This window comes from Populus alba, chromosome 1 (assembly GCF_005239225.2).
Source record: "Populus alba chromosome 1, ASM523922v2, whole genome shotgun sequence".
Taxonomy (NCBI): Eukaryota; Viridiplantae; Streptophyta; class Magnoliopsida; order Malpighiales; family Salicaceae; genus Populus; species Populus alba.
Genome location: NC_133284.1, coordinates 54,382,130 through 54,508,368, shown reverse-complemented (window position 1 = coordinate 54,508,368; position 126,239 = coordinate 54,382,130). Strand labels below are relative to the sequence as shown.

At 32.3% G+C, this 126,239-nt stretch overlaps 14 protein-coding genes, 2 long non-coding RNA genes, 1 other non-coding gene and 1 pseudogene across 33 annotated transcripts; 10 read left to right on the top strand and 8 right to left on the bottom strand.

The window, feature by feature from the left end:
- Positions 1-4,731: 4,731 nt before the first annotated feature.
- LOC118037672 (proteasome activator subunit 4) lies at positions 4,732-17,415 on the top strand. Of its 2 annotated transcripts, none has more exons than XM_073412824.1 (35): positions 4,732-5,044; positions 5,127-5,229; positions 5,347-5,459; positions 5,540-5,662; positions 6,001-6,102; positions 6,193-6,358; positions 7,033-7,149; positions 7,255-7,322; positions 7,431-7,532; positions 7,625-7,841; positions 7,992-8,225; positions 8,320-8,447; positions 8,562-8,679; positions 8,768-8,986; positions 9,072-9,227; positions 9,416-9,492; positions 9,601-9,809; positions 10,365-10,584; positions 10,680-10,759; positions 10,903-11,020; positions 11,107-11,277; positions 11,450-11,618; positions 11,693-11,736; positions 11,829-11,871; positions 11,946-12,091; positions 12,365-12,459; positions 12,584-13,485; positions 13,786-14,064; positions 14,150-14,245; positions 14,741-14,919; positions 15,261-15,342; positions 15,659-15,786; positions 16,111-16,203; positions 16,913-17,066; positions 17,165-17,415. In XM_073412824.1, exons 1-35 carry the CDS (start codon positions 4,884-4,886, stop codon positions 17,204-17,206), a joined length of 5,454 nt encoding a protein of 1,817 aa, XP_073268925.1. In that variant the 5' UTR covers positions 4,732-4,883; the 3' UTR covers positions 17,207-17,415. The 2 variants fall into 2 exon arrangements, with proteins under 2 accessions (XP_073268925.1, XP_034899624.1); XM_035043733.2 differs by having other exon boundaries at positions 4,733-5,044; positions 10,368-10,584.
- A 5-nt stretch (positions 17,416-17,420) lies between these two features.
- LOC118037674 (transcription factor MYB80) lies at positions 17,421-19,867 on the bottom strand. The gene is made up of 4 exons (XM_035043734.2): positions 19,739-19,867; positions 18,531-18,709; positions 18,300-18,429; positions 17,421-18,141 (listed from the first exon to the last, which is right to left on the bottom strand). The coding sequence occupies exons 2-4, from the start codon at positions 18,661-18,663 to the stop codon at positions 17,421-17,423; spliced, it is 984 nt and encodes a 327-aa protein (XP_034899625.1). The 5' UTR covers positions 18,664-18,709; positions 19,739-19,867.
- LOC118037675 (uncharacterized) lies at positions 19,629-24,661 on the bottom strand. Its single transcript, XM_035043735.2, has 6 exons — positions 24,347-24,661; positions 24,146-24,181; positions 22,388-22,589; positions 20,693-20,771; positions 20,420-20,537; positions 19,629-19,993 (listed from the first exon to the last, which is right to left on the bottom strand). The coding sequence occupies exons 1-6, from the start codon at positions 24,511-24,513 to the stop codon at positions 19,969-19,971; spliced, it is 627 nt and encodes a 208-aa protein (XP_034899626.1). The 5' UTR covers positions 24,514-24,661; the 3' UTR covers positions 19,629-19,968.
- An 854-nt stretch (positions 24,662-25,515) lies between these two features.
- On the top strand, positions 25,516-29,484 carry LOC118037671 (uncharacterized). Its single transcript, XR_004685647.2, has 6 exons — positions 25,516-25,996; positions 26,087-26,878; positions 26,989-27,078; positions 27,963-28,305; positions 28,408-28,603; positions 29,296-29,484. It is a non-coding gene; the product is annotated as an uncharacterized lncRNA (long non-coding RNA).
- A 3,144-nt stretch (positions 29,485-32,628) lies between these two features.
- On the top strand, positions 32,629-35,415 carry LOC118037670 (probable amino acid permease 7). 3 transcript variants are annotated; one of them, XM_035043730.2, is made up of 8 exons: positions 32,629-32,851; positions 33,121-33,235; positions 33,328-33,561; positions 33,685-33,778; positions 33,903-34,117; positions 34,308-34,441; positions 34,520-34,747; positions 34,968-35,415. In XM_035043730.2, exons 2-8 carry the CDS (start codon positions 33,169-33,171, stop codon positions 35,367-35,369), a joined length of 1,374 nt encoding a protein of 457 aa, XP_034899621.1. In that variant the 5' UTR covers positions 32,629-32,851; positions 33,121-33,168; the 3' UTR covers positions 35,370-35,415. The 3 variants fall into 3 exon arrangements, with proteins under 3 accessions (XP_034899621.1, XP_034899623.1, XP_034899622.1); XM_035043732.2 differs by having other exon boundaries at positions 32,643-32,756; XM_035043731.2 differs by lacking the exon at positions 32,629-32,851 and adding an exon at positions 32,872-33,012.
- Positions 35,416-39,765: 4,350 nt separating this feature from the next.
- LOC118037668 (berberine bridge enzyme-like 8) lies at positions 39,766-41,771 on the top strand. The gene has a single exon (XM_035043724.2). It carries the CDS (start codon positions 40,021-40,023, stop codon positions 41,623-41,625), a length of 1,605 nt encoding a protein of 534 aa, XP_034899615.1. The 5' UTR covers positions 39,766-40,020; the 3' UTR covers positions 41,626-41,771.
- Positions 41,772-42,001: 230 nt separating this feature from the next.
- On the bottom strand, positions 42,002-48,075 carry LOC118037669 (probable amino acid permease 7). 7 transcript variants are annotated; one of them, XM_073409562.1, is made up of 10 exons: positions 46,283-46,411; positions 45,896-46,200; positions 45,596-45,689; positions 44,436-44,556; positions 44,107-44,340; positions 43,904-43,997; positions 43,473-43,687; positions 43,020-43,153; positions 42,697-42,924; positions 42,002-42,537 (listed from the first exon to the last, which is right to left on the bottom strand). In XM_073409562.1, exons 4-10 carry the CDS (start codon positions 44,503-44,505, stop codon positions 42,136-42,138), a joined length of 1,377 nt encoding a protein of 458 aa, XP_073265663.1. In that variant the 5' UTR covers positions 44,506-44,556; positions 45,596-45,689; positions 45,896-46,200; positions 46,283-46,411; the 3' UTR covers positions 42,002-42,135. The 7 variants fall into 7 exon arrangements, with proteins under 7 accessions (XP_073265663.1, XP_073265661.1, XP_073265665.1 ...); XM_073409560.1 differs by having other exon boundaries at positions 45,896-46,427; XM_073409564.1 differs by having other exon boundaries at positions 44,254-44,340; positions 45,896-46,427.
- TRNAD-GUC (transfer RNA aspartic acid (anticodon GUC)) lies at positions 46,674-46,745 on the top strand. The gene has a single exon. It is a non-coding gene; the product is annotated as a tRNA-Asp (tRNA).
- Positions 48,076-48,214: 139 nt separating the features above from the next.
- Positions 48,215-53,077, bottom strand: LOC118037666 (vacuolar cation/proton exchanger 2). 7 transcript variants are annotated; one of them, XM_035043723.2, is made up of 13 exons: positions 52,680-53,077; positions 52,148-52,362; positions 51,640-51,903; positions 51,486-51,553; positions 51,370-51,398; positions 51,071-51,267; positions 50,769-50,981; positions 50,541-50,678; positions 50,155-50,271; positions 50,024-50,077; positions 48,975-49,091; positions 48,656-48,752; positions 48,215-48,509 (listed from the first exon to the last, which is right to left on the bottom strand). In XM_035043723.2, exons 2-13 carry the CDS (start codon positions 52,166-52,168, stop codon positions 48,499-48,501), a joined length of 1,326 nt encoding a protein of 441 aa, XP_034899614.1. In that variant the 5' UTR covers positions 52,169-52,362; positions 52,680-53,077; the 3' UTR covers positions 48,215-48,498. The 7 variants fall into 7 exon arrangements, with proteins under 7 accessions (XP_034899614.1, XP_073265673.1, XP_034899611.1 ...); XM_073409572.1 differs by having other exon boundaries at positions 52,148-52,273; XM_035043720.2 differs by having other exon boundaries at positions 52,148-52,273; positions 52,762-53,077.
- Positions 53,078-59,626: 6,549 nt separating this feature from the next.
- LOC118037665 (heme A synthase COX15) lies at positions 59,627-63,935 on the bottom strand. The gene is made up of 5 exons (XM_035043712.2): positions 62,212-63,935; positions 61,783-62,096; positions 61,130-61,375; positions 60,877-60,987; positions 59,627-60,328 (listed from the first exon to the last, which is right to left on the bottom strand). Exons 3-5 carry the CDS (start codon positions 61,259-61,261, stop codon positions 60,086-60,088), a joined length of 486 nt encoding a protein of 161 aa, XP_034899603.1. The 5' UTR covers positions 61,262-61,375; positions 61,783-62,096; positions 62,212-63,935; the 3' UTR covers positions 59,627-60,085.
- Positions 63,936-74,392: 10,457 nt separating this feature from the next.
- On the top strand, positions 74,393-74,887 carry LOC118037663 (chaperone protein dnaJ 11, chloroplastic). Its single transcript, XM_035043711.2, has one exon. It carries the CDS (start codon positions 74,393-74,395, stop codon positions 74,885-74,887), a length of 495 nt encoding a protein of 164 aa, XP_034899602.1.
- A 674-nt stretch (positions 74,888-75,561) lies between these two features.
- LOC118037662 (enhancer of mRNA-decapping protein 4) lies at positions 75,562-83,588 on the bottom strand. Of its 2 annotated transcripts, none has more exons than XM_035043710.2 (12): positions 82,716-83,588; positions 82,161-82,210; positions 81,928-82,084; positions 81,574-81,792; positions 80,797-80,925; positions 79,001-80,551; positions 78,111-78,470; positions 77,916-78,035; positions 77,414-77,584; positions 76,711-76,866; positions 76,482-76,607; positions 75,562-76,141 (listed from the first exon to the last, which is right to left on the bottom strand). In XM_035043710.2, the coding sequence occupies exons 1-12, from the start codon at positions 83,511-83,513 to the stop codon at positions 75,833-75,835; spliced, it is 4,146 nt and encodes a 1,381-aa protein (XP_034899601.1). In that variant the 5' UTR covers positions 83,514-83,588; the 3' UTR covers positions 75,562-75,832. The 2 variants fall into 2 exon arrangements, with proteins under 2 accessions (XP_034899601.1, XP_073264328.1); XM_073408227.1 differs by having other exon boundaries at positions 82,858-82,983.
- Positions 83,589-86,690: 3,102 nt separating this feature from the next.
- On the top strand, positions 86,691-87,406 carry LOC118037661 (uncharacterized). Its single transcript, XM_035043709.2, has one exon. The coding sequence runs from the start codon at positions 87,009-87,011 to the stop codon at positions 87,228-87,230; it is 222 nt and encodes a 73-aa protein (XP_034899600.1). The 5' UTR covers positions 86,691-87,008; the 3' UTR covers positions 87,231-87,406.
- Positions 87,407-90,276: 2,870 nt separating this feature from the next.
- Positions 90,277-95,935, top strand: LOC118037660 (protein DNA-DAMAGE INDUCIBLE 1). Its single transcript, XM_035043708.2, has 16 exons — positions 90,277-90,511; positions 90,596-90,628; positions 91,003-91,133; positions 91,441-91,549; positions 91,804-91,920; positions 92,089-92,154; positions 92,670-92,732; positions 92,818-92,862; positions 93,118-93,179; positions 93,457-93,550; positions 94,201-94,293; positions 94,393-94,462; positions 94,606-94,676; positions 95,119-95,176; positions 95,401-95,426; positions 95,605-95,935. The coding sequence occupies exons 1-16, from the start codon at positions 90,446-90,448 to the stop codon at positions 95,731-95,733; spliced, it is 1,233 nt and encodes a 410-aa protein (XP_034899599.1). The 5' UTR covers positions 90,277-90,445; the 3' UTR covers positions 95,734-95,935.
- Positions 95,936-96,883: 948 nt separating this feature from the next.
- Positions 96,884-98,431, bottom strand: LOC118037659 (uncharacterized). Its single transcript, XM_035043707.2, has 2 exons — positions 98,312-98,431; positions 96,884-97,724 (listed from the first exon to the last, which is right to left on the bottom strand). The coding sequence occupies exon 2, from the start codon at positions 97,717-97,719 to the stop codon at positions 97,048-97,050; it is 672 nt and encodes a 223-aa protein (XP_034899598.1). The 5' UTR covers positions 97,720-97,724; positions 98,312-98,431; the 3' UTR covers positions 96,884-97,047.
- A 1,304-nt stretch (positions 98,432-99,735) lies between these two features.
- On the bottom strand, positions 99,736-100,997 carry LOC118037709 (putative inactive cadmium/zinc-transporting ATPase HMA3; annotated as a pseudogene).
- Positions 100,998-115,695: 14,698 nt separating this feature from the next.
- Positions 115,696-120,783, top strand: LOC118037699 (cuscuta receptor 1-like). The gene is made up of 9 exons (XM_073407851.1): positions 115,696-116,059; positions 116,740-116,808; positions 116,901-117,047; positions 117,132-117,272; positions 117,498-117,560; positions 117,644-117,784; positions 118,326-118,475; positions 118,564-118,713; positions 118,806-120,783. The coding sequence occupies exons 1-9, from the start codon at positions 115,696-115,698 to the stop codon at positions 120,560-120,562; spliced, it is 2,982 nt and encodes a 993-aa protein (XP_073263952.1). The 3' UTR covers positions 120,563-120,783.
- Positions 120,784-122,143: 1,360 nt separating this feature from the next.
- LOC140955420 (uncharacterized) lies at positions 122,144-124,164 on the top strand. The gene is made up of 2 exons (XR_012169427.1): positions 122,144-122,881; positions 123,567-124,164. It is a non-coding gene; the product is annotated as an uncharacterized lncRNA (long non-coding RNA).
- Positions 124,165-126,239: the final 2,075 nt, after the last annotated feature.

Below are 126,239 nucleotides of genomic sequence, written 5' to 3'. Positions count from 1 at the left end.
TTTTTTATAGTCTATTTTTTCTCATATAGTAAAAAAAAACTAGTTTTTATAGAAAATCCATGTTATTAAACTTTATAAAGTAATACACTTTGTGAATTACAATTAAAATCCATTGTTTTTTTGTTATTGAACTTTTATTATGATTTTTTTTCTAATTTTATCTTTTAATAATGAGATATTTTAGATTTTGACTTCATAATTTATTTCTTTTTATTTTATCTTTCTATAGGTTTAGCATGATTTACGAGTTTACTAGATAAACCAAGGTTGCCCTAATTTATGAGTTTGGTGGGGTGTCTTTTTTATTTTAATTGAACTTGACTTTTTTCATCGTCTATTTTTTTTTACTTATATAGTTAAAAAAATATAATTTTAGAGAACAATCATGTAATTAAATTTTATAAAATCCATGGATATATTCATGGGTTTGGTTGGTAAAAGTCGTTTGCGTGTATGATAAATTTAACTTTTTTTCTTTCTTTTTTAATCTCAAAATTTTAAAGTAGTTTCAATAGGGTTTTTTTAGCAACCATGGAATTGTTACTTCGACAATCATATCTTTAGATTTCAAAAATCTTGTACCAAGGACCTGATTTTGATATTTTTTATCATTTTCTTAATGAATTAGTCAAACAATTAAACATAAATATAAATAGAAATCACAATTATAAATTACGACATAAATTAAAACTTTATCACAATTCTCAACCCATATATAGTTTAATGGCCAAAATAGATGCCACGAGGGCACACTTTTCAACAACTAACTTCCAGAGGAGTATCTATCGATCTAGTAAATTATTGATATGGTCCTCATTTGATCCTTGGAATCTTCATGTTTAAGAATGTATTTGTGATTGTTTTTTAAAATATTTTTCACTCAGAAATACATCAAAATAATATATATATTTTTTATTTTTAAAAAATTATTTTTGATATCAATACATCAAAATGATTTGAAAACACAAAAAGAAAAATATTAATTTGAAGTAAAGAAAAAAAATCAAAAAATTTAAATTTTTTTAAAAGCGCATTTGAAACACAAAAACAAATAGCTGTAAACAATTTTATTTTAAAATTTTAATAAAAATATATAATTTCACTTACTATATACAAAGTTAGAAACATATTTAAAATTATAATTTAAGAGATTCCCGGAAAAAAAAATTTCATTAGTCAACTTTTATGAAGGCCCTCACTTATAATTCTTAAAACTAGAAGCACCAATTACAATCTCACAGAAAAAAAAAAAAATAACTAGATGTCATGCCCACGCGATACCGTGGCCTTGTGCGTTATCATGGATTTGTGAAAAAAATAATATGAAGAAAAACTGTTACAATCCACAATATTTTAAAGAAAAAAAATACAAAGCTAAATTCTCAACTAGCTCAATATTAAAAAAAAAAAATTGACAAAAAACAATTCTAAAAAAAAAAACAAAAAAAAAATTAAAAAAAGAAGAAGGCAATTTTGGGAAAAAAAAAACATGTGGGGAAAGTTAAAGCTAAATTCTCAACCAACTCAATATTAAAATCATTTAAGAAAACACTATAGCAATCTATAGTGTTTTGTGAGGAAATATTCTATTATAATTCGATTCTAAACCAGCTCAATATGAAAAAAAAAATCAACAAAGATAATTTTAAAAAATATATGTAAAAAAAAAAACAAAAGAAAAAAAAAACATGCAGAGAAACACTATAGCAATTTATAGTGTTTCATGAGAAAATCTACAGTTGTAATTTTTCAACCAGCTCAATATTAAAAACAATAAAATCGATAAAGCTAATTTTGAAAAAAATCATAACAAAAAAAATCATATGCAGAAACACTGTAGCAATCAACAGTGTTTTTTTTTTTTATAAAAAAACTAAATTGTCAGCCGATTCAGTATGAAAAAAATAAATTCGATAAAAACAATTTTGGAAAAAAAAAAAGCAACAAAAAAAACATATAAGGAAACACTGTAGCAAGACAAAAATCATGTGGTAAAACACTGTAGTAATATACGGTGTTTTAAATAACTACAAAACTAAATTCTCGATCAGCTTAATATGAAAAAAAATAAAATCGACAAAGATAATTTTTTAAAAAAAAATCTTTTTTTAAAAAAATCATATAGAGAAACATTGTAGCAATCCATAGTGTTTTAAAGAAAAAAAATAAATTCTCAATCAGCTCAATAGTAAAAAATTAAAATCAACAAAAATAATTCAGAAAAAAAAGAAAACAAAAAACAAGAAAATATAAAAAGAGAAAGAAAATTTTGAAAAAAAAAAGAAAATAAAAAAATAGAAAAAAGTATATGGGGAAAGCTAAAATTAAATTCTCAACCAGGTCAATATTGAAACAATAAATTTGAAAAAGATAATTTTTGAAAAAAAAAAGCATGTGTGGAAAAACATTGCAGCAAAACAAAAAACATGTAGAGGAAACACTGTAGCAATCCATAATTTTTTTTTTGAAAAAAACTACGAAAGCTAAATTCTCAACTAGTTCAATATATATATAAAAAATAAAAATCGACAAAGACTATTTAGAAAAAAAAACAAGAAGAAGTCAATTTTGGGTAAAAAAAAAAGAGAAAAAAAAAACTTGTAAAAAAAAGGGGAACAAAAGTGAAAAAAAATACATTGGGGGAAAGCTACAGTATTTTAAAGAAAAAAACTAAAACACTAAATTCTTAACCAGCTAAATAGTAAAAAAAGAAAATCAACAAAAATAATTATGAAAAAACAAAAACAAAAAAGAAAAAGAAAATACATATAAAAAGACAATTTTTGGAAAAAAAATAAAAAAAATGAAAAAAAAACATGCGGGGAAAGTTAAAGCTGGATTCTCAGCCGGTTTAATATTTAAAATATAAATTTGATAAAGCTATTTAAAAAAAAATATGAGGGGAAACACTGCAGCATGTGGGGAAACACTGTAGCAATTCATAATGTTTTTTTTTTTTTTTGAAAAAAGTACAAAGTTAAATTCTCAACCAACTTAGTATATAAAAAAAAATACAATCGACGAAGACTATTTAAAAAAAAAAAAAAAAATCATAAAAAAAAAACAATGTATGAGAATATTGTAGCAATCTACAATGTTTTTAATAAAAAACTACATAGTTAAATTTTCAACCAGTTCAATATTTTAAAAAATTAGTAAAGATAATTTAAAAAAAAAAATTAAAAAAAGAAGAAGAAGAAGTCAATTTTGGGTAAAAAAAACAAAACAAAAAAAATATGTAAAAACACAAAAAAAAAAGCGACCAAAAAAACACGTAAAAAAAGTATTATTATAGTACTTTCCTCACGCGTCTTAGAGTTTTGATTAATAATTTACTCATATGCTATCTATCTCTATCAACCCCTCTTACAAGTTAAGGAATATTCTCATCAATAATTGACTTATTGTACTGTTACTTGGAATTATGGTATAATTTATTCATTTTAAATGATTTTTAAACTGGTTTTTATAAAAAAAATATAATATTAAATTAATATTATTTTAAATATTTTTTGATAATTTCAATACACTAAAATATAAAATAAATAAATAAAATCTAAAATAATAATAATTTTAATATATTTTTATTTGAAAAGTAAAAACACATGCTTAAACATACAATGTTTTTTGCCCATGTTATTTTAGTTTGCTTGAGATTTTTTGAGTCTTCTCATATTTGATAAAGTATGTGTTTTTTGTCTATATAGTAAATAATCTTGTAATATTTAAATTTAACACAACTAAAGATGGGAAAAAGAAATTGATCATGTATATTAAATATAAGAGGGAGACTTTTTTTAAAATAATTTTTAGCACCAGAAGAATCCTCCTACCTTTTTTTAATATTCCTCCAGGTTCTTGCATGGCTACTGATAAGCCGTGCTTGATTTTATCAATTGCATTATCATGTTTTGAAGCAATCTAGGATAACGTCCAGATAATTTTTAGTGATATCCATTTAAAATTACATGTTATTTGAAAAAAATAATTTTTTTTTAAAATAAATTATATAATTTTTTTAACTATAATCTTTTTTGAAAATCACATAATAAACACCAATAACCAAACACGATCAAATCTTTGAGTGGAGCTAAATGCCGCAATAACAACATAAAGGAACATGCCATAACTCCAAAAGTATTCTACTTGTAGTTTTAAAATTTAATCTAGCCTGATAAGTTAAACTTGAAATTAATTGATTTAGAGTTGAAACCAGACCAAATTAAAATAAAAAAAAACTTGAATGATCCAGTTAAAAATTCAATTGTAACTCATTGATAATTGTTTTTTTATTAAATTAATATTATTTTAATTTTAAAAAAATTAATACAAGAGATCCAATAACCTGATTAAAACTTAGGAAAATTTGATATGGCCTTGTAAATTAACTTGAAACTAGTTGATATAGGGCTGAAACCAAATTAAATTAAAGGAAAAAAAAACTGACTGATTCGGTTAAAAATTCAATTGTAATTGTTGATATATTTTTTTTTATTAAATTAATATTATTTTAATTTTAAAAAAATTAATGCACTAACCTGATTAAAACTCAGAACCTTACCTTTAAATGAGACCGGATTTAAAAATTATAATTGAAGTAATCTTAAAAGAAAAAGGAAAAAAAAAAAAAAACCAACGGTACCAGTCAACCCCCAGCAAAACCCCGTCGGCCACTCCAGTCCAAGGAAAAAACAATCCATCACCGTTAGTACCGGTTATTTACAAAAATGACATTTCTTCTCACAAAAGAAACAGCCTGCCTTCCTTCCCCCAGCTCCATCCCCGTCCCCTCCTCCAAGAAATAAAAAATCCAAACTCCTATATTAAAGAGAGACACAGACCTTGATATTTCTTACTTCTTAATAACTTCAATTCAAAACCAGATGCATCTCTACAATGCGTGGTTGCCACCACCGGTGGCGGAGGAGACGAAGAAAGAGAAAGACTCCTTCCGTCGCGTCCTGAACTCTGTTAAAGATTCTTACAAACCTGACGATCCTGATTCCGTTTACTCCACTCTCAAATGGGTTTCCGTCCTCGAACTGTTAGTTTCCGCCTGTTCTGAATTCAGTTTTATTTGATTCTAATCGAGTGTGTGTTAGTTAATTATTTACTGTTAATCACAGTTTTATCAAGGCAAAGAGCGAATTGAATTTGGAAGATGTAGCTGAGCTCGTTCAAATTGGAATTGAATTGTTCAATATTTCGCAGAATAAGCTTTATGCTCAGGTATTATTATGATTTACGACTCACGACCTTGTTTAATGCTGATTAATTATTTAATTATGATAATTATCTCTCTCTTTTTTATTGAGTCTGAATGGCGGAATTTTGGATTTTTTTTAGGTGAGATGGGGAAATTTGTTAGTGAGAGTGTTGAATAAGTATAGAAAGAAGTTGGCTTTCAAAGTACAATGGAGGCCGTTGTATGATACTCTAATTCATACTCATTTTTCAAGGTAAGTTTTTTTTTTTTTTTTTTGCGAGTTTATATTGGTAATCTTAGTGTTTATGATTTGTATAATGATGTGCATTACAGGAATACTGGTCCAGAAGGGTGGAGATTGAGACAAAGGCATTTTCAGACTATTACTTCACTTGTTCGGTCCTGCCGGAGATTCTTTCCAGTTGGTTCGGCTTTGGAGATTTGGAACGAGTTTAGGTGACTTTGAAGTTTTCAAATTGGTTTTCACTGCTCTATTGCTTTTTATGGTTGCTAAATGCTGTACTGGAACACTTATATGGTGTTATCTAGTTTTTTATACTTTATTATTTCAATGGTAAATGGAACCCAATTTAGAAATTGAAAAAAAACAACTAGAAAGGCTGGTTTTGTTCATTTAGCCTGTGCGATGTTAAAACAGCCAAGACAAAAGGCCTGAAAAAGTATTAATTAAATTAAATGATGGTGCAATCCATCCTTGAAGAATCTGGTGGCATCATAAAGTTTCTACAATTTCGTTTTTCACTCCTGGAAATTTTCTTGAAATAAACTTGCAGTTCTCTATTGGAAAATCCATGGCACAATTCAGCCTTTGAAGGATCGGGGTTTGTTAGACTGTTTCTACCTACAAACTTGGAGAACCAGGACTTCTATACTGAGTATGTGGTGCATAGTTTTTGGAATTCTTAATTCTTTAAGGTTTTTGGACATGTTGGAACAATTTTTATAACCTATTGTTGACATGGCAGTGCTTGGGTTAAAAAAAGTTTGGACTCGTGGGACTCAATACCAAATTCCCAATTCTGGAACAACCAGTGGGCAGCTGTCATAGCACGTGTTATTAAAAACTACAACTTTATCAAATGGGAATGCTTCTTACCAACGCTTTTTAGTAGATACTTGAACATGTTCGAGGTGAGCTTATGTATGTTTTATCTAATCTCTTATCAGTCTCTAGGTTGGGGGAATATAAGTTCTTGACTTGCATGATGTTTAGATTTGAGGAGTAGAGGTGCATGAGTGGTAGGATTTCCTTCTTCTTCAACATTTGGTATTATATTTCATAATGATAGCAAAGACAAGTTAAATCATGCTGCTGAATTTTTTTAAACCCTATGTAGTTAGTACTTCATAAGTACCTGTAGTTGGGGAAAGGATGGGAAGAGGAACAGGAGGAGAGAACCTCTTCCCCGAATCCACTAGATATATGCATTGACAAATTAACGATGAGATAGTTTGCAAGCAAGGATTCCTTGTTGGAAGGGTTTTTTTTTTTTATATAAATATTCTACAATATCAAGAAGAGGGAAGAATCAGGGACAGTTGGAATACAAAGGATTTAGAACTCTTCACTCTTTGCAAATTTACTTAAATATTTAAAATGTGGGAAGGGAATCAGTGTACAAAACATATGATCAAATGCTGTGTGCATTTACATGAGGCTTGACTTTAATTCTCTATCTCTTGCCATAAGAAAAATTATTGCTCTTGTTTTTCTAGAGTTCTCTATCATTCTGATTTAATTCTATATCAATCTACTTCTTGCCATTCTGATTTTCCACTATCATGCTTTAATCTGGCAATCACAGGTTCCTGTGGCAAATGGAAGTGCTTCATATCCATTTTCTGTCGACGTTCCAAGATATACAAGATTCTTATTCTCCAATAAAACTGCCACCCCAGCAAAGGCCATTGCAAAGTCAATTGTAAGATCAATAAACATGGCCATCCATTTTGTTGATTTCCACAATTGATCTCATCTGAGTTTCTATATTATCATCCTATGCTATGTTATTTCATTGCGGATGCAGGTCTATCTGCTTAAACCTGGTAGTGCAGCTCAGCAGCATTTCGAGAAATTGATCAACCTTTTAGAGCAGTTTGTTCACTAACATACAAATACTCTAATTATCATTTCCAACCATGTGAATTGTTCATAGTTCTTACTTTTGGCTCGTTATTGTTTTTTTTTTTTTTTTTTATTTAGATATTACCATCCCTCTAATGGAGGTCGCTGGACTTATTCATTGGAGAGGTTTTTGCTTAATTTGGTAATTACATTCCAGAAGCGCTTACAGCGTGAGCAACAGTAAGGATATATCTATATCTGTTTCACTGGTATATGTGATTTTCTTTAAGTTTGTTAGCTCAACTCTCACTATTCAAATATTAATGTTACAGGAGCACTGATAGCAGTAGACAGGCAGATATGTTTCTTGGAAGATCAGAAAGGACTTTTTTTGTCAATGTTTTGCTGAAGTTAATTGATCGCGGACAATATAGCAAAGATGAACATCTTTCTGAGACAGTTGCTGCAACAACTTCCATTTTGTCATATGTGGAGCCAACTCTGGTTCTTCCATTTTTAGCATCTCGATTCCATTTGGCCTTGGAGACGGTTAGTAGTGGTGCATGTGTTATTTTAGGGGCCACAATGCTAAAATTTGATAATGACCCTCTCTTCAAGGGATATTTAGTACTCTCCTCTTCGGATTATGCTTCTTTCATCACATTAACTTGTCTTTTTCCAACCTTTTTGTCTAGTCAGATGACTGCCACTCACCAGTTGAAAACTGCAGTGATGTCAGTAGCATATGCAGGACGTTCTCTGTGTCTCACATCCCTCTCAAGTACAGGTAAACAGGAGGATTGTGGTGGGGGTGATGATGCATATGTTGATCTTCTAACAATCTCATTATCAAATGCTTTACTTGGTATGGATGCTAATGATCCTCCCAAAACAATGGCGACCATGCAGTTACTTGGGTCTATATTTTCCAATGTAAGAGTTAAGGCCTTGATCTCATTGTCTCATTTGTGTTTTATAGTTCTATGATTTATGACATAGTCATTTGCTATTCTATTTATAAATGCAGATTGCTACTTTGGATGACAACACCAATCAGTTATCGTTCTTGCCAATGATCCAGTTTTCTGAATGGTTGGATGAATTCTTATGTCGCTTATTTTCGTTACTTCAACATTTGGAACCTGGCAGTGTTCTGTAAGTAATAGCATTAAGTTTCTTATCTCTTTCTTGAATTTTCTGCATAACTTCATATACTTAGACATGTTGATTTGCCATTCTAGTTAGATCAACTCATTATCATTGTTATAGGAATGAAGGCCTGCATTCATCAGCAACATCAGGAACCTTTCTTGTAGATGATGGTCCTTTCTACTATTGTATGCTTGAAATCTTGCTTGGAAGGCTATCAAAATCGCTATACAATCAGGTTTCAATTGTTTTCTTCATTCACAGTCACCATGTCTCCCTCCTTGGGTAGGACATTGTTTTTTAAACTATTCCTTTCATGGTAGCAGGCTTTGAGAAAAATTGCAAAGTTTGTTAGGACAAACATTCTTCCTGGAGCGGTTGCAGAGGTTGGATTGCTTTGCTGTGCATGTGTTCATTCAAACCCGGAAGAGGCTGTTGCTTCTCTTGTTGATCCAATCTTGTCATCTGTTATATCCTCTTTGAAAGGAACGCCTGCTACAGGGTTTGGAGGGAGTGGAATTCCTGATGCTAAAGTTTCAATCAAGGTTTTTTCATTTGTTAGATGGCATAAGTTATTAGATTTTATTTTGCAGAAAGATTCTTACTGAATATTGATGGCTTCTTTTCCAGGCAAAACCAACACTTTCTCCAGCTCTTGAAACAGCAATCGATTATCAATTGAAAATATTATCAGTTGCCATAAACTATGGAGGTCCTGCTCTTCTTCGTTACAAGAATCAATTCAAAGAAGCTATCGCGTCAGCTTTTGAATCTCCCTCTTGGAAGGTTTCAATTTACTTCCAGTAACTTGTTTGTTTTGTAATTGCAGATCCTACTCAAATGATTTTTGTTTGGATAGGATGCATATTGGATATTTTGCTGATTATTTTAAATGGGTGTCTGTTTTTATTGTATCGTATTACATTACATATATTTTTTTGTTGTGGAAAACTAACTCTCTCATCATATGATAGGTTAATGGAGCTGGTGATCATCTCCTTCGATCCCTCCTTGGAAGCCTGATTGTTTATTATCCTATCGATCAATACAAGTGAGCTTATGTCTTTTCATATATACATTTGATTGTGATGAATTCTTTCTGTAGGTTATTTATTCAACTCCCCTTTGAATTAAAAATTGAAGAATGTGGATTTCCTAGGTGCATTTCATGGCATCCAGCTGCTACGGCATTAGAAGAATGGATCAGTGCAAAAGATTATAATAGTGATGGACCATTGATGGGCCCCAAGTGGCATGTTCCAAGTGATGATGAAGTTCAGTTTGCAAATGAACTTTTAAACCTTCATTTTCAATCAGCTTTAGATGACCTTTTGAAAATATGCCAAAATAAAATACATTCAGATGCAGGTAATCCTCCTTTCTTCTAATGTAGTTTTCTTCTTGTATTTTTCTGTTTTGGTGGTGAAATTCTTATCTTGAGAAGCTTAGGGCCTGTTTAAGAGTGTGGTAGAGGTTGTTTTTTGCTTAGAAATGCATCAAAATAATTGTTTTTAAAAAAATTCATTTATGACATCAGCATATCAAAACCATCTAAAAATACCAAAAAAATTAATTTGAAGCTGAAAAAAATATTTTCAAAAGCGCGGTTGAACCGCTATGCCAAACAGAGCCTTGGATTTTTGCTAAGTTAGAAAACCAGTAAAAAATAATGGCCCTCTAGAAAACCTCTGAATCTGATGACTTTATATCAATGGATCAAAATATTTTAGGAAGGCTCATTCTGCGATAAATCTCATACAACCATGTTCTAGTGTTCGAGACTCCACATGTCTTAGTAGTTTAAGAATTTTCCCAAGTTATTGAATATATGCTGTTTTCCCATGTAAAGAAAAATGTCTTGACTTACATGTTGCAATTGATATTTCATTATTGTTCTTCCACTAATTACTTGCAACTTGTTAGCAGGGAATGAGAAAGAGCACTTGAAAGTGACTCTTTTGCGAATCGATTCTTCATTGCAAGGGGTTTTATCTTGCTTACCTGATTTCAGCCCGTCCTCCAGGAATGGGATTGTTGAAGATACAAGTCATACTTCTTTCTTGATAGCCGGAGCAACTGGTTCAAGTGTTGGCAGCACTGGACTGCGTGAAAAAGCTGCTGAGATTATACATGTAGCTTGCAAGTAATGTTTGGATTTTAGTATTTATCTGGATATTATTTACCCATATTGAGCAAGTCTGATTTGCTAAAATGCTGCTATATTTGCAACACTGGCAGATATATGTTAGAAGAAAAATCAGATGACAGCATCCTCTTGATACTCATTGTCCGTATTATGGATGCTTTGGGAAACTTTGGTAATGAACTTTATGTTTGGATGAATAAAATTCCTTTCAACTTTTTTGAGATGCTTAGAGTAGTTTTTCTGTACAACTTTTTCCACATCCTCCCTTTGCATCTCTTGACATGTGTATTTCATCTCCCAACCTCGGTCAAACAGGAAGTTTGGAGTATGAGGAGTGGTCGAATCACAGGCAGGCTTGGAAGTTGGAATCTGCTGCTATTTTAGAACCTCCAATGAATTTTATCGTGTCTTCTCATTCTCGAGGGAAAAAAAGGCAAGAAGTCCTGTCATGATAGTCCCTGTATTGTTACGTGAACTTTGCATTGGAGACTTTTGAATGTTTAATCTAATCCATTTCAGGCCCAGGTGGGCTCTTATCGACAAAGCATACATGCATAGTACTTGGAGGTCATCACAATCCTCCTATCATCAGTTTCGTTCAAGCAGGAACTTCTCTCCACCAGATCATACAATTCTTTTGATGGATGATCTGCTAAACCTTTCTTTGCATAGCTATGAAACTGTTCGTGCGTAAGTTGTTCAGTCTTCGATAATCCTTGGTTGATCAAACTGGATTTTCTTATGCATATATGATTCTATTGGGTGATAGAGTTGCAAATGATTTTAACTAAAGGACTTGTTTATCATGAAAAACAATGAGTGGTCATATCATATCTGATATTCATTGTTAACCTTATGCCAGACTTGCTGGAAAATCTCTGCTGAAGATGATTAAGAGATGGCCATCAATGATTTCAAACTGTGTTCTCTCACTTACTGAACACTTACAGAATCCCAGCTCACCAGAATATGCAGTGCTGGGTTCTTGTACAATCCTTTCTATGCAAACAGTTCTCAAGCATTTGACAACAGTAATATTCAGCACAAATTGGTTGCAATACATTTCTGGAAATAAAATTATTTGATATGCCATCTTTTATTTCAGGATCCAAAAGCGTTGTCTTCTTTTCTTCTTGGTATTCTTTCAAGGTGATCCTTGATTCCTTTTCTTATATATTGGAGGTTGTTGATAATTGTAAAGTCATATGGCTCTACCCTCCTTTTCCTTTTTGTATTTGCAGCTCGCATCATGAATCACTGAAAGCCCAGAAAGCAATTAATGAGGTCAAGGCTCTCATCAGTATTAATTTAGGGTTGGATCATTGAATTTTCTTCCTCTAATATTTGATTGCCAACAGCTTTTTGTTATGTACAACATCCAATTTTCGGGAGTGTCTAGAAGCATTTTCAGGACATCAGATAATCACATAGATGGACCAAATTTTGCTGATTTGGTTTCTCAAATTGGATCGATGAGTTTTGATTCTACTGGTTTGCATTGGCGGTAAAAATCTCATTCTTTGTTTACTTTCTATTTGCAGTTTGTGCCAAGCTGCCTGGAGAATTGCATTTAAGTTTATTATGAACTGTCTTGGCTTGTTTATGAAGGACCATGTATTGGCAGACTTAGAAAGTGTCTGGTTGATTAAGGATTAGCTTTGCATGTATAATTAGTTTTGACTGGAATTTTTGAAAATGCAGAAGCTCTATTTGTTCTAAACTCTTGGCCTTCAAATTGCCATGGATATTTCATTCCTTGTTGTTTTTTACCTGGCAGGTATAACCTGATGGCTAACAGAGTTCTTCTTTTGTTGGCTATGGGTTCTAGAAATGTTCCAAACATCTCTTCTAAAATCCTGAGTGAAACTGCTGGTGAGTACCTTCCCTGTCAGTTTGTGTGATTGACTCCTTGCCCTTTTCACCATCACTCTTTCCACAATTTATTGATATTATCATTCACAATTTCTTCAACATTGTCTTACTAATGCCTTTTCAGGTCACTTTCTTAAGAATTTAAAGAGTCAACTTCCTCAAACAAGGATACTAGCAATCTCAGCTCTAAATACACTATTAAAAGAATCGCCTTACAAACTCTCTGCTGAGAATCAGTCTGCAGTATCCGAGGAGTTACAAACACATGTCAAATCGTCTCTAGAAGGGGCATTAAGTGAAATTTTTCAGGAAGAAGGGTTCTTTAACGAGACTTTGAATAGCCTGTCTCATGTTCATATAATCACTGATACTGATAGCGCATCTTCCCGAGGAAGTCACAGGAATTCTTCTATCCAAAGCCTTGCAGACAAATCAATTACCCGTTTCTATTTTGATTTTTCGTCTTCATGGCCACGTACACCTAGTTGGATCTCTCTATTAGGAAGTGATACATTTTACTCCAGCTTTGCACGAATCTTTAAACGGCTAATACAAGAATGTGGCATGCCTGTCTTACTAGCACTTAAAGGAACATTGGAGGAGTTTGCAAATGCTAAGGAAAGGTCTAAGCAGTGTGTTGCTGCTGAAGCATTAGCTGGGGTGTTGCACTCTGATGTCAATGGTCTTTTAGGAGCATGGGACAGCTGGATAATGGTTCAGTTGCAGAGTATCATTCTTTCTCAGTCAGTGGAATCTATTCCAGAGTGGGCAGCTTGCATACGCTATTCAGTGACAGGAAAAGGAAAATATGGTACAAGAGTCCCCATCCTAAGGAAACAAATTTTGGACTGCTTGATGAAACCTTTACCTCCAGCTGTAAATACCACTGTTGTTGCAAAGCGCTACACTTTTCTTGCAGCTGCACTCATAGAAATATCCCCACAAAAGATGCCAATGGCTGAGATAGAGCTCCATAACAAACTTATGAATGAGTTGTTGGATAACATGTGCCACTCATCAGCCCAAGTAAGCATGGCATTTTCATACATTTTGCTATTCTACTTTTCAAATTTTGTGTCTGCTGGCATATTTTGCCACTCTTGTGAATCATATGATTATGTTCTAGTAAGTTGAACTTCCTTTCTATTCCACGCATGAAAAAGGGAATGGAGGGAATATGGAAGAAATTTAATTTTTTCCAAGGAAGATATTGATCTTATGTAATGATGTATGAAAAGAACAACCATATTTTTTGCATCCTTCTGTTTCTGTGACAGATTGAGTTGTTTTCTGATCTTGTTTCAATGGAAATTTGTCACGGAACAGGTAAGGGAAGCCATAGGTGTTACCCTGTCTGTGTTGTGCTCTAACATTCGTCTTCAGCTGTCATCTGCTCATGATTATTCACATGAAGGAGGCAGTGAGATTGACAATCAATTGAAAGAGGAAAAGTGGGTTTTTGTTCTGACTAACCGAGCATCTGATGTGGTCAAAAATATTCAGAATACTAGCCCAGCAGACAACTTGGAGACTGATGGGCATATAGCTCTGCAAAACAGGTCTTTGAATGGGGATGCACTAGATGATGTTAAGTGGATGGAAACGGTATTAACTTTCAGAATAAATTTATATTTGCATCTATAACTATTAAGAATGACTGATTTATCAATATATTTCGTGTTTGATGTAGCTATTTCATTTTATCATCTCAACGTTGAAGTCTGGGAGATCGTCTTATGTACTGGATGTTATCGTGCAATTTCTCTATCCTGCACTTTCTCTGCAGGTATTTATGGTGCATTTTCATTGTTTGTGTTACTTGACTGGTCTTTGCCAGTGGTTTCCATCTAATTGCTGCATTGAGTGCTCCAATTTTCTGAACACCCCAACTCTTTTCCATGATTCCTTTTATGCCTGTCTACACTCTAGGGTTGGCTTACATATGTTTGGACACAAACAATAAAAATGACACTTTTTATTACAAAATAGATCAGAAAAGGGGGAAAACATGGTTCCTAATTTGAACAGAATAGTATTCTCTTTTGGCATGCAGTTTCCTTATTTGGTCTTGCATACAAGTTTTCCACCCAGTACACTGCTGCACAAGCTGCGGTCATCTTGCCCACTTGTTGCTAGCATTTTGTTTTAGTGATTTTACAAACACAGATGCCAATGTGATGCACAATATTGTGGGCTGCTTCAAATTCTCTGGGCAATTTGATAGTGCTAACAGCATCCTTGAATTTATTTCCTTAATGTGCCTAATGTTGCTTCTGTGAAGGAAACATCAAATAAAGATTTGTCAACACTGGCCAAGGCATGTTTTGAATTGCTGAAATGGAGAATTTTCTTGGCACCTCATCTCCAGAGGGCTGTTGCAGTGATTCTTTCTTCTGCCAATGATCCTAACTGGCGGACCCGATCAGCTACTCTGACATATTTGCGCACTTTTATGTATAGGTAGTGTGCCTTTTCTGAATGCATCATCTCTTACATTGTGGACTCCTTTTTATCATATTAAACATGCTAAACTCCTTCAAGGCAAGCTATGAATTTTGCTTTGCATTTCCCACACAAGAATATGTATTAATTGTCTGTTGTGGATAACAATTTTATTTTTTGTGATCTCATGTTTAACAAGATGTCTGTTATAGACCTGAATGTGAAACAATATTTTATCAGCTTGAATGTGATTAGAGCGATGTTGAGTATTTTCTGGGAATCAACTTGAGCCTGTGGGTTAAGCAGGTATTTGTTATGATGTGGATTATAATATAGTTGGCGTGCTCTTTTTATTACAGGCATACTTTCATCCTCTCAAATGAGGAAAAACAACAAATTTGGAGAACAGTTGAAAGTCTCCTGAGAGATAATCAAGTAGAGGCAAGTTCCTGGTTGAATCTTCAATTTGAAGAGTACTGTAGATTTTTAGGTGCAAATGTAGATTAGCTGTTGAAGAATAATCCTCTACTTTATTAATATTTAATAACTATAGACCTGACTGACTCTTATTTGTGATAAGAAGTTGGACTCCCAAAATAAAATAGTACTGAAATACTAGGTCACTGGGTGCGTTAGTATAGTCCTTTATGCGAATGTTTCTTTCATTGTGGGAGTTAGTGAGGGAGTGAAGTCCTTGGACAACAGGACTAGTCACTCTATTTTTGCTTTCAACATAAAAAGCTAAATTCTTGGTCAGGTAAGGGAGCATGCTGCGGCAGTTCTAGCAGGTTTGGTGAAGGGTGGGAATGAAGATCTTGCAAGAGACTTCCGTGAAAGAGCTTACTTGGAGGCAAAAACGATCATCCAAATGAAGAGAAAGCAGAGGTCATATCACCATCTAATGTTCTATAAGTTAGATTTATCTTTCACTGAGGATACAATTGTCATGCACACATTCATGGACTTGCTTTTGGGGTCTGCATGTCAAACTTGCAAGGCTGGCGTTTTGCATTGAAATTTCTTTGAAAATTCGTTTCTTATTGAAGTCAAAATACTATACATGTTATTCGCCATCATCATGATTATTGTGAGTGGATCACTGCTGATATACGTTGTTTTCACATCCTCTTTGCTTTTAGCACACAAGCAACAAGTTCTGGTATGGATAATCTTGTAATTTTAACCTAAAGATTGTTTGCATGATTGCAGGAATCTAAAAACTCACCAATCTGTAGCATCTATTCATGGTGCAGTACTTGCTTTGGTGGCTTCTGTATTGTCAGTTCCATATGATATGCCCAGGTGTGTTCATGTTAATATAAGGAACTGATTGTATCATGTGTTTCCAGAATGATCCTATAATATTTTGGTTTTCGTATAAAATGGTGATTGTGTGCCACTAATGGAAAGTTCATAATCATGTCAGATCCTCTGTATAGTTGAGTTGTCAAGTGATCATTTTAATGTCAGCCAATCTGTATAATCAAAATAGTGATTTGGAGTAACAATAAGCCCAGTAGAGTTAAGGTATCCTAAAACACACCCTTGCTTAAGAAGATGGTCAAAGGGTTGTTTTTTCTGGTTCTTTTTTAAGTCGTAATAACACCATCATGGATTATGTCAATCACGACAGCAGAAATGGGCTGATATGCTGGGGGTTTAGTGAAAGGAGACTTCGAATTGAAGTACCTGTATTGTTCAAGACTAGCTGAAGATCTCTCTCCCCCACTCTCTGTTTTTTTCTTTTTTCTTTTTTCTTTCCTGGCATCTGTTATTAAACGAGGATTCTTTGAGGGTGACTAAAATATTTTTGAAACAAGTGAATAGCTTCCCGGTAACTATCCTATTTTTAGCTCTTGTAAACCGCACCAGAAAGCCTTTTCGTGACTCTAACTTAGGGGATAGGATTGACGAGATCTGATTGTTGATATTTCATTGAATAATATATGAATACATATAAATATAATCCCATTGGCCCCTGTATTTTACCTGGTAATTTGTATCCTTTCAGTTGGTTGCCTGAGCATGTTACTTTGCTGGCTCGTTTTGGAGGAGAGCCATCACCTGTGAAATCTGCAGTTACAAAAGCAATCGCTGAGTTCCGACGGACTCATGCGGATACATGGAATGTCCAGAAAGATTCATTTACTGAAGAGCAACTCGAGGTAGCTTTGTAAAAGTTTATCTTCTTAGATGCCTTAGGTTGTATTGGGGAATTTTAATTACCTTGATTTTTAAACATCTACTTATTTGATACTTGCAGGTTCTGGCTGATACATCGTCGTCGTCGTCATATTTTGCTTGATATACATTGGGTTTCTAGTAAGAGAAGATACCATACTACTAATGATTGAAAAGGTTGTTACATCAATGATTGGAAGAACAGCAAGAAATTATGTAATTCTAGGGTGTGATTAATATGATAAGTCTTCATTTACATTATTCATATTTTCATTGCATAAGATATATGTTATTGCCAATAAATGAAAGGTGTCAGCCTATTTTGTGTTGTAATTCTCTTAAATAATTGGGTTCATTAGATCATCAGATGGCATATCCCATAGCACGCAGTCTGTATTGAATATGGATGAGACTTTTCTAATCTCTTTCCCACCCTCGAATTCTTCTCCGTCTTCATTGTCAAGCATTTCATGCAACCTACCTTGTTGGTCACCTGTTGTGCATGTGCTGCCAGTGCACATGCTCTGATTCCACGGCGACAAAGCTCCTTCATTGCTTAAAGAAGATGGACAGCATAAAAATGCATTAACCGATGAAGGAAAATCACTGCAGGTTCCTGCAAAATTGGGCGAAGTAACACCAGTGGAGTCCCAGATTTTGTTTGGAGGCAACATTCCAGGTTCTTGCATAGCTCTTGATAAACCAAGCTTGATTTTCTCAATGGTATCATCATTTTCATCATGTTTAGTGGAAATACAAGGGGATGAGGTGTTCCCTTGTGCTACATTTGTGTTGCAGTGTTGCAGCTGGAAGTCGATCCGCTTTTTGGTGAGGAGGTGGAGCATTTCATCTTTGAAGCAGCCAAGGGCTGCTTCTGCTAGGTGGGTCACTTGTGGTGTTGCTAGTGTGGTGGCAATCTCTGCCATGAGGTGGGAGAAGGGTTTGTGGGTAACTGGATCTATACCCATGCCAGAAAGCTTCTTTTTCAGCTTGGTGTTCCAGTGATTTTTAACATCATTGTCTGTGCGTCCTGTAAGCTGAGCAGCAATCAATGACCATCTGTGATGCCATTTCGCAGAGTCATTGAATAGCTAAACTCGATACAGAATTAGGTATAGACAGCACGCTTAAAAGTTTAAAAATATATCTGAGGTTTTGAAAACAATCCTGACAACGGTATTATTGAAAGATTGAACAATGTAGATTAATCGGTGTACCGGTTGCCAACAACAGAGTGGAGCTTGACGATGGTCTGCTCTTCCGTGTCTGAAAACTGGCCATGCTTCAGATCAGGACGGAGATAATTTGTCCACCGCAGCCTGCAACTCTTCCCGCATCTTTGAAGACCTTAATTAAGCAGACAAGTAAATAAAAACAATTAGGTTATAGCATAAGATGAATGAATGATGTTATGGAGAACATTGATGTGGAGGGAAAAGGGCAGAAACCAGCATTCTTGGGGATGAGCCGCCAGTTACGGGTGCCGTGTTGGGCGATGTAAGAAGAGAGTTTGTTATCTTCTTCAGGTGTCCATTGTCCCCTTTTCACGTTGTCCTTCTCACAGCATGGAATCCTGCCCATCTTTCTGAGCTTGTCTTTTGTTTATTCTTCTTCTTTCACCTTCCTCCTTAAGAAATGCTAATACTTAGCCTACTATATTGTCTACTGATGAATGGAAAGTAAAAGAAAAGACAGGTAGTAGTAATAGAGAAATCCTCCTCAGTGCCTCCAATCTTGGGTGCCCAAATTATAAAGAAAGAAAGCACAAGTGAGGGTTAAAAGAAAAGAAAAGTTAGGTGTTGCATATTGCAATATTGCATGGGTTTAAATTAATTTTGAAAGAATAAAAAATGGCATCAAAGGTGCATGATTTTACTAAACAATTCAACGCCACCGAGGGTGTGAGAGGTGGGCCGGTAGCTCACCCACAAGACACCTTGGAGGTCAACTCTCTTTCCATCCCTCCCTTGTTGACACTCCTTTGGAGGTCATTGCAAATGTTTTCGGTTGGGCTTCGGTCACACAAGTTTACCACCTCCATGGTAAGACTCTCAAATTCCTTGAGACCAGAACAAGTGAAGTTTAATGTTGTTGCCCGTACGTGGGGGTCATCATTTTGACACCCATGGCCTTGAGACAGGGAATGGAGGGAGGGGTTTGTTTGGTACAACTTGTAAGAAAGAAGTCCGTCGATGCAGTAGAGTAGACTAGACATAACTGTTCTTGTACACTTTCTTAATAGCTGATGATTTATTGACGATTTCTTGACATCATAGTTTATGGACCCAGCACAACCCTAAACCAGATCTAACCCTAGACCAGGTCTGACACCATGGTTGTGTGCAATACTAGAAGCATTAGACAATTGGATTCATCATCTTAGGGAAAGACACTTCAATATCATATGGACCGTGAAAGGTTAAGATGCATACTACATGAAAGATACGGAAATTTGGTAGTGGAGCTAAATGCAGGGATTTCATCAACAGGACTGAAACTACAAGAACTGCATTATCCGAAAAAACAACTACAGGGTCTATTAACAGTTGTGAAAGAAACACACGGATGAAATATATTGTCAATCATTATTGTGAACAAATGATGTAATTCAGCTTGTTACAGTTGCTAGTCAATAGAATGGGGTATGATTACTTACAAGGAATAAAACGAAAAATACAACAATCATCCGTTCTTGTTTACAGCGGGTTCAGGATGCGCATTTGGCATCCATGATGTTGAGAGAGATCACCAGGGCATTCACAAACTATCAACAAGTCCATTCCTGTAATTGGTATGTATATATATGTGCACAACCGTGTTTGGGAAAAAGAAATGCCTCGGCAGAGAACACAGCTTCAAAGATGTTGAGAGAGATCACTAGGGCATTCACAAACTATCAACAAGTCCAATCCTGTAATCGGTACACACACACATGTTAGGAGAAAAGAAATTCATCAGCAGAGAGCACAGCATTAAAGGTGTTTGATATAAATCGGATGAGTTTTGCCAGTTACATGGAAAAAGTTACTTTTTTTAAGGTACTATTGACAAAATATTTCATTTTAACAAAACAGTCGGCAACAACAATGCAAACAATGTTTCAACTCCCTCACTTCCTGTTTCTTTGATCCAACAAATTACGAGTCAAAATCAATCTTTAATTTTGACTCGTAAATAGTTGATGAATAAATTTTCTTAATGTCAAACAACTAGATCATACCAAACACCTCTTAGAGCTTAAGAAATCTAATCCATTCACTTCACTTTGGCATCGACTTGAAATTTTAATTCCAAAGAAAAAACAATATTCACGTAGTATCTCTGCTCAAATACTTACACTTTATAATGTAGATACTGATCTACTGTGAGAGGCTTAGGACCACCAAACCAATTGATCAAAAATATATCCTCGATGTCTAATTTGAAGAACTGGAAGTTGTGACCCTTGGGCCAACCTGTAAACCATCCAAAAGCAAAATATGCAAGCCTGCTAAGTAGGCGAAGGACAATAAGATAAACAGGTGCCAAAACGAAGCTCTATTTGTTTAATATTTTCAGATTTGAAAAATATGGAAATGGAAAAAGGCTGTTGCTAATATGTGAGCATTACCCCTCATCTCTGGATGCTTCGCAAACAGGGCGCTTTTAGCTATTTCTGCTTCCTTGGAATTTTCTTTTAGTACCTTCAACTAACATATTATGCAAGGCAATACTTCCAGTTAGTTCAACTTTCCAGAAAACCCGTATTCAACAAGCTACCATTTAAAAAAAAATCAGAAAAACAGCAGCGGCAAGACGTTATCTCTTCTCACTTCAGAACTAAATAAAGCTGCACCTTGTAACTTGATGGTGGAAAAGTTTTCAAATTAGGGAAATCAAGAGAAACTAGGGAGTAATAAGAACCTTAAAATACAAAATACATGATTAAATGTTTAGCATCCATCCATATGTGAGTTTAAAATGACAATTACCTATCTGATGCAGGTAGAAGTGAGAACAGAACAGGAATTATTTTTTAGGAGGTTTATTTCTGTGCTGTGTTTTTTTGCTCTTTGGTGATGACACCAAGTTTGGTATAAGACTGAGCCTTTTGTGTTAGGAACTTATAACAAGCTATGAAAAGGAAAGGGCTTTTGAACTAGAAATCAAGGGAAGAACTTTGGCTGGATTTGGCAAGACACTTGGGTGGCGTATCACAGCAGCTATAGCTGCTGCGTCAACAGCAACCCAGTGATGGTCGTGTGCGAGACAACACAACTGTTGCAGGAAGAAGGAAATCAGGAAGGAAACTTTTATGAAAAATCAGATTTTGATGCTGAAAGTAATCAGTCAAGTGGGTTAAATTCAATCTTCAATCTTTTTCATGAGGATTGCAAAGATGAACAAGCCAACATTGATAGTTTCATTGGTTGGCAAAGTTTGATCCTTATTCTGAAGAAGATATACCAGAAGCAAATTTTTCATGACCTAGTCAAGAAGAGAATAGTGGACGCTTATAGAGAGATCAACACAAGCCTAATAGTGCCATTTTGGAGTTAGATGGTGCAATGACAGCATATTTAAATTCCATTTTAGCTCAATAATGTTTCAAAGCATTAAATTTCTACCAAAATAAGTTTTTCGGTTGCTATTGTTTTTCCTTTCCGGAATGATAGTTGCTTGGGTCATGTTTAAGACTCTTTTGGCTGGTATTATGTTGGATTGAGAAAGATGTTTCACATGAGACAATGAAGAATCAAAATCGACACTAGTAGCATGGTACTGTTCATGAAATACCTTGACGAGCTTCAACAAAGACACACTCAACTAAAACCTAATTTTAGGAACTATAGTGGATTTTTAAAAATTTTGGGGTGGCCATGCACCCATGCTTAGCCTACGCACCACCCCTGTACTCAGTATAGAATATCCTATCCTTGATATTTCCTAAATTAAACATTTCTTATTACAAATATTAATTGAGAAATTTGAGAATTATAGTTTTGAGAGCTGTTGTGGTTTCAAATAGATGCTATTACTTTATTTTATTTTTTTGAAAAATTTCAGTTTTAAGTTTTCATCTATACTCTATATCATGTGCAGTCGCACCACTATCTGAATGACCTAATCAGAAAAATTAATTAGAATGTCTAAGAAGAATCATAAAAGTAGCAAATTCAGTTTCTAGGCTTTGTTACATGTACATATAGAATAGGCTGGTTGCTCTCCTAGAAAATGATTCTTAGGCACCTTATTCCATACAATTCTTGTGTACACTAAAACCAAATATCAATATGAATGTAAGATGCTTGACTTTGCAACATACCTTTCCAGTCAACGTGATTTTTGCACAAGAGGGGTTCTCAGGGTCTTTCTTTCCACAAGTTCCTAAAGGGTACTCGCTGATAGTAAATGAAGACCTCTGGTCTTGTAATGCATTTTTCGCAGTTGGATCAAGAGTTGTCAAATAAAAGTATGGGATGCCACTACCTTCGCCAGGCAGTCCATCACTAAATGAAACAACATTCCTAAAGCACAAAACAATGCATCAGAGCATGAGAATAACATCCAGAAAAATGGAAATCGATAGATGTGGGAGAAAAACTTAATGATTTTTAGTCCAAGAAATGTGAATATGTTTCACCATGATTGAATTACATATAAAAAAAAAGAGTATCACCAAAGTTGCCAATCTTAGGTAAAAATGGAAAGGTAAGGAAATATAAAAAAGTTCTGTTGATTTTGCTTCTGCTATGTGTTTTGATTATACCATGGTTGTTACCAAAGGACAGAATGAAAAGATGGTTGTACCTCGTACTGGTATAGGTAAAAGGAAAACCTAGTTTTTATCATTTAATGTAGAAAAGGCACAAAGAAAATCCAGTAAATGTGTGATCAAATGGAAAAGCAAGGGTATAAAATGCTTATGAATGGGTCGAGATGACCAAAATGATTGACAATCACTAGCAGATTTGTGTCCTTCAAGTATGAGTTGAGACAATCTCAAGTCTAACAACTAATTTGAGTAGTATCAGGATCTTGTAATTGTACTATCAGGAGACTTAAACAAATCAAAGCCCCTCCAAAATATTTGCACCTTTTGCAGTCAGTTTGTCTCTTGAATTGTTAGAATTAAAAATAAGTCTCATGATAACAATGAGAATAATACATTTTGTTAATCCCAGGCAAGAATCCTACCAACACAGAAGTTCAGAAAATGTTAAAACCAGGCACCAAGAAATGGCTATATGTTCCCAAAAGGTCTCAAATGGTTACACTCAAATGTAAAGGCGTTCGCAATCTCGAGGGTCGAGACCCCAGGGCTGGTGCGAAAAAATAGCACAGCTCCCCTTGCTTCAAAAACAATCTTAATCATCTCAATCATATGAATAAGATCCGAAATGAACTGAACCAGAACAGATAATAACAGTAACTTCAACTCTCCTATACATTCCAAGGACAAAATTTAATATTTTGAAATAAAAGAGCTAGCAGAAATCATAACTCATTCACTTATATAAAATTTGTTTTAGCATTCTCATCCTTCACCAAAAAATTAACATATTGTTAATGTTTCAAAGAGTTCCTGATGGGGACACCGAACCCAAAATATTATTTATACACACGAATGATCATAGACGATGGAGAATAGCCCAAACAATTGAGAGATTGGACTTTAACTTATGTTTTGGATTTAATTTATATGAACTTTTAGATGAGTTTTATTATTTTAACTTTATTTGTTGGACTTGATTTAATTATTGTTGGGTATTTTATTTAGTGGGCCATAAGCCCAATCGTTTATTCTAATTAGAGTTTTAGCATTAATACCCTACTTTTCTAAATGTTAAGAGAATTTTGATGATTAATAAAAATTTACAGATTTTTGCATATCTCCAATCCTCTTTCTTCTCTTCTTTAGCTTTTTTTTTTTTTTTTCCTAAAGCTTCTTTCTTTTCTTGTTTTAATTATTGTTATTTATTGTCCCCCAGCAGTTCCTTCTGAAGAAATTACATAGAAAATGCAGCTCTAATCATAATAGGTTAAGAAAGAACTCTATAGCAAAAGAAATGGCAAAACATACCCAAATGGTGCTCCTCCCAGATCACTTGAAATGGTACTGGAACAAAAAAAACCAAAAGAAATTCACAATCTGAACTTGCCAAAAGCCAAACCATATCAAAATATTAAAAAATATAATCAGCTCAAGCAGTAAGGCAAATGATAAATAAAGAAAAAATCCAACTGAAATAAACTTAAGTAGTGAGGGGGAGAGAAGACATACTTCAAGACACCCCAAGAATTTTGAGAGACCAGCCAACGAGCCGATGCAGCAGGATCCTTGGGATCAGGTTTATTGATTAATAATAACCTTCCCTGCACAGAATCTTGAAAACCGACAAGGAGGAAGAAGAGAGCATAGAAACACTTAGTACGGCTTTTGGTACCCATTCTTTCAAGGGAAAAAACCAACACGAAGACTTCTTCACAGTGGCTCTGCTCTGTAATCACATACAAAGGGAAAGAGGAAGACAAAAAAAGAAGAAAAGGAAACCAAATAATTCGTTGCTGATGATAATTGAACTGTGCTGGTGTTTGATTTTCGTTTCTGAATTATTAAAGTTTCTTACCACATAGGACAAGAAATAAAAGCACAAAGACGACTTTACCCTTAAGAATAAACTATTAACCATAGCAGACAAACCTGACCTGGGGAATATGAATAATTGGATCAGGATCAGGTCAGTATAGCCGATCATTTTGTTTGGTGATATAACCGAAGCCGTGTTTTTTAAAAAAATTAAAAAGAATTTTTATTTAAAATTATTTTTTATATTTTCATATTATTTTGATATTTTAATATTAAAAATAATTTTTGAAAATAAAAAATATATTATTTAAATATATTTCCAAACAAAAACAACAAACATAACTGTTACTTACATTCTCAAAACGGTAGCCGGACCTTCTTTAACAAGGCTTCTGGTATCCATTTTGTAAGAGCAAAACCAAAAAAATCTTCTGCACACTGTGTCTGCTATGTGTTTAATATATACAAAAAGGGATAAAGAATTTGAAGATGTCTTCGGGCTAGCTTATGCTTCCTCTGAAACTAAGTTATTTTTAATTATAAAAAATATAATTCAACTATTTAAAGTTTTAAATTTATTTGTTAAAGTTCATTAGTTTATTAGTTTGAGTATCGTAAATTTAAGGTCACTAGAAACTTATATAATTATTAATTTCATGTTCTATAAAATTAGTTGAAGTATGTCCAAACTGGCCTGAACATCCATAATAATAAAAAAATTTTTTTTTTTTAAACGAAGACTTTAATAAGTTTTTCTTTGATGCTGATGATGTTAAGGATAATATTTAATAGGATCAATGCAACAGATACAATGCAGTCCTTGGCTTAATCTTGCTCTGATAAGCCCTTCAACCGATCCAGTCAAGATAAATGCTGATAGGCTCACATAGCATCCAAAACATCAAGACATTAATGACACGATGGGAAAGAATCTGTGTGCGCCTGTGCTAGACTACTGTTGACTGTGATCTGAGGTTTCTCATGTAGTAGTAAAAAATTTCCACGAGAAAATCCTTGACATTATTATTTCCAAATGCCCTTTTTTTTATTATTAATTTCAATGACTAGGTGCAGGTATAACAGTCCTTGTGATGCAATGAAAGGGATCACACTATTTTTTTATGCTCAAATTGGCAAATATTATTTATTTTGTGTCATTTTCATATATTCAAATATTGTTTTTAAGAACAAAGATAGTTGACAGTGCATCCACCAATTATTGCTTGAAATGGAATTCTGACAGTGCATACTTGAGGAGAAACGAGGCAACTGGTTTCGAGTATTTGCACAGGAGTAGATTGCATGAGCGGTGGTTTTGCCTTGTGCATCTAGTAGCCCCAAAAGGTATGGCCCAAGCTCCAACCTTCTGTTACTTTCTTCTTTCTTTGTTAAGGTTTAATATGTTTCTTTACCTCAAACTTGTTGGTATATTAGGTCAAATTGTGTTATTGAAGACACGATGAGAACCTCTCAGTACCCTGCTGTAATCAGATTTGTCCCTTTACATGTTTTCTTGGTGTTAACTAAAGTGATTTGGAAGTCCTATCATGGCTTGATTCTCCCTTAAACATTGAATCAATTTGCTGTTCCTATTCTATGCAACATGCCTGCTGATCACACGACTTCAGTTAACCAATGGAAGACAGCCTTGCACTCCAATTTGAGAGCTAGCCTAGCCGTTAATGAATGAGTTTGGTCTTGGCATGAATGCTCTTAAATTTCCAGGACATACCCAGTTGAGAAAATTAAAAGAGGAGACTTAGACCTCGTTTGGTTACGCGGGAGCGTCCACGTTTCAAGTGTTTCATTTTGTCAAGCTATTTGATTAACAGCAACCGGCGTTTTCAAATAACATGGGGCCCACTATAATTGTGTTCTAAACGCAGGATAAGCAAAAGCAACTAGCAGTTGCTTTTGCCGTGGCTGTTGTTCAGAGAAAACGCATTTAACTTTACCAAAAAAATTAATTAGCCCTAACATCCAAATCCCCGCATGGCCGTCTCTCCTCCCACACTGAGCTCTCCTCCTCCAAAGCTGCCCGAAGCAAAAAATCAGTCCTTCTCCTTTTGATTTCACAATGTGGGAAACACACCCACAGTACACTCTTTCCATTCTCTCACACAAACCATCACCAGTGTGTGTATCCGAGTGTAGATCACGCCCATCTGCCACCAATCTGCTGCCATGAACTCCTTTCTCGGTTGAAGAAGACACACTGTGACCTAGGTAATGTTCTTCGCACTTCACCTGAAAAATTGTTTAGATCATGCCTTATCTGCTAAACACATTGTTTTCTCTAACAAAAAATTTCGCTTGCTGTGTGTTTTCTTTGCCAGAACCAAATACAACATCGAAATCATCCTCCTGGAAAGCTGAAGGCCAAGCATCTTAACAATCTCTGTCTCGGTTGCAAAGGAAAAATCAAGGTCAGTTGCTCTGTTTCTGTTGCACAATTAATGTAGTCTTTAATTTTCAGTTGTTGTGTGATGTTTGAGCATAAAAATTTATGTTATTGTTGTGTTTGATTATGTATGTTTCGATTGAATTATTCTGTTACTTTGTTATGCCAATTGTATATTATATTTTCTGCGTTGTTGCTGTATGATCTGCTTTTCTTCTGGTTTGTGATGCTCTGTTACTGTGTTTGTGTTCCTTTTTCTTTTTATTTGGATAACTTCTTATGTGTTATAATTATACTCTGTTTTTTTAATGTAAAAAAGAGTGGTACCTACGAGTGATTTGTTCAACTATTTGTCTTAGTCTTTTTTGTCTTTCATGGTATAACATATGTACATATTCTAAATTTGTAATCCCCCTATCATCTAGTGTTTGTTCAGGTTCTTCAAATATTTTTAAAATGTATTGTGTTGTTGCTCATGTGGGGTTCTGTTAATTGCCTGAGGTTGAGTTCAAATATGTACATTTTTCTGAGTGTCTAAGGTTGAGTTTAACTAGCTGATGTGTTTAACATTAGAATTTTTTTTCAAAACTGAAGGAGGATTCCATTTGAACATGTTTTTAGTAATTCCTTCAAAACTCCAATGCAAATCAATACTTGAATATTGTTATATACACTGAAGGCTAGACGTTGTCTCTTTAGCATGCCTTCTTACGCTTATGCAATGAATACATTGGCTTGTACACACTTTAATGGAAATAAACCTATCAATGAAAGTGTTAAGCTGATTATGTTAAGTCTATGTTATCAATTTGCAGTTTCTATTTCAGCTTGCGATTTTATTAGGATAGATTATGCATTCCATGTCCTTTACATCGCCTCTAGGAAAGTAACTTGTTATTTGTTAATTAGACAACACATTTTAACCGACAACATGGACGATTCTCAATCACAAGATAAGGCTTGTTGGAGTAGAGAGATGTTGCACGCTTTTTATGACATATGTATTAGAGCAATTGAGCAAGGTATGCGACCCAACACACATTTTAACAAAGCTGGGTGGAAATATGTTATCAATTGCTTTAAGGATCAAACTGGCCATGCATTAACAAAAGCGCAATTAAAGAATAAGTGGGACGGAATTAAAAAAGATTGGAGAATCTGGAAAAGGTTGCTTTCCGAAACAGGAGTAGGATGGAGTGTTGAACTTGGAACAATTGCGGCTCCTGATGAATGGTGGAAAGCTAAAAACTAGGTCTGTCTTTTTTCAGTATGTTTAGAGCTGTTATAAGCAGTTTGCTTTCGTGTTCTTACATCATTTTTTATGCATTTTGTTGTTCTTTGTCCCTTGTTGTAGGAGATACGCGGGGTAAGAAAATTTAGGCATACTGGCATCGATCCAACATTGTGTTGTAAATATGATATAATGTTTACAAACACTGTTGCTACCAGTCAGTATGCTTGGGCTCCATCACAGGGTCTGAATTCGGATGAAGATGGTAGCGGTCAAAGGCAAAATAATGCAGTTAATGAAGACCCTTATCTTGAGGAAGGTAGTGGCGATTCTGAGGAGGATAGTCTTCCAAATTTCTTTGTCGATGTCAATAACATGGTGGATGGTGTCAATTTTGCCAATAGCACAAGCAATCCCAATCCCACTGGTAGTAGTGGGAAGAGAAAAGGTGTGCAACAAAGTTCGCAACAAAATGAGAAAAAGAAAAGGGGTGTCGGAAGGGGATCACAATTGTTTTCATGATTAGATAAGTTAATTGATAGTGTATCTACCAAGAGTGAGTGCACATCAAGTGTTTTTAATAAATAAATAAAAAAAGGATGTAGCATAGAAGAGGTGATGAAAGAGTTTCACTCCATTGAGGAAGTGGTGTTCGGTAATGAGCAGTATTGCTTTGCAACTGAGTTTTTTATGATTAGAAGTAGGAGGGAAATGTGGGTAGCAATTGGTGATATAGACCAAAAAGTTTAGTGGTTGAAATTAATGTTTGAGCGAAGGGCTAACTTCCAACCTTGAAGTAAGTTTTCATTTGATATATGGAAAACTTACATTTATGTATTTTATTGTTTGTTATATGTTGCAGCAATTAAATGTTGTTGTGTTTAATATGTTTTGGTAATTATTGCATGCTTTCCATATTTCATGGTTTTTTAATGTTTTGCAAAGTTATCATGTTTGTTTTGTATTCCAATGAGCTGTTAACACATTGCATTTGACCTGTTTTTTTCACAGTTAATAGTCCACAAAAGGGTGAGGATCATGAGGTCTTCTTGCGGCTGTAGAATTGCATAATGGTTGATGCAAACGGTTATGCCTTTGCTGTTTTTTCCGGGTTTATTAGCTTGTAACGTATCATATATATGGATTTTGCCTTTGTATTTGTAGTTGTAGGCTAATTAGTTATGTTTGAGATGATTTGAACAGTTATTATCTTCAGACTGCTTTTTCAGCCTTGTATTTCAGATTTTCACCTAACGAATTACATGTTTTTTTTTTTAGTTGAATGGATGATTGGGTGAAATTATGTTGACTTGAATGGCTGCTGATTGGGTGAATTTATGTTGACTTGAATGGTAGCTATTGCTGTCAATTATTGTGAAGTTACTTACATGTTTGATAGTGGGTTGAATGGGAGTTGCTGGATTGAATGGTTAGTAATTATACAAATTCAGGTTTGCTGATGTGTATGGCAGTAAATACAGCTTGTTTGTGTTGTGTGTGTGTGTTTGTATTTAAGAAGCAGTATCTTTCCAAAGAGTTGTCATTGGCTGGGCACAAAATTTGCAACCATTCCCACGGTAGTGAGGGCTGTAATTACAGGGTTTTTTTTTCTGTTTTTATACTGCAACTTGAAGTTCATTGCCATTACAAGGTTAGTTGTTGATTTTAGGGATGCTTTTTAGGTCATAAAGCTTTCTATTGATGTTTTGTTACCGAATTTGCACTGGTAAATGCTTTTAGGGCTGCTATTATTGTCAATAAAGCAAGTGAATGTATGTTTTTTTCGCTATTTATATATATATATCCCTTCTTGGTACCTAGTTTTGTTAACAAACCTTAAGTGGTTGCCACCAATTAATTTAAAGCATACCAACGTATGAACACTATTTTGTGGGTTGCATGTACGGTTTTGTTGTATAATATTTAATGCGAAACTTATAAGTAAAATCTTTTCATTTCGTAGGGGTCGCTTCAAATTATATATATTTTTCTTAAGTTAATAATGTTGTAAATACGTTCCCTTATATGGGATTCCTATAATATATATGTTGACCGTTTTAAATATTGTAAACAAATTACATAGACAAAACTTTCATGTTACCGTAACGTTGTAGGTTGAAAACTACAATTATTGTTGTATTGAAAAATATTGCATGTGTTAAGACCGACATTAACGACACAAAATTTAAAAACAAATCGTTCAATGAACATGTATTTTGTACCGATACTATGCGGGTTGGAAATTGATATTAAATTTTGTTTGTAGATATGGACGCGAATTGGTTTAATGCGCTTTTTGATGAGCATTATGAAAATGTTATGAATAATGTTGGTCGATAAGTGTCTGATGGGTTTGTTGGTACAAGTTCTGTAAGTGGTTTTGGAGGTAGTTATGGTGATGGTTATGTAAACTATAATAGTGAGGCTCAGCACGACGACCTAAATCAATAGGATGACGATGCCGTTGGAGATTTATTTTGGCATAGAGAGTGTGATCGCACTAAATTAATTATATGCACGGCTGGAGCACTGGCGATGTATTACAATACGTATATTTATAAAGAGCCATGTATGGATTCATACAACACTGGCATGCGCTGGTTGATTGAAATTTTAAATGAGCATTGGATTCGTTGTGTGAACATGTTTCATATGGATGCTGAGACATTGAAGAGTTTGGCTTTTGAGTTGGAAACGATGTACGGGTTGAAACCGTCTAGACGGATGAGTGTTATTGAGAAAGTAGGCATGTTTCTCTACACTTTAGCTCTCAGTGCGTCGAATAGGGAAGTGCAGAAGCGTTTTCAGCATTAAGGTGAAACCGTTTCTAGAACTTTCAACGAGGTTCTTCGTTCTGTGTGCTTGCTAGCAGTTGATTTAATCAGACCAGTAGATCCAGAATTCACGACAACACCATTAGAAATTGAAATGAATCTCAAATACATGCCCTATTTCAAGGTAAGCAATAATTAGTACAAGCTGTTAAATATTTCAAAAGGTTACAATCAAATATTTATGTGCAATTAAATTGATTCGGAAAAAAATATTTTTTTGTATGTAGAATTGCATTGGAGCGATTGATGGAACACATGTACGTGCATGTGTTTCACAAGAAAATCAAATACCTTTTATTGGTAGAAAAGGTATACCGACGCAAAATATAATGGCAGCATGTAGCTTTGACATGCAATTTACATTTGTTTGGGCTGGGTGGGAAGGTAGTGCTCACGATACAAGAATATTTTATGAGGCGATTGGAAATACAAACATACAATTTCCACGGCCATCTGAAGGTATTAAAAAAAAAATTTGTGCTTGTTGTTCAGCTGGTCTAATTTGTTTTTATATGAAGTATTTTGTAAGTATTAATCAATTCTAACATTTATGCAGGGAAGTATTATCTCGTTGATTCAAGATATCCGAATGAGTACGGTTACTTGGGTCCATATAGAGGGGAAAGATATCATCTTCCAGAATTTCATCGATGATGACAACCACGGAGTCGGGAGGAACTATTTAACCGAGTTCATTCATCATTACAATGTGTAATCAAACGTACATTTGGAGTTTGGAAGAAAAGATGGCAAATCTTGCAAACCATGCCTTAGTTTCCATATAAATCACAGGTTAAAATTGTTGTCGCATCAATGGCGCTACACAACTATATTCGACGAAAGTCGGGCCAAGATGTTGCCAACAAGTTTGATAGCCATCCTGATTTCGTTCCTCAAGATATTTTTTCTAATGTCATTCCACAATCACAAACAAGTGGACAGCAGGGGGCGTCGCGTATGGATTATATTCGTGATGACATTGCTAATAGTTTGATGGGACAATAATGTTTAATTGTAATAACAAAACACGCTTTTATTATTGCCGGTATTTATATGGAAAAAATGTTTTATTTCCTCTTAACACAATGAATTATTTTATTAATGTTCTTTTTATTTTTTTCATTTCATTTTATTTAGTCATTTTTGGTACAAAAGCAACCACAACCACAGTTTTAACCAAACACATTAAATTAGTTTTTCTTTAATCTTAATTTCAATCATAATTTTAACCAAATACCTATTTTTTCAAACCAACCTTAATTAAAAATACTTTTTATAAAATAATTTTTTTCAAACCACAACCACAATATCTACCGCAATACTAAATACACTTTTATTATCTGTCTATCCACCTCATGTACGTACTGGTTTCACGGGTCCTTCTGGAGTTTTGTCATCATACCCACACTCAAAAAAGGATTAAATTTTTTTTGTTATAGTGTTTCAATGTTTGATGACAACTCATCATCAAACTCTGACAACAGTAACAGAGAAAAGAAACACATGTTAGTGAAAGGGCTGTGAGTGCTGTTAACCATCATCTGGCCCTACAAGGCTAAAGGCAATGTTATTGACCAAAAAGAAAAGTGGGGAAAGGTGAACTAAATATGGAGTCAAATGGGGCTATCAGACATAGTGGTATGTTTTAGATTCAAGTATCCGAATCTTTAATCAACCTTGATGAAAAGGGTTTTCAGGGTAGAATTTCTTAATCAACCTCCATTCACGAACAGGTCGGGGTTCTTTCTTTTCTTAATTACTGCATCAAATAGTTCTCAATTCTGTGTCTTCCATATAGGATAGCTGGTAGGATATTCTCACCAAGAGAAATGGAGAAATCTTAATGATGTGAGAGGGATAGATACAAATGACCACATCAACTATTATGACATGTGTAGGGCATAGTGTTTTACATCATTGCTATGCAATGACCACATCAACTATTATGACAGTGTTTCTTTCAGATCTTGTTGAGCTTAATCCTTACATTTTGGATTTACAGGTAGGAAATTTGTAGCGAACTTTATTGCCTCCCTTGAATTTGATAGTCATGGCAGTCAAACATGAGCTAGAGAATAGTTTGTTGCTTGATGATGATGGGCGGACAAGAAGAACTGGTAATGACACATCCAACTTCCCAGTCTAATTTGCATATTTTGTTGTGTGCTCTGTTAATCTTGAGTTTACCTCCTGCCGGAAACTGAACCAGGAACCTTATGGAGTTGCATAGCTCATATAATTACGGCAGTTATCGGCTCTGGTGTTCTGTCTTTGGCTTGGAGTGTAGCACAGCTAGGATGGATAGCAGGTCCAGTTGCCATTCTTTGCTTTGCTATTGTCACCTATGTTTCTGTTGTGCTTCTTTCTGATTGCTACAGATATCCTGACCCTGTCACTGGAACACGAAACTACTCTTACATGGATGCTGTTAGAGTGAATCTTGGTAGCAAAACACCCACTCCCTTTTAAACCTTGAGCTTATTTTGTTCCCTGAATATTCATGTTTGGGAATGTGTAGATGATCTACCTTCTACAAGCATCCTAATTTTGAGTGGTGACGTTGCAGGTAAAACCCAGACATGCCTTTGCGGATTGTTTCAGTATCTGTTCATGTATGGGATTTGCACTGCATATGTTATTACCACTTCGACTAGTATGAGGTACTTCCATGGTGAATTTCTTGATTTATGCCTTGTTTTATTCCAATTATCGAGCACCATTATTGTCTATGCCATAGTGTTTCGTTTATTGTGAAGTTTGAGCCATTATCTAACAACATTGCAGCGCAATTCGACGATCATACTGTTACCATGAAAAAGGTCATAATGCACCATGTGAATACGTGGATACTCCGTATATGCTGATGTTCGGAGCTATTCAGATTGTAACATCACAGATACCAGATTTCCACAGCATAGAATGGCTTTCAGTTCTTGCTGCAATCATGTCTTTTGCCTACTCTCTTACAGGATTTGGACTTGGCTTGGCTACAGTAATAGGTAGACGTTTTTTCATTCTCTATTATCAGAGGCATCTGGCTTTGCAATTGAAATTCAATCCTCAGATACGAACAAATCTGTGAAAATTCAAAATTGCAACAAATATGTTGTATTGAAAAAAATAATCATGGATCACATGTTTTTGTAGAGTCAGCTACTTTGCCTTTAATTTATTTTTTTCTAATTGCAGAAAATGGGATGATCAAGGGAAGCATTACGGGTGCCCCAGCTGCTACTAGAGCTAAAAAACTATGGTTAGTCTTTGAAGCTCTTGGGGACATTGCTTACGCCTATCCATACGCACTAATTCTTCTGGAAATTCAGGTCTGCCCTCTGTTGTCCAAAATTCATTATCTTACAGCTTATCAGAGCTAAAATGAACTAGAAAATTGTTAAATGAAGGATACTTTGAAGTCACCTCCACCTGAGAACAAGACCATGAAGAAGGCATCGATGATTGCTCTCTTCTTGACAACATTATTTTACCTCTTCTGTGGATGCTTTGGATACGCAGCTTTTGGCAACAGTACTCCTGGAAATCTTTTGACAGGACTTGGATTTTATGAGCCTTACTGGCTCATTGACTTTGCTAATGCTTGCATTGTTCTACATTTGGTTGGAGGCTATCAGGTACTTCCCTTTTACTCTCTTCCCTGCTTTAAAAGTAAAAAATATCCTACGCTAACTGCAAACATGCTTCCTGTTTCCATCAAATCCATTGCATCTCCTGTGTCCTAGGCGATGCTCTGTTTATTCTGTCGCGAACAATAGTTGGACGAGGATTTCATTTTAAAGCTTGCAGTTTGATAAGTTTTTGAGTTACTATGATACATGTTTCTTTCTCTGTCAGCTCTTCAGTCAGCCAGTATTCACGTTTGTAGAACGTTGGTCCTCGAAGAAGTTCCCAAACAGTGGATTTCTGAATAACTTCTACAGCATCAAACTCCCACTGTTGCCTTCTTTTCACATTAATATTTTCAGGATATGTTTTCGAACTGCATATGTCGTGTCAACTACAGTGATTGCCACTGTTTTCCCTTACTTCAACCAAGTTCTGGGGCTATTAGGGGCCTTAAACTTTTGGCCATTAGCCATATATTTCCCTGTAGAAATGTATTTTGTACAGAACAAAATAGAGGCGTGGACAAGAAAATGGGTTGTTCTCAGAACATTTAGCTTTGTTTGCTTTCTTGTATCAATTGTAGGCTTAATTGGGTCGATTGAAGGAATTGTAAGTGCTAAATCTATGTAGAACCGTTTTTGTTTTTACTTGGATCAATGATTTATTAAAAAGAGGTGATTTAAATAAGTATTGTAGGCAATATTAATTTTCTAAAACTAAACAACAAAGAAACCAAGCAAATTCTGGCAGTGTTCTTGGCCAGCTAGCCTGTAAATTTCAGCAAGATATCAGACAATATCACAATCCCATAAGTTAAATGAATTCATGATACTTTAAAATCACCTCCCTCAGAGAACAAGACAATGAAGAAGCCCTCGAATATAGCAATGATTGGCATAACATATTTCTACCTCTGCTGTCAAGGCTTTGGTTATATATGCTAGGCATCGCCGCCGCCATCATCCGGAGTCATGGTGGAACATATTCCACGGCTGGCTCTCCTTGAAACAATAGCAAAAATGGAAAGGCTCTGCCGGTTGGCAAATGAGAAGTACAGTTATCAATTTGTCACCATGTCCAGTACACTTACTTGGCATTAAAAACCGTGGATGACAATCAGCATACAACTGCATATATAAAATGAAACTCTGCTTGAGCAACTAAACATGGTAGCTAGGCATATGACCAAAGTCAGGAGCTATACTTGTGTTAAATAGGTAAGAGTTCACCTTTGTAGTGTATTATTGTTGGGTTTTTCAAAACAAATATACACAGCAAAAATTGTAAATTTAAATTTTTTCAAGAGTCCCGAGAATTCTATTAGACAGATCTAAAGTTGTTTACGGTTTATATAAAAATTAGCTAAAAATCAAATGTTTTTGTTAACTTGCAATTTGCTTCAAGGTTGGATTGTCGCAAATTACAAGCCGTTTAAATGTCTGGCTTCTAATAATAACCCACACGAACCACCAATAAAAAATCTCTTAAACCCTTTTAGTTGAGAGATATTGTCATACCTTAGAATGTTAACTCTTTTCTTTTTATGTTTTAAGTGTTTAAGCATTATACTTTACTCACATTTAACTTCTTTCTCTTGGAAAATAAAAAGCATAACATTTTATTTATAAAAAAACCTAAAAACCCTATAAATAATAAACTATCAATTGGTCCCTTGAATAATATCACATATATTATTTTAGGATAATTTTAGAATTGCAATACCTTATATTAATTACATTTTAGTCTTCAATTTCTAAAATTTATTTACAATTAAATCACATTTGATTAATCATCTCATTTTAATTTATGATCAATAGCTTTTATGTATGTGACTTATTATGTTCCCTAATAAATTAGCCCAAATATAAATCATAATCCTAAATAAAATAAGATCAAATTAATTAAACAAATTAATTTATTATCAATTCAATAACTTATTGATTTATATTTGAAGATCAAGTACAATGTCTAGCAACCCATTTGTTATAGTTCATGTTATACCCAATATCAAGGGTGGTGAATCCTCTCTTGATTACTTAAAATACATTTATATAGTTCATGTTATACCCAATATTTGCTCATTTATTACCCTAGATTAGGACAATGTATAGCAGAATCAAAATATAATACTCATTATGTAATATAACTTAGTAATATCAAGTCTAAAGATCACTTACACAACCTGCACATGAGCCTTTTCATAAACACACGTAATTTCTCCATATGAAATTTTCATGCAGGTTAGTTCAGTATACATATTATTTGACAAATACCTACATATTAGTTTTAGATATCCATCATACCTCAATTTATGAGAACAACTGCTTTCTTTCATAAAGAAAAAAAAAACATAATATGTACTAGTTTAAACAACTCTAATCAATATTTAGTCTTAATAAAGCATTGATTAGGAATATTTAGAAACAATGCTTTGATATAATAAGAATCTCATGATTATAACAACTTTATAATTTTTTTTGCTAAATATTTTTGTCCCAAGAACTTTATCTTTACTCTAAGTTCATTGATCAAATTATTATATTTATTAATAAAAAATTTGATGAATATTAAAGATAAATAAGTTTTATTAATAAATTAAATATATTTACATGAATAAGGTTAGTTCCACATGTAACCAACCGAATGGTTGTAGGACATATACATTAACAATCTCTTACTTAAAACCAATCATTTATGTATCAATATCATATCTATCTACTTGACGATAATGTTTTTACTAGAATATTGACTTAGTAAGAGAATCTTCAAGATTGTCTTTAGTAGGTACTCGCTTTATCCTTACATATTTTATTTACGTGATTCTTTAATCAAATAGAATTGTTTATGTATATTTTTTAATCTTTGATGAGACCTTGGTTTCTTTGATTGTGTAATGGATCCATTATTATCACAGTACATGGCTATTGGATCAACAATGCTAGGAAACACACCTAATTCATTGATGAACTTTTTGATTCAAACAATCTATTTTGTCTCCTCAAACATAAAAGTGTACTCAATTTTAGTTGTAGAATTTATTTTGATCTCTTATTTTAAACTCTTCTAACTCAGTACCATTATTTAGAGTAAAATATAACCCAACTCAATTTGCTATTTTCAATATCTTATTGAAAACTAGCATCCAAATAACCATGAACTACTAGTTCATCTCCTCTAAAACTAGAAAAACATTATTAATTCTTGTTAAGTATTTAAGAATATTTTTAACTATCTTCTAATGACTCTCATTTGGATTAGATTGGTATTTAATAATTCTACTCAAAGCATAAGATACATCTATATGGCCTTACATAGCATCACATATATTATATTATGGAACTTATATCCATAGTGTATGGAATTATTTCTATATTATATCTCTCAATTTGTGTTTTAGAATACATATCCTTAAAGAGAGAGTATTATATGTGAAATAGATAATTATTATCTTTTGGATTCTTTCATGCTAAGTCGTTTTAACATCTTGTCTATATACATGAATTTAGACAATACAAGCATCCTTTTTTAGATCTATCTTTATAGATATTTTTATTCATAGTATATGGATTGTTTCTCCTATATCTTTCATAAAGAAATTCTTGAACAACCAATGTTTTACTAAATAGAGCAAAGAAATGTTGTTTTCTATTAATAATATGTTGTCTACATATAATATTAGAAAATAACTTTAATCTTACTAATTTTTTATAAACACAAGTTTCATTCATATTTTTTTAAAAAAATCAAACTATTTGATTATCTTATGAAAATAGATATTCCAACTCCTCAAAGCTTGCTTAAGTTCTTAAATGAATTTTTATAGCTTTCATACTTTATTGGCAAATTCCTTGAATTTTAAAAACTTTCAAGTTGTGTCATATGCACCTTTTCTTGTAGATTCTCATTCAGAATTATGATTTTGACATCCATTTATCAAATCTTATTATCATAGTATATAGCTATAACAAGCAAAATCTTCATGGATTTTAATATAGTTATTGGCAAGAAAGTTTTATCAAAGTCGACTTATTTGTCTTTATTTATAACATTTGGCAACTAGTATAGCTTTGCGTATTTGTAGATTGTCTTTAATGCCAGTCTTTCTCTTAAAGACCCATTAACATTCAATGGGTTTTATCCCTTCAAATGGATCAACTAAAATCCATATCTGGTTGGTGTACATGAAATCCAATTTAGATTTCATGGCCTCGAGCCATTTTTTTAGAATTAATATCAGATATTGATTCCATATCTCAATGGTGCATAACGTGTCTTACTAGATCTACAAAGTTCTTATATTTCTTAAGCATCAGGTTGAACATCTAATGTTATAGCCTTAACTCCTTTCAATAACAATTATTTCTTTAGAAAGATAGCATATTTTGATACAAATATTTTTGCTCAATATGATGATATAAATAATTTCTAATAGTTTCTTTTGGATATCCCACAAACTTATATTTATTTAATTGAACTCTTATCTTTCAGATATAATATACTTTAAGAATGATAAGATTGGTTTTCCTACCATTTCATATCTCATATGAAGTCTTATCAACATATTTTTATGGAACATTATTTATAAAGTAAGTAGCAGTATATCCCCACAAAGAAAGAGAAGACATGTAAAACTCATCATGGATTGCATCATATCCAATAAAAAGTAATTTCTTTTTCATTGGTTGGTTTGCCTTGCTTGCTTCCACAAGGTTTATTTTTTTATTTTTTTTTTATTCAGTGTCTTAGATGTTATATTATTATATTGTTTTCATTCAAGTCTATATTTTATTTTAAAGATTGAATTTTATTTAATATAATAAATATTTTGAATTATAAATTATTTTATTTATTTCAAATAATATGTGAAATATTGCGTGTATTACGCATTCAGCACACATTTGTCACAGAATTATTGCACACCAATTCTAAGATAAGCCTTTACTCATCGTCTCTGGTTTTGCCAACGTTATGTACGATGTGTTGCGGGCTTTGACATATGGTTTAACAGCCAATTCATCTGAGATGATTGTTCATTGACCCTTATGGCATGTGGATCCATCACTGTGGCTGGCTCTTTAATGGCTTGTAATAAAATATCACAATCGGTGAGCGAGACTTGACGCTAGGACAAATGAAGCTTCCCAACGGTATCCTGTAATAAAGCTCCTTAGTAAAGAAGCAATGAAAAATAGCAATACAAGCAAGAGAATAATATAGAAACAGGCTGTATAAAGTTCATCTTCGCATTGAAGACTAAGCGAAAAAAGAAGCATATAAGGTAATGAGAACTCTCATCTCTTCAATACTCAGAATATTTCTGTTCTATACCTCAATGGCAACTCTAGATCCAATCCAAGAAACCTTTCTCCAATGCCTGTCTACTCATTCTTTAACCTCCACACCAATCTCTGAAGTCACGTATTTCCCCAACAATCCTAACTACTTGTCAGTTTTGAATTCTTACATCAGAAACCTTGTATTCACATCTCCTACAACACCAAAACCTTTGTTCATTGTAACCCCCACTCATGTTTCTCACATCCGGGCATCAATCATTTGTTCCAAGATTCATGGTCTTGAAGTTAGAATCCGCAGTGGAGGCCATGATTATGATGGTCTTTCTTATGTGTCAGCTGTGCCGTTTATCATGGTTGACTTGTTCAATATGAGGTCTGTTAGTGTTGACATAGAAGATGAGAGCGCTTGGGTAGAGTCAGGTGCTACACTAGGGGAAGTTTATTATAGAATTGCTGAAAAGAGCAAGACTTACGGCTACCCTGCTGGAGTTTGTCCAACGGTTGGTGTTGGAGGCCATTTAAGTGGAGGTGGATATGGTAACTTGATGAGGAAACATGGTTTGTCCGTTGATAATATTGTTGATGCAGTACTGGTTGATGCTAATGGTAATGTTTTGGATAGAGAAGCAATGGGGGAGGATCTTTTCTGGGCTATTAGGGGAGGAGGTGGAGCTAGTTTTGGAATCATTGTTTCATGGAAAATTAAGCTGGTTCAAGTCCCTGAAGTTGTCACTGTTTTTAGAGTTGAAAGGACTTTGGAAGAAGGTGCATCAGATATTGTGTATCAATGGCAGCATGTTGCTAATAAAATCGATGAAGATCTCTTTATAAGGGTGGTCCTGAACCCAGTTACTAGGAAGGGGCAAGTGACAATCAAGGCCAAATTCAATGCTTTGTTTCTTGGAAATGCACAAAGACTTGTTTCTCTGATGGATGAGCAGTTTCCTGGAATGGGATTAGTGTCCACGGACTGCAAAGAAATGAGCTGGATTGAGTCGGTGCTGTTTTGGTCCAATTATCAAATTGGTACATCTACAGATGTTTTGCTTGAGAGACATTCAACAAAAGAGAAGTACTTGAAGAGGAAATCTGACTATGTGCAAGAGCCTATTTCGAAGACTGATCTTGAAGGAATATGGAAGAAAATGATCCAATTGCGAAAGCCAGTATTGACATTCAATCCTTATGGAGGAAAAATGAGTGAAATTTCAGAACTTGACACCCCATTTCCACATAGATCAGGGAACATTTACAAAATCCAGTATGCAGCAAGTTGGAAAGAAGAAGGTGCTGAAGCTGTGGATCACAATTTGGATCTTATCAGAAAGCTTTACGATTACATGACTCCATTTGTGTCAAAATCACCTAGATGTTCATATCTAAATTATAGAGATATTGATCTGGGTATCAATGAAATTGGCAATGCTAGTTATGAGCAAGCTAGTGGTTGGGGTACCAAGTATTTCAAAGGCAATTTTGACAGGTTGGTGCAAGTTAAGACCATGGTGGATCCTGGTAATTTCTTTAGGTATGAACAAAGCATCCCATCCCTTGAAGCTTCTTCTTCGAAGAATAGAATGTCAGAGTGAGTGGATGCCCATTTAAATAAAACAAGGCCTTTAATAGCTTCTTTGGAGTGTTGGCTATATAGTATATACCATGGAAAATATTCTTTCACAGTATCAGAAAGATTGTCTGGTATTTTTATGCATTATCAAATGTTACAGATTCAATATTTCCTTTCAGAGGCTTGGATATGATGGTTCAGGTTTCCTTTCCAGTTAAAGGTAATCCATGATGAGGTTTTATGGCTCAAATCTTCTACTGTGTCAATAACATGGTATCATGAGTTTAATTGGAGGAATTCACTAGTTTGCAGTGCTCACCAACTTTCCAGGAAATTGCATGCTTCTTCTCAGTATTAATTTTCTTTAATGACTATTGATGGTAGAAAATTTAGTTGCCTTCTAGCAAGCAAGGAATCTGTATCCTTATATTAGAACAGGAAAGGAAAACATGAGGCATAATAATCTCGTCTTCCAACATAATATATGATCGCTGTAGTCAACTGGCAGAAATTAACTCAGTAAGAGAGTCTCTCAGCCAAGTTTAGCACTTATAATTCCCTCAATTGACCCAATTAAGCCCACTATTGTTACAAGCAAGCAAAAAAAGCTAAATGTTCTAAGAACAATCCATTTTCTTGTCCAAGCACCTATTTTCTTCTGCACGAAGTACATTTCCACGGGAAAATATATAGCCAGAGGCCAAAAGTTCAAGGCTCCTAGCACTCCCAGAACTTGGTTGAAGTATGGGAAGACCATTGCAATGGCAGTGGTTGACGCAACATATGCAGTTCGGAAACATAGCCGGAAAAGATTGATATGAAGAGGAGGAAATAATGGAAGTTTGAAGGTGTGAAAGTTATTCACAAAACCACTACTTGGAAATTTCCTACTGAACCAGCTTTCAATAAATGCAAACACAGGCTGACTATATATCTGCAAACAGAACATAAAAATACATAAACCATGAGCAAACTGATAGATTTTATACAAAAAATAATAATAGTTAGTTTTTTTGTAACAGAAAAATGAGATCCTCAAAAAAGTTGCAAATGTTATTTTACTGTTGTTTTGAGAAGGAAAGAAAATTAGTACCTGATATCCTCCTACCAAATGAAGAACAACGCAAGCATTTGCCAAATCGATGAGCCAATAGGGCTCGAAGAACCCGAACCCTGTCAAGAGATTTCCAGGTGTATCATTGCCGAAGGCTGCATATCCAAAGCATCCACAACACAGGTAAAAGAAAGTTGTGATAAATATTGAAATCATCGAGGCCTTCTTCATGGTCTTGTTCTCTGGTGGAGGTGACTTCAAAGTATCCTTCAAGCAAAAGATTTTGTAAATTCACTTCAGTCCCCCAGAATTTGTTACTAGTTTCTGCAACGAAATTGAATTCAGAAAAGTAGAAGCGAAACCTGTATCTCAAGCAGAATGATCGAGTATGGATAGGCAAAAGCAATGTCCCCTAGTGCTTCGAAGGCTAGCCATAACTTATTGACAGTAGTGGCAGCTGAGACTCCAGTAATGCTCCCCTTAATCCTCCCATTTTCTGCAGTTACATAAGTAAATTTTTAGAGATAACGTAGCTGCTTCTCCCAATGGACTATCCATGCTTATCTTACATACCAACTCTGGTTGCCAGAAGAAAGGTGATTCAAGGCTCTGTGGAGAGTCACTAATCTCTCCAGTCAGAAATTTACAAATCCTCCAAGTAAGGTTTCTATTCTTTTCAATACACAGCCTCAGAAACACAATGGAGAATTGAGCTTCAAGAGCTGCTTGCTGTAAGTGACTGAAAAGATGGACTTTCTAGCAGAGCATGATGCCTATCAACAGGAAGAAAGAACTGAACAGATTAGCAGCAATACCTATTACTTTTGCAACACCAAGTCCAAATCCGATAAAAGAGTAGGTGAAGGACATGATTGCTGCAATTACAGAGAGCCACCCCATGTTATGAAAATCTGGAATCTGTGACATTACTATCTGAACAGCTCCGAATAGCAGCATGTAGATGGTATCACCATATTCACATGAAGCTTTATGCCCTTCTCTATGGTAACAATTTGATCTTTGAATTGCTCTACATTTAAAAAAAGAACACATATTATACAAATACCCTTGTCGTAAACATGAAATGAGCTAGCAATCCACAAGGAAGAAAAGATAGGAAAACAACCAACAAAATACAGGTGATGTAGACAAAAAAAACTTAATATTGCAAGGGAATTAATCCAGAACAGTCTCAAACCCAAGGGGTTAAAAAGGGTGTAAATCACAGAATTTAGCGAGGAAGTACCTCATGCTAGTTGAAGTAGTAATAACACAAGCAACACCAGTCCCATACAAGCTCAGATATTGAAGCAAACCACAAAACCATGTCTGTGTTTTACCTGAACTATCACTACATCAAATTAGGAAGCAAATAAGGAATATCCTAACTGAAAGGTACACGGGGATTTACGAGACAAGCTCAAAGGTAAAGCGAATGTGTTTAACTGCCAAGATTTACTCTAACAGCATGCATGTAAGAGTAGTTTCGTGTTCCGGTTACTGGGTCAGGGGACCTATAGCAATTGGAAAGGAGGAATGCAGAAACGTAGGTGACAATCGCAAAGCAAAGAAAGGACACTGGCCCTGCTATCCAACCTAGCTGTGCTGTACTCCAAGCCAAGGACAGGACTCCAGAGCTGATAACAGCGGTAATAATATGTGCAACGCAACTCCATAAGGTTCCTGGTTGAGTTTCCCAGAGGCACCAAATTCAAGATTGAATTGAAAAAAATGCGGTAAACTTTAAATACATAAACTGGTCCTTGGAAATTATTTACCAGTTCTTAATGGATGCCCGTCATCATCACAGCAACCATTTGCCAGTTCAAGAGGATGTTGGACTGCCATGATTATTCAATTCACGGCAGGAAATTATGTTCACTAGAAGTTTTCTACAACCTGGATAGCCAAAATGAAGGGCCGAAGTACTCTTAACTATTTCAGAACTGAACACAATAATTAGATACATGAACAAATGCGGATACATAGTATGCCTTTCAAGAAAAAAGTTTGAAATATTTGTTCACCTCCATCCCCTCGGAACCTAATTAGGTTTTTCTTTCACTTCGTAGCTAGCATTTCTACAACAATTCTTTGCTGGATTCTTTGTGGAGGAAGGGTGAAACTATACTAAGCAGGAAATTCCATACAGATACCGACTTATCAACGTAATAATACCAAGAAAGAGTAGCAACTTTCTATCCAAGGTCATGTGTGATTATAACATTAATGAGATGATTTAATTTGAATGGGTCAATCAACAAGGACTGGTTTCTAATATCCCACAGATCCTACCGAGTTGTTAAATGCACGAAGTTAACAGCTAAAAGCCATTATCCAGTAAAAGGCATTTCCTCTTTCATCATAAAAAAGGTTAGCAACACCTATGGTGCTTGTTCCATCACAACCACCTTTCCAAGAATCTTTCATTTTGATTTCTCTACTTCCTTCTGTACTTCTGTAATTACCATGCAATCATGAATCAAGAGTTCAGCTAAAAACTGGGAAGAATATCATAATTAACACTTGCTGGGAAGCATGATTCTGATCACAGCATTCCAAAAGGCCATTTTTTTTCCTGTAATTTTCTCGCCTACAATAATATCATACATGCAGTTAAATTTTCTAACCAGGAAAATGTTGGTTATTTCTCCTATTAGAGGAGTCTCCCATTTTCCTACCATACTTAGATTCACTGCCCTAATAATGGGTATGACAAAAGATTTTATGGGAGAAGACACTCGCTCACATGCTGACAACTACAAAGAGTTGGAAGGAAAGGACTAAGCCAGATACTTGTTTGTAGCTCAAAAGTTCATCATCAATCAAGCTTATACCAACCTCAAAATTTGGCTTCATGCATGTTTATCAAGTTTCTCAAACAAGTCCATCAAATGGAAAATTAGGAAGAAAGCAGAGAAGGGTTGAAGTCTCATACCTTATGCTAGTAGCAGAAGTAATGGTATAGGCAATTCCAGACCCATATAAGCTCTCCTCTGCAAATATTCCACACACTATTTGGCTTCTCTCTCCTGAATTTGAGTTGTCTAGTTGTCAGAATTCTGAACTTACTACTTCATCAGAAAATAAAAAACAGTAAAGAGTTTGAGTACACTAGAGGCCACTGATTGTTTAAGCAATCAATAAGACTATTACTATATAAGACTGTAATTCAATGTCTTAGTCAAAGATTGAGTGATTTAGTGCAATACGTAACAAAAGTTGGAAGAAGGGATACCTTCTCTCAACCATAGCCAACATAACACGACAAACTATAAATGGAACAGAGGACAAAAACGTGTTTGATTGAAGGACGGAGACGAAGACAGTGAATACTTTCATATAAGCAAACTAATTTATTCCATCTTCAAGTGCAGATAAGCTTTAGATAGATGCATAGCCAACTCGGAACAGCTATCGAGATGGGATCCATGATCTCTGCTTGTGGTTCACAATGATGAGAATGAAGGAAGTGGGACTTGAACCATAGTATCACAGGTTCTTATCCCACCTATCAACTAATGAGCCACCATTGTTAGTTTGCTAATAAAATCAAATCATTTATAACGAGAACCAACAATTTGAAGCTTGTGAATGGAACAAATCTATGTGTATATACACTCACCCAAATACAGCTTCACAGCTTCCATGTAGGACCTGTTTCTGGTGGGGCCATGTTCAGGATCAGGAAATCTATAGCAGTCACAGAGAAGGTTTGTTGAAACAAGGGTGATTACTGCAAAAACTATCATGCATAGAGGACCTGCAATCCACCCTAGTTGAGCAATGCTCCATGCAAGAGACAGGACACCTGCCCCTATCACTCCTGTTATAACATGTGCTGTTGCCGTCCATATGGTTCCTTCAAGTATTTCAAAAAAAAGTTTAGCCCAATGAGGAAGGGAGGTGGTTTTAGATAGGACATTATATATCAAGAAATTCTTTGCAAAAAAATTCCACCTAGAATCTCATTTTTCATCTTATAGAGTTGTGTTATAAAACATAATGTCAACAAGGTCGTTGTAGTATAGTGGTGAGTATTCCCGCCTGTCACGCGGGTGACCCGGGTTCGATCCCCGGCAACGGCGTTTCCTTTTTTTTTTACCTTTGTCTGTCTATTACGCAAAAACAAAAAAAAATCATGTGCCTCGTCGCAAACACCAATCAAACCTACCACGCAAGCCATCATGGAAACCATTTTTTCTGATTCTTGGGAAAATCATTAACAAAAGAAGAGAAGACATGCAAAAAAGCTAAACCCTGAAGCAGAAGAAGATGAATGACCATTTCTATCTTTCTCAACAATGTTGTCTACGTAGCAGAAAGCATATGAAAACTAAACATAGAAAGGTAACAGAAGAAGACTAGATACCAGTTCTTTTTAGAGACTCTTCTTGTTCATCATCAGCTGAAGCAGAAGAAAAGCTTCCAAGTAATGGCAACTCTTCTGCTGCATCACCCATAGGACCTCAATTGATGAAAAGAACCAAGCAATGGTTCTGCTTTGCCCTCTTTTGACAAGTACGAAAAGTGAAGAACCGTGTCATCAACTAAATACTTGCACGTCCTTGGCTTAATGGATTGATGATCTTGTCCTGTCTCGTAAGCCTACGTAGTTTCGGTTCAAAGTATTTTTGTTACCTAACTTTTGAAAAGTTTCCGAACTTTTGTTGTATAAAGCAGGCCACTGGCCAGTATATATCTTGATGTAAGATATCAGAATAGTACAAGTCACATGGAGTAATGTTCTTGTTTGCACAGTTCTTTGTTTGAAATTTTTGTACAAGGGAAAGAAAATGATTGTAAGTTGGCTGGTTGTGGTGCTCATGACTCCTCGTTAGGTGACCCTTCAACTCCAAAGTTATGATTTAGGGTTAGATTGCATGGAAGGCACTGTAAAATGTTGTTGTTATCATCAAGTTTCTTGCCCACTGTTTTTACAGATGAAGACATTAAAGCGAGATCATGTCAAAGAATCATTAAGATTTTGCTATTATATCAAAAAATTATCTTAAAAAACTCCAAGAATGATCTTATATTACGGCACCTGCCCACATTTCAACAGTCACTTGGATTATGTCCATGATAACAGATCAAATTCAGATTGAGCATTTCCAAATTCAACTCTTTGGATAACTTACACCACGTAAGGCGATAGAAGGATGTTTCAATTTTCAACGCTTTCGAAATTCTAACAAAATAGCCAACTACAAGTCTGCTTATGAGTTATGACTATACCGTTCATGTTTGACCGGAACCTAAAACCCACCTGAATTTCAAACAAACTAGCCAGCTACAAGTCTTCATGGTAGCAGCTGAAACTGTATCCAGGTAGGCTTACCCCCCTGCCAGACCATATCCTGCAAATCTTGGCTCTTGAGGGAGGCATTGTGACATACCCATTTTTTGTTATTTTAACAACGGTGGAAGGTCTGGTGATATTCAACTTTGTCAGCATTCATGGAATTGCCAATTTATGGCATTCTTGAAGTGATGTATTACCAGTGTCGTTGAGTTGCCCTATTGCAATTAACAAATGAGCAACGATGGAAAGATATTCAGAAGAACAATAGTTACATTAAAAAATTGTTTTTTGGTTTTAAACTTTCTACAATATAAACAGTTCGACTTGTCATCTAAGCGGGGCTGCATATGATGAAAGCATATGCTGGAGGACGAACCAAAAAATCAGTAGGATACCTGCTCCATACTATTAAATGAACAAGCTCAAGCAGGTAGCAGGAAAAATATATTGTTTTGGAATGTGTGCATACACCAGAATATTATAGACTAACTCTTGATGATAACCCTCTTAAACTGGCTGTGGCAATGATTGTGGTGTTATGGCTTGCCTGCAAAATCACATTCATGGTCATATCATAAGTGAAATGGGAGGGGGGAAAGAGAGGCAAGAATAGCAAATAGTATTAGCCCAAGTGTTCAGTGGATGATAAGTTATTTGATTGGAAAGCAACAAAAGGAGAGTGCAAGAGCTGACCTTCAGGAGGAGGATCTTCATGAACAAAGAAACTTGCAGCAACAATTACATAGCAAAGGATGAGCATCAATCCTTTAAAATAATTAGAAGATCCTTCCTGCAGATGTATCATGACTACTTGAGAGATTGTTTGCGAACCACACAAAGCATGATGATTTATTGTTTGAATGACAAGCAAAATAACAGACTTAGAAGCCTCCTCGGTAAACATGCCAGCACATAGTGCATTCTATCTCTGAGTCATATTCTCCGTAATATTTTTCTTTTTTCTAGTACATAGCAAATATTATTTTCTTCTCTAAATAACAGACATACTAACCTGCAGAAAGAAGGCCACGACGATGACAGTAATGAAAAGAGTTGCAGTCTCAAATAGTCTAAAGTTTAAGTCCATGGGCTGCCCCACTATCCACCCAACGACCACACAAAAGGGAATCTACAGTAATGACAATAACAAAGATCTTAGAAGGTTATGCCAAAAGCAACATCTTATGTAATACAAATAACAAGAAGAAGCACATTAGTTAATGCATGAGATGCACATCACGTAAAAAAATATTTGTCTTATTTTTTAAATAAAAATGATTCATGACAATCTACAGTACACTATCACCAGTTCACTGCTGCAGTAAAAATTCAAAACTTGTATTTGTCTTATTTTCCAGATTCTTTTCTTTATTTCAAACAAGGGAGGAGCAGGAAGGAGTTTGTTCTCTCAAACCAGTGGCTAACTTGTGCCAAGAGCAAAAGATTGCATCTAGATAAACTGCTATCAGTGTGACTAGCAGTGTGTTTCCAGCTTCCATGAAGGATGAATAAAGAAATTATTGGCATTCCATTGTCATTGGATGAGGTTAAGAAAGGATATCATATAGTTCACCTTCAGCATTTTCTGAAACAGAACACTAGTGACTAACTTATAGCTTTAAAGTGAAGAGTTTCCGGCTGAGGATTGAAAACATGGCACACCTATTGAGGCTAAGTTAAATGGGTTAATGTAAGATGGTAGGCCCATGTCCAACATAGACCTCCAGATGCACAGGTTAGGAAGAGTGATCATTGGGAGGAGGGTGAGGAATATGAAAACTGGTCTGCTACTGAGGCTTGGTTATCATTTGCTGAAAAGGATGTTCTAACCAAATTGCAGAATTATTCAGCAGTTAGAAATAGTCAATGATTCCTCATTGCAAAAGATCATAGAAGATCAGAACTTCATGGAGATCACATTCAAATACATGCAAGTTCTAGTCATCAAGGCTGAATCTACTGAACACTGATGCAACTAAAATTCAGGAAAAAAACATGTAAATCTAAGGGAGAATGTACGTAACGAATCCCTATCTTGCATTCAATGACTGCAAAACTTACTACAAACATAGATATTTGTGTTGATGAACCTATTGCAATGCCCAATGATATATCCTGCAAAGAAACTTACAGTGATGAGAAGGCATGGTCTGAAAAAATTGCAAGAAGGTGAACGAAATTAAGTTTCTTACAAGCTTATCTTTCATAGCAAACATAATAGCACCAGCATGCTCTGCAGCATTCCCCACAATTGGGAGCAAGATAACCCCTATAAATGAAATTGGTATATTCCAGGTTTGAGATGTTCCCTACAAAGCAAATCACCCACCAAACAAGCTCAGCAGAAAGTCGCTAAAATGTGACCAGTAAACTTTGATTCTATAAAAAAACTGAAGTAGTATTATGTAGATGCTCTTGGACACTACTTCTATCTTAAGACTAATTACATGTATGTAAAAAATGAAAATCATGTCCTTGAGAAATCAACAGATCTCCATGAGATTATGAAAAGAATAAAAAATATCGAGGTGAGCATCTGATCAAACAAGGAGAGAAAATGTCAAACAGTTTGCATTACCTCTATGGCATCCACTAAATATTCTGATAGGATAGATATCCAAGCTGTCATTATTGAAAGCCAAAAAACTGATTCCCATTTAGAAATCTCCGGAGTCTCATCATCATCATTGTCACTCTCCCCATTCTGACTCCCTTCCTGAGTTCACATGATTTATCACATCACCAGTAACTACCACCCAAAGTGCTAAAAATAAGCAGACACTCGATTAAAAAAAAAATAGCCAACCTCAGAGAGAGGAATGTATGGATCTTTCTGGGTCTTTAATTGGAAAAAAAGATAGGCAGCATAAACCCCAAGCATAATGCAACTGCTAAATCTTGAAAGAGCCAGCTCTGACTTCCCATAATGCACCTCCGTGTGTGTGTAGTGCAGGACAGCAGGAAAAAGTAGCCCCATGACTGCCATCAACAGCAATCCTGAATTCACAGTAGCAGTTGCCTGCATGCCAACTTAGTTCAGCCATAGTACGAATGAGACAAGACAGAGACAGATAAACATTTGAAAGAAAAAAAAGCTAATATATGTACCTTGTTAAAAACTTGTTCCTTTCTGTAAAAAACAAGCCCGCCACAGAAGAATGCACACCCAAGCACCAGCAACATGTTCGATAAAATTGAGCCTAATAATGACAGCTGAACAACACGTAACATTCCATTTCTCATTGCATATATTGCTATGATGAGTTCTGTTGCATTTCCGAAAGTAGCATTTAGAAGACCCCCAACTGCAAATACATTTAATCATTTCAGAGATACAAAAATCAGTCAATGACAAAATTTACAGAAGCAAACACTGAAAGACATTGATTGTTATAAACATCCCATACTTGTAGGTCCTGTGTACAAGGCCAGCTGCCTACATCAGAGGAGAGAGGAAGCAAAATTAGGTGATTAAAAACCAAAAAGTCTTATAAAACTTGAAAAGCAGAAGTCTGATCCTTACTCTGTAGCGTAACCTAAACGCTCAGCCAAAGGTATTATACCCAGTAGACTCAGAAGGAAGACCAAACCCTGTAATCAACCTCAAAATACTAAAGAACCATGCTAAACAACAAGGCATGGTAACTAAAACAAAATATAGATAATTACAAACTTACATTATGCCCAGTCAAAATGTGGACGAGGATTGCAAGAGGCCCAAAAGGGATGAGCACATTTAGTTTATTTGAAAAAATCACAGTCTTTATGCTCTTATACACAACATTCCTCCACATCTTACTAACACCAGGTTGGAAACCACCAGGAGCTGATCCATACTCAGATATATGACCAGGTTGCATCTTTTGAGTGCCTAATTCCGGGCTAAAAAGACTCTGCTCCTCAAACTCATGTGGTGACCCATTTTGAGCTAACGTTCCCATCTGTTACAATAAAGACAGCTACGATTAGAAATCAGTAGTATTTGTACTCCAACCTATGATTCCTTGTTCCATAATCATGCAACTAAAGTTTCAACAAAGAATTATGATATTATATGTAGAATGACCATTCAACCGCGAAATGCAGCAAAACGAGGATCTTACAGAGTTTCTTAGAAATGTTAATAGTAAAACAAAGAAAATGAGCAAGCAAGCAACTTACTTCAAGTTGAGATTGAGTTCCTACCACTTGTAAATTTCGATCCATGTTATTGAATTATTATAAGCATAAATCTGTTTCCGCATCCATGAAAGCGCACGGCAGTATAGTGAGTGCTCACTGCAGTTTCCTCAACCTCAAATGAAAAGGGTCCTGGATGCACAGGTCAAGTAAATGCAACAAAACAAGAAACAGCATTACCAACCTGTGTTCACTGCCACAAACACGCTAAAATCCCTATCCTGCCAACGTAAAAGCCATAAAAAAAAAATCTTTAAGACAAAATTCGGTTCTTTTTCATTCATTGCAAATTCCAACCCAATTTCCAAACAAAAAGGCCCTAATTCAAAGCATTGAAATCCACCTAATTAAACAGGCACACAAAACAAACACAACCCAATTGCCCCATAAGCAAAGCACCAAAAACCATACCCACATGGGTTCAATGCATAAGCAAAACCATGAGAATCCAGATCAAGAATCCAATCAAATAACCAAATTAAACAAGTAAAACAAAAGGTGGTAGGCATGATAACATGGGATCTGAAAAGGAGCAAACCTTTACAGACAGTCGCAGAGCTTGTGGAGGATGTCAAAAAATAATTCAAAAAAAAAAACAGCAATAAGGAGAGAAAACCCACCACCAAAATAAAATCTTTGTTCTCTTTATTACTAATAAAAATCGGGATATAAATATATAATTTTTGTGAGGTGCTGTAGCAAATGAATTGTCCGTCTTCTTCGCTTGGTTTTTGGTTTTATTTATGAAAAACAAAAAAAAAGGAGGATTTTTGCTGATTTAAGACAAGACTGTAGAACCTACAACACCAGAGTACAACAACGGTGCAGCCCAAGATATGTTTTTTCTGTTTTATTAGGAGAAAAAAGGGAATTTCTAAGTTGAAAATATCTCTCAATAAATCTGATTTATTCTCTGTTACTGTTCTTAATGATATATTTCGAGGAAGTTTCGTGCTGTTGATAAATAAAGGCGCACTTCTCCTCCTCTTTTCTAGTTTAGTCAATTCGGACGCGCGCTACGCCGTGAATTAGAATAAAAATATAATATAATATAATATCTAGATATTAGTAATATATCTTTAAAAAAAAAAAATTTAATCATTAATTGAATAATATTTTTATTTAATATAAAAGTTGCCTTCTTAACTGAATGTCAAAGATTAAAGTGATAAGAAATAGCATAACTCAAAAAAAAAATGAACTCTACTTAATTAAGCAAATTTGTGATTAAAGTCATTTAATTTATTGAATTCAATAATTTTTTTTGTACAAGAGATAATTTTTTAAAAATATTTTTTTTTAAAAAAAAAAGAAATATATTAAACATTTGAAACTAAGATAGTATAAACAGATCATTGAAAAAAAAAAGATGAAGTTGTATTTATTTTAGTTTTGAGCTAAATAAAAGAATAAATCATTAATAATAAAAAGTGAAATTATATTTTTTTTAAATCAAAAGATAAAAAAGTAATAAAAAATAAATGATAGCTCCAATGCTACTAGTTCATGAACTCAATTTCTTTTATTATTATTTTAACCCAAACATAAAACAACAAAACTTAAAAAAAAAAAAAAAAAAAAAAAAAAAAAAAAAGGAGGTTATGCACGTTGGGCCAAAAAAAACCAGCCCAACCTGCGCTCCTAAACCTAGTATTTTTTTAATTTTTAATAGGATATGTGAGAAGTTGTCTATCCTAAATTTTTTTTAAAAAATATATTATAATAAATGATGCATGGTTTGTTTTTGTGCAAAATCTAACTACTTGATCACTAGAAAAAATGGATGTTGATTTATAAAAAAAAAAAAATTACTTTGACCCAAAACATAGAGAAAACACCCTAAGTATATTGATAAATCTATATATTACCTCAAAAAAAACAAAAATTAACCCAAATCCAAAAACATTATTGTGATCAGATCTGTCTTTTTAGGCAAGGAGAAGGAAAAAAAACCATCTCGATAAAACTTCTCTTATTAAATGGAACTCATTGATACCAATTTTATCCATTTTGATGGTTGGAATCATTATTAATAGCCATTTTCTCTTTCTTTTTTGAAATATGACAGCCTTTTTTTTATCTTCTAACAAAAAAAATATATAAAAAATAAAGGAAATAAATTTTGATAACAAAATTAAATTTCTGAAAAAAAAAAAAACAATCACCTTTGAACAAAAAAATAAAAAGGATGAAAATAAAAATTTTGTATAAAATTCAAAAATGTCATCTTGTTTACCAATCTTTTTCATTTTAGTTTTTTATTTTTTGATTCAATTCTTTCTTTAAAAAAATATGTAATGGAGTGTTAATTTAGATTTAATAATGCTCAATTTTTTTTTTAAGTTAAAGTTTCTTTATTCGAATATAATTATGTTGGATGTCTCTTGATATTATAATTATAAAATCCAGCTATAATCGAGTGGTGATTCGCTAACTTAAATTCTATCTATACGTCTTCTCTTGCATTACCGAGCATGAGCGGTTTTTTTGCGGAATTGATAGTATTTTTTGGAATAATTACTGTTAAAAAATATTTTTTAATGCCAAAAATATTAATTACTTTTGTAACGGCAGTTGAAACGATATTGACTTCTATTTATTTATTATCTATGTTACGCCAGATGTTCTATGGATACAAGCTGTTAATGCTACAAATTCTTATTTTTTTTATTCTGGACCACGAGAATTATTTGTTTCGATGGCTATAAACCCAACTAGATTTTTATCACAGAGAGAGAGAGAGAGATTGAATTGTTTACTCGTGAATTGATGTGACCACCGACCAGTCCTCAACCTAATCTTAGACTAGATCTTATAATTATTTATTTGCTACAAATCGGGGATGCTACAATATTAATAAATGTGGAAATTGGTAAATCAGTTGTTAGGCTAGTATATATATATATATATATATATATATATATATGAATGTGGTGTGTTGATATAATTGTCTAAATCAATTAATGTACCCACCTCCATCTCATCAAATATCATGAGAGTGAATTTAAACATTAGGTTAGTGAACCATATCCAGGTAGATGGATCGATAAATTCACCTCTTCAATTAATCAATAATGGTAAAGATTATAATAAAAACTCCATCTATAAGGTTGTATTTAGTTAGCTATATAATGGATCAATATTTTATACTAAAATTCATTTTCTTGTAAGGTTCAAAAGCATAATAGAAATCGAAACTCGTAAGAAGAGGATTAAAAAAGATGCTAAATTCAACTTTTACTTGGCTGCATGTTAAACTTAAAATATGAAACCTCTATTACCAACCTTAAGCACCTTGAATTATAGAAAATAAAAGATTAACATAAATGTGTGACTATTTATTATTCAAATACTTAAAAATTTAAATTCTTTAACATAGTAGATTTCGGAACATTATCATATTTTATAACATGAAAAAAACATATAAAAAAAATAAAATGTATTTCATTAGAAAGATAAAAATATAAATATAAAATAAACATGTTTTGTAATAGTATCTCAAGTGAATCATGATAGATTTAAATAAAATTTTAACCATGGTAAATGAATGAATAATGTTTTCATTTTCTACCAAGTTATAAAGGCAAAACTAATTTCATCTGTGCATAATATTCTATATATCAATCTGATTACAAATATAGGAATAGAAAATATAGAATTTTAACTTATACTATGTATATATCAATCTGATTTTAGAAATAATTGTCTGTATTTTATTTAAAAAAATATTAATTGTATATTCTTGTGAATAACTTATACTATGTATATAGTCAATAAAAACAGAACTTCGTTCACGCTCTTGTAAATACCAAGATACGTAATTAATTTATTATTCAACAATTAAAAAATCTTATTTTATAAATATTTTTATTTTCAACACTTTATTAATAAGAGAATAGGAGGAAAAAACAGGTTGATGCTATTGTCAAGCATATTTGTAGACAGAAATAAGTGAACTTTCTAAAGATGAAAGAAAGGAATCCCTTTGTATCAGAGAAAAAGACAGAACAATGCTATATATATATATATATATATATATATATATATATATAACTTTCTATTTGTTTATTTATTTTAAAAATAATTTTTAAAAAATAAAAAAATAATTTTAATATATTTATAAACAAAAATTATTTTTAAAAAATAATCATAATTATACTCTCAAACACGTCGCGCACATCTCATAATAGTATCTTTTATTTAAAGAGATGATTGGTTGTTTTAAAAGATATAATCATTTTAAAATATAAACAAAAATCTCATATAAATAATAAAAAATATTTTTTTTATAAATTTTATTATAAAAAAAAAAACAACCACACTACTTTTATCCCAAACATTGTCTTAGTCTACACGAAAGAATAGAATTTCAACTTTGCAAAAATAAATGGAGAAACGATCCCTTTCATATGGAATAATTGGTGAGCTTCCTAACTTTTTATTGCAGCCGAAGAACACCTTGCTTTATTGGTGAATAAGGCTACTGTGCCAACAAATGTTTTCAAAATATTTTTTTTTATTTTAAAATATATTAAAATAATATTTTTTTTTTATTTTTCATATACATAAAAAATACAATAAAAACATAAAATAAACTAAAAATTATTTAAAGTAAAAAAAAAAAAAAAAAGATTAAACGATACACGGTGTCCGTAGAAAATCGCATGCATCAAGTCTAGTTTTTAAAGATCACGGAATCTTTGAGTCAAGTAATTACACTTAAAAACTAAATTTTTTGTTGATTGAATAGTAAAGAAGTCATTCAAACCAAGACTGGTCTATTAAAAAATTATTATGAGAAATAAACTTATTTTATTTATGAATTATAGCAAGGAAGTGCATTTTTAAAGTAGTTTAAAGAAGATTTAGTCTTGATAAGTGATGTATAAGCTAACTTAGAATATATAAAAAATACATTTTTGATTAAGATAATGTTTGAAATTATAATGTAGGGTGTTTTTAATTTGAAAATAAATTAAAATAAAATTTTTTTTTTATTTTCAACATAACAAACACTAAAATATATTTTTAAACTCATCCTTCCCTCCCAATACTGCTACAAGAGAAGTCATGTATTAGTTAGTCAAGAAAATAATAATAATAAAAGAGATTATAGATGAAGAGCCCATTTGGTATGTGGTAGCGGTTGTTCAAATAACTTTTTTGTCGAAATATATATTAATAAATTTTTTTATTTTTTAAAAATTATTTTTAATATTAATACATCAAAACAATTTAAAAAATACAAATAATTAATTTTAATAAAAAAAAATTTAATTTTTTAAAAAATCAGGTTAAACAATCGTATTCTCAGACTGCCTCGAAGTCGTTATCAAAAGTCAGTGTCTAGGGAAACGTAGGTGATCCACTGTAATCTTGTCTTGAAGTTTCCTTCGCTGAGTACCAAAAGAAAAGTCTTCTTTTGAAAAAAGGAATGGCTTGCAGCAAGTTGATTAATCCTTCCACTGCAAAGGCCCAAAGTGTTCAAATCAAATGTAACATCATAAAGAATTATTGCATCAAGACAAACACATAAAGTACAAGTGAGGAGATGTATGTCCGTACGCTTCTGGAAGTTTATAAAACAAATATATTTTATAATGTTGTAAATGTAAATCAGTACCAGTAATAGAAATTAAAAATACAATAGAGTTAATATTTTATAATAAAAAAAATTATATTGATGATAAAAAACTTAAGAAATGGACAAAATAATTTATAATATTTTGTAAGGAAAAATATAATATTTTCACCACATGATTTAACTTTTTATTAATAAAAAGTACAAAAAAAATTGCAAATCTAAATTCTCTATCAACTTAATATTAAAAAAATCGACAAGATAATTTTAAAAGAAAAAAAAACGATAAAGAAAAACATTGTTGCAAGTGACAATGTTTTGTGAGAGAAACTACAATGTTTTCCTCAATACAATCGACGAAGACAATTTTAAAAAGAATCATAAAAAAAAAAAATCATTTATAGAAATACTGTAGCAATCTATAAGTGTTTTGTGAGGAAAATAACAAGGCTTTCCCCTATGATTTAGTTTTATTGTAATTATAATTTTTAATCAACTCAATATTAAAAAAAACATTTGGCAAATATAATTTTAGAAAAATTCATTAAAAAAAAAATCACAGTTTTAAAGAAAAAAAATTACAAAGTTAAATTCTCAATCAGTTAAATATTAAAAAAATAAAATCGACAAAGACAATTTAAAAAAAAAACACAAAAAATAAGGGACAAAAAAACCATACCGGAAACACTGTAGCAATCCACAATGTTTTGTGATTCCCCACATGATTTAGCTTTATTTGTAATAACTTATGATTGTAATTCTTCAACCAGCTCAATATTAAAAAAATAAAATTGATAAAGATAATTTTTAAAAAATCATACGACAAAAAAACTATATGAAGAACATTGTAGCAATCCTCACAGTATTTTGTGAGAAAAGCTATAGTGTTTTTTACATGATTAAGCTTTATTACAAAATTAAATTCTAACTAGCTCAATATTAAAAAAATAATATCGACAAAGATAATTTTAAAAAAAATATTACAAAAAAAAAAAACACAAAAGACACTAGAAAAAAATCATGTGAGGAAAAACTGTATCAATTCATAGTGTTTTGCGAGGAAAGTTACAGTGTTTTCTCTACATGATTTAACCTTACTTTTATTTACTTGTAATTATAATTCTTAACCAACTTAACATTGAAAAAATAAAATTGACAAAGATAATTTTAGAAAAAAAAACATATTAAAAAAACTATATAGAAAAAAACACTGTAGCAATCCACAATAATTTGCAAGGAAAGCTACAATACTTCCCTCACATATTGTGACTGTAATTTTTAACAAGCTCAATGTTAAAAAATAAAATTAAAAAAGATAATTTTGAAGAAAATTATATATATATATATATATATATATATATATATATAATCATGTAAAAAAACATTGCTGCAATCAACAAAAAAAAAAAGTTACAAAACTAAATTCTCAATTAACTTAATATTAAAAAAATTAAAATCGACAAATATAATTTTAAAAAATAAAAAAATAAAATAGAAAAATCATGTAACAAAACATCGTAGGAATCCATGGTATTTTAAAGGGAAAAAAATTACAAAGTGAAATTTTTAACCAAGTTGAATATTAAAAAAATAAAATTGACAAAAATAATTTTTGAAATAAAAAACTTGGGAAAAATGCAAAAAAAAAAAAGTAAAACAAAAAACAAAAAGTGAAAAAAATAATAATAAAAAACTGTAGATTACTAATGTAATTAAGTGTGGGTGAATAATGAACTCCCCACACCACCATTAGGTTATTACTTAATGTTATTTATCAATTTAAAACAAAAATAATAGACAAGATGGTAGTAACCAGACATAACTTCGAAGCACAACTACGCGTGCATTAAGGTGACCCCACATCAGTTGTGTAGAGGGAAAGTCTCGCCTCACAAAGCTAAAGAAGATGAACCGCGAGGGGCGTTAACGTGTTTCATTATTTTATGTAAGTAATCGCAAATTGCAAGTCAAGATTGTGAGAAATAATGTTAACCAAGACTGGATTCTCTGTCGGTGCATACAGAAAATTCAAGCGATGAACTCTCTCAGTCTATAAAAAGGCATGTCTCGTAATGTTAAGAGCATCATACAGTAACGATACCTGAGAGGGAACCCAGAGGTGGAGGCAGAGATCTCCAGAATAGCAGCGAAGTGCAAATTGATTGAACAAGGCAGATTAGTTGACCTCTCCAATTTCAATCTCAATCAACACAAAATGATGGCATTTGCATGGTTCCAATTGCCTCCTTAATACAAGAATTTCAAACAAAGAATGCAGTCCCACTTTTCAGGTAGTGATCTGAGAAGGCATGCAGATGGCTTTCACGCAGTGTGATTGAACAGAATCACAAGTGTCGGGGGTGTTAAAGCGCCGGCCTGACGTGCAGTTCCGAGTGATACACGAACATATGATAGAAGGGTTGATATCCCCAAGGGTACCTGCAACAATAAAGAATATGGAAGGAGCCTCCATGGATTAAGACAATCACCTGAAGTGTAGCCATGCCTACAGTGGCTACTGCTGGATGTATGTCCAACTTTCTAGTGAACCAGCATAAAGCTCCAATCGAAGTCAAGCTTGTGATTGCAAGGATACGATGGTCAAGCTACAAACATCAAGGAAAAACAAATCAGTGCTCAATACCAATTGTTTTATGGTTCTTTCTTTCACACGCCAGTGAAAAAGAAAATACAATTTGAAGTACTATATAACAAAATTGTAATGTCCTCTGTAAACCTCGAGCAATTTACAGAACTGCAAGAGTTGGTGTTTCTTTAAGCTCCAAAGGACAGTTATAAACACTTGTTTTTATTCTGAGAGAGCGATTGCATTATCTATCTAGAGGCCTGACAAGGCATTGTATGCTCAAGTGGTTCAACTGTATTTCCAGACAATTTTGCCAAGAAGATCCTTCTAATTAAAAAATTTGCAAATCTAAAGATGAGGAACAAACTTCAAATTTCTCTCCTTGTTCGTTCTCATTCAGAAAGAAATTTCAAGTCGTCCTCTTCTCATTTCTTCATTGTTCTATCCATTACATTATGTAAACTCCATAGCCAAATTTGATAGAGCAACTCTAAACTAACACTTTGCACCATGCAATCATCAAGTAAATTACAGGTCTAGTGTTGTTAAATTATAGTGTTAAATTACCTGCACTGCCGATGTATTTTCAAAAAAGTTGTGAATCACTGGCTTCAGATCAAATATATCATCAGGAATCCATGTATCACCCATCTTTGGAAAAGTGTTAAATGCATGCCCCTACATTGCACAGAAAAAGCATGTTAAAAAAGTTGTTTCTAAGCATGCATCAGAGCATTTGTTTATAATTGTACACTAAGGGCTGCAGAACATATACTTGAGAAGGTAGAGGAACGAGAAAGAGTTAAAATAGACTACATACAGCATCATTTCCGGCAACAAATGCTCCTGAGATGGCAGTAATCCCAACAATAAGGCTTACACGAAGGGCAAGCTTCTTGACTTTTGCCGCCCCACGAACCCAAGCTAAAGAGTCAGTAGGAGGTTCAGGCATTACAACAGAAAGAGCAGTCCAGAAAAGCCCACTATAGATAGCAAATGCAGAAGTCAGGTGAGCTGCAAAACGATAAGGGCTTGCTCTTGGCTGAGCATATTCAGATGCTGGCTCCTATGTAAAACAAAGCCACTCATCAGTGTCGCAATCTTGCACAAATTCGCACTCAATTAATACAAAAGTGGAGTTCCTTATTATCTCTAAACCACTCTTAACCATCCATGAACCAATTAAACCTTGCCCAGCACCAAGGGCAAAAAGACCACAAAGTTTAGCTCCAAGTCCCACTGTTATATACCCTTTTCTCAGAAAATACGAAAATGGCAAAGCAAACATGATCCCCAATCCCCTTCCCCGCATGCGGTGCGCATATCCCATCCAATAAATAAACTTGAAATCATCAACACTCATCCCTTTATTTACAATGCAAAGTATCAAAAAAAAAAAAAAAAATTCCAAATTCACTCAAATGAACAAACTCTAACCAAAAATAACAGCTTTCATTCCTTTCTAGTACTTACATTTTATACTCAGGTGACTGCTTATACTTCTCAAACTCAATCAACCAGTCTTCATCTGATAAAGGAGGAAGGCCACCAGTAAATTTCCAATCAGTCATTGAAAGACCAGACCTTGTTAACCTTGTAGCACCACCAGGAATCACCATGCTAAAAACCCAAGCAGCAGAGCCAAATAGCCATATACCCACCAATTTCTGAGCTTTAGGTCCTCCCTTCACAAGCAACCTAACACCCTCTTTAATTTCACTCCCAACAGAAGCAGCTACAGTTGACATTTTCATCATTGATGATGGCACAAACTGATAGTTATAACCCTGAAAACAGCATAAAGAATCAAACGACATGAGATCAAAAGTGGGATTTTGATAGATTTCAGATCATTTGAGAAAACCCAGATAAAAAGGAGATGGAAATGAAGGATAATTTTACCCTGGGGAGTGATTTAAAGCCATAAAGGAAGGATCTTGATGATGGGTTTTGTTGTTGATGAATGTCCCTCGAGTAATTGAAAGGTGTTGCTTTTGTTCCTTTGAGATTAGTGATTGAGTTGTTGATGATAGATCATCCTCGTCCTCCTCTGTTTCTCTTCAAGATTGATGCAAACACTCTGCTTTGAAACATCTTTCACTCTCTGTCTCGTTTGTGCGCGAGTGGCTGATGTGAGGGTTTTAGCTTAGGAACTGAGGTTTTTCTTTCTGGGATAGATATTCACAAATGATACCGGGTGTTTTATGGTTAACATCTTTAAAAAGAAAAAGAAAAACTTTAAAAATATATCTTCATATCAACTTAATATTATATACTTAGGAGAACAAATTTATATAAATGATAATCTGTTGAACATAGAATCTAAAATCAAATATATTGATATGACAAAGTTTAATAGTTTGAGTTCCTAGGCAAACGATAATAGCATTCATAAACACAAAGATTTGGATAGCACATGAATGCTTTGCTTTCTTAATCCAGGTCATAAGCAGATTATCCAAATTCTCCATGTAAATTGTCAAGGACAAGTTTACATGAGAGTGGTGGGAAATGATGATCTTTTATCTGATTTATTCCCAAGCTATCAGCAAAGATATATATACAAAGGCAATTTGCCTTTCAATGCGTTGTACAGATCTAGAGAAGCCCTTTATGCAGGAGCTATGAAGAAAAGATGGGCTCGAAACAATTTCCTCCCTCTGATGCTACAAATACAGATCTTTTATAGTCTCTATACTTCTACTGTTATGTCCCAAAGATACAACTCTTCCTCTGGAACTCTTAAATCAATGGTGACCAAGCAAGTTCCTCTGGAGCATATTCTCTTGGATTGGGAGATGAATATACTCCAAACACACCGCAGCTGTGCTGGAGTCATATTGCACCTCCTTGATTGCCCCTCCAGAATTAAACATCTTGGTTAGACCTATCTATGGGAGCAAATTCAACTCCATTGGGAGATGAATATACTCCAAGCAAGTTCCTCTGGAGCAAGTTCTTTAGTTCAGCAAGAAATATAATCTGCTGGGGATACTTAGTTTTGAAGAAAACCTGTGTGTTAGTGGTAGTATTTTAAACAGTACTCAGATATTATGAAGACCTCTTGTGCACTGCAGCTTCTGGTTTTGTTCATGCTATCTTGTATATTTTAGCCTGCCTGTGGTTTTTCCATACAAGACCTGTTCTGTTCCCTCAATTCAAGGTGGAGGTTTTGGAATTCCTAGGTACCAAGAAGTTGTCCTTTCATTTATTTCCGAGATACGCTAGAGCCCGAAACCCTTTCTTGTCTGCATCCTTGTATTTCTTTTTTGGATTTCTTATCGTGTCAGCAAAAGCATGGTGAAATGTAAGTGTCGAGGTCATGTTAACTATACCAGTATGCATCAATCAAGCTAAACAGTCCAAGTTTAGGTAGTCAAAAGGAGCATCATTTTCCTTCATCTGAGATGCTCGGAGACAAGAATGACCACCGTCGGAGCACTCACAGAGCTCGAAAGAGGCATCAATCAAGCTAAACAGTCCAAGTTTAGGTAGTCAAAAAGAGCATCATTTTCCTTCATCTGAGATGCTCGGAGACAAGAATGACCATCCTCGGAGCACTCACAGAGCTCAGAGGAGGCATCAATCAAAATCACAATCTACCATATGAAAGTTGCAGAGGAACTTGTAGCTATCTCTTCTTAGCTTATCACATTTGGACACCAACTCTGTGGTCCAATTCCATTTGCTAGCTGTTGAATCTTAAGCTGTGGGTTTCGGCTTTGCTTCCCAGCTGTGCAATCCATTTGGTGGGCTTTGTCTTGAGATGAAAGATTCTTTTTGAAATAGACAGTATTACATTCAAAACAAGGACAGTTCTTGGGCGTAGATTGCACCCCACTCTTATGGGTCCATTATACTCCCAAAATTAATAATAAATAAGACAAAACCTTGCCACCATATCCGCTTTATACGTTCCAAAAGAGAATTAATAAATTGTTCTAAATATTTTTATTATTTTTTAGTATTCTTATAATTCTTATAAATCATTAGAATAATATTTTTTAAAATTATTTTTGATATCAATATTTTTAAAATGATCTGAAAACATATAAAAAATATTTTTAAAACGCATAAACAAATAAGTTTTAAATCTCAAACAAATTATTTATATATGAGATAATACTTAAACAATTAAATAAGTTCAATATATTGAAGAAAATCAAGAATAAAGAATAAGATTTTTATAAAGAAAACAATATTTGTAATGCTAGACAACTTGAGGTGTTAATAAGAGAGAAAGGAAACTATAGATCTAAAATCTAATGTATTCTAAATTGCACCACAAAAGTAATCAATCATTTATAGCTTTGAATCTCAAAATATTTTTTTAAAAGAGATTGATCGGTTGCTATCTCAAAATAAAAATTATAAAAATAAAAAATTATATCTCCATGTATTTTCTATTTTGAAAATACAAAAACTCACTGCAACATAATCATGTATTTATTTTATGTATTTATCTATATTTCCATTTTATACACTATAGAAATCCAGGCCTTACTCAAACAATTAAGCACAAATCTTATTGAGATAAGGCATATAAGAAGAAATTCAAAAAAATGTGTCTCAAAATAAAAAATATGGAAATTAAGATTATATTTTCATTTTAAATCTCAAAATATTTTTTTAAAAGAGAGTACTCGATTACTGTTTCAAAATAAAAAATATAAAAATAAAGAAATATATCTCGAAACTTATTAAAACATAACCATGTATTTATTTTACATATTTATCTTTATTTTCATTTTATATCTATCTTTATTTTAAACGTTGAATTCGGAAATTTGTGAAATGGAAAAAAAAAAAAAAGTGATGATGAAACTTGTGTCCACCAAATGACAAAATGCTTGTTTGGCATTGAGGTGCAACCTATTTTTAAAAAAAATTCAATTTTTTTTTTTTTGCTAAAATTGAGTGCGGTTTATACTTTTTAGATCGTTTTGATGTGCTGATATTAAAAATAATTTTTAAAAAATAAAAAAATATTATTGACATGCTTTTCAGCATAAAAAACTATTTGAAAAGCAACTGCTACCGCACTTCCAAACACCGAGCAAGAAATAATATTTATTTTGTGTTATGGTCTCCAAGATTAATCCACGTGGCATGCACCAGTGTTGACTTCGTAGACAATGAAGACTTGTTATTAACCAATCAAATCAATTGAGACAGGCAATGAAGTGGCTACAGTGAATTTTCAATTTCAATTTTTTTACCAATATGAGTGCATGTAAGCCAATATTAGTGCGATGTCATAATCATGGAACATCATTATTTATCTAATTATTTATTTAATCAACGTGAGTTGGGGACTCAGCACTCTATGGTGGGTCATTGATTATTGCTTGGTTATGATTAAAGCACTATTAGCCTTAATAAAGTTATCTTTGCTAAAGTAAAGTAGATTCTTGAAGATTATTCTCTGGCGACAGAAAAGATAGAAACAACTAATAGCTTGTTTAATTGTGTGATTATGATTTTTTTAAAAAAGTATTTTTTATTTAAAAATATATTAAAATAATATATATTTTATTTTTAAAATTTATTTTTGATACCAGCATCAAAATAATATGAAAATATCAAAAATATATTAATTTGAAATTAAAAAAAAAAATTAAATTTTTTTTAAAATATTTTTAAAACATAAAAATAAAAAGAATCCTTTCACACAAGATAGCACTTCATCATATGTATATTTTATTCTTTGAATGACAAGAATTTACTTTGAAATTTCCCTCTAAAGGAAAAAAAATCCACAGAATAAAAAACAATAAAGCTTGTAGTGGTACACCATAACTTGCATTAGCACGTTGAGAAAAAAATAATAATGCAACAAAGTCATACTCTGTAATTAAGTATGAATAAAACAAATTAGTCTAATTAAGTATATATAAAGCGACAAAGAATAAATACATGATGACGAAACCTCTTGGTGCTAAACAAGTTAGAGCTACACAAATGGAAATATTTAATAGTCCATGCTATCACAATGTCATTTTGATCTCGTTTATTTCCTATATTTTTTGTTCTAGAAGCTTTAGCGTGTGTCACGGGATAAGCTTTTGTTTCAATACCCGAGTTATGAATCTAAAATATTAAATATGACTAATCTAAGCTTTTTTTAAAATAAAAACATGATGTTTTTATTTTTAACTAAATTAACTCTCATAATCTAAATATTTAGATTTAATCAGTATGTTTTTCACTTGGTAATATCCTTGGAAAGTTTATGTATAGATAACTTGTAGAAAAAAATATAGTTTATTTTTAATTAGCTTTAGCTGAGTATGATTTATTTTATAGCTTTGGATATAGACTTTACCCTCTTAATTAAGCACGAATCCTATTGAGTTTTGGCGTGAAGAAATTTCTTCAAAAGATGCTTGACATGACCTCTTCTTTTGTTTTTAGATGCTTTTAAAAAGTGTTTTCATCATAAAATATATTAAGTTGTTTGTTTTTGTTGATTTATAGTGGCTTTTCATGTGATGATGTTAAAAAAATATATAAAAAAAATGTAATATATTTTTAAATAAAAAGCTATTTTAAAAAGAATGATGCACCAAAATAATAAACACCTCAATAATATTGAATTGGAACTTTGTTAAAGAAAGGACACCAATGTGCGGGAAAGATGATGTTTTTATTTTTAACTAAATTAACTCTCATAATCTAAATATTTAGATTTAATCAATATGTTTTTCACTTGGTAATATGCTTGGAAAGTTTATGTATAGATAACTTGTAGAAGAGAATATAGTTTATTTTTAATTAGCTATAGCCGACTATGATTTATTTTATAGGTTTGGATAGAGACCTTACCCTTGTAATTAAGCACAAATCCTATTGAGTTATGGCGTGAAGAAATTTTTTCAAGAGATGCTTGACATGACCTCTTTTTTTGTTTTTAGATGCTTTTTAAAATGTTTTCGTTATAAAATATATTAAGTTGTTTGTTTTTGTTGATTTATAGTGGCTTTAATGTGATGATGTTAAAAAATATATATAAAAAAATATAATATATTTTTAAATAAAAAGCTATTTTAAAAAGAATGATGCACCAAAATAGTAAACACCTCAATAATATTGAATTGGAACTTTGTTAAAGAAAGGACACCAATGTGCGACAATGAAACTTGTGGGGCACTACTGGACTCCAGCAATTAATTGCCAAATAATAATATCAAAAGTTCAATCCACATGGTTGACGAGGAGCAGGCGCTAGTGTTGACTTCATGCATGGTTAAATTAATATTATTTTTTTATTAACCAGTTAAACGACGAGACAGTGAAGTGGCTCCAACCACTAATAATCCGGTTGATGAACACTTTGGGATGCTGTTGAATTATTGTTTTTTTATTTAAATAATTTTAATGTATTATTGTAAAAAATTATTTAAAAAATAATAATAAAAATACCAAGCAAGATGTAGGCACATTTGTGATCAAATTGGTAAAAAATAAAAAATCCGGGATGCAATTGAGGTTTTCTCAAATAAAAGAGCTCCCATCTATTCTAGAAACCTTGGCACGTGCTAAACCTGATGTCCTTTCACTTCTAAGTAACAGTGACTTACAAGTGACAGCTGATGAGTGACTTTTCCCCTGACAAAAGCCTCTAGAAGGCCCTCACGCGTGCCCAACAATTCACTGGACGCGTGCCGTTAGATTTGAAAGGGTAGAAACCAAATAAAGAGAGGATGGAGGGTGGGATTCTGTAGGCCGGCTTGGCTTCTAGAAACTTTGGCACGTGCAAGATGTATTTTTAGTTGATGTTGTGATGTTCTACAAGTTTGGTTAAAATTACGGTTGAATGGTTATAAAGTCTAATTTATTTGGTTAAAAATACTTAAAATTGATATTTGATGATAAAATAACTACAAAAAAAATTCATCTAAGAAAACCTATAGTATCTATTTTTTCCTGAGCGTGCAACAATATTAGTTAAAAAAATCATCAGGAATAAAATTGATATTGCAATCAAATTTTACAAATATCAGTTATCATGCCATCTTTTTCTAATGTAATTAGTTTTGATGGGAGAGGAGAGGAGAGAGTCCAAGAAGACAAACGAGGGGGGTTTATTGGGAGAGAGATGATAAATCTATCCACTCAAAAAACCACTATAAGGTATTCTTTCAAGGATTCTTGAGATGACAAATTATTGAAGTGAAGAATCATTACAAAGTGGTATTAGATAAAGGGTTATTTGAGAAGTTTTTTTTCTAATGGATTTTCTCTCTCTTATCTTTTATATTTATTTTTTGTTGATGGATTTAAAAAATGAGGTGAGACGCTTTCAGTTAGCCTGTCTTTTTTTTTTTTTTTTTTTTTTAAATTTGAGGTTTAATCTCAATTCTTGGCGGTACATAATGTCCCACAAAAATAAAACATTGGTGCAACACTAACCAAGCATAAATTTATGTGGTCCAATCAAAACTCACTCACAGCCATATTACCAAACACCATCTACATCATTTGTTGACATGTCATCGGTGAAATTATTTTTTTCTAATATAAAAAAAGATATTCAAGCATCATTAATATGTTTTCAAATGAAATAAAATAATCATGAATTTGCATATAATGCATATTGAACAAATTTTTTCAAGGATATTGATACAGTGAAAAATTGGATGATATATATTTTTTAAAAAATATTAAGATGATGACATATTGAATCAACCCGAGTTAACTTGTCAAATATGCAACCTGGGTCATGAGATATTATAACCTTATAATAAAGCAAAATAAATTATAAAAATCAATTCTTAATCAATGTAGTGTTGAATGGTAAAAATACAAAAAACAAATTAAATTAAAAGGACGACAAAAAAACCACTCGAGTCAGTCTGGGTTAACTTAATAAACATGTAATCAAAATCATGAAATCAGGATAACACCGTAAAAAAAATTAAAAAAATTGCAAAACTCTATTTTCAACAGATTTAATATTTAATATTGAAATCGAGAAAAATAAATAAATATGTGAGACCAAGATAACTCTACAAAAAAAAAATTATAATAAATTATAAAGTTCAATTTACAAACGACCTACTATTGAAGGATGACATTAAAAAAAAAAACTATATAATAAAAAAAGATTAAGTTGTTGGAGGGTGAAATTAAAAAAAAAACAATTAAAAAAGAACCATAAAAAAATAAGCTAGATCAACTCAGGTCAACTCAAGTTAACCTGTAATTTAGATCCTGAAATTGAGTTAACCTCGTAAAAATCAAATATTATCACACACACACACACACACACATATATTAGAGAGAAGAAATTAGAAGTATAGGTGAACACTACTGCATGGTAATAAGTCTTGATTGAGTGATGAAATAGCAGTAAACTCATATAACTTCAGCTTGTATTTTGAGTTTTGTCTTTCTAAATTATAAATTATATTTTTTGTAGAACAACCTCTATTTCAACTTCTTCTACATCTGAATCTTCTGGAAGCAAAATAATTACAATAGAAAATTTTACAAAAAGCATTGATGATTGGAAAATCCCTAAAGTTTTAAAAACTTAAATTTATCAAAATTCCAAATTGATCTTTTCAAAATAGATTTCACAATCAAAACTGAAGAAAGAGATATTCAACTTACAAAACCTTTTGAGATCATCAAACTTCTTTCTAAAAAATCCTTACAGAAACACCAATAACACATCTACAAATAACATCCATATTGGTATGGTACAAGTTGGGATCAAACCCCTTACCAAAAAAAGCCGTAATATTTCTATCTTAGCAGTTCTAAGAGATGCTAGATTCCAAAACTTCCAAGACTCGTTATTAAGTTTCATCGAATCTAGCCTATATAGCGGGTCAGTTTCTTTTGATTGTTACCCAAACCTCACTATATCCTTTAAAGACTAAAATATTTTACAAAGCATGATGCTACAGATAAAAACCTATAATTACAACATGCTTGAAGGATCAATCCCAACGACCTCAATTTTCAAAATCCTTTATAAAGCCATGTTTTCAACCTTTGCTAGCAAACACAAATTCCAATCCCAAAGAGGTGAAACCTTACTACTCTAAACTAACCTTTCCAAATCAAACATAGTAGTTCCTAGAGACATCCAGTGGAAAAATATAACCCTTCAAGAAGATTAAATCCTCGAATGTGCAATACAGCCAGAACCACAACAACTACCAAAACCAAATGTTCAAATTAAAGAAATCACCTAGTACATAGATGGAAAAGTCAAATTATTTTTCTATCGATATTCAACCAGTTCTTGATTTTTGGATGTATCTTCCTCATTCAGCACTATAGACCTAGAAAGAGTCTACAAAATCCTTTTTGTCATAAACATACCATACCAAATCCATCCATCTAGAAAATCAACCTCTAATATACCAAGTACTAGCTTCCAAAATGCATAAAATGATTCTTATGATGGATTTGCCAAAAACCTGATTTCATGTCGAACTTGGAAAATATAAAAGCAGAATGAAATTTTTGTAATAAATCTTTTTTATTTGGAATTGGATATCTGATCCATTTCAGGGCTTTATTTAGTGGTTTGTAATTGATCACAAGTCTAGGTGTATCTCTTTCTATTTTAGAGTTTTTATTAACATAGAATGCAGCACACAACCAGGTAATCTTGGATTTCAAGTCTATAATGATGTTCAAATTTAGCATTCATTTGGATTGGTCTCACCTTTGTAGGTATTTGTTTCTCAGAAAATTTATCTTCATAAGAAAAATCAACATGTTGTTTTCTTTTTCAAAAAGCATTAGGTAGATTAGAACAAATTACATGCTCGATTTTATTTTGGAAATCTGAAATTATTTTTTGTAAGGAGTTTTGTAATTGATGATCAGTTCTTTATAAAGAAACATCTTTTGTTAAATCATGTAAATGACATGAATCAAGGCATTGATCTGATATGTATATATAGAATATGCTTTGATTAAATTCAAGTTTCTGGTTTTTTATTTTTCTAAAAAAGGGAAAACAAGTTGTACATCGTTAATTTTTAAAATTATGCAATTATGGCTGGTCTTGTAAGGAGTAGTTATGTTGATGAAAGGAATTCCAAAAATAATGATATGATTTATCTCATTTTCAACTGCAAAGAAATTTTTGAGATAAAAACCATTATTAATAATGGATGCTTGTGTCTTTCCTAGAAGATGAAGTTTGGAATTGTTTGCTGCAGAAAGTCTTTCAGAAGTAGTTTGAAGAAATCTTTTAGGCACTACTCCTTCTTTGATACAATTCAAATCAACACATGTATCAAACAAGGTAATAGTTTCTAGTTTGTAATCTTCAGAGAAAACCAGAGTAATTTTTATCAAATACTTTTTTAAAGTGATTTGTGTTAAAACATTTAAAAAATCATCAAGAATATGTTCAATGTTTGACAATGCATGGGTCTCAATGGTTTGATCTTCGATTTCTAGTTCAGAATCTGTTTGGTTTTCAATTTTGGACAAAAGGTGTTGTAGTATGGCCGAGTCTTTATGCTAGGCTTGTCTAAAGGTTTGTAGTTTAGTCCTGACGATCTTAATCTCTAACTGTATTTCTGAGATAGTGGCTATAGGTTTGGACTTTTTTTTCTTGTTGAGGATTTGTGTAAGGTCATATGTATTGGTACTTGTTGTAGGTAGAATGGAATGGTTTTGGGTAGGGTGAGATATCTCAGGTTTATTGAAATTATTCAATAGTTTATCTAGATAGGATTTTTATAGTTGGGGATCATCCAATCTTTTGATGGCTTTAAGGATGAATTCTTGGTCTTTAATGAAGACATTGAGTTGTTTTGAGTGGGATGAAGTCTCTAAATCAGAACTAGCAGTTGCCAATTCATTAACTTGAAAAGTTTCTTCAAAAGTATTTGAAGGGTTTGACTCAGTATCGAAAAACTCAATGAAGAGGTTTTGGATTTGGTTGGTTGTTTCTTCATATATTAGAGCTCATGTAATTTTGTGTTTACTTTGCAGAATCGGGAGGTATGAGGGTTTAAGCCAAGCTTGAGTTTGGGCTTGGACTGTAAGGGTTTATCAATTTTTAAAGGTTTTTTTTTTGTTTTTTTGTATTAAGGTTGTTCTGGTTAGGGGTAAAAACGTTTTCTGTAGGTTAAACTCTTGTAATATGGTTTATTAGGCTTTGGATGTGGTTTAGACTTGGAACAATTTCCACTATATGAGGAATTTTATATACACAGGTCAAACTGTTGGCAAAAGCTTCCTAGTTCTTATCTGGTTCGATTCATTTTCCATTTTAAGTGTTTTTAGACCTTAAGGTCTTGACAGATCTTAAGACCTTTCTTTTGGGTAAAACTAACTAACTCACCATATGTTAGTTGGTCATAAGGGATGATTTTGGGTACAAAAGTATATTTGATTTTATTTTGGACCTTTTCTCCTAAAAGAATAGGCAAGCTTGAAAGGAATTTTTCTTTTCAAAACGGCTAGTTTGAGTCTTCATGGAGCATAACTCAAGTGAACACAACTCTAAAGAAAAAAGTGACTTTTTCAAAGCCATAAAAGAGCACCTTCACCAAATTGAAACCTTAACATTAGTCGTACATGACACTTTTCAAGTTAATAACAATCCTTCAACCTCCACAAACCAAATAAACATCATTTAGAATAACCAAACAGATTAAATCCAAAAAGAATGAAATTGACAATAAGTCCCGATTACAACATAATTACTGATGTGAATGAAGAGGCAAGTCAAAGATAAGATCCTCTACCAAACATATAGCATACTTAAATTTGCATAAATATAAATTTTGCAAGAATATAAATAAAAATAGAATTTTATTTAAATTTGTATTAGAAATCAATAAAGAAAATATTTACAGGAGAGTGTTTTTAAAAGGAAAATGATAGTCTGCTATCCAAGGCTTGAGAGGTCTTTTTTTATAGCCGAGTTACCATGGAAGAGGCCAAAATGCCTTTTTAGAAAGCCTGAAGATTCCTCCTGAAGCCATGTGGTATTGCTTTTCATTATTAAGAGATGATAAGTTAGAAATTGCTCATGGTTTTTGTGGGGTTTTTCTTTTGTTTTTTTTTTTTTGTCACTGACAATTGATTTATATGTTTATAGTGTATATATATAATTAACAATTACATTAAACTCTATATAATCTATTATAATGCAATTGTTGGTGGATTATCTTGAAAAACTAATAAAAATTAAATATTTGCTTTGAAAAGTTAAAACACTAAATTATCCATGTATTATATCGATACAATTTAATATATCTATACACTACTGCTTTAATTTACGCCCCTCAATCATATTTTATTACCTCAATATATCTTTCGATAAATCAAACAACATATTATGGCTAGTTTAAGATATATGACACGCTAATATAAGCTGACAACTAACAAGTGTCCAAGATCCAATTTAGAGACAAAAAAAAAAAAAGAGTTTCCATGAATAATGAAACAACCTAAAAGAAAAAAGAAAGATTCTAAAAATAAAATAATGATTTTTAGTAAAATAAAATTTTTTATAAAAACATAAAATTTAAAATATTACAATAAAAGAGCAATTTTGTTAATTTCTTTTATTTTTTTATAGGTGAAATAAATAAATAAATAAATAAATATATATATATATATATATATATATATATATATATAAAAAAAACTGTTTTGTGTAGTGGTGACCGACTCCTCTGTTTATCTAACCGTTTGATTATGGACTGCATGACCCTTCTTCTATGCGAAAAAAAATAGTTCTAGAAAATGGAAAAAGGAAAAAGAAAATGGAAAATAGCTCTTTCTTCTAGAAGGTCTTTATTATATTATCCTATTAACTAACTAATTCAATAAATATATAATAAATTCCACGTCAGCAACAGCAAACAGCCCGTTGGAAAAACCTCCTGCAAAATAGACAACGGCCACCCCTCGGACCCCCCCGTTTTCTTTTCTTCCTTTTCAGATAAATAATAAATAAATACTCTTTTAAAAAAATAAAATTGACCTCTCTCTATATATATAAATAACAGTCTCTCTCCTCTCCATTCTACACAATTTCGCTCCAAAATCATCTTATCTTATTCCCCCTTTGTCCCTGGAACCCTCTCTTCCAATGTATGCCACCTCTTCCACCCCCGCTCTAACCATCGCCGCAACCGCCGCGGCTACCGCCAATATAGTCCAAAAAAATTTCCTTCCATCTTCGATCACGACATCCTCCACTCTTTCTCGCCGGGGATTTCGAATCAAGGCCTCGGTTTCAACGTTTCCTGACACTATCCGAGTCGACTCGAGGAATTCATCGCTGAGTCTGTACGAAATACTCCGGGTCAATCCAACCGCATCGCAAGTGGAGATCAAGACTGCGTATAGAAGTCTTGCTAAGGTATACCATCCTGATGCGATGTTAGATCGCGATGATGAGCCATCGGAAGGTGTTGATTTTATTGAGATTCACAACGCTTATGAGACGTTATCGGATCCGGCAGCGAGAGCGGTTTATGACATGTCTTTATCGGCAGCCGCGAGGGATTTTTATAGGAGAGCGGTAGTATATTCGGGTGGATATTATACGACCCGAAGATGGGAAACCGATCAGTGCTGGTAAAAAGAAAATGGAAAACTGACATGGACCTGGATTGACTGGGTATTCGGGTCGGGTTTTTTTTTTAATTTTTTAGCTTCAGGATTTTTCTTCTTTTTTAGTAGTTTAAACATGTCCCTGCCGAGGCACCGTGTAAAGAGGTAGATTTCGTTTTGTTTTTTTTTTTAACGAAATGCAATAGAAAAAAAAAAAAAAAAAAAGAGTAAATACTTTTTTATTATGATTAATTTCCTGAATAATTTGTTTTATTAAACTATAAAAGATATTTTTAAACCAGTAATTCCATGATGACAATGCGTAAGCAATTAGCATCAACTTATTGGTTCAACTCTATGTTATGTTATGTATTTTCAAATATTTTATTTTTGAAAATATATGAAAATAATTTTATTTTTATTTTATAAAAGTTATTCTTGGTATTCATAAATTAAAATAAATAAATAAATAAATTTTCAGGGTTCAACCGTGTTTCTAAGAGCAAACCCCATCGGGCTGATATCAAGTCAGCGGGCTGTTTTTTTATATATTCAACTTCGAAAAGAAATATTCAAGTTACTGTGTATCAGTTGAAATTATATTTATTATATTTTAATATTAAAAATATTTTTAAAAAATAATAAATAAAAATATCGCAAGAAGTTGCGAAATCACGCAACAAAGGACCCTGAGAAGAGAGGGAGCATCAACACTTTGAATTAAACCATAAAATTTAATGTCACGAGGATAGAAATCTTTAAATATCCTAAAGATTATTTCACAGATAAGAAGAGAGAGTATCATTTTGCCTCTACGAACTGCAACCCTCCACTCTTTCAATTACTTCTACGAATTGGGAAATGAAGAAAATCCAGGACCCTAAATATGAACCACCAAAGATTTGTACACTGTTCCTCCTACTTCAAAACTCTGCCTTGTTTTTTGCACAGTGGCTGTCAATGGGAGCGGAGCTCATTTACAGGCCACCAGCAAGTAATTAACGACATGCGTGAGAATACGGATGCTTGTGATCTCAGCGCCAGTAACGCCAGCTGAGCTCCTTAGACGGTTCAAAATCTCACAGACTTGCTCGACAATAGGCCGTGCATAGTAAGCAATCATTTGGTCTGTTGGCTGTATGGCAGCCGCCACCGCTGTCATCCACTCAAGCTTTCGAGGAGTCTCTTTGCTTACATCACAGGCTAGTTGCTGTAGAAGAGAGAGTAACACTCCTTGGCTTAGAGGAGGAGGAGACATGGCCATTATACTCTGCAGATCAACCTGGAAAAAATAGGAGAGCAAAATTAAAATGACCGACTCTTCTCAAGCCCATTTCAAAGTTGAGATAAGAACCACAATCCCAGCAGACTAGCATGAGGCTAGAAACGCATAAAGGAATAGCGGAAAAAAATAAGCACCGGGACCTCTGAGAACAAGAATAATAACTAGACATCTTCCATTTCATATTTTTCAAACAAGAATGATAACAAGACATGAAATAAAACTTGACAATGGTGAAGAAAAATTCTTCTTAACCAGAAGCATTGACTAGCAGAAGCAAACAACAAGTTTCATCCCATCACATCCAGAAGTACCAGGACTAGATACAACGAGAAAATACCTGACTACACAGCCAGGATACCATGGCCACATCACTTCTTTGTAGCACGATAGTGAATGCCGCCTCGTATTTTTGTTCAGATATTAATCGTTTTAGCTCTTTTGTTGGATCCAAAGGTGTTTCAACCTGAATCATAAACAGGGAGGGCTTATAGTTACCTCTGCGATAACAAACGATACTTGACAGTCATGAGCAGCTGAAATAGTTCAGATCATAAAACATAACAAACCTTCTCATGGAAGCTAGCCAAAGGTCCATTGCTAGGTTGTGTAGCCAACGGATTTGTTGCACCTGAGTTTGTTGCAATAGCTAACAGCTGTCTTTGACTATCAGCCAACTCTGTACTCAAGGTTTTTGTCAATGATGATGCTGAGTTGATGGACTCCTGCATTTAGTGAGCACACGCATACAAAAAGGAAAAAAATAATTCAGGCAAATATGGAAAAAAAAAAAAAATAACAGACAAAACGACCACTGCAGCACATCCATTTGCTTCAACTTGCAATACTAAAAACACAATAGCAACACATACTAAACAGCCACTGCCTTCATGGCAATTACGGTCAAGATTCTGTGATACACCGTTACTCCTTAAATACCTATAGTAAGACCTCAATGACCAAAAAGCACATCATAGCCTCAAGTCATATGTAATCACCCTTTGCTAAGTTCATGATCCCCAAGAAGAACCTATATTTGGCTAATATATCTGAATGACAGATGCACAGAGTAAAACAATTTGGCAAGGTGCTTGAAAAATTGGATATTGTTCGGATGAAAATATGATTATTCAGTACACACAAATCCAAATTCAAAATAAACAGACAACTCTTGCTCAGGATTCATCCGAAAAAACCCCAACATTTCAGTTTTCAATAAATTAATGAAGGCTTCTATATAATAAATTCATAACATGGCACAAGAAAACACACCCTTAAAGTGAGTGCCAATGAAGAATGTGCAGATTCAAAATGCTGCTGGGTTGCAGCTGTATGCTCGACCATCCCTTTCCGAAAGGTAGCATCTACTTGATCAAACATAGCTTTGCATGACATCTCAAAGGCAGGGATTACTGATGCTTCCAGACCAGCCTTCAAGGAATCCTGCATGAAAAGTCATATTATCAACAATGTCTGACAGACACTCCCTAGATTCATACCAAAAGTTATATGATGATGTAATACTCCTCAGGAAAATAATGCTGGGCATGCATCTTCAATAGAAAACCATTAACCAGCCTAGGACCCACCAGGTCTATGTAGTATTTTGCAAAAACAGATAGCCCTACCCTTCAGCATTTGTGTGTGAAGTGGCTACACCAACAGCTTGAGCCGGCGACATCTCGGTATCAAGCCCAAGACTTTTACCATTGATTCAGAGGCCCACTGATGTTTAATTATTCAAAACAATTATGATAAGCTAACTTCTGCATACCTGGAGAGCTTGCTTGCCAGAAGTTTGAAACTGAGCTTGGATTTGCCTGGCAACAGTAGCCTCGAGTTTTGAGTTAACTGATTTCTCCAGTTGATTCACTGCCTTGTCACCAACTCCTCTCTGGAGAAAGAAAAACATCGGTAAGAAAATAGTTAATTTCTGAAAAAAAATGCATCTGATTTTCAGATATCTTACCTGGAAAGACTCAATAATAACAGAAGATACTGTTTTCTCAATGACTGGAGATATTGTGCGAACTACACCTTGTCCGACTGAAGCCAATTCCTTCTTCAGTGCTTTCTCTAACATGGCTGCCAAGTCCTTATTGATAAAATTCAAGATCAAACTTGTTATCTGCTGTGTGCGATCTCGCAATAACTTCTCATTCTTTGCATTCTCTTCTTGAAATCGAGCCCACAATGCATCAGTATTGGCTTTGATGGCTTTCTCAATGTTCCGCCCCAAAGTGGTCTCTAGTCTTCTACATTCTTTAGAAACAGGAATTGCAACCATATTTGACATCTGCTTATTCATTTCCTTTTGTGTGATCACTAGCTGGAAAATAAATAGAAAGAAAGAACACCAATGTCAAAAGGGGATGAGCACTGATTAAAGGACAATAAGGTTTTGTGTTATTATACTTCTAAGATGAAATCATAAAAACTAGAAAACAAGATTTTTGTTTGCAAAATCTAACACCTCTATTAGCAAAGAATTGTGCTATGTAGCACAGAAGATCATGCATGGATAGTGGACAGAAAAAAACACCACCACTCATTGGTAAGACCCACATGTAGAGCCCACCAAGTCAATGAAAGTGATATTATTTATGCATAAGAATTTATTCATATGCAAGAAAAAAACAAAAACAACAACAATAAGAATGAAAATCTTCCTTAATTCCCAGCCCAATAATGAACAGGGACTAACAAAGGGATTGCAGCCAAACACAGTAGCACAAGGTTCTTGCTTGCTGCCATATATGTTCCTTGTCAAATCTTTATGTTTATGACATTGTCTAGCAAGAAAATAACACATGCTATGTAAGGTAGTGTATTTTCCATGTGCAGAGTCTAACCAATTACCTGATTAATTGCCTCCTGCATGGCCAAAAACCGAGGAAAGGCACCCTCCACGGAGAGGAGATTAGCCCCAACAGGTTCGTTCAAAGAATCTGTTGAATTAAAGGCACGTGGAGATTGAGAAGTTGAACCTGATGCTTGAGAATTTTTCCCCTTCTGCTTCTTCCCTTTTGTACTTGGAGTTGTTGACAGTGGAACAACTGTTGACACAGTGGACTCAGAAACTTTCCCAGATACATCTTTTGTTGAGTCGTGGACTTCATCCCCACCTGCATGAGAAGGTGGGGCAAGAGACTCGCTAATGCCATCACCATCAACTTGTCCACTTTCCTCAATATTTTTGTCTGGCTGTAATGCACAACACTCTCTAGTCATCTCAACACCAAGATCTGATGCCTGGGAGCAAAATATTTTTTCCTTGTTTTCAAAAACAGGCCTTTTGGATTCCCCTCGAAGATTAAATTCGTCATCTCGAGTGGCTATTGTTTCACCAACTGTTTTAACTTCCACCTCAGCATTGGCAACATCATTATTTACAACCACATCTTGAACATTTGAGTCAACCTCGCTCTTGCCCTCATTAACATTGGTAATTTCAGAGGATGAAGCACCCATTAAAATCTCAGAAGGGGTTATTAGATGAGTTGGGTGTTTAAATGTAACAGGCGGATTAAGAGTGGTAGAATTATCTTGTACAATTTTCTTCTCATCATTCCTCGAGTCACCATCCAAGGAAGGCACATTGGACAAATTTGAACAAATCGTGTCCATTTGCTGGTCAACTGAATAATCAATAGCTGGTTGATTAAAGCCTTGGTTGCTGGATGCAGGACTTGGCTCAAACATTCCCCCAACAGCAAACTCAGCAAGACCTCTAGATAATCTAGGTCTCAAAGGAAGAGGAGGTGATGGAACACAAACTATATCAGCATCACTAGTTGATGAGGACAAAGCAATAGTTCTGGGGTCCATATTCGAAGCAGGAGCATCTTGTTGCGGAGTGGTCACATCAACTGATGTGGAGCTCATAAGAACATCAGAATATTTACGTCCATGTGACTCCAGGGCAGCATATCCATCAGCATTAGGCACACCATGTAAAACACTAGAATCTGACCTCTCTGAACCCACATTTTCCATCAAAGGTGGCAGGCACTGACATAATTCCAAAGTATACTGTTGAATTGCCTGTGTCTGTACGCAATAAACTTGAGCAACAGATTGGCCATGCACAACATCACTTGTCCCAGTTAGACTCAAAATAGGCATAGTGACAGTAAACTCTGATATGTAGTCCATACTGGTTGATGCTGGATTAGGACCGTAATCTAAATGCACAGCATATATAGCACTCCTCTTTGCATTTGCAAGTAAAATAAGGCCCATTTGAGACAACGCTACTACTTGATTGAAGAATGCCTCCTCAGCTCGAGGTTCAGCTGAACTCTTCAGCTCTAATGTCTGGGTGCAATTCAACGAATCAGAATCATTAGGCAGGAGCCAGCCTTCTTCACTGGCTGAGGCCCAAATCTTAATTTCCCTGTTCTGAGGCCCCTGTTCAAAATTTTTGGAAGATTGATTAACAAAAGGTGTAAACATTAGCTCCTGGGAAATAAAAAATAAAAACTGGACTCTACAGTGACCCAAGCTCAAAATTAAATTTCAAAAGAATCCAAACAATCAAATGCATGCCAACTTGCTTGACAATCTAACTACACAAAAGCTCAGGTTCTCAACACCTCGCTACCACATTGTGATTCAAGACTATGACAAATGAAAATAAAGATCTTAGTAAGTACTGCTGTGACAAGTATGATGTGATCTGGCCGGTCAGTAGCAGTCAAGAACGTGGCTGAATAAACAGGTTGGCTATCGTGCGGTCTCAAAACCACAAGGGGCGATGCCTTGTGATCCTCCCAAATCTTTATCTGTCACACAAAATGCAGTTCATTAGAAACCCCTTTTAATTTCCAAGAACAGTTGAAAACTATAAGAAATATGCACAAGGCACACATAAACAGCCTTACTCTAGGGATGTGCAAGCATAGCATGCAAGGAAAATGTCTCTTAAATTGCTATCAGTTCAAACTGTAATAAAAGCTTCATGACCAATAAATCCAGATAACACAAAGCAATATCATAGCAGGGAAACTCAATGCCTCAGCTTCCCTATTAGACAGCAATTTTAGCTATGCAAAATGAACTTTTTTTTTTTTACTTTGGTGAGAGTTGGGTTTTCTCATTTTATTCTCCTACTCAAATGATTGATAAAAGAAGCCCCCCTCCATAGTATTTTCTTTGCTTTCTTTTAATCAATTTCATCATTCTTTTATTTATTGGAGTGACAAGAAATGGACATAGAGAAACCCTAACTTAACCTATCCATATATTGCATCAAGAAATTAGACACGCAACAATGCCAAAGCACAACTTCAACATTCCTGTCACAGAAGGATAAAAAAAAATTCATGTGTGTGGTTTAAGCCATTTAATAATAGTTTGAAGAAAGACATAGTGATAGTTGCATAAAGAACTATAAGTATCGAGTGCATCCAAAGATAAGGACAGATACAAACCGTGCCATCCATAGAAGCAGATACCAAACGGGTGGTCATCCATTGGCACATTGACAAATCAGTGACTTCTCCATCATGTTTACCAACGAATTGGACCCCATCAATCAGCTTGTCAACAGTACATTGAAGAGGTGCCTCAGATGAATAGACTTCGCCCTTTCCAACTTTATTAGTGTCAATTCTCAGAACTCGTTTACCAACACCAACAACCAAGATTTCCTTTAAAAAAGTGAAAGTATGATGTCATAAGCAATATGACAAAAGCAACTAAGCAAACAAGAGAAACACCACCATAAAATCAGTAGTATTATAGAAACTCATTCATTGATGATAAGATGTCAAAGAATGCCATACCTGTTTATAGCAATGCCAACAAACCCTTGGGTTTTTAGTTTCCCCCTCACCAACTATTTGGACAGCAATAATATTCTGTACTGTAATCTGTGGCTTATCTTCCACATCCGAACCTTCAGAGATCTTCCAGACATTGATCCGGCCATCTATGCCAGCACTGCGCAAAAGCATGTCAAATAACCCAAAGACAATAAAAAGATGAGGAAATCATAGTATACAAAACAGGATCTAACCTAGCCAAAAGATGAACATCCTCGGCAAAAAAAGCCATATCAGTGACCCTCTGAAAGAACAAACCACCAGCTTAGATAATAATAATAATAAGTAATAATAATAGTAATAATAATAAGCAGAGCAAATCAACAAGCAGCTTAACAAATCTTCATTGCCACTTTAAAAATAATATATTCAGTACAAAAAAAAACCACAAAAGGCAGTTCTTCTCATATATTCTTGAAATCCGTAAAATACCCTAAAATGATGTCATACAGACACGCAATTGCGACAATGACGTCAATTATGGTAATGAATTCTTACAGCAATGGCAATGGCAATGGCATGACTTATGGTAATGAATTCTTACAACAATAACAGACAACAACACACCAGAAATTCAATGAACAAAAACCCCACAGCATCTAAATTGCATTCCAATCTCACAAAAGCATGACTTCATTCATTTCTAAAACACCGCAGATAAAACCCACACACATTATGTCACCAAAACACGTAAACAACTCAAGAAAAAAAAAAACTTTAATAGCGTACAAGAATCAATTAGACCTAACCTGAGAATGAGTCCGAAATAAAGACCTCAGCGCGGTATTAATATTAAGAATCCTAATATTCCCTTGCTTCAACCCATAACAAATATAAGTCCTATTAACAGCAATTTGCCTTCCTAAACACAGCTGAGGATCAGAAAAGTACTTAGTTATAGGCGTAACTTCAAGCTGGGGTTGCGCCTCTCCTTGCAATCTAACATCCACATCGTACACTACATTTTCACCCGTTACCCTCCTTCCCTTGGGCATCTTGCTACTAGAACTGCTAGGCATCCTAATAGGCCCCGAAAAAATATTATTACTATTACTAAGAGCTCCAGAAAAATCTTGCGCAGGCGCGGCAGGCGGTGGGATTGGTGGGGGTTCTTGATTTTGAGGGGTGCGGAGGAGTGCCATGATTTCGGCACCAGAACGGTCTTGGAGTTGTTGGTTTGGGGTAATAGGGGGTGTGGGATAAGAGAGGGAACGTTGGGGGTTAGCAAGAGGAGGTGGGTTGCTAGGGTTAGGGTTTTGCTGGAGAGGGTAAGGAGGTTGAAATTGTTGTTGTTGGGGTGGGAAGGGAAACGGGAAGTTGGGGTAGTGAGGGAAGTGGTGGGTCCCGGTGGATGAAGGGTAAGAAGAGGAAGGGATTTGTTGGGGTGGAGGAATCATGATGAGATTGGGAGGAGGAGGGGAAGGGGAGGAAGAAGGGTTTTGAGGTGGTGGTGGTGTGGATGTGTGCATGAAGAACTTGTGCATGTCAAAAGGAGGAGGTTGTGGTTGCGGTTGTTGCTGTTGATGTTGAGGATTTGGGGATGCCATGGCGAGAGAGAGAGAGAGGGGAGAGGAAGGGAGTAGAAGGGGGAGAAGAAGACAAGTGAGAAAGGAAGAACAGGAGAGGAGGGTTTTGGGGTTTTTTCTTTTTTTGACTTTCGAGGGGGGATTGGAAAAAGATAATATATAGAGGGTTAAGAAGTATGTTTTGGGAAGATGAGGGACTATAATGAATATTTGTTTTTGGTTTCATTGGTCATGGGATATAATTTGTAGTGTTTTTTTTTTTAAATTATATTTAAGAATTTCTAATAAATATTCATCAAGTGTATAGAATGTTTTATACATATGTATATAACAAAAATAAGGTTTTTAGGACTTTATTACAAATTTTTATATATAAAAGCATTGTATTTTCAAATTGGTAATTGAGTTTGCATTTTAATAAATCAAAATTCTTTATTAATCCACAGCTACCTATTTATATAATTATTTTTTATTTTTATTCTTTTATTTTTGTAATAAAACTTGCATATTCATTTTTTTTGCGTTTATTTTTTTTTTTTGTATTTATTAGCATAAATAGTTCTTAATTTATTTAATTAAATGTATGTATAAATTTTTCAATTTATAATTAAGGTGTTTTGTAAAAATAAAAAAAACACGATAAAAAAGCTTGCATATATATGTTTTTTGTCAAAATAATTTATCCGGTAAAGCAGAGGTTAAATAACTAATAAATTACCAAAACAAAAACATTGTTTTGTCATTGTATTATTAAATTCAATTTAAATTAAATGTTTTTATTATTTTGTTCAAACATCTCTCTTCTAACAATACCATAATCTCTTGCAAAAAAAAATATATATATTCATCATTCACTAATCAATATCTGGAATGGACCCTCCACCTTACCTTACCAACCATAATCCACAAATCTATAAAAAAGTTAAATCCTTAATATTATATCATACATATACTAAAAGTAAATAGTATTTCCATGTAGCATTGGTATAATTATAAATCTTGTCAAATTGTTTTACTATAGTAGAGACAAAAATATAATTTTTAGGTTTATTTTAGATAACAAGTTTTTATGATGTTTTTTTTTATCTATATACTTAATATTTTTATCATTTTATACTTGATCTATCTATCAATATTTTTTTTTATCTTCATTTTTCTAGTTTTTCCTTTGTTTTTCTTTACATATTTTTTATGGAAAAAATATTTTATTTTAATTTTTACATTTTGAATATTTATTATTTTACACTTGGCCTATTTATATCATTCTTTTTATTCCTATCTTTATTTTTTTGTTATTTTTTTCTTTACTCTTTTTTCTTCTTGAAAAATTATTATACATATACTAGGGAAATGAAGTTTTATTGTAGCAATTGCAACATTGTTCTATTGTTCTACTACATTAAAAATTAACTTGAGATCTTATATTTTTTTTTATTAATGCATTTAATATTTACTATGGTTTATTATATGTAATCATTAACTTTTTGATTCTCAGTTATATTTTTTACTCGATGTCAAAAAATATGTTAATAATCCTTACACATTAATTATTTTGAGTTAAAAAAAATATTCAACTTACAACGAAGAGATTGGACAGACACGTTAATATTTTTTTTCATGTATTTATTGGCACAAATGGTTCTCAATATATTTAATTAAATGCATGTATATGCTTTTTAATCTACAATCAGATTTAAAAAAAAAAACACATCTGAAAAAGCTTGTGTATTTATTTTTTTTGCCAAAAAAACTATTCGACCCGCGATGAAACACAAGTCAAATAACTAATGATTACTTATTTAGTATTAAACTGTTGTGTATTGAAGTTTTAGTTATGATGTGTTTGTCAAAATGTTAAATGAATTAAAATTAAAGCCCATTTAGTATTTTAGTAGCGTTTTCTTTTTAAAATACCTTTTTGTTTGGAAATACATCAAAATAATATTTTTTATATTAATTTTTTAAAACTCCTTTCGACACCAATACATTAAAATGATATAAAAACATACAAAAATAATTTTAAAAAAACAAATTTAATTTTTTTCAAATCACTTTTGAAATACAAATAAACATGTTATTAGATCTAGGCTTCAACTTCAGGCCTATGTGTGCAAGGAATTTTCTGAACTTTCATGTTCATTCAAAAATTGACATACTCAAAAGTCTATCCTAGCCACAAACTGACCTATTATAATTATATTCCCTTGAATAGAGGTTTTGTTTGACATTGTGGTTCAACAGTTCTTTTGAAGATTTTTGATTTTTTTAGATTTAAATTATTTTTTTGAATTTTTTTGGATCGTTTTGTTGCTCTAATATTAAATTGAAAATTTTAAAAAATAAAAAGATATTTTAATATATTTTTAAGTAAAAAAAACTCTAAAAAAACAATACTCTATTGCTTGAAAAACCCAAAACATGCCTAAAATTTCTTTACACCAAAGGGACAGGGTGCAAGTGTTTTCGTTTCTATTTTTTTGTGCTTTTTAAAAGTTTTTTTCGGCATGAAAAAAACATTAAATCCATGTTTCTAGTATTTTTTTTAATGATTTTAATGTATCAATATTAAAAATTAAAAATAAAATTAAAAAAAAATTATTTTAATATATTTTCAAGTAAAATATTATTTTTTAAAATAACCTCAAATCACAATTTCAAACATCATAATAACATTTTCAGCATGTAAATGTACATGAGACTCTTAACTCGGAATGAGCTAAGTTGTAATAAAAAAAAAACATATGTTTAGTGTAATCCAATTAATTTAGAGGGTTAATTCACTATCTATTTAATCTAATTAAAATAGTTGAAATCTAGCCAAAAAAAAAAGTAAAAACTAAGGATTGACATCATGGCTCAGGAGTTCTCCGATAACTTGATGATTTAAACCAAAAACAAATTGAACAAGTTCTAGAATTATGATCTGTTTAGTGAAATGCTATGTGCTTGGTATTGATTTTTAGCTATTTTTTTAATTATTAATTTTTTTTACTTTAAATTATTTTTTTTAATAGTTTTAGATTGTATTGATTTGCTAAAGTGATAATAAATTTTAAAAAATGTATTATTTTTAATACATTTTTAATTATTATTATTATTTTTTTACAAAATAACATCTGCCAATAATTATCGCATTGCTAAAACAGTCCACAACCCCCGCGAAACTCTACACTGAATACGGAAAAAACAGCTCAACAATTATGATAACACAACCAATCCAACAAATCAACACTCCTTAATTTCCCATATGGAAAAAAGTAAAACGGCAAGAACAATTTCACTCAATATTAGTTATATAGTTTCCCTTGAAGCGAACACGACAAACACATCACGTCCAAATCTTCCCCATTAGCCACCACCCTCCACCCTCCACCCTCCACCCACCTTGCTTTCACGTTTTCACGATCTCAAAACAAACCACCCCTCAACTCCCTCTCCCCTTTTCATATAACTGCCTTGTTTCACAACCAAAAACGATCAAGATCCAAGAAAAACAAGAAACCCTTATCAAGAAAGATGTGCTGTGGAGGTCGAATGTGCATGCTGTGCACATGTTTGATACTAGTGGTGATCTTGGTTGGCTTATCGTTCGGTTTTGGAGTTTTCAAGAATGGGTTTCACAAGTTGAAGGATCACCTTGATGTCTGTGATCCTAACGCTGTTGGCTCATTTTGCGGCGGCGGCAAGGCTTCAAGGCCTTTCTTGGGTTTCCCAGCCCCCCCGCCTGGCTCTTTCTAGGGACAAGAAGAATTCTCTCACTCTGCTGCTGTGATGGTTTTCTTTAGGGTTCCGAGTCCCTTTTATGTGTCCTGATTGTTTTAGGAATCTGTGATGAGATTATTTGTTGGCATTTTTTTTTATGTTGATTTATTTTTTTATTAAATTTATTTATCCTAGTACATTCTTTGTTTCTTGATCTGGTCTTCATGTCAATGACAGTGAATTACTTTAGTACTATCTGTTTGATGATTGCTTATGATTATGATCGTGCTGATTAGAGATCCAGCGGCCAAGTCCTTTCAACAAATAACTGAAGAACTGCATCAGTTCTTTGTAAAGCTTTCCATCAAAATTTATTTTTTTTATTAATTCTTTTTATATTTTAAATTTTTTTATATGATATAATATTTTTTTTAAAAAATCAGAATCATACTTCTAAACAAACACAAGCTTTTTAGTTTTTTCAATGATAGAAAAGGCCAATGTTACAATGGGCCAGTGTTTGGTATAAAAGGACCAATAAACTACATCATTTTCTTAACTGAGATTTCAAGAAAAATCTCTTAATGGTGATTGTATTGGTTAACCAAATATTTTTAAATTTTATTTTATATAACTAAAATAAAATATATATCACACTACATCGTATCTAGCCTAAGCTAGGTTAAATGGTGGTACCAAGAACAATGAAATTAATGTTTTTGCATTTCCAGCCTCGCTTGACTGTTATACCAAATGAATTCTTAAGATTTCTCCTTACTTTCTAATAAATCTGGATAGTGATGATGTTTATAGCTTGAATATAAAATCTATTTAAATATTCGAGCCAACTTGAATGTATTTCAATTAATTTTACTAATTTTAAATTTAATAACTATGTAAGTTTTTTTTAAAATTTATGAGACTTGAACTATGATATTTAAAAAATAAATCTAAAACTTGATTAATTAAGCTACACTTCATAAAATTAAAATTGAATTTGAGCAAAATATTTTATGCATGAGTGCAGGTGTAAGATTGGAGTCCAAATTTGGTCTTCAAATTAGCCATGATGTAGTGGTTTTCTATGATTTTGAACCTTTTTCATGCATGCTTTTTATCGTAGTGAAAATACGGCATCTAAAAGCGGGAACGGGGAGAAAATATATTTCCATTTGATGGTACAAAAAAAAATAAAAAAAAAGGAAAAAAAAGCTGCGCAGCCCAAACGGCTAGTACTGTCCCTCCTTGTTCTCTCTCCTGCATTTCAATGTTTTATATATATATATATATATATATATATATATATATATATATATATATATATATATATATATAATTTACTTATATATTTTCTGTAAATACACCTTCTAAGCAGGATTAGCTTCACTTTTTCTCTTGAGTGTGATTGGGATGGTGGTTATTTATGCGGTTACAGTTTGTAAAATGTAGGTAACATATATGAATTTTTACTTGTAGTTTTTCGTAATATTTAATATGTGTTTTGGTAAAATTATTGTTGTATTAAAAATAATTTTATTTATGTTTGATAAATAATTTTTGTAAGTGTTTTTATAGTAAAATTACCAAGAAAAATATGTATAAATTTTCATTTTATTAGTAATATTAATATGCATTATTTAGTTATACATTAAAAAAAAATATTGCATTGTAGTTGTTCTTCAATTATCCCATTAAGCTATTTGTTATCCCATCATCAATATTATTCATTTGTTATGCTTTAGAGTTGTCTTGGCTTTGAGAATATTAAACAACATCAACTAAAATATCATTTGTAATAAAATTAGGTTTGCAGGTATATTTTGTAAATATAATGGTTTTTTGAATTTTTTTAAATATAATTATGTAGTATTATTTATGCTACTACAACTTTGACATTGCAGAATAACAGACATACACAATTGAATTGTTTTTTCTGACTTGTTATTTTTGTCCTCGACGCTGAAAATTTTAAAGTAATATCTTGTAGCAAAATAATATAAAAAGCCCTCGTGTAAACAACTTCTTGTAGAAATCTTGGACAACCTCTAGATCACAGTGTTCTTATTTTGATAACTTATGTTTATCCATCTGAAAAGGTGTTCTTATAACATGAAACAACTGAAAGTAACATATAAGGCAAGTAAAAAGAGCAACAACACATAGAAGAAATGCGAAAACAAAACTCTTGAAATTAGTTTACATGACCAATCAAATTACATGAGTTTTTTTAGAGCGTGATTGCGGTTGTTTTTTAAATAATTTTTTATGTTAAAATGCATGTTAATGATTTTTTTTTATTTTTTAAAAATTATTTTTGATACCAGTACATTAAAATGATTTGAAAATGTTAAAAATATATTAATTTAAAATAAATAAAAAAAAAATTTTTTAATTTTTTTTTAAAACACATAAAGATGTGAAGTTCTTTTCATAACCTCCATTAATCCACACCAAATTAGCAAAGAAAGACATGCGCTTTTCCATTTGAAATGATAAAAGACCACTTTAAAATTATACATAAAAAATTTATAAGTCTGGACCTAATTAATAATGAGTATATAAGATAGTACTAACTTCTATTAAAAAGCTATAAATATTTTAGACTTGTTTGTTTTTATATTTTTTTTTTTTTTTAAAAAAATTTAAATTTTTTTAATTTATTTTAAATTGATATTTTTTAGTGTTATTAAATATTTTGATATATTGATATAAAAAATAATTTGTTTTTAAAAAATAAATATTATTTTAATATATTTTTTAATAAAAAATATTTTAAAAAACATTCTAAAGCACAATCCAAATCCAAACTAAATCCTCATAATTTTAGGTAATGTTTAGGAACGTGATTAAACGGCGTTCTCAAAAAATTCAAAAGTTTTTTTTTGTTAAAATTTAATGTGATTTATATTTTTTGGATCGTTTTAATGTGCTAATATTAAAAATAATTTTTAAAAAATAAAAAAATATTATTAACATATATTTTAACATAAAAATATTATTTTAAAAAATAATTACTAGCATACTGTTAAACACACGCTCCTAAAATAACTTAAAGTCTTAAACCAACTTATCTCGCAAGTCACAAAATCGACAAAAGCCCACCTCCTTCTCCTCGAAGAAATCTTTAGCTCCTCGCAACCTTAAATACAAACACTCACTCCTCAGTAAACAAAGAAACGACAGGCAAACACGAAAACCCAGAAAAGAAAAAACACCGAACTACCAAAGAGATCCAATCATATCAAAGAATCATGAGAATCACTGTAATGACAGTAGGTGAACAGATCATATCTCTTGAAGTTGACCCTCATGAATCTGTAATCATTAATCTCTAAACCCCTTTTGTTTATTCCTGTCATTTGAATAATACACATGCTTACCATTCATTTATTTGATTGCAGGTTGAAAACGTGAAAGCTTTACTTGAAGTAGAGGTGAAAGATCTCTCTCTCTCTCTCTCTCTCTCTCTCTCTCTCTCTTATTTGTATGGTGGTTAGAGAAATCGGGTTGCTCGAAATTACTAATCTTGTTTTGAAAAACCCAATTCAAATTTGTTCGTAATGTGTTCATTAATTGGTATATGTTTCTTCTCCGAAGTTTAATTATTGAAAAGTTTCGTATCTTTATTGTTATTGTTGATTTTGTATGGTGTGAGAGCACCCAAAGTTCAGAGCTTTTCCATTTTTGGAATCCAATTCACCTTATTTTTACACTGGACTTGTATAGTTTTAATTGAAGCGTGGTAATTGTACAATTTTGGGTTTGTATTCAAAGTATTGATTTTTATTTTGTTTTGATGTGAGAGTAGACGCAGGTGCCACTCCAGCAGCAGCAGCTCCTATATAATGGGAGGGAGATGAAGAATAATGATAAATTAAGTGCATTGGGTGTTAAGGATGAGGATTTGGTCATGATGGTCTCTAATTCTGCAGCTATTAGGTATTTACACCTTTTTTTTTTGTATTTTTTTACCAGTTAAATTGCTTGCTCGAATTTGACTGTCTTGTTTTTTCCTGGAATTTTGGAACATTGTCTAGGTCTTTTGTAGTTTGGTAACTTTCAGATTGACTGCTGTTGTGATTCATGGAATTTTAGATTTTGGTTTAGTTTTTGTAGTTTATCATTTTAGTTATGGATCCATTTGTTCAATATGGGCATTGGCGATCCTAACATCAGTATATTTGTTTAAATTGTTTCGGCATTCACATTTTCATGCTAAATGATGAAAATCATGCACTTTTTTCAGTGCCCCCTCCAATAATTTTGGCTTAAATCCTGATGGATCTGCTGTGAACCCTGGAGCTTTCCAGCAGCACCTTCGAAGTGATTCTAATACAATGGCTCAACTATTTCAGGTAAGATGGATGATTTTTTTGTTCAGTTTTTCCTTTCACCCTTCTGAATCTGGAGTGTTGTTGAACTTCATGTTGATTTTAATGTTTTAGTTCAGATGAGAAATATCCTGCAATCTGATAACTGATTCCCAGTCGAAAGAAGTTTCATTCTTGGCTTGTCTATAGTGTCCATTGCATGTCTCCTAATCATTTTATTTTTTCTTACAATGGTGCGATAAGTGATTGTCTGATGCCATCAATTTATATCGCAACAGGCTGATCCTGAACTTGCCCAAGTTGTTCTTGGAAATGATCTCGACAAACTGCAGGAACTTCTTAGGCAACGCCATCGCCAAAGATCTGAATTACGACGTCAACGAGAAGAGGAATTTGTGAGTACTAGCTTTTACTGGTGGCTCCCTACGTTATCTATTGCATCATGCCCTTTTATCTTAAGAAAAATATTCCACCATATAATTATGTTATTTCAATTAGAAATCGATTGTAAATGTTGACTGAAGGAGATGATTTACCTACATTCTTTCTGGTTTGGGATATAGGCCCTCCTTGAAGCAGATCCCTTTGACGTAGAGGCACAAAAGAAAATTGAAGCTGCCATTCGTCAGGTGAGTATTATTTAACTCTCTAATGGTAAAGGTGTCAGCAACAACTTACTAAAAGTATTTGGATGCCCGTATCCTTTTGTATTATTTTGGTAACTGTGATTGCACAACTAATGTGAGGTCGAGAATGGGGTTTTTATTGTCTGAAGTTCTAGAAATCAACTCGTATTATTTTGGTAACTGTGATTGCACAACTAATGTGAAGTCAAGAATGGGGTTTTTATTGTCTAAAGTCCTAGAAATCAACTCGTTTTCTTCTTCTTCTTCTTCATGTTTTGTTCTTTTTTAAAAAAGTGGTTATATGCTATGCAAGGACATGATGCGTGTCTTGCCCCTCCATTTCTGGGAGATGAATTCTTTATTATGGTTGCAATAAAGCAATATATATAGCCTTTTGTTTTTAGTTTCCACTCAAAGGCTTCCACTACTGATTATCATGGCATGCGTTATTTTTTTCCAGATGCTTTTTTCTGTCAGTCTGTTTTGATGTTTTCCATTCCTGCTAATTCCAAATGCAGAAAGGAATTGACGAGAACTGGGCAGCGGCCTTGGAATACAACCCTGAAGCTTTTGCCAGGGTGGTATGTATGCTTTTCAACCTCGTGCAATACAATTGAAGTTTGATTATTGGCTCTTAAATTTCAAGTTTCTTCTTTAACCTTTCAGATTATGTTGTATGTTGACATGGAGGTTAATGGTGTCCCTTTAAAGGTAGAGACAGTCTTGTAATCTTCTTTCAATACATAGTGTTTGATGTGTTGTCCTTGTATTCTTTCAACATAATCATGTTTTGCGTGTTTTTCTTGTAATCTTCATTTATTCCCCAAAACAGATCTCATCGTAGACTAGGACCACCACTGAATTTTTCTGCACGGTTTGATCAGTTTTCTCATGTGGGCATTGAGCTTCTGTGATTATGGATCAAGCAAAACCTTGTAGATATACTGATTTCTCTTTTTGTTTCAGGCATTTGTTGATAGTGGTGCTCAGTCCACGATAATATCAAAAAGCTGTGCCGAGCGATGCGGGTATGTGCTATTCTCATGTACTTGTTCCTTTTCTATTGGTAAATTTTTGAGGTTACATCCATCCAAGTCCTTTATGTTTTCTTGTCAAGTTATCTCTTAAATAGCAACCTGGGTTTTGACTGCCTGCATGCTTCTAATTAGCATTATTTTGATTCTATCAAGTGGACATATCTTAATTTAACGCTTGCTTACAGTTCATTTTCATTAGTGATGTTCACATACTCGCAAGAGATTAACATGGAGGGTAACCTGTTTTGTTGTTGGCATGTCTATTCAGATTGTTGAGACTTCTAGATCAACGATACAAAGGCATTGCTCATGGAGTTGGACAATCGGAGATATTGGGTCGTATTCATGTAGCTCCAATCAAGGTATATTCATCGGGAATTCGGTATATCATCGGGGAATCATTTCTTGCTTAAAGTCACTTGTAGTCATACATGCAGTTTCTACTTACTGTCATTCAGTGTGTGTACATGCTTGTTTAAATGTATGTGTTTGCAGAGACACTTGTTTCTGTGTAAGGCTATTTTACAGTTTGTCTTGCACAAGCAAGACGATTATTCTTCTATTATTTTCAAAGTACTTTTAACATGAGAAATAAGTGAGAAACAGCTATTTATCAATTCTTAATCCAATACTGGCTGTTTGGTTATACATGGATACTTTGACCGATTTGTACTCTTTATCTCCTCTTCTTTGGGATTTACATTTTTATATTTGATAATTAACCACTTTCGCTTCTCTCCCAATTTGTATCTCTATTATTTTTCTTACAAAAGTTTGTACAGTTGTTAAAATTGTTCAAGGTTATTGGGCATGCATACTTTGACGTGCATGCAGATTTTTTATCTCTTTATGCTCATATTTCTCCTTTGTATGATCAAGTATTGCACCTCTCTGTTTAACTGAAGAACTTTTCCTGTGATATCTTTTGTTCATCATGTTTTACTGTCACTCTCAAAACACTATGCTTGAAGCTGATTCTAATCTCCTTGTTTTCTTCTTTTTATTCCTCTAGATTGGGAATATATTTTATCCTTGTTCCTTCATGGTACTGGATGCTCCTAACATGGAATTCCTCTTTGGGCTTGATATGCTCCGCAAGCACCAGGTAGCACCATCACTTTGTCTTGTATTGATGGCAATTTGGACCTTTGGCTTTTGAAGTTTACCTGGATGAATTTGTTCTAATTTTAGCCTGTTCATGCAGTGTATTATTGATTTAAAGGAGAATGTTTTGAGAATGGGTGGTGGAGAAGTTTCTGTACCATTTCTGCAAGGTTGATCTTCTGTATTTGACTTTTTTTTTTTGTAAAGATGACCCTTTTTCTTCTATATGCTTGATTTCTTTCAGTTATTTGATAAAGCATTTAAGTGGTCAATTTTTTTTTCCACTCGAGAACTTAAAGCTGTGTTGTTTCAGAAAAGGACATTCCTTCTCGTTTTCTTGATGAAGAGAGGTATTCAAAAGAAGCAACCAGCTCTGGAAACCCAGTAAGTCTTGTCTTAATTATATTTTATTCCTGAAATAGATCCTTGTTACTGATAGGTTGCTATTTTATCTGATTTTTTGAGCTGTTTTCAAACACTAAAGAAATACCCTCCTCTTTGAGCCGGTTGTTTACTTTAGTTTTGGATAATTTCTGAAATGGATACTATACTTGTGTATAAGGATGTAGTTGTTTATGTAACTGAAGTTCTTGATGGGATTGCTTTATTTTGCTTGTGAAACAAGAATGATGGGCTTTGCAGAAGAGAAAACGCATAGAGTTACATTCCTGTATTTCAAGCAATATCTAGGAGTTTTACAGAAGAGAAAAGCTTAGAATATCATGGTTATCTCAAACATAAATCATATGATTTTATGAATTGATGCTGACATCTGCTACTAATTTAAAAGCTAAAGTTTTGTCTTTGATCCATCTTGATTTTTCAGGTGACATCAGGAACAACAGTGAAGAAGAATGATCCACCAGCTGGAGGTCAATCTTCTGGTTAGTTCTTGTGATATGATATATGATGTTGTCTAGGATACATTCTGCTGGTATTTTCAACATGAATTACCTGTTCAATTATAAGTAATCTAACTAATTTGCTGGGTTATAAATTATGCAACTGTAGATAGCTGTGTTTTAATCATCACAGGTCTGTCTTAGATTACCTAGGCTGTCAATGAATTTGATTTCCTAACTAAATCTTTTCCCTTGGTGTTCCACAGGAATTGCACCTGGTGGCGCTACACAGGTAAAAAGAATCAACATTTGGTTCATCTTTCTGCTTTGTTTCCTGTGGGAAATTTAGTCTGAGCTTTTACTTGAACAGTTGTTTCCTTCAGTATTCTCAAGCTGATCACGCATTCTGTTAAAATCTATCAAGCCAATTTGAATGTCAATAATAGTTTTCTCTCATATTGGCTGGCCAGGGACCTGACTTTGAAGCCAAAGTTGCAAAGCTTGTTGAGCTAGGGTTCGGAAGAGAGACAGTTATACAAGCTCTTAGATTATTTGATGGAAATGAAGAACAGGCTGCTGGATTTCTTTTTGGCGGCTGAAGATTAACTTGTTTTTCAACGATTATTCATTGTGGGAACCATATTCATTTTGGTAATCTAATAACTTTACAATTGAAGAAGCTTTGTACCAAACAGAATTTGATTTGAACAATCTATACCCTCAAAACAGGTCTTGGAATTCAAATGAGAAGCAGACTGAGTGGCCGGTGGCCCTCAAAAAGTTTGATTTTTGTTCTTTAAATTAATTTTTTTTTTTTTGGATGGATTAGAAGTTAATATTAAAAAATAAATTTTAAAAAATAAAAAATATTATTTTTATTATATTTTAAAATAAAAAATATTTTAAAAAATAATCGGTATAACAATGTTTTACTGTGCGGTTTTAAAAAAAAAAATAAAAAAAAATTAGAAATTATAGTTTTTTATAACTAAAATTTTTTAAAAAGAGTTCATTGGGATTGGGATTATATTATGTATGTTACAATACTTTGGGATAAAATATAATTTTAACTATACTTCACTATATTCCTAAACGGGAACCTGAATAGAAACCAGACCCTTATTAGAAATCGGTGACCTCAGGCCTTGGATTACAAGGATGCGGCTTTACAACCTCCCCTATTCTTTGCAGAATTAAGAGATTGGCAATAAAGCCTGATAAATTTGAGCTTCTGGAAATCGTTATGAGAACGAAAGAGTTGCTTTGTGCATCATCCAAGATGAATTTATTTCTTGCCTTGCGATTGCCTGAAAACTGCCTCTTGACCTAAAGGACCAGATTCATGTAGTATTAATTTTTCTTTTGAAGTGATTTGCATAGAGTTATACCGTTACCAGGTTAAGCAACCGGTTTCCAAATCTAAAGCAAAAACTCAATCATGAATTATATTATGAAAGCTCAATCTACTACATGGCCATGGAGCTTTTCAATCGACAACATTCCCTATTGGAAACACACAAGCTACAATGCAGTTGCAAGTTTAATAGCAATAAAATTTTACGAAGCCCTAATTCAAGTTCTCAAGCTATTCCATGCAGGAGCAAAATTGCTGATGGAAGACAGGAATAAAAGGCATAAATACTTGATGATTTATTGTTTTAGGATAGGCCATATCAACAGTAATGCACTCCGAATAGTTCGAGCAGCAAGCTTACTGAATAGAGTTGAGCTGTTAACAGCAAAATCATCGGTACAAAAACAACCATTGGCATAGGTATAAGCATAAATGAAGTTAAATCCATTGAAAGTACAAAACGAAAAATGAATTCCTTGGTTTTTGACAGCTGATTTGACATCCCCACCCAAAAATTTCATGTCGAATTACACTATGGTACTCAGCACCACAAAAATGATTAAAATCTCTCTGCCAATCTAGCCGTAACTTGTCTAAGTTTTGAGTATACCTTTCCAGCAGGGGACCCTAAGATGAGGCTGCAAAGAGAATCCCTTGCAACTTTGATATTTTGAAAAGATCCTAATATGTGAATCTTGGTGTCAGCAATCACAATCCTTGTCTTGGTAGCGTTTTCAATGGCAAACTTTGTTTTGCCACCTTTACCAGACAGTCTCCCAATGGCTCGAGACAAATGCTCACCTCGTAGTGTTTTAACATCCTTAATTTCAAAAGATTCAACATAGAGCTCGTCCAGACGCAGAAGAGCAATGGCATCTATCACATCAAAACCTAACATGAAAGCATGCACAAAATCTGCACACTTTTGTAGGTTACTTACGTCAGGTGTGTCTGATCTAGTTTTCAATTCAACCTTTCTGGCTTTGAGGTTCATACGGACATCAATCTTCATTTGCTCATATACGGGAGTGTAGATTTCCATCCATGCTTTTTTAAGGGGTGAATACCGATGCGGTGGGACCGAGACTTTTCTAAACTGAACTCGACCATCAGACATCTCATGAGCTTTCAAAGGCTCAAACTTTGGCTTTGCAGGCAAAGTGCCCTCAGACTTCTGTTCACGTGGAGCTATTTCAACTTCCATTGGTGCAGGGGCTTTGCTAGACTGCATTCTAACTGCACCGAATGAACACCAAACTTGGGATATTAGATACAAGTTCAAGACGGAATCTTCTTCAACTTATGAAAATAAGTAAAAAGTTTGATTTATGAGAACAAGATGAATAAGTATAAACATAATTATTCAATTTGCTGTAAGACCGTGATTATCATTAAGATTAACATAAACATATACCATGATTTAATCATTAAGATTAACGTAAACATTGAAACTACAGAACACCATATTAGATACATAATATTCTTAAATTTTCTCAAAAATCAAAGAAAAAACAGAAACAAGTGTATCAATTTACCATACAAAACAATACAAAAAATCCAGGATATACACTAGCATTGACCATTACATCAAAACGCTAATCCTCAAAGTTACATTTATTTCACAAGTCAAATCAATTGAACATACAAAACCTCAAAAACAGAACTCAAAAAACCAAACCCTTCAAAGAAAGTTTTCATCTTTCCATAGAAGTTTAGATTTTTCCCATCAACCAAACAAAGAAAACATAAAATCGATACAAGTTAATTTTTTTTTTTGTAATCCAATAAGAAACAGTACAGAAACGAAAAAGAAAAGCACTTACCTTGTAGTTTTGATACTATGAAATTCAACGCAGTCTCCTTGCAGTCGCTCTCTGCTTGGGCTGCAGAGGTTGGAAATCTCCAAAGGGTTAAGATTAGGGTTTTGTCAAATAAAAGGAGCAAATCACGTGGCTATATAGGTATTTTTATATGCTTGTAAATACAACGCCGTTTTGTCTCCTTTTTGTTGAGTGGGCTTTACCTTGTTTAGAGGCCTAACTTATAAATCCAAACTGATTTTCTAACTAGCTTTATTGCGTGTTTGGCAGTGTGGTAGCGGTTGCTTTTCAAATAGCTTTTCGTGCCGAAAAGCATACAAATGATGTTTTTTTATTTTTTAAAAATCATTTTTGACATCAGCACATCAAAACGATCCAGAAAGTACAACCGTCACTCAATTTTAGCAAAAAAAAAAAAAAAAATTTGAATTTTTACAAAACGCCGGTTTGGCAGCAATGCCAAACAGGCTCTTAGATTAGTAGGTTAATCTAATTTTTTTAAAAATAAAATGTTAAAATTGTTTTTAATTTTTTTAAGTTAACCAATTTTTTTTTTATTAATATGGATATCCGGGTCAGTTTGTGTATATCTTGACTTATCCCTCGAATCCTAAAATTAATAACCATATAAACTTTTAATAGTTATCATATTAATAATTATATGTTTCAAACTTAAAACTATAAAGGAAGAAAACCTCTTGGACTCAAGCTTCTATCACTGGATCATAACGAGTTTTTGATTAAGCGGGTTATTGATTAATCTAATTTCTTAATTAGCATTATTCTTTTATTTTTATAAAATTTAGCTTAAATTATATTCTAATTGGACTTAGTCAAAATTTGTTTAACTACACGAAAAATATCAAATTTAGCTATTCAATTGTGATATTCTATATTAAATTCCCATTGAATTTGCATACACAAATGCTCTGATTTAGTTTAGTTAATACTGATCCACATCTTCAAGTTGAAAATGAAAGACTTGGTTTGATAATTAAGAAAATATGTTAAGATATTCTTGAACTAATTAAGATTTAAACCTTAAACCAAGATGTTAAAAGAGGTTGAAGAATTGGACTAAATCTCCTTGCGTAAAATTTGGCAAATGGGAGACTTTGAGCTGTTGTCTGCTGATGAGATCAATGGCTGGAAAATGTTACTTTTCAATGTTTTTATCGTTCCTTCTCAAGGAAAACTACTTCAAAGGAAAAGATTGAATGGTCCAACAGCTTCTGATTTGTCCACTCTTTCACTTCCAGGTTCCAGCTAAATCCAGTACGATGCAGGCAGCCTTCTGTAATAGATTCAGAAACAACTCCAGCTTTTCCACAGACATGAATGTCGGATTTATATTCATAATGTGGAAAAACAAGCAGGAAAACTTGAATGAATGTCGAGATTTTAGGTGTTATTAAATCCGGTCTAGCTTAACAGGTGTTCACTGGATTAAGAGACAGGATAAGAGCACATGGACATGCACTGACTAAAACAACCAGTGCTAAGTAAAACCAGTGATCACGGTTATGAACTCGTAATTCTAATGGAATCACTGCTACGCAAGCCGGCATGAATATCACCGCTGCAAATCTGAACAAGGAACTAAAATGAAAACTTTCCCACAAAATGAAAGGTAGGATTGTCTAGCAATGGAGCTGACGATTCATTCTAAAAGAATGATGCGAAGGGCTGTGTCCAAATACTCGTTCTCGGTACTCTACTTCAGTGAAAGCCTATATAACTGGATGAGTAATTGGACTGCAGTATGCCTAACCTGGAGTATAGTACTGAGCAAATTTGTCTATGAATCTTTGAGTTTTAGACTTGCTGTTTCGAGCTTCTTCCACAAGCTTTTCCATTTTAGCCACCACACAGTCTTCAGCTAAAGCGGTAGTTCTAACACCCCATTACCACCAAAGCCAAAATGCATTCAAAAACAATTCATAGTGTCAGAGAGAAGTATTGACACAATTTAAGTTAATAGTTCCAACCCACACTATGGAATCCACTTGTTTGCAACCGGAAATGACTCTCCAGTTAAAGTTTTCTCATCCGCTTCACAATTTTCTCCATCAATTGGTATAGCTTCACCAGCCTTAACTGCAAGAACAGTGTTTAACATGACCTCATCAGCATCTACTTCTTCCCTAGTGTCGCACATGGACACGCAACATCATGGCGTCAATTAGGAGTAGCCACCTAGCTAATTGTTTGGTTCAAGGTGGCTAGGAAAACTCGGGTGTATTGATCTTGTTAGAGATTCGAGAGTAATGGACTGGTTGTGGCTAGAGAAGATACTAGCACTCCTAGCGTACTTTACTTGAGGTAAGATGCTTTGTGGTTGATATGGTTTAGAGGTTTTAACGGTTGTCCATATACAAGCTTCTCTTATGGCATTTATAATTATTTCAATAATCGTCTTAACCATATAAAATGATAAACACATGATGTATTTATTGAATAAGTAAGATAGGAGTCTTGATCAAGGCAAGAACATAGGCTCTCCAAGACGATTGACCTGAAGGGGAGAAGGAAGGCTCATTCTGCTACACACCGGCACTTAGTCTCAAAGAAGAAACAATTACTTGGCTCAATATCCTTGGCACATCAAACACTCCTTTGCACAGCAATGCCGAGTTTGCCATGGTGGTGATGCAATGCTGTCCTCATTTACCATTTTTTGTCTTTCTGCTCATCAGACATGTACATGCTTCATTTAAGGAAACTATCTATACACAACCGCACTAAGTTATTTCCGCTTCTGCTTCTTTTTTATTTATAATAGTCGAGTATTATTATAGAAAGGTGGTAGAGCCAAAATTAGAGGCTAGCTAGCATAAAAGAAAAACAGAGGACAAGGGGGGGATAATAACATATCCAACCTTTTGGGCCTATTTGCTATAACGAATCTCTAATCAAACCCTAACATCTGTACGCAAAGCTTTTTTTAATTTGTGTTCAATGGATTGAGAGCCGGGAGAGGTGTTATTAAATCCGGTATGGTTTAACGGGTCAACTTAATCATACAAAAATTTTAGTATTTTACTCTCAAACTAGGTTTTATTAAACTGGATAGGAGCTGACTCGATTAAATTATATTAATCTATTAGGTCAACATATGATCTAGTTAAAATCCAAGTGAAACTAGATTTGACTTTTCAAATATTTTTTAAAATGACTTTGTTATAATTTTTTAAAAAATATATCTTAAAATAATATTATTTTAAATTGAATCACTCAAATAAGTATAATGAGAGACAAAAGAGAAAGAAAGAAAGATAAAGTAGTCCCTAAAAATAGTATAAAAAATACAATAGTGTGAGATAGATGAGAGAACATATATGGACTCATTTTTATTAACTAAATAAACTTATGTTAAAAAGTTATAACTATTAATATTAAATTCAAAATACATACATATTGCACATATTTAAATATGTTAAGTGGTTTAATAAATTGGATTTTGACTGGATTGACTAAATTGTGGATTGATTTATTTGGTTAATCAGGTTTGATTGAGTCAATTTTCACTTGAGTTTTTTAAAACTTGAATCAAGTTAGGTTCCAGATTAACTTATAAATCTTGAATCTAATTTAATAATGATGATTAAAACATACAACATCATAGAAAAAAAATAATTGAATTGCATAAAAGTAATTAACTAAAAACTTGTATTCTTCTTATAAAGTTACCCCATGTCAGTTTTTTTTTTTTTTAATGGAAAAACATGAATAAAAGGTTAACGATAGGAAGCTTACTTTGCATGACAATTATGGATACATAAGTCTTGCTATTTTCTTTATGGAAATGAACAACAAAGGATAATATTTTATTTCTTTATGCAATTAAGGATAATATTTCTAAAATACTTCTTGTTATTGTCATGACAATAAGTCTTTTATTTTGTTTTTCTTTCTATAGTTCTTATCAGTCTATTTTTTGTAACACAGTCAACACGTAAGATGGATAGGAATTTGCAGTGTGAGATGGGTTTGTGAGACTATTATCGTTTGCATTTTTTCATGATATAGGCCAGTGGGATGGTCCATGAAACCATTGTTATCAAATGTTTTTTTGTTTTTTCTACGAGACAGGTTCATGAGATCATTGCTCTATAAGCTTGAGAAGGGGTAATATGCTTTAATTTCAGCATTAATCAACTCCTGATATCTTTCATTTTATATATATTAAAAGTAAATATTAAAACTAATTATATTAGTTAGTTATAATTATTCTAACTAATTCATATTTATTTTGGTATTAAAATATATATTGCACATATTTAAATATGTTATGTGATTTAATAAATTGAATTCTAACTGAGTTGATTTGATTATGGATTGATTTATATTATTGATAAGGTTTGATTGAGTCAACTCTTACTTGAATTTTGTAAAATCTGAATCAAGTTATGTTTCATATTAACTTGTCAACCTTAAATCTAATTTAATGATGATGATTAAAACAACATCTTAGAAAAAATAAATTGAATTGCATAAAAGTAATTAATCGAAAACTTGTATTCTTCTTATAAAGTTACCTAATGTTTTATGGAAAAATATGAATAAAAGGTTAATGCTAGGAAGCTGACTTTGCATGATAATGATGGATACATAAGACTTGCTACTTTCATTATGGAAATAGCGTGTGGAAAATCATGCCTTAATTTTGATGGTGATAGCAAAATCAAACAGTATCGTTGATAAAATGAACCACAAATAATAAATATTTCTAAAATACTTCTTGTCATTGTCATGAAAATAAGTCTTCTTTTTATTTTTAAAGTACTTATCGATCTATTTTTTGTAACACAATCAACAAGTAAGATGGATAGGAATTTGCAGTGTCAGATGGGCCTGTGAGACCATTGCTATCTGTATTTTTTCTACAATGTGGGTTAGTGGGATGGTTTGTAAGATCATTATCATTTGTATTTTTTTCACGATATAGACCAGTGGGATGGTCCATGAAACCATTGCTATCAAGTGTTTTTTGCTTTTTCTACGAGATGGATCCATGAGACCATTGCCTCATAAGCTTGAGGAGGGGTAATATGCTTTAATTTCAACATTAATCAACTCTTAATATCTTTCATTATATATATATATATATATATATATATATATATATATTAAAAGTACATATTGAAACCTATTATATTAGTTATAATTATTCTAACTAATTCATATTTATTTTGGTATTGATATCTCCATCTATTTACAGCTGGAAAAAAAATAACCCGCTTTTATTATTATTTTTTGCCTAAATAATAAGGCATGTGAACATTTAGAACTATTCAAGTGCCATCCATTAAAGCTTTTATTATCTCTTCAAGATTTAATATGTAATAATAGCCTTTTATAATTTTCATGCTTTATCCATTTATATAAATAATAGTACTACAGAATTATATGAATAAATATCAGTGTTGCTTTTTAGATTCAAGGATAAAAGGGCTTCTTTTGTAAAATTATAACATGGCATCCATGTTTAATATTTTTAATTTTTTATATAAAAAATAAAAATCAATTGATCTTTATTTAGAACTAAACCATCAAAAATAAAATTTGAAAACTAAATTAAAAAAATATAAAATTTTATATAATCCATCCTCAATATTACTCGAGAAAACAGTGAAGCCTTCGGAGTAAAAAAATCCACGCAAGCAATGCTTAATAATATCAAAACGAAAATGAAAGGGATTGTGATGAAGAGTACACTGCTGTCATATGCCATCCTGCTTTTTTTCTCTCTCCATTTTTTCCACATGAGTTGGGCCCGCTGGATGGTGCCATCATGTATTTTTTCCTAAAAGATATTCAGATTAAAAGAATTATATAAAAAGAAATTACTATAATTTCCATACTTCATCCGTTTATATAAGTAAAGTGTCACGCAAAATATATATGAATAAATCTCAGAGTTGTTTTTAAAGTTTATATAAAATATTTCATTCTCATCCAAAAATATAAAAAAGTATGAAAGAAAAGCCAAGTTAATAAAAATAAAAACAGAAAATATGACAAAATTTGAGAGAATTAATTCTTCTAGAAATCCTAAAATTTTATCCACTTCAATTCTCATGCATCAACAATAACGTATATTTAAAAAAGTGATCAGTAGTGTTAATATTAAAAAAAAAAACTTATCATGTTTCTTTCAAGGTAGAAAATCAATCAAAGATTAGATTTATTTTTCAAGAATTTTAAAGATAAAAAAAAAAAACTTAATATGAGCTTTCCTAGTCAAATAAAGTCATTTGACATAAATACCGTCTGTTTTGGTGGTCTAAATTGATGTCGAAACACTTTTTTTTTTCTATTGCCATAATCAGACAACTTCGCTCTCCTTTCTCAATTAGAGATTAAAAGTAATAAAAATAAATTTTTATATCAAAATCAAATTAAAAAAAATATTGAGGTATTGAAATTGTATGATTTACATGATTTTTTAAAATTTAAGAAACAAAGTGCATTCTTTGTGAAACTTATGACATGACACATATTTGATGTCTTTTTTTTTTTTTCCAATCTCTCTTCTTTCAATTCTATATTTTCATAAGAAATCAAAATCAACTGAAGTTTAATTAGAAATAAATTGTCAAAAAGAAATTGAGAGAAAGAAATTACAAAAACATAAAATTTTAAACAGTTCATCTATAATAATACATAAAAAGGATGAACAGTAAAGTCTTGACAAGGAAAATAAATCAATGAAAGCAATACTTAGAGGTGTTTGAGAGTGTGGTTATCATTGATTTTCAAAGTATTTTTTTGTTTGGAAATGCATTAAAACAATATATTTTTTTTATTTTTTAAAAATTATTTTTTATATCAACACATTAAAATGATATGAAAATATCAAAAAAAATATTAATTTAAATTTAAAAAAATAAAATAAAATATTTAAAAATAACAACAATCACGGTAATATAAAAAAAAAAAAGGGATTAAGAGGACATTGCCATCCTCTGCCTTCCTGCTTCTTCTTGTTTTTCCGCAAGATGGGCCCGTTGGATGGTGCCATCATGCATTTTTTCAAAAATAAAAAATTAATTTTTTTAAAAAACATGGTTTTAATTCTCAAATAATCTTTTAGTTTGTGAAAACTAAAAAAACAATAGTGGGAAAATTATATTAAAAAGTTTGTGTTTAGTAGGAAAGATGCCTCTTGGTTGATTTATTAAAACAAATAGTGGGAAAATATATTAAACATTACATTAAATAGTGGGAAAATTCTCAAACAATTTTAAAAATTATTTCATATAAAATAAATAACAATTAAAATAATGAGAATAAAATTTAAAAGATTAAAAAAATTTTAGGGAGTTGAAATTAAAAAAAAAACATTTATAATTTGATAGATTATTTATAGATTAAAAAATAATAAAGAATAAAATTAAAAAAAAACTATAAAGAATTAACTCAATATAACCAAACTTCAAAAAATTATTCAATTTTTTATTTATTATAAAAAATTAATCTTACTCTCAAAGCTTAATTCGTTGTTTTTTTTAAGGACAAATTTATAATTATACAATTATAATGAATAGTAATATATATATTCGTTTAAAGTTTTTTTTTTTTTTTTTTACAAGAACAAATTCATAATTATACAATTACAATAAATAATAATTTATAAATACATACGCAATAACATCATTTAGTATTTTTGATAATGATAATAATTGACGAGCATTTATATTATGATGGGGCTATTACTTCAGATGTTGATGGTGTTAGTAACGATGGTTTTCTTGGAAGGATGGCTGCCTCTTGGTTGCTTGAAAATATACATATTTTTTTAGTTTAAATTATTAAGATGGGGCTATTATTGTTACTTTTTATTCAATAAACTATAATGCTAATAAAAACTCCTTTTGTTTTGAGAACAAAAAATTTACATAATTAAAAAAAAACATATTTTACTTTTATAATTTTATTTATTGTTTCTTTTTGTTATTATTTATTTTTATTATCTTATAATTGAATAAAAAGTTCCAAAATTTTCTTATAACAATGATCGAGAAATATCACTAGTTTTAACTATTCCTAATTTGTGATAATAAAATAGGTAAAACTATAGAGAAAGTGAAGAAAATAGAACAAACTATAGTTTTAACGACCCCCTAATTAATTCCTTAAGGAGGAAGAGTGAGAGATTCTTAATTTTTTGAAAGGATAATATTGTACTATTTATCTTGGAAATCCCTTGAATTTATTCACACCAAATTTAAAATTTAGAGAAATTAAATCTATGATTTATTTATAAATAAATTTTATTGTTAATATTCTTATTACTCTATAGTTACTTTATATAAACCTTACATTTATTAGAGAAATCAATGTAAACAAATTTATGCTCAGACACTAGTTTACCAAGTATTTAAATTAAAAAAATCAATTAAAGAACTTGAATAAAAGAAGATATAAAGTATAAGTATTTTATATAAATTTACCGTTCATAAATTAAAATCAATCCAAACTCATCTAAAAAAAATTAATTGTGACATCATCATCCTAATAATAAAAACTAATGAAAATATTTTATTCATCAGATTTCATGAATATAAGTATTCAAATTCAAAAAACAAAATGTCCATGTTTCTGGTATTGATGCCTCCATTCATTTACAATCAGAGAAAAGAACATCACCTACTTTTATTGTTTCTTCTTGCCTGCAAGATAAGATATGTGAATATTTAGAGCTATTCGAGTCCATCTATTTTAGTAGATTTTTATTTTTTTATATTAACATACCAACTTTTTATTATTATTATTATATCAATTAAATACCTTTTTTTCTTGTTTTCTTTGATGGTGTGACTTTGATCAAATGAAATTGAGTTCAGATTTTTCTCTAGAATAATTAATTGTTTTGACAAATAAATAATTATCTCTCCATCAAGTTTTTGCCCCACCACTTTGATGGCTCACTACCGTGAAAAATTTGGTCCATCTTTTGGTTTGATTTATTTTCTGTCATTCTTCGAATATCTTCGTTTCTTGATAGATTTTTCTTGGATATGCCAAATAAAAATTGGATAAAATTTTATAAATATACCGTATATAAATTGAAAAACTAATTAAGTTTTTTATCCAAATAACTTTAAGGATGCACCTCTTATATTAATATAATATATTTAAAAAAATTCCCTAAACTACTGTATTTCTCCAACAGCGAAAATCTATGGTGGCAATCTCAAGAGTACACGAAATAAGTATTTTATAAGTACTTAGCCGTCGTGCATTTTTTCCCCTCATGATGGATCCTACAGACAATCACCATCATGCATTTATGAGTTCATGAGACCGTTGCCATAATGCATTTTTCCTCAAGGTGAGGTTGTGAAACCATTTCCAACCATCATGCGAGGTTGTGAGACCATTTCCAACCATCATGCGTTTTTTCCACGAGATGGGTAATTCATAAGCTTGTTTAATTTTTGTTCCTTAATTAAGAAGGGATAATATACTTTAATTTAAACATATTAATGTGGTTTAATAGAAATGATTTTTTTATAAACAAGTATGGGAATGATAATATTAAAAATATTATTGTTTCAACAAATTAAAAAAAAAACTATAGTTTTAATGGCAAGCAAGAAATATCACTAGTTTTAACTAGCTATTCCTAATTTGTGATAATAATATATATGTTTAAATTTTTTGATATGCTGATTTTAAAATATTTTTAAGATAAGAAAATATTATTTTAATATAATTTGAAATAAAAAAAACTTTCAAAAATAATGCTAGCCAACTTTAAATACTATTAAGAAGAGGTAACACTTCCTTTTTGATTCGGCTTGCCTACCGTTCAAATAGAATTTTCAAAAGAATTCAGCTTGCGAAATAGAATTTTCAAATCATACATTGCAAAATAGAATTTTCAAACAAGTGTTCTTTTTTCTATTTCTAAAATACTTATCGATATTTTTTGTAACACAATCAACAAGTAAAAAATAAATGCAGTGTTAGAAGGGTCTGTAAGACCATTGCTATCTGTATTTTTTCCATGATGTGGGTTAGTGGGATGGTCCATAAGATTATTATCATATGTATTTTTTTCCATGATATAGACCAGTTGAATGGTCCATGAGACCATTGCTATCAAGCTTTTTTTTGTTTTTTCTACGAGATGGGTCCATGAGACCATTACCCCATAAGCTTGAGAAGGGGTAATATGCTTTAATTTCAATTTAGTGTATAAAAAAGAATTAAATGCTTAAGCATAAAAAATAAATCTCAAGCATTCCGATTAGTTAATGGAAAATGGACCTTAGATTAATATATGAAGCATCTTTCAATGAAAATTTAAATGGTTTACTAGAATTAGATACTCTCTTTCTCAAGTATTATAAAAAAAAATTTGTGTTTGTTTTCTGGTTATATATATATTTTTTTATGAATATTCCTAACGTAAATTGCTATGTATTTAATGAAGATATTTTATTGATCAGATTTTGTGAATATAAATATTCAAATTAAAAAAAAAATCCTTCATGTTATTATCACATGAAATTATTATAAAATCATACATTGTATATAAATATCTAGATATTTTCTTACTCTCCTTTCATTATTATCATTAAGTTCATTTGAATTTCTCAAAGTTCCTTTGAATTTGTATATTTTTTTTTAACTTTTGAGCTTACAAGTTATTTTGATTGTTATTTATTTTATTTGAGATAATTTATGAAATTATATTATTTTTTTTCAATTTCATTCTCTTTCAACTTTTTAATTTGTAAGATTTGTTCCTTATTATTTTAATAAGTTTGAAATAGACTATTAATTTGTTATTTTAATATTGATTTGTATGTTTCTTGTATTTAAAGAGAAAAGAGCTATGAATTTAACAATTATTTTATTCTAAACGCTTAATATATTATACAAGGTTTCAAAATAAAATTTATATAATTTTTAATATACATCATCTTTTTAAATGAAAGGTTTTTAGATTTGAAACTTGTATAAGTTTATATTATTTTATATTTATTTTTTATAAAATAAAATAAAACAATAAAATTTAAACTCATAACTACTTGATTAATAAAATCTAAAAATTATATAAACTATTTCATATTAAAAACTTAATTCTATAACTATTTGCGTTTTTCTACGTTAATGAGACCATTGCCAACATGCATTTTTTTCCCATAATTTCTTGGCTTCTGAAACAAGTTCGTCAGATTTTATTAAATTTTTAGTTTGCTCCTTGAGATTCCTCAATTTCATCTTCAAAGTTTAGTTTGTGACAATCATCTTCTATAATTTTCATGAATCATCCATTTATACAAGTAATTGTAATATATATATATATATATATATATATATATATATATATATATATATATTGAGATACTGAAATTGTATGATTTGCGTGATTTTCAAAGTTTAAAAATTAAATGTATCATTTATGAAATTTATGGCATGAGACTCATGTTTTGTGTCTTTTTCATTTTGGTTCCTCTTCGTTCAATTCTATCTTTTTAGAATAAATTAAAATTAATTGATCTTTAATTATAAGTAAATTATCAAAAATAAAATGAGGAACAAATTAAAAAATCTATAGTTTTAAGAGCGTGCGAGAAATATCACTAGTTTTAACTATCTCTAATTTGTAACAATAATATAGGTAAAACTATAGACAAAGTAAAAAGTGGGAGATTCTAATTTTTTTTGAAAGGCTAATATTGTACTATTTATCTTGGAAATCCCTTGAATTTATTCACGCTAAATTTAAAATTCCGAGAGATTAAATCTATGATTTATTATTTTTAATATTTTTATTATTCCGTAGTTACTTTATGTAAACCTTATATTTATTAGAGAAATCAAAGTAAACAGACACTAGTTTATCAAGTACTTAAATAGATAGAGTACTTGAATAAAAGAAGATATAAAGTACACATATTTTTTATATATCTTTATTGTTCAGAAATTAAAAATAAAATAAAATAAATCTAAACTCATCTAAAATAGAGTTAATTGTGACATCATCATTTTAATAATAGAACTAATGAAGATATTTTATTGATAAGATTTTGTGAAAATAAGTATTCAAATTGAAAAAAGAAATTGTCCATCTTTTTGGTACTGATATCTCCATCCATTTACAACAGGAAAAAAGAACATCACCTATTTTTATTGTCTCTTCTTACTTGAAAGATAAGGTATATGAATATTCATAGCTATTTGAGTTCATCCATTTTAGTAGATTTTTATTTTTTTTATAATAGTATACCACCCTTTTTTTTATTATATCAATTAAATACTTTTTTTTTTCTTGTTTTCTTTGATGGTGTGACTTTGATAAAATGAAATTGAGTTTGGGTATTCCTCCAGAATAAATAATTGTTTTGATGAATAAATAATTATCTCTCCATCAAGTTTATGCCCCACCACTAAAATGGCTCCCTATAAAGACAAATTTGGTCCATCTTTTGGTTTCTAATTCCACGGCTTTGGTTTGATTTGATTTATTTTCTCTCATTCTTCAAATATCTCCATTCCTTGATAGACTTTTCTCAGATATGCTCTTGGTTTTTTTTATTTAATTTTTTTATATATATATTTAAATTTTTTGATATGTTGATTTTAAAATATTTTTAAGATAAAAAAAATATTATTTTAATAAAATTTTAAATAAAAAAACTTTAAAAAATAATGCTTTACTAGAATTAGATACTCTCTTTCTCAAATATTATAAAAAAAAAATTTGTGTTTGTTTTCTGGTTATCTTTATTTTTTTTATCAATATTCCTAAGTAAATTGCTATGCATTTAATGAAGATATTTTATTGATCAGATTTTGTGAATATAAATATTCAAATTGAAAAAATAAAATTGTCCATGTTTTTGGTATTGATGTGTCTATTCATTTACAGCTAGAGAAAAGAACATCACATGTTTTTATTATCTCTTCTGACCTAGAAGATAAGGCATGTGAACATTAAGAGCTGTTTGACCGCCACCCATTTTAGTAGATTTTTTTTTTTATTAGTATACCAATTTTTTTGTTATTATATCAATTAAATACTTTTTTCTTGTTTTCTTTGAAGATGTGACTTGATCAAATGAAATTGAGTTTGGGTTTTCCTCCAAAATAAATAATTGTTTTGATGAATAAATAATTATCTCTCCATCAAGTTTATGCCCCACCACTAAAATGGCTCCCTATAAAGACAAATTTGGTCCATCTTTTGGTTTCTAATTCCACGGCTTTGGTTTGATTTGATTTATTTTCTCTCATTCTTCAAATATCTCCATTCCTTGATAGACTTTTCTCAGATATGCTCTTGGTTTTTTTATTTAATTTTTTTATATATATATTTAAATTTTTTGATATGTTGATTTTAAAATATTTTTAAGATAAAAAAAATATTATTTTAATAAAATTTTAAATAAAAAAACTTTAAAAAATAATGCTTTACTAGAATTAGATACTCTCTTTCTCAAATATTATAAAAAAAAATTTGTGTTTGTTTTCTGGTTATCTTTATTTTTTTTATCAATATTCCTAAGTAAATTGCTATGCATTTAATGAAGATATTTTATTGATCAGATTTTGTGAATATAAATATTCAAATTGAAAAAATAAAATTGTCCATGTTTTTGGTATTGATGTGTCTATTCATTTACAGCTAGAGAAAAGAACATCACATGTTTTTATTATCTCTTCTGACCTAGAAGATAAGGCATGTGAACATTAAGAGCTGTTTGACCGCCACCCATTTTAGTAGATTTTTTTTATTAGTATACCAATTTTTTTGTTATTATATCAATTAAATACTTTTTTCTTGTTTTCTTTGAAGATGTGACTTTGATCAAATGAAATTGAGTTTGGGTTTTCCTCCGGAATAAATAATTGTTTTGATGAATAAATAATTATCTCTCCATCAAGTTTTTGCCCCACCACTAAAATGGCTCCCTATAAAGACAAATTTGGTCCATCTTTTGGTTTCTAATTCCACGGCTTTGGTTTGATTTGATTTATTTTCAGTCATTCTCCGAATATCTCCATCAACTAAAATTTGAATTTGTGATGGAAATTAAAGAATTAGGTGTCGAAACATCAACATTTGTGATCGATGATCAACCTTTACCGCAGTTTAGATGGAAAAATTGACAACAACAACAACAACGTTGGAAATTTAAATTTATTCACAGCAAAAACAAAAATAAATATTAGTAGGATTTCTCTTATTAATATATATTGGCCAAATTAATGAAAAATTAAGAAAAAAAACAAGAGACTATGAAGTGGATATATATTTATTCATTAAGATATGCTTTAAAAATTACTGAGATATATTGTTTTCATTAAGATATGGAATTCTTTAAAACAACTATGCAGTGGAATTTTACACAGTTCTTCTGTATTATACGAGAGGTTGAAGAATAAAGCCCTGTCGAGTACACTGCCGTCCTGCTCCTTTTTTCCACGAGATGGGTCCGTTGGATGGTGGCATCATGCATTTTTTCCATAAGTTGGGTCCGAGAAAACATTTCCATCATGCAGTTTCTTCCACGGCATGGGTCCTCAAATTCTAGAAATCCTAAAATTCCGTCCACTTAAATTTTCATCCATCAACACTAATGTATATTCAAAGAAGCGACCAGTGGTGTTAATAATAAAAAAAACTTATCATGCTTTTTTAAAAGTAAAAAATTAACTAAAAATAAATTAAATTTTTCTTCCTTAAATTAATTTTTTTTGTTAATAGGACTCTCATCAATAAACAAATATGCTATCAAATTTTAATCTTTGTATTTTTTAACTTTCTCAACCAGTTTTTAACTATTTTCTAGGTATTTCGGCATCTTGTTTTCACTGCTATATATTTTTTGTTTTCTTTTAAATATATATTTTTTTATTTTTTTTTTATATATATACAGAAACAAAAAAATAAATAACAAGCATTATGATTATTGAAGTTCTCCAATGGAGACAATCTTTATCTCACCAGATTTGTGGAGTCTGGTGGATGAAGGATACGAAGAACCACCTCAAATGGGAACTGCCTCATCTTGAACAGGAGTAAATTAGAAAGATTATTGTAAAAAAATATTTATTTTAAATTTATCTATATTTTATAGTTCAAAAATTAAAAATTAAAAAAGAGAGTTAACTGTGACATCGCTAAATATTTTATAGCATAACTAACAAAGATATTTTATTAATCATGAATATAAGTATATATTCAAAATTGGGAGGAACAAAATCAATACTAGTTGTCATATTAATGTAATCTATTAATATAATTCATGTTCATATTACCCAAGAACTCCATAATTCGATATTCACTCTAGCTCTTTCACATTGCCATCACCATTGATATCAAACCTTGACAGCTCTAGTAGATATACCCAAGAGTCCAAGACCTTGTCAATTCAAGGTTTTAAGAAGTACAAGATTTTTATTTTTATTTTTTAAAAAAGACATAACCGACCCAATTAAGAATCCAATGAAAAAATTCAGCTGAATTTCTCAAGTGTGAGAAAAAAAATGATTTCGGTAAAAATGAAATTGGTTTCCGAAAGAATTTCAAATGAAAATCTTAGATATTTCAGGGTTTGGATAACATAAATAAAATATATAGAAAGAAGGAAAATAATTTTATGAATTATAGTATTAAAATATACAATTTTGATAATTATATCTCTTCAAGCCTAAAAAATAAGGTATGTAAACCTACAGAGACAATTGAGTGAATCCATTTGATCGGGCTACATCATGGATGAACCTGCAGTCAAGCTGAACTGGATTTTAGTTAAATAAAATTGAATTCCATAAAAGTAATGAAGTGAAAAGTTGACCCCAAGTCAAAGTCTTTTGTGGAAAAATATTGAATGAAAGGTTAATGCTAGCCAATTATTTTGCCGTGTAAGATGGGTATGTGAGACTATTAATGCCATCTGCATTTTTTCCATGATATGATATGGGTCGGTGGAAATGTAATTAAATGCTTTATTATAATTGCTATGTAATATGAATTTTGATGGATTGAGAGATGGAAGATAGAAAGAATGACAAAGCCGAAAGAAGAAGAAGAAAGATCAAAAGGGAGGGGGAGGGATGAAAAAACAAAAGGTGTACCAGTTTTTATTGACTAAAGTAAACTTGTGTTAGGAAGATATAATTACTAATATTAAATTCTAAATACATATTGCAAATATTTAAACATTTCATGTGGTATATTTCAAAATACATATTGAAAATATTAAATTCATAATAATTTTTTGATAGATAAATAAATTTTTTTATTTGATTGAAAAAAATCCTTCATGTTATTATCGCATGAAATTATTATAAAATCATATATTGTATATGGGTCTGGATTTTTCCATCATGCTAGCCAGCTATGTTGGCATTTTTTTCTCCACTTTTAACAAGAGTTGGGCCCGTTAGACCATTGCCATCAACCATTTGTCCATTAATGGACCCTGTTTTTAAAATTTATATAAAATATTTCATTTTCATCCAAAACATATTATAAAAAGTAAGAAAGGAAAGCCAAAGTAATAATAATAATAAAAAAACAGGAAATATGACAAAATTTGAGAGAATTAATTCTTCTAAAAATCCTAAAATTCTATTCACTTAAATTATCATAAAATCAGGATGAAGAGACATTGCCGTCCTGTGCCATCCTGCTTCTTTTTTTTTTTCCCACGAGATGGGTCTGTTGGATGCTGTCATCATGCATTTTTTTTTCATAAGTTGGGTCCGAGTGAACATTTTCATCATGCATTTTTTCCTAAAAGATATTCAGATTAAAAGTATTATAAAAAAACAAAGAAATTATATATATTAAAGATAAATGTTAAATGAATCAATTGAGATATTATGAATTATGTATTAAAATAAAAAAAATCATTTTTAACATCAATATATTATAACAATAAAAAAATAAAAAATATTTTAAATAAAAAAATTATTAAAAAAAAAAACATGGTATCAATTTTTTTTCTCAAACAACCTTTTAGTTTGTAAAAACTTTTTTTTAAAAAATAATGTTTATAAGAAAACTATATTAAAAAGCTGGTGTTTAGTAGGAAAAAAAAAGTGCATGAAATCAATCAGGAAAGATTCGTATTGAACTTTGTTAAAATTAAAATGGAAAATGTTGAGTGCTATAAGAATGATGAACATTTCTTTTACTTAATGTTGCTGAAGAGTTAGTAATATAACCTCTTACGTGGTAAAAGCACAAATATTGAGATTACTGAGATATATTGTTTTCATTAAGATATGGAATTCTTTAAAACAACTAGCTATGCAGTTTTTTGCACGGCATGGGTCCGTGAAGTCCTCTATAAAAGCCTGAACCTCCTCGCTGCCATTTGCAACAATTAATATTGTAATAGTTGATATATATTAAGATGGGGCTGTTCCTTCAGGTGTTGACGGTGTTAGTGATAACGGTTTCCCTGCAAGGATGGGTGGCTCTTGGCTGCTTGGAGGAAGAGAGGATCGCTCTGTTGCACCTCAAAGATTCTCTTAACTATCCCAATGGCACCTCCCTTTCCTCCTGGAGAATAGCCCACCCCAACTGCTGTGAGTGGGATCGGGAAAGTATTGTCTGCAACAGCAGTACAGGTCGAGTCACCGAACTCTATCTTGGGGGTGTAAGGAACCAGGAGATGGGAGATTGGTACTTCAATGCCTCATTGTTCCTTCCTTTCCAACAACTCTACTATCTCTCCTTGTGGAATAATAGTATAGCCGGTTGGGTTCAGAACAAAGGTTTGCTCTCTTAAGTATTACAAAATATTTATATTAGTTTTATTTTTTTAGAATTAATCAAATAAAGTGTTGTTTAATTAGTATCATTTTGGAAGACAATAGAAAGCATATTTAGTAAAAAGGAGTTGTTTAATTCCTTACATTATTAATATAATCATACCACCACAACATATTATAATCATGACATCATCACTGTAACAATTATTCCTCTTACTTTCACTGCCATCATTACTGCTCTTTCTTTCACTTTCACCGCCTCAACCTCTTTACATAAAGTCACCTTATCAATTACATGCCTCTTGATCAATAATAATTAAGTTACTCCAATGATATCTTTTTTATGTTCTTTACATGAAGTCTTAATTAATTTATTTTTTATTTGTTTATATAGGTGGTCATGAGTTACAGAAATTAAGTAATTTGGAGCTCCTTGACTTGGAATATAATTGTTTCAATAACAGTATTCTATGGTATATAGAGGGGCTTCCATCTCTTAAAGTACTATATTTAAGTTATAATAGACTGGAGGGGTTAATAGATTTGAAAGGTTAGTTTTTTTTTTTATATTATTATTTTTATAAATATTAAATTTAATTAACACAATTATCTGTTACATTTAATTTCCAAAAACACAATTAATGAGTATTGTATTAATTAATTTATTTCATATAAATATCAAGAATCTTTGAGTAGCTTGGAGTACTTGGATCTAAGCGGCAACAATATTAACAAATTGGTAGCCTCAAGAGGTAATTAGTAACACATTCACATTACCTACTTGGCTGGTAGCATCATGAAGATGATATTAATTATTCTTGTTTCTTCCCTAACTAACTTGCAGGTCCAAGCAACTTGAGAACTCTATGGCTGGATAATATCACAACTTATGGAAGCAGCTTCCAGTTACTGCAACCATTAGGAGCATTCCCAAACCTCACAACACTTTATTTGGAATCCAATGATTTTAGAGGAAGAATATTAGGTGACGGTAAGTACTTATAGTACATATATAGTGATGTTTATATATTTGGGTTTAATTAAAAAATTTAATTTGCTACTTTTGAACAAACAGAGTTGCAAAATTTGAGCTCCTTGAAAAGTTTGTATCTAGAAGGTTGTTCTCTAGATGAACACTCCCTTCAAAGCCTTGGAGCACTGTCTTCTCTAGAACAACTGTCATTGCAAACTCTCAATGGCACTGTACCTTTTATAGGTAAATCAACAAATTTCAACTCCACTATTACTTTTTATTGACTATTCAAATTAGGAAATTAACTCAATTAGAATCATTATAATTTCTTTTTATTTTTAAAAAATATGACATTTTCTAAACAAGGGAAAGAAAAACAAAATATGAAAAAAATAATAGTGTAATATATCATATTAGTGGTTTGATGAAATTATAATATTTTTAACTTGAGTATTCTTCGTTTATTAGGATCATTCCCAAACCTCACGACACTTTACCTGGAAGGCAATGATTTTAGAGGAAGAATATTAGGTGAGAGTAAGTAATTATATATAGTGATGTTCATATATTTGGGTTTAATTGAAAAATACAATTTGCTACTTTTGAACAAACAGAGTTGCAAAATTTGAGCTCCTTGGAAGAGTTGTATCTGGACGGTTGTTCTCTAGATGAACACTTTCTTCAAAGCCTTGAAGTACTGCATTCTCTAAAAAATCTGTCATTACAAGAACTTAATGGCACTATTCTTTCTAAAGGTAAATTAACAAATTTCAACTCCACTATTACTTATCATTCATCATTTTATTTTTTCTATACCTGCTATAATTAGGTGTCTTTATAGATTTCATCTTTTATGTTTTAGCAACCTACTAAACAAGTCTTAGAGACAATTAAATCTTAAATTTAGAAATTAACTCAATTGAAATCTTTATTATTTTAAAATTCTACAATCCATTTAATATAAATAATATTTCAATTTAATTTTGCCCACCCCTCTCTCAACAGTATTTCAGTGTAATGTAAATAAAATGATACCATAAAAAACAATAATTTCTTTAATGAAAAGGTAACTTCATATATAGAGAGTGCTATTTTTAGGAGGAGGATAAATTAACAATGGTGTATTTCTATTTTTGGGCCAGATGTATAAAAAAACCTTATATTAATTGGACAATACAATTTCTACACTTACCTGATGTTTTTTGTTTTTTTAGCCATGATTAATAAGTAATGAATTATTTCTAATTTTAATTCCTTCTACGCTAATATAATTTCTTGTTTAATTAATCGTGACAGGCTTCCTTGATCTCAAGAACTTAGAATACTTGGATTTGAGTTACAATACTCTCAATAATATCATCTTCCAAACTATCAGAACATTGACCTCTCTTAAAACATTGATATTGGAGGATTGTAGTCTAAATGGCCAAATACCTACAACCCAAGGTAAGGTTGATTACTCTTGCTCTTTAATTTCCTTTATAATTAATTCCTTCTACGCGATTATAATTTCTTGTTTAATTGATTGTAGCAGGCTTTCTTAATCTCAAGAACTTGGAATACTTAGATTTGAGTTCGAATACTCTTGATAACAACATCTTACAATCCATCGGAACAATGACCTCTCTCAAAACTTTGATTTTGAAGAGCTGCAAACTAGATGGCCAAATACCTACAGCTCAAGGTAAGGTTGATGACTCTTATTCTCTCTCTAGGTTATGTATTTTCTATTAGACACTCAAAGTTTTAATTTTCTCTATATTATAATGTAACCAGGCCTATGTGACTTAAATCATCTCCAAGACCTGAATATGCGTGACAATGATCTTAATGGTTTCTTGCCTCCGTGTCTGGCGAACTTGACTTCCCTTCAACAACTAGATCTCTCTTCCAACAACTTGAAGATTCCTATGTCATTGAGCCCATTATACAACCTTTCAAAACTCAAGTATTTTGATGGGTCGGGTAATGAAATATTCGCAGAAAAAGATGATCATAATCTGAGCCCAAACTTCCAGTTAGAGTTGCTCTATTTGAGAGGTCGTGGACAAGATGCGGGAGCATTACCCAAGTTCTTCTACCATCAGTTCAGCCTACAATCTTTGGATCTTACAAACATCCAAATAAAGGGAGAGTTTCCAAATTGGTTGATTGAGAACAACACATACCTACATCAACTTTATTTAGAAAACTGTTCTCTTTCGGGTCCATTCTTGTTGCCAAAGAATTCTCATGTGAATTTGTCATTCCTAAGTATATCCATGAATCATTTCCAAGGCCAAATACCTTCAGAAATTGGAGCTCGTTTGCCAGGGTTAGCAGTTTTACTTATGTCTGACAATGGTTTCAGTGGAAGCATTCCTTTTTCGTTGGGTAACATTAGCTCGATGCAAGTGTTAGACCTGTCCAACAACAATTTGCAAGGGCAGATCTCTGAAGGGATAGGGAATATGTCTTCTCTTGAATTCTTGGACTTATCAGGGAACAATTTCTCCGGTCGTTTACCACCTAGATTCGACACTTCTTCAAATTTGAGATATGTTTATTTGTCTAGAAATAAGTTGCAAGGACCGATCACAATGGAATTTTATGACCCCGCTGAGATAGTGGCATTGGATCTTTCCCATAATAATTTAACTAGTACAATTCCAGAATGGATTGGCAGGCTATCTAACTTGAGATTTCTACTCTTGAGTTATAACAATCTTGAAGGTGAAATCCCAATTCAATTATCAAGGTTGGACCAATTATCCTTGATTGATCTTTCTCATAATCACCTTTCTGGTAACATCCTCTCTTGGATGATATCTACTCATCCTTCCCCACAGTTATACAATTCTTATGATTCTATGTCCTCATCACAACAATCCTTCGAGTTTACAACAAAGAATGTATCCCTTTCTTATAGAGGCGACAATATATGGTACTTCATAGGAATTGATTTCTCATGCAACAATTTCACCGGGAAGATTCCTCCTCAAATTGGAAACCTCAGTATGATCAAGGCATTGAACCTTTCGCACAACAGTTTGACAGGACCAATTCCACAAACATTTTCAAACTTAAAGGAAATAGAGAGCTTGGATCTTTCTTACAACAAACTGGATGGAGAAATCCCACCTCGACTTACTGAACTATTTTCTATAGAAGTTTTTAGTGTGGCTCACAATAATTTATCCGGTAAGACTCCTGCGAGAGTTGCACAATTTGCCACGTTTGAGGCGAGCTGCTACAAAGACAACCCTTTTCTTTGTGGAGAACCGCTACCCAAAATATGTGGTGCGACTATGCCACCATCACCAACACCAACTTCAACGAACAATGAAGATAATGGTGGCTTCATGGATATAGAGGTTTTCTATGTGACCTTTTGGGTTGCATACATCATGGTGCTGCTGGTGATAGGTGCAGTTTTGCATATAAATCCATATTGGCGACGAGCATGGTTTCACTTTGTTGAGGTGAGCATCAACAATTGCTATTATTTTCTAGTGGACAACCTTCCCATTTTATCAAAGTTTGGGTTTTCATAGCCTTGATGGTACCAAGACTTGGTGCATCGTTGTGTATTCTAGTTTTAAGATTTAAACAAGTTTAAAGGCATGCTCAAGCGATGCTGTATTAATTTATATAGTTCCATTCGGTTTTGTGGGTTTTTATCTAGCGAGGGCTTTTCAATTCCATGAGTTTTTACTTCCCTTGTATATTACATTATTACTTGATATTTACGGATGGTCAATTCAAATTTACAACATGAATATCCAAAAATATTTAATATTAAAGGGAATACATTACAACACAAATATCAATTCAAATTTATTCAAAAAATATGTTCCAAAAGTGATGTACAGAATACTAGAAAACCTTGTATTTGATATGATTAGCTTTCACCTGAAGGTAAAAAAAAAAAAAAAATTAAACTCCCTCTAAAAAAAAACTAGAAAATGAGAATTACAAGAATAACAGACCCAATTAGACTGACAAATGACAAATATCTGGTGAAAGAATATATGAAAATAAAGTTAAGTCTCTTGTTAGAATCTTTAATTACCTCCACTTCCACTCGCTTAAAACAACTGACAAATGAAAATGCATTTCTTCTCTTCTTAGCATGTCCTTTAGCTTTATCATATTTCCAGCTGCAATTGCCACAGCAAGAAGAAAGTTCAGAAAGCAAACAAGGGAGCATTAAAAAACTAAACTGGCCTTATTTGTTTCATGAAAACCACTTTCCTATAAACAACTTTCCTATATTTGATACACTACGAGAAAACCACTTTCCAAGAAAGTGGTTTCAAACATGGAAAACACAGCCCTTTTTCCAGTTTTCTTGGTACAAGATTAATAAAGGAAAATATAATGAAGTCTTTCACTATATTTTCCTTTATTAATCTTGTACAAGGCTGCATGTTGAGAGAACAAATTAACCTGGAGCTTTGATTCAAGAACACTTGGGACTTCACTAGGAATGCTATTAATTTTTCACTTCTCCACAATCATTGCTAAGGATTGTAATGAAGTCTCCCTAATGCTATATAACTCAATTCTTAAGATTTAACAAGGATCATAACAAGTACAATATGGAGTACACTGCATTTAAATGTATATAACTCAATTCTTAAGATTGTCAACAAAATATCATGTTATTGGAACCGATGAAAATGCTAGCTTTGGATGGGTCTAATTAAGGGCTCATCCATATTGTATTATAATTACATTTAACGTTTAATATATATTAGATAAACTTAAAAAATAATAATTAAAACAAAAATAAAATAATTCACCTTTAACAAATTTATTTTTTATAGAAACTAGTTTCCAAGCGGAAACTACAATCAAGGCCTAAAAACATTTTACACTGCATTTACATCAACTATTGAAATTACAAGGTCCCACTAGGGAAAGACAAATAGATATGGAGTCGCGTTAATTATGAGGCATTTTCTTCACAAGTTCTAATCGTAGATTGGGTTTTGTCAGATTCCAAGTGAAGTCTGTTCAGAAACTAAACAACATTATGGCTTTGAGTACTATTGAAAATGATGATTTATGGCATCCCTTAAAAACTTAAAAGGTGTCAAGTGCATTTTATAAAATCCACCAATATTCCCTCCTTAAGTTCTGAAAGAAAAAAAAATATAGTTTTAGCATTCTTTCCGCAATGAACTTGCATTATTTTACAGCAAATGCATGTACCAATCCAACAAACATTTTCATTCTACAGAAACATACTCATGCGAGGGTAAACTATACATTTCTATCAGCAAGATAGAGATCCTTGCTCAAGCTCTTAAGAACACAACTTATCATTCAACATTTTGGCTGTAGTCATCAACCAGAAGATACAATCCCTCCGAATGCACTGCTGAATGGCTGAAAGAGGCCACCAAGTTTTCAACTTTTCCACCTCTATATGCAACCGATATTTGGAATGTAACCTTATCTCTTCATCTCCTCATTCAGCAATTGGTATATGTTCTCCGAATGATGATGTAAGCTGCCACCAGCATGAAATTCATGAGCACGAGCTCCAACGTCAATCCAGCTACAGCCAGGGGTTTTAGAGACACCACACTTCCGCATCTTTGCAGAATCATCCCACCTTCTCATATTTGCATATATCTTAGATGAGATAATTGCATCTCTGGAAACAATTGAATGACCCTTTCACCAACATCTGCATTTCTACGCCTCTGACAGGCACCAAGCAATGACCCCAACACAATTTCATCTCGTTTTCCAGGCATCTTCTTGATCAAGTCCCAAGCTTTGTTCAGAAGTCCTGCACGTGCACAAAGATCAACCATGCAAGAATAATGCTCGACTTTTGGGACCAATCCTCACATATCCAGGTCAGTTTGTGTGCATCTTTACTAATTCTACGGGTCCTGAAATTAATAACCATATAAACTTTTAGTAGTTATCATATTAGTAACCATATGGCTCGGACTTAAAACTATAAGGGGAGAAAACCTCTTGGTCTCAAGCTTCTATCACTGGACCATAATAAGTTTTTGATTACGCGGGTCATTGATTAATCTAATTTCTCAATTAGCATTATTCTTTTATTTTTATAAAATTTAGCTTAAATTATATTCTAATTCGACTTAGTCAAAACTTTTTTAACTACAAGAAAAATATGAGATTTATCTATTCAATTGTGATATTCTATATTAAATTCCCATTGAATTTGTATTCACAAATGCTCTGATTTAGTTTAGTTAATGCTGATCCACATCTTCAAGTTGAAAATGAAAGACTTGGTTTGATAATTAAGAAAATATGTTAAGAGATTCTTGAACTAATTAAGATTTGAACCTTAAACCAAGATGTTAAAAGAGGTTGAAGAATTGGACTAAATCTCCTTGCGTAAAATTTGGCAAATGGGAGACTTTGAGCTGTTGTCTGCTGATGAGATCAATGGCTGGAAAATGTTACTTTTCAATGTTTTTATCGTTCCTTCTCAAGGAAAACTACTTCAAAGGAAAAGATTGAATGCTCCAACAGCTTCTGATTTGTCCACTCTTTCACTTCCAGGTTCCAGCTAAATCCAGTACGATGCAGGCAGCCTTCTGGAATAGATTCAGAAACAACTCCAGCTTTTCCACAGACATGAATGTCGGATTTATATTCATAATGTGGAAAAACAAGCAGGAAAACTTGAATGAATGTCGAGATTTTAGGTTCAACCAAACCAGGATCTGCTGCAAGGTTTGGTTGCAACCTTGCAGCAGATTCGAGCAGTTTCGTGAAGTATTGCTGGCTCAATGGAATTAGGCCCCCTTGATGAGAATTTGGCCATTGCTGGATTTGAATTCACTCCCAAATCTGTATTTCCAGGACTAATTGATGCTGGAGGTTTTCTGTTTCAATAAGCATAAAGAGCACGCATAAGATTTTTTAGAAAGGGAGCAAGTGAAAGGGATGGAGGAGTCCTTACTTGGCGGAGATGATGAAGGCAATGGCAGCCTCGCCATCAGTGAGATCGATGTTATTAGGTTGACCTTCACGTCAGACTGAGTCTTATAACTAGGTCTTAAAGGATCTCCTCTAGTTTGTATTAGCTAGTTAACCAATGCTCTGTCGCAGATGAGATATTTGTTTTCCAATAAAAAAAATATAAAAGCTTTTCTGATGTGTTTTTTTACATAATTTTTTAAAGTATAAATTAAAAAGTCTATACATTCATCTATTTCAATAAAAAATCATTAATAATAAATAAAGATGAAATTCAAAAAATCAAGAGAGATTTGTAGATGAAGATATTTACCCTAACAACATGAGACTTTGACCTGACTGTGTTTAATAAAATAAAAGGAAAAAAATATTATGTAAGGTTATACATATTAAAAATATCATCAAAAAATAAATATATTTTTATTTTTAAAAATAAATTTCATTTATATAAAACATAAAATATTTTTTATAAATGAATTGGAATAATATCTTCAAAAATTAAATGCATACAAAATAATTAAAAAAATAACCATTATTTAAAAAATGCTAAATAAAAAAAATAAAAAATCAAAGAGAATATGTATTAATTTAAATATAAATCAAAAAATTATTTTAAAAAATGCATATTAAAAAAGGTATCAATTAAAAAAAATAAAAATTAGAATAAAAAAAGCTAGACATTGCTAGGCCTCACAAGCTCCTTTTTCAATCAATTGTTTTGACACAAAACACCTAAAAAACACCCAAACATTCTAGACATCTAGATAAACTCATTTATGGCTTTAAAAACCCAAAAGACTGTTCAAAAATTTGAAATAAACCCAAAACAAAAATTCCAAGCTCAAATATTTTTTGTAGGTAATTTGAAGGTGAAAAAAAAAAAACACTTAAATGGAGCTCTTCTCACTAAATAAAACCCGCTGACACTACAATTAACTGTTTTTATGGTCGAAATCGATATCAATAATGATTTTCTTTCTACCGTTAGAATGCAATGACTCTCTTTTCTCTCTCGAACCTAGAACTAAAATAAATAAATAAAATGATGTTATGGAACAAAAGTGATTTTTTTTCTAAATCATTGAAAATAAGAGGGAATCAATTTTTATAATTTGAAAAGTATGATAACTAAGTTAAACATTTCACCGAGAAGTTTTAAACATCACCCATCTCATCCGCGTGTTTCATTTTGGTTCTATATCTTTCAGTTTTTTTTTTTTTTTTAATAATTTTAGTTAAATGAACCTTCAATTAAGCCTCTAAAAGGCAAAATAAAGAAGAAAAAGAAGAAGAAAAGGGACGGGAAAAAAAAAAAAAAACTCATGGGCAAAGAAAATCTTTTGTGCCCATTAGTGTGTGCAGGTGAACAATACTCCCCCCACTCCTTTTAGGATGTTGTTAATTCATGGTAGGGGAAAATTAACAAGAAAAGTAATGGAGTGAGAAAAATTGAATTGAATCAGAGGGAAGATTATAGATGAAAGCACAGTTGTGTGTACTGAAATTGTCATCTACAATGAACATCTACGCATGCTTCACCACAAGAGGACTCTTGACACGGTGGCCGTTGCTATCTGACCACGTAAGGTGCCCAAAGGTGTAGTCTTTCGGCATTCCATTCACTACAGGCTTAAAAGTAACCTTGAAAATCTTCTCTTCACCGGCTTTCTTGAATTCCAAGCTTGAAGGTTCAACAACCACTGAAACCTTAGGTGGTGCCTTGACTTTGACTGTGTATGTGCCCGGAGCCCCACGTTCTTCACCCGGCGAGTAACAGTTACTGGGCCATTGAGATCAGGTACTGTGAAAGGATAGTTGAACTCAGCCAAGCTAGCATTCTCAGGACATTTATACGGCACACCTGGTGTATTTCTATTTTTGGGTCAGATGTATAAAAAAACCTTTTATTAATTGGAGAATATAATTTCTACACTAACCCGATGTTTTTTTTTTGTTTTTTTAACCATGATTAATAAGTAATGAATTATTTTTAATTTTAATTCCTTCTACGCTAATATAATTTCTTGTTTAATTGATCGTGACATGCTTCCTTGATCTCAAGAACTTGGAATACTTGGATTTGAGTTACAATACTCTCAATAATAGCATCTTCCAAACTATCAAAACGATGACCTCTCTTAAAACATTGATATTGGAGGATTGCAGTCTAAATGACTAAATACCTACAACCCAAGGTAAGGTTGATCACTCTTGCTCTTTCATTTCCTTTATAATTAATTCCTTCTACGTGAT

Bases quoted from the DNA above. Each gene is read 5' to 3' on its own strand.
- LOC118037672 (XM_073412824.1), top strand. From the start codon at position 4,884: ATGCATCTCTACAATGCGTGGTTGCCACCACCGGTGGCGGAGGAGACG. The intron at 7,842-7,991 runs GTTAGTAGTGGT...TTGTCTAGTCAG, and splicing joins TCCATTTGGCCTTGGAGACG to ATGACTGCCACTCACCAGTT. The intron at 9,810-10,364 runs GTAATCCTCCTT...GCAACTTGTTAG, and splicing joins TAAAATACATTCAGATGCAG to CAGGGAATGAGAAAGAGCAC.
- LOC118037674 (XM_035043734.2), bottom strand. From the start codon at position 18,663: ATGGGCAGGATTCCATGCTGTGAGAAGGACAACGTGAAAAGGGGACAA. The intron at 18,430-18,530 runs GTTTCTGCCCTT...TGCTTAATTAAG, and splicing joins GCTCATCCCCAAGAATGCTG to GTCTTCAAAGATGCGGGAAG. The intron at 18,142-18,299 runs GTACACCGATTA...ATGGCATCACAG, and splicing joins CACTCTGTTGTTGGCAACCG to ATGGTCATTGATTGCTGCTC.
- LOC118037675 (XM_035043735.2), bottom strand. From the start codon at position 24,513: ATGGGTACCAAAAGCCGTACTAAGTGTTTCTATGCTCTCTTCTTCCTC. The intron at 24,182-24,346 runs GTATGTCTTCTC...TTTTTGTTCCAG, and splicing joins AATTCTTGGGGTGTCTTGAA to TACCATTTCAAGTGATCTGG. The intron at 20,538-20,692 runs GTAATGCTCACA...GATGGTTTACAG, and splicing joins GAAGCATCCAGAGATGAGGG to GTTGGCCCAAGGGTCACAAC.
- LOC118037670 (XM_035043730.2), top strand. From the start codon at position 33,169: ATGGCAGTCAAACATGAGCTAGAGAATAGTTTGTTGCTTGATGATGAT. The intron at 33,236-33,327 runs GTAATGACACAT...AAACTGAACCAG, and splicing joins TGGGCGGACAAGAAGAACTG to GAACCTTATGGAGTTGCATA. The intron at 34,118-34,307 runs GTAGACGTTTTT...TTCTAATTGCAG, and splicing joins TGGCTTGGCTACAGTAATAG to AAAATGGGATGATCAAGGGA.
- LOC118037668 (XM_035043724.2), top strand. From the start codon at position 40,021: ATGAGAACTCTCATCTCTTCAATACTCAGAATATTTCTGTTCTATACC.
- LOC118037669 (XM_035043725.2), bottom strand. From the start codon at position 47,120: ATGGGTGATGCAGCAGAAGAGTTGCCATTACTTGGAAGCTTTTCTTCT. The intron at 45,690-46,282 runs GTGAGTGTATAT...ACTCAAATTCAG, and splicing joins AGCTGTGAAGCTGTATTTGG to GAGAGAGAAGCCAAATAGTG. The intron at 42,925-43,019 runs GTTTCGCTTCTA...TTTTGCTTGAAG, and splicing joins TCATTCTGCTTGAGATACAG to GATACTTTGAAGTCACCTCC.
- LOC118037666 (XM_035043715.2), bottom strand. From the start codon at position 52,168: ATGGATCGAAATTTACAAGTGGTAGGAACTCAATCTCAACTTGAA. The intron at 51,554-51,639 runs GTAAGTTTGTAA...GGTTGATTACAG, and splicing joins ACATTTTGACTGGGCATAAT to GGTTTGGTCTTCCTTCTGAG. The intron at 50,078-50,154 runs GTAAGAAACTTA...GTTTCTTTGCAG, and splicing joins TTGCTATGAAAGATAAGCTT to GATATATCATTGGGCATTGC.
- LOC118037665 (XM_035043712.2), bottom strand. From the start codon at position 61,261: ATGCCTGAACCTCCTACTGACTCTTTAGCTTGGGTTCGTGGGGCGGCA. The intron at 60,988-61,129 runs GTATGTAGTCTA...TGTGCAATGTAG, and splicing joins TTGTTGCCGGAAATGATGCT to GGGCATGCATTTAACACTTT. The intron at 60,329-60,876 runs GTAATTTAACAC...TGATGTTTGTAG, and splicing joins AAAATACATCGGCAGTGCAG to CTTGACCATCGTATCCTTGC.
- LOC118037663 (XM_035043711.2), top strand. From the start codon at position 74,393: ATGTATGCCACCTCTTCCACCCCCGCTCTAACCATCGCCGCAACCGCC.
- LOC118037662 (XM_035043710.2), bottom strand. From the start codon at position 83,513: ATGGCATCCCCAAATCCTCAACATCAACAGCAACAACCGCAACCACAA. The intron at 76,867-77,413 runs GTGTGTTTTCTT...CACTAAATGCAG, and splicing joins CATTGGCACTCACTTTAAGG to GAGTCCATCAACTCAGCATC. The intron at 76,608-76,710 runs GTTTGTTATGTT...TTTATGATTCAG, and splicing joins TGGCTAGCTTCCATGAGAAG to GTTGAAACACCTTTGGATCC.
- LOC118037661 (XM_035043709.2), top strand. From the start codon at position 87,009: ATGTGCTGTGGAGGTCGAATGTGCATGCTGTGCACATGTTTGATACTA.
- LOC118037660 (XM_035043708.2), top strand. From the start codon at position 90,446: ATGAGAATCACTGTAATGACAGTAGGTGAACAGATCATATCTCTTGAA. The intron at 93,180-93,456 runs GTATGTGCTATT...ATGTCTATTCAG, and splicing joins AGCTGTGCCGAGCGATGCGG to ATTGTTGAGACTTCTAGATC. The intron at 94,677-95,118 runs GTAAGTCTTGTC...TTGATTTTTCAG, and splicing joins CAACCAGCTCTGGAAACCCA to GTGACATCAGGAACAACAGT.
- LOC118037659 (XM_035043707.2), bottom strand. From the start codon at position 97,719: ATGCAGTCTAGCAAAGCCCCTGCACCAATGGAAGTTGAAATAGCTCCA.
- LOC118037699 (XM_073407851.1), top strand. From the start codon at position 115,696: ATGGGGCTGTTCCTTCAGGTGTTGACGGTGTTAGTGATAACGGTTTCC. The intron at 116,809-116,900 runs GTAATTAGTAAC...ACTAACTTGCAG, and splicing joins CAAATTGGTAGCCTCAAGAG to GTCCAAGCAACTTGAGAACT. The intron at 117,273-117,497 runs GTAAATCAACAA...TTCGTTTATTAG, and splicing joins TGGCACTGTACCTTTTATAG to GATCATTCCCAAACCTCACG.